Consider the following 114745-nt stretch of genomic DNA (forward strand, 5'->3'; position numbering starts at 1 on the left):
CTGTTGTTCAACTCCCTACGTTTGAGTCGCAGCAGGTCATTTTGTCCGTCTGTTGTTCAACTTCCTACGTTTGAGTCGCTGCTGGTCATATTGTCCGTCTGCTGTTCATCTCCCTACGTTTGAGTCGCTGCAGGTCATATTGTCCGTCTGTTGTTCGACTTCCTACGTTTGAGTCGCTGCAGGTCATATTGTCCGTCTGTTGTTCATCTTCCTTCATATGAGACCCTGCAGGTCATATTGTCCGTCTGTTGTTCAACTTCCTACGTTTGAGTCGCTGCAGGTCATATTGTCCGTCTGTTGTTCAACTTCCTACGTTTGAGTCGCTGCAGGTCATATTGTCCGTCTGTTGTTCATCTCCCTACGTTTGAGTCGCTGCAGGTCATATTGTCCGTCTGTTGTTCATCTCCCTACGTTTGAGTCGCTGCAGGTCATATTGTCCGTCTGTTGTTCAACTTCCTACGTTTGAGTCGCTGCTGGTCATATTGTCCGTCTGCTGTTCATCTCCCTACGTTTGAGTCGCTGCAGGTCATATTGTCCGTCTGTTGTTCAACTTCCTACGTTTGAGTCGCTGCAGGTCATATTGTCCGTCTGTTGTTCATCTTCCTTCATATGAGACCCTGCAGGTCATTTTGTCATCTTTCTTCGTGTGAGTCGATACAGGTCGTGTTGTCCGTTACTTTGTTGTTATCCGTCAATTCTACATGCACCTATCGAGTATAGGAGGTGTGGTAATAGATATAACTCCAGTGTCCTATTTCAATCTTTGGAATATTTGTAAAAAAAACCCAGCGTATATGAACCAATAATTATCAGATTCTACATTCACGGACGGCACCAAAGCCAAAACACTCACTCACTATTATCCGATTGATTCGTGAAAGTGTAACTGTTTTCCGCATCTGCAAAAAAGCATGTCAGGAGGTCACACCGACATACGCTCTTTCTTTTATTCTCAGCAGCTGAATCCGAGCATCCGTGGTAATAAACAAGATAAATGATACAGAAATGAAACATTACCACCGCAAGATAGCGTTGTAACGGAAATGGCCTTGCGATCAAACTGATGTAAATGGCGGTTTCCTTGGAAACATGTCAGATAGTAATACAAATATGCCTATTGTCTAACCAGTGACCAAGGTTTTTATTGCCAAAACGTGAAATTACGGTATTTCCAAACAAAACGTGTGTTTTCAGGGTTGGAATAATTTCTTTACACAGACATCAAATGGACTATCTCAGACTACGCAACCAAGCGCAATCTAAATAATGCGATGTTTAACGCCGCAAGTATATTATTTTGACATTACACACCTACTGCGTTAGCAATTACTGTCTGTCTTTCTTTTTTGTTTAACGCCGCACTCAGCAATATTCCAGCTTTATGACGACTGTAAATAATTGAGTCTGGACCAGACAATCCAGTGATCGACATCATGAGAACCGATCTACTCAATTAGGATCCGATGACATGCATCAACCAAGTCAGCTAGCCTGACCACCCGATCCCGTTAGTCACTTCTTACCACAAACATGGGTTGCTTAAGACCAATACTAACCCTGATCTTCACGTGGCCTCTCTTGGTTGCCTAGTTATACATAATATACAATATCAGCTGAAGTGTTTGGTAAGCATTTAGAGGGTTGCAGAACATTAAAACACGAAACTTCAATATATCTTTTCAGTAATTTCTTTCTCATAAAATAGATATTTTTTTAAGAATATACGAAGTTTTCTCATTGTTAAAGTCGTTTCAGAACTTCTTTTCACCTGAACTGCTTTTCTTATGATTCATCTCATAGAGTGCATATTGTTTTACACTGCAGTCAGCAAATTGCAAAGTTTATCACGGCAGTCTATAATCGAGTCTGGACCAGACAAATCATGACTTAAAGCATCACCAATGATGTAGGTCCTCGGGGCAGTTACATTTAATCGGGGGGCACGGGTGGTCCAGTCGCCTAAGGCGCCGCTATTCGCTGTGCAGGATTGCGTCCCTTGGGCACGCCAGAAACCTATGATTGTGGGTTCGAATCCCGGTTTGCCCCGATTATGTTTCTAGGTTTGTCAGCACCATACCCGTGCTCGTTGGTTTCACCGAAGTGGTAAACGTCTGTGACCTGCATCACTTCGCGCTTTCCTCCCACGTTAAGCTGACACGCCGTGATATATCTGGAATACTGTTAAAAGCGGCGTTAAATCCAACTCACTCACTCACACTTCATTTAATCGACTAAAAGGTTTACAGGGACCATATCTACTCTGGAGGTGAGGTGAGGTAAAATGTGGTTTAGCGTCGCGTCCACGATACTATCGCGATACATGCACGTGCGTGTGGCTGCTTGTACAGTTCTGGACTTATCCTGGTTTATAGACTAGTGGTAGCCCAAAGACGCCACTCCGAAGTGTAACATGGACACTCGGCTCAGAAACATTACACTGACTCCGATCCGACCAGTTCTTGTTTTGTCCCCATAATGTCGAGCGCGAGACATGCTCTTTTGGTACTACGCGGCCAGAGGATAGAACCACCGATCGGGGGGCACGGATGGCCCAGTCGTCTAAGGCGCCGCGATTCGCTGTGCAGAGTTGCATCAGCAAATTGCAAAGTTTATCACGGCAGTCTATAATCGAGTCTGGACCAGACAAATCATGACTAAAAGCATCACCAATGATGTAGGTCCTCGGGGCAGTTACATTTAATCGGGGGGCACGGGTGGTCCAGTCGCCTAAGGCGCCGCTATTCGCTGTGCAGGATTGCCTCCCTTGGGCACGCCAGAAACCTATGATTGTGGGTTCGAATCCCGGTTCGACCCAATTATGTTTCTAGGTTTGTCAGCACCATTCCCGTGCTCGTGGGTTTCACCGAAGTGGTAAACGTCTTAGACCTGCATCACTTCGGGCTTTCCTCCCACATTAAGCTGACACGCCGTGATATAACTGGAATAATGTTAAAAGCGGCGTTAAACCCAACTCACACACTCACTCACGAACCACCGATCTACTCCGGTACCTCACGGGGGAACCGTTTAAGGGACAAAAGTTCGAGTGAGTGAGTTGGGTTTCACGTCGTGTCATCTTGTTGCGGGAGGTTATTCCGACGCTATGCAGACCTAAGTTGCCCTGAGTCGTAGACAGGCAAACTGAAGTTTCCTTCATCTTCAGAGGAGCATGGGTGGCCCAGTAGCCTTGCGTGCCTTGCGTGCCAGAAACAGATCGCGGGCTGGAATCAAGGTATGTCCTGGTTGGGGTTCTAGGTCTGTCAGCACCAACACATTCCTCATGGGTTTCACCGAAGTGGTAAAACATCTAAGACCTTCATCACTTCGGGCTTTCCTCGCACATTAAGCTGACACGCTGTGATAAAAGTACTGTTCAAAGGGGCGTAAAAGCAACTCACTCATGTCTTCACTCATAATCTGCTGCAGGGGCGTTCTGGTAGCCTAGTGGTTAAAGCGTTCGTTTGTCACGCCGAAGACCCGGGTTCGAATCCCGACATGGGTACAATGTGTGAAGCCCATTTCTGGTGTCCCCCGCCGTGATATTGCTGAAATATTGCTAAAAGCGGCGTAAAACCATACTCACTCACTCATAATCTGCTGCATGCATGATCTGTATGTATATGTATGTATATTAGTCTTATTTCAGTGTAAGCCATTTGATTAGAAATTAGGGCTCACACCAAAACGCCAACCCTATTAGGTTGCAATCATTACCCCTCGTCAGCCTTCGAGTACAAGACCGTAATATAATGACCTCATTTACCATAATGACAAGACATTAAATCAGTATATAGTTTACACCAGAACATAAGACGCTTCAATACAAAATCGCATAATGATTACTTTCAGCTGCAAAGAAAAGATGGGATACCATGACCTAAAGAGTAAAGATAATGGTCTCCTACATTTGCAACACTGTAACGTTCTTACCGTCTACTTTGATAGAAGTTGCCTTGGCGCCAGGTCTCAGAACAGGATTCTTCGAGAGCTGTGGGTGCCACAGAAGTGACTGACCATTGGATTGCGGTGCTGGAACTGGTATGCTGAAGATAAGTTCATCACAGTCATCAGAATCAGATTTCGCTGTGACACAGGTTTTTGATTTTAAAGAAAAAACACGACCATCATCACAGGGTTTAAGCTCGGTAACCTGCCCATTTGAGCATACGAAATGACGGGAGCAATTGGTTGGGTGTCGCAGCCAGATTTTGTCATACACACTGCCATCACAAAATATATCATCTGCAGCATTGTCGGATACCGACGTGTTTGACTGGAACGTTAGGGTTGTTTCCACAGTTTCAGATATCAAGAGCATGTAGAGCCACATGTAATATTGGACACCCATGATAAAGACGTTCTAATTGAATACTCCACGTATCTCCCTCAACGTTACGACAGCGAATTCTGACGGAGAATGGTTTTAATTCGATGAGTGAAACGTATATAGACCTCTGTTGCTTGTTTGTATCGGAAGTGACTGCGTTTACCGTGGCTGGCCAGAAATCAAGTAAATTAAACATGAAATGTTTGAATTTGTTGTTTATTTTTCACCTGCCGCTTCGCGTTCGCGTGCCTCCTCTTTCGCCTGTGGTATGCAGGCTTAGAATTAACACAGTGTCCGGAAGTTTTCTTACTGCGTTTCTACCGAGCTGACTTCGACGGTGTTTATTGAAACAAAGGACGAAACATGCAGCACTTGCTAAAAGAAATTGTAACCATTATAAATTACACTTGCTGATCTTTACCATGGCAAATATAGGACATTCCGTATTTTTCAAATGGCTTGGTTTCGTGCTTACAATTACACTGCCGTCTTTTTTCGTTTTGAGTGCACTTTCGTATTTTCGTATTTGTAAAATAAATCATTCGTTCGGACAGCCTAATTAGGTAATGTTGGTGTAGAAATAACAATTTGTTTATATAAATGACTGCATTCAACCGCGGATCGTAGCAAGGAGTTTTAACGTTTAGGAGAGTCATCCATGCTAACAATCGTGAGGAAGGTCCATCTTTGGTACCGTTTAGCTGCTTTAGCATCTTAAAATCATATTGTTATATATTCATAACGGTCAAACAACTCCTGTTGCGTATGAGTTCCATACCACGTGTAACTTGGAATCCACATCTGGTCAAATCAAAATTCCAAAAACTCTATATAATAAAAAAACGTTTATATTCGGTGATTTATTAAGTTTAAAAAATAGACTTTCTGTTGATTTAATATGGAACAAAGTATCGATCAGTATAGATCCTTGGAATGCGATTCCCTGGCAATATTTTAATATAAAATGATGAAACTGACAGGAAATCTTATTCTATTACTAAAATCCATCCTTTTAAACATTTTATTCCCAAAGTGTAAGAAAACCAACTTTTTCCCTCGGGATCGGGTGGTCAGGCTCGCTGACTTGGTTGATGCATGTTATCGTATCGTATGTGGATCGATGCTCATGATATCAATCACTGGATTTTCTGGTCCAGGCTCGATTATTAAGAAACCGTCATTAGCTGGAATATTGCTGAGTGCGGCGTTAAACAACAAGCAAACAAACAAACTAATCATTTCACCTCACGTTATATCGTTGATAGCGATCTAAGTGAAACAAAATGTATATTCTGTTCTGATAGTGAGTGAGCGAGTGAGTGAGTATGGTTTTACACCTCTTTTAGCAATATTCAAGCAATATCACGGCGGGGGACACCGGTAATGGGCTTCACACATTGTACCCATGTCGGGAATCGAACCCGGGTCTTCGGCGTGACGAGTGAACGCTTTAACCACTAGGCTACCCGACCGCCCCTACTGTTCTGATAATAAGGAAAGAAAGAGTGTTTCAGTCGGTTAAGACCGAGCTCGCTCAATCACTCGTATTGTAAAGACGTCAAATTTCTTAGCATCTCCATATTGTGTTTGATACATAACGCCTTTTACCAACAATCCCTTTGGCCCAGATTGCATCAAGTATTCGTATCCCGAAATTGTCTCTAGACAAATAACCATTACCATTGTTTCATTCAAATCATAGATAACGAAAATGTGTATTTCTGAAGTGCTTTACTTCGAAGCACTACATATATTGCTGCCTAGACGACCATTATCATCATGTTTTCCTCTGCAACAGATGAATCATTGCATTTGACACGCTAAAATGTGATTCGTATATTAAATGCAACATTTATATGATCGAACTGTGATTGACATCTACATATGAGAACATCAAAGTGTGCTGTAAAGATGATTTACAGAAAGCCATTATATAGCTGGAATATATATTGATGAGTGCGGCGTTAAACAACAAGCAAACAAACAAACAAAACAAACCATCATTGTTATTAGTTCAATCAACGGCAGCTGCCATCTAAGTCGTATCAGCTGAAGCCGTTATCGACCTCCTCCGTGGGGTAGTGGATGAGTGTCTGCTCGGAGAGCAAAGGTCGGGGTTCGATCCCAATACGTTATGGTAGTTGTTTTTACCTTGACTGGCGCTCGGTATTAAGGAGCTAAAACAAGGACAGATCGGCTCGGGGTCAATATGATGTGTCTGAGTGGGGTATCCATATTAAACTGCGACTTGGTGTCTCTGGGTTAGCATTAAAAAACTACATTTGTCCGGACTACACACGCACGCACGCACGCACGCACGCACGCACGCACGCACGCACGCACAACCCTGAATTATTTTATTTTCACTGGAAGATCCACATTAAAACCAGCAGACTGTCATATTTTCTTAAAAGGGTCACAAAAGACACAAAACTATGTCTTTAAATAGTAAATAAGTCTTTCTCAACCTGACCAGGTAGTCACTATACAAGTGCAAAAGTATTCGACGAGACTATAAACCCCCTTTCACCTGACATATGATCTATCTAAGTGTTGCTAAGAGTTTCCTTACAATAAAAATGTCTTTTATTGAATTAGTTCTACAGGTTCAAGAGTACATATTCAGGATACTTTATATTTTTACCAGTTAGAAGTGGGCAGTGAGGTAGCCAAGCGGTTAAAGTGTTAACTCTAAACATTGTCGTCCTATGTTCATTTCCCAAAATGGTCCAACGTAGGAGGCCAATGCAGTGTGTCCCGGTCGCTTTGTGCCAGGAACATTCAAAGAAGCAACGTTAAACAATCCTCACCATGCCCGTTAATCCAGTTATACCACGGTGACCAGTTAATAATCGAGTGCAGGTTAACCAGTGGTTGACAGCATGAGCCAAACAACACAGTGTAGCTACCAAATCCACATTTGCGCCGACTAGCAAGGACATTATACAACCCCGAATCCCTGGCTGAAATGACAATAAATTGTTTTTTGTTTCATAATCAGCTGTATGACGGCGGTGGTTGTTGATATAACGATCAGCGATCCACGCCGCTATCGAGCAAGTTAAAGAGCCTAACCACCCCATCCATTAAGTCGCGTTTTATGACTGACATATGTTTCTGGGAACTATTATAACACGCAAGCTCCGACGTTCATACGGTTTGGCCCTCATGAAGGTTCATACTCCAATGAGCTCACACAAAGTGAAAGTCATTTTAAATACATCCATTTACACGCTACAACAATAGGAACATGCATTATTGTGTACAAATTCTCACGGAAACCTATATATACATGTACGTGTATTTGCAACATTCCAATGAACTCACACAAAGTGAAAGTCAATTATAAATACATCCATTTACACGCTACAACAATAGGAATAATCATTATTGTGTACAAGTGGCACAGAAACCTATATATACATGTACGTGTATTTGCGACATGAGTGATCTATTCGATGTTTGCTCATATATTTGTTGTTTAACGTCGCCCTAATAAATATTCCAGTTACATGACGGCGATCTGTAAATAGTCGAATATGGACCAGACAATCCAGTGATATATATACATAACGACCCACGCAATCGGAGTACGATTGCATCCAATCAACTGATCACCCATTGCATTAAGTTGTCTATTACGACCAGAAAAGGTTGTTTGCGACATAATTCGAAGCCGGAATTTCATTATAGCTATTCAGTGTTACTAAATTGTAAAAGGTACATTGTGTCTATAAATGATAACTGTAACGACATGCCCCTGAAGATCCGGGATAGATTAGGTCTTCAGCAACCCATATTTGCGGTAAAAGGCGACTATGCTTGTCGGAAGAGGCGACTTACGGGATCGGGTGGTCAGGCTCACTGATTTTGTTGATGCATGTGATTGTATCCCAAATGCGTAGATCCATACACATGATATCAATCACTGGATTGTCTGGTCCAGACTCGATTATTTACAGACCGCCGTCACATAGCTTGAATATGGCTGAGTGCGGCGTTAAACAATAAACAAACAAACAAACATGTTATTATATTAAATGCATTCTGTGGGTTCCACAAAACAGGTATAACTCGGAGTAAAGTAACCATCAGCTGCATTAGAAATATTTGCATCATTTGATCATGGCTTTGTTTATCTCTACTTGAGTTGTCAAAACTGTAGATAATCAGCCCTTTAACTCTGAAACAGGAACACTGGTCTGAACAATGATAAACCTTTGTTTGAAACCAACAGCAAGAAGTGCAAAAACTAGACCGGTGTCGTTTGATGTGATGTCCCTGTTTGAATGTTTGCACGTCCAGCCTGTATTTCCTGCTGGATGGTCAGTTCGCACTTCGTCCTCTCGCCTCTCGCCTCTCGCCATCAGGCTGACGTCCGTCGACCTGACATTCGAAGAGTAAACAAAGGATGACAGAGGCAATTGTCTTGGTGTTGACATCATCTCTTCCAGCCCACACACCTCCGTTACAGACAGGGCACGTACTCCACAGTTAGCGCCTATAAGACCACTGGGAAGACACAAAAGCAATAGGACATTTTACATAACACACTCCCACTCTGTGAACAGTTCGTAATAGAAACATTATGTCACTCTGGTGGTACCAGGAAGATGGAACTATGATTACGTCATATGATTATGTGGTATAATTTGGTAAGTAGAATTCAATTGACTCAAGTCAAAGACATGAAATTATCTGCAATATTGTTATAAAATATTGCATAACAATGAAAACTGTTTTTGCTGTTACGACGAACTTTCACATTTGAGCACAAAGCTTTTAAAGTGAGCGAGTTTGATTTACATTTAACGCTGTATTTCTCAACTTAAAAAATATTAAAAGATGTCCGTACTGCTCAGTTAATCGCGACAATTTAAGTAACGAGGCACACGCACGTTAAAAAGACATTCCAGCAGGAATGCTCTAAGACACGCACTCCACTGTTACCTCCTACAACTGGGTTGCCTCCAGAAAATATAACTGGCAACTGTTATTGGTGTCTAACCATTCCCTCTGTAGTTCACTGCTGTATTTATGTCAGTGAATAGTGAGCGAACTTTTTTAACGTCAATTTGGATAGAATGACAGCTATATCACTGCGGGTCAGCTTGATGCGACAGGAAAGTTCGAAGGTATGGAGGTTTCAGATGTTTATTACTTCAGTGAAACCCACGAGCATGGGTATGGTGATGATAAACCTTGAAACCTAGACTTCTCGCTGACTTGGTTGATGCAAGACATCGTATCCCAATTGCGTGGGTCGATGCTCATGATGTCTATCACTGGATTGTCTGGTCCAGAGTCGATTATTTACAGACATATAGCTGGAATATTGCTTAGTGCGGCGTTGAACAACAAATAAACAAACAAACAAATCATTTCACCTCACCAGCGATCTGAGTGAAACAAAATGTATATACTGTTCTGATAATTAGGAAAGAGTGTTTCAGTCGGAGTAAGACCGTGCTCGCTCATTCACTCATATTGTAAAGACGTCAAATCTCTTAGCATCTCCATACTGCTTTTGATAGATAACGCCTTTTACCAACAATCCCTTTGGCTCAGATTGCATCAAGTATTCGTATCCCGTAGTTGTCTCTAGACAAATAACCATAACTATTGTTTCATTCAAATCATAGATAACGAAAATGTGTATTTCTGAAGTGCTTTACCTCGAAGCACTACATATATTGCTGCCTAGACGACCATTATCATCATGTTTTCCTTTGCAACAGATGAATCATTGCATTTGACACGCTAAAATGTGATTCGTATATCAAATGCAACATTTATATGATCGAACTGTGATTGACATCTACATATGAGAACATCAAAGTGTGCTGTAAAGATGTCCGTTTCCATTTAAGGGGATAATTCTGACAGAGGCATCACATTAAACACATTGGATTATAATATTATTTTCTTTTAGTGGCGTATAAACAATGTTTGTATTCAGATATGCAATTATCATTGAGTATTGTGTGTTTAGAAATCCAATTTATTAACCGACAGTGTTAAATCTAATAAATAAATAAATAAATAAATAAATGAAAACTGTTTATGCTGGTAAACGAATTTTCGCATTTTATCACTTAACTTTTATGAGTGAGTGAGTTGGGTTTCAATTTGATACTGTCCACCGCGGAGGAGATTATTCATATACATGCTCAGTTAGTCGTGACAATTCGGGTTCGAAGCCCATTGAAGTAACGAGGCACACACGCACACGTTAAAAAGACTTTTCAAGAGGAATGTCCAAACAAGAAATCACAACGGAATGTGACTTCAAATTTATACTCTGTCCTCTCCAGATTATATTGAGTACACTCTATCAATTTCCAAGGCTTCGGTATTTACTAATGCACACTGCAGACGTCTTTTCCGAAGTAATTTGTGCTTAAGAACGTTCCATTTCTCTTCAATGACCCCCGTGAAGACTCAATTTTCCTCACAGATGGTGAATCCGATCGACTTGGCAACGATGGAGGAATTAAATGTTATCAAGTAGGCGTCATGACGGGTTATCCTAATTTACTAGAAGGGCTATACCTGGCCTGCTTAACCACAGAAATGGAGACTGGTCTGCCGAGGGTGCATTGATAAGATCACTATAATTGAACAACATTTCCCCGACAAGTGTTAATTCCAGGTTTGGTTCCTTACAATTTGTTCCTCAAGAGACCACTGGTCTCTTTTCCTTGAGAATATTAAGTTTCCAGAAGGGTAAGTGTTATTTTACTTCCTTCTGGTGAACTGAATCCAGAGAAGAAAGTAAATGTATAAATGTGCTCGGCATGCAGCAGTTGCTTGGCAAAGAATAAGTCGAAGCACGGCGGAACATTCTATCGTTTTGCCGTAATTGGCAATTTCGGAGGTAGAAATCCTGGAATGAGAAAAACATGCTGAAACCACGGGTTCCTTTAAAAGAACACTAATTGTTGTGTGAAAATAGTAGCATAAGAATCTAGAAGGTACTCGTTCTCTCAAGGGAATTTGCTAATATCCCTAATTTGTGGCGTGGGCTGTTTCGGTTATTTTGTACTGACAGTTTACGGCTATTAATCAACACTTTATGTTTTGAAGCTACGTCAATCCGTGTAAATCGGAGGTGTGTTTACATCGACGGTTTCTAATACATTATGTATACAACATGTCAGCAACCACACCGTTGTCTCGGTTTATTTACTTCCAAACTACTTTTGAACACTTTACTGTATTTTTATCAATGTTGACTTGTTGCCTTGTCGACACAATTCGGCTCAACGTACCCTCCTCCATGTTGGTTTATGTCATTGCAGGTATGTCTTATGCGTGCATGTTTTGGTCCGAATCGGTAAGAACACCACAGTTAGGCACTTATCTTCTTCGTTCATGTTTTACATTCTTTGAAAGATAGCAGACGACAAAAAGCAAACTTAGAGTTATTCACTCATTCGGAAAAATATCGTAAATATCTGGAGAATGGCGTCTTACATTATTAATTAGAAATTTAACATGTTGCAAATGCAACGCCAACAGTTCGGCAATTTGAACGAAGAACATGAGAAATGTATTTTACATGGGGTTCATTGAAAATAATCGAATAGGTCTCAGTCAATCAGAATCCGACATTTATATGTAAGGTAAGATAAAACAGACATTTACCATGTTAACACAGAGACATTAAAGTTGAAACATTATCATTCCGAAATATATGGAAACAACTTAAACAGTATTTTGGTGATGACAAGTGTTGTGGTGCATCACATCATGTAGGTATTAATATCCGCCGTGAACGCTACATCGCAATCTGGACGAGTCGATATTACAATGTGCCTCATTTTTTGTCAGACTACTTTTGTCGGCCGTAGTTGTTATTTCTTGTTATAACGCCGCACTCAGCAACATTCCAACTATATGAGGGCGGTCTGTAAATAATCTAGTCTTGACCAGACAATCCAGTGATTGACTTCGTGAGCATCGAGCTAGGCACCAGGAATACGACGACATGCATCAACCAAGTCAGCGAGCCTGATCACCTGATCCCGTTAGTCGCCTCTTACGACAAGCATAGGTTGCTGAAGATCAGTTCTAACCCGTATTTTTTTTCGGGTACCGACCGAAGTAAACACCCATACTGCAGGGAATATTTTGATCGAATTACGATGTTCCTAACCGTTCCCCTGAAAGCTGGGATCACATATGAGCGAGTTTGATTTTAAATCTCAGTTATATCACTTTGATGTGGAGGAAGGCCCATAGTGATAAAGTTCCAGTAAAAGATATAAAGACATGAAACCTATTATGTCCACCGCTCTCGAGTGGGACATGGGTTGATGTACGCGCTATGTTAGTTATTTGTTAGTTATATGTCAGAACATAGAAGTCACATCAACCTATGTCACTCTGGAAAACGAATTTACCTTACCGCACCCCAAATGTCATTGTTGGTATGTCTTATGCATGCATGCTTTGGTCCGAATCGGTAAGAATACCACAGTTAGGCATTTATCCATTTTGTTCATTTTTCACATTCATTGAAAAATAGTAGACGACAGAAAAAATAAGAGTTTTTTCCCCCTAAATATCCCGTGAAATGCGTCTTACATAAGTAATACGAGATACAACATTGCGGTTCATGTAATGCCAACAGTTCGGCAATTCGAGCGTGGAACATAAGAACGTTCTATGTGAATTAAACAATAATAAAGAGAAACATTACGTCACTCTGGTGGGTGGTGACGTGGAAGATGGAACAATGGATGACGTCAAATGATTATGAGCCAACCGCTTGATAGTAGAATTCAATCACAGTTATATCACTGCATGCCCAAAGTGATGAAGTTCCAGTAAAAGATATAAAGACATGAAACCTATTATGGATAACAACTTCTTTCTATATTCGTAACGTCGTCATCGGGGTACATTTTGCCCCTTCACCAATTCAATGATCACGCTACCTTGAACAGTCGTTATAACAACAAGAAGTTGTTATCCATAAAAGTTGATACGATTATATGTCTGTTTACTTTATTGGAGGGCACGGGTGGCCCAGTCGTCTAAGGCGCCGCTATTCGCTGTGCAGAGTTGCGTCCCTTGGGCACGCCAGAAACTTTTGATTGTGGGTTCGAATCCCGGTTCGCCACGATTATGTTTCTTGGTAAACCCAACTCACTCACTGTTTCGTTATTGGTGAGTACGGGATTCATTTTATTGATTTGGAATCTTCTGGAATACATAATTTATTTTCAAACCGAAAATCATCAACGCAGCCTCTTCAGTCTATCCCACACACTTCCAATCATCGCCTAAAGTATACCGAAAATCTAAGCTTTACTCAAATTGTAAACAATTCTGGTGTTGGGACAGGCATCATTTTAAGAACTGTTTCTGTTAATATTCATAAATGGTGTCTAGATGTCATATTCAAAACTATTATAGATTTCGATTATATAAGTAAACTACGTGTCTTTGTCTTTTGTGTTGGAATATCTTCAGAACACAGTCTTACAGACATATGTAAAGAAATGGCGTGAGGTAATTACATGAGGCATCACTCCTTGATCGATGTATCCCAGAAACAAAAAGATTAAACTACTCAGGTTACTTGACTCATAATGAGCATTTTCAACCATCCCACATACACGAGAAAGGTTAGTATAATGTTGTATATTGTGTAACCTTGAAGTAACACCGACCCCTCCGCAGAAGCAGATAACCGTGGTGGCACTGTGGGTACATAAAACAATTATCCCCAGTTTCCATAACCCTTACATCCTTGACTTTTTAATGACAACAGGTATCAGCTATCATGAGAAAATGAGCATTCCTAAATACATTCTGTCCCAATGATACACAAGATTGGAGGCTCATCAGTGCCACCTAACTGTTTGCATGAAATCAGATGATCTTAACTCTTAAAATCTTAACTCATCCCTAGATTTACCTACACCATTTTGGAGGCAGATACATGAAGAACAGAATGGTATTAATCAAGTTATTTGATTTGGTCAGCATTATTACTTTGTAAATTGGTACACATTAGATAATTCAATTATCGTCCAAATATACAGCTGCGTCGGTAAAATCTTCTTTGGTTTTAACTCGGATCGGAATCCAAAAATAATTTTGTATTGACAGAAACCTTTACGAGACTGTTTTGTCTTTATCATTAAGGATATCAAACAATGTAATACTGCTCAAGGAAGCTGGAAACACTAATAGCTTGTTCACAAAGTAAAGTTATAGACGCACATGGTTGTCGAGTTGGGCTTGTCTGTGTCAGTTAAGGAACCAGCCGTTACACCTGCACTAACATGTTTTTATGAGGTACAAAGAATGTAAAACGACAAAGCCAGAGAATAATCAGTCTCGGTTATCCGCCGAACGTAAAATAGGTAATGGAGAACCATATTATGATTGTCGAAGCTATTGAACTTTCAGGATATTAAGGTTCACAATGACACCTTTGTATTCTGAAAGGAGTTCCATTTGCTGATGTATTATATGCACGTGTGCCCATGGCTGTTAAGTAGATCCACGAATCTTGATCCAGACTGAAGAGATGACATTTCTTCTGATATTTTGATAATTGATTTTTTCTGTAATATGTTTCAAAGATTCCATTTCCTTTGAAGTAAGAATCAAATAGGTAGCTAAGTTATTTTAATCTGTAACTTAAGAGAAAACAAACATGGTGTTCTTCAACGGTGTTGTTTTGGTTGTCATCAAAGAAAAGTCGCCAGTGCTCACGTTAACAAGGAAAAAGGATTCGATCATACAAGTCGCCAACCAAGTGTAAAGCAAACACCGGTACATGCAATCCAGAAACGCTGAAAGAAAGTCGACTGCCTGGTCGTTCATTCAACCTTTCCGAAAATGTTTATTAAATGAAGAATGACATCAGAGAGTTATTTTTCTTACGTAGCGTCGTGGTTATGTTCTGTCTTTGCATGTCATAACGTATTATGTTTTCCAGTTTATAAGTAAATGACACGTGGCAGGAGCAAATGCGGGAAAGAGTTGCCGTTTCAAATTCCTTATTAAAACATATCTGAAAGAAGATCCGAGAATGAATAGTTTATGTTTTGTGTCGGTAGAGTTTGATTATTTGTTGTGATTGACAATGGCAGCAAATGGGCAAATTTTCGTGGGAGACATCGGCAGCGAGTATATTAGCGTCACCACTCCTGGTTATTGTTGAATAATCGGACAGACTTCATCGTTCGAGAAGTTTCGGGATGGATGTTAGCAGGCTTGCTGTACCTGTATGTAAGAGCGACATGGTGCGAGACATTCTACGGTGAACACTTCTGGACATTCGTGAGTGAACAGACATTATCGGGCCTGACACTCTTGCAGCTGATCCATTGTTTTACCTGTTTTGATTGTAAACTTAAACCTGTGTGTTTCAATATTATTTATTGATTATTCATTGATCTTGAGTGGTTATTAACTGATTTCATAATTTAGATCTGTTTAGAACCGATTTAATTATGCTTCATATTGTTGAATTTTTTTTAAATAATTTCTGTCATAAAATTGACATGGTTGAAATGTGATTTTTAGAAGAAAAAAATATGTTGGCTCATAGTTTTAATTTTAAAATATCTTTTTTGCAGCTCAAGCTGAAAAAAAATATCTGGTCTCAATGCAAAATCCCAGATGGTAAGTCCTTCAATTAAGGTTCAAGTGTTCAGTAAGAACGGGTAGTAGCGTATTCAGGTTCTTCAAGACAGTGGTTAGATTTTCCATAAAGCTACAATATGTGAGCCATTCAGTCAGCTTGGATTGACAACGCTTTGAGCTACTGTCTGCAGCATGTCGGTTATATCACGGCGTGTCGGCTTCACGTGGGAGTGAGTGAGTGACTATGGTATTACGACGCTTTTGGCAATATTCAGGCGGGGGACACCAGTAATGGGCTTCACACATGTCGGGAATCGAACCCGGGTCTTCGGCGTGACGAGAGAACGCCTTAACCACTAGGCTACCCGACCGCCCCCCTTCACGTGGGATCAAAGTCAGACACAAAATAGATGGAGCCCACTCCTGATGGACGCATATCTTCACTGGGACACTCGCGACCCTTTTAATGTGGGAAGTAATGTGATGGCCTCTTTGTTATTAAAGGGGATAAAAAACTTCCATATTCATATGAAGTCTGTTAAAAGCAGAGCCGATTGTACGATTCCAACTATATCATGATCATGTGTTTATGAATCACTATCAAACAGTGAAATCACCGGGTGTTTCTGAAAAGGCGAGCGCATCATGCAACATTGGTGACATCCGTCTCACTAACTCGCACTCACTAATTCACTCACTAACTCACTCAGTCACCCGATCCACGTATGTGTGCACATTAATGCTCCCCTAAAAGTGATGATACGAAGTTAAATAATTGAGACATATACGACGATTGCAGGGAGAATAAACCATGAGGGGTTTATTCTCATTGCAGCGTTTCTTTGTACGATAAACAAGGACCTTGAGTCGTTTATTTCTTATGTGAGATATCAACATTGTGTGCAGCCTCTTTAAGGAGGATGATACAATGTACAAGCTTTAAAAATATTTTCCCGCAGTTAAATAATGATGGCTCCCTCAAACGAATCCGGCCTCGGCAATGTCGGACAAGTCCATTTTATGCACAGGTGGGTATTTTCCGCATATTCTCACAATCCTCACGTCAATTACATGTACCTTTTCTCCCAATACCGATTGTCATATCTCTCCTGTTTTTTGGATGCGATTTTTCGGCCATCGTGTTTATCTGCGTTGCCAAGCAACATCTACGGGGCAAAACTCTCTAGAGACTCCCTTCTCAAAAATAACGTCGTCCAATATACGACCTCATCAAATTGCGAGCGCATGTTCGAATCTCCAGAAATGACGTCATCATTTTATGACAATGTTTAATCGCGAAATTAACCACACGTCGTTCTTCAATGTTCTTTGAGATTTATCGCGTCGCTGACATATCTTTTGAGATAAGTAAACCAGGACGAGTAAATATACCGATTATTTGTGCTTAGTGAAGGGATAGTGTTGGTATGCAATGAAAAGGCAGGTGACAAACAAGACATAGTGTGTAATACCGCAAGGTCAGTCCTGTCCTAATAGACTGAGCCGGGTTCATCAGATAGTATTATTCCCCATTGCTTTGTACCAATTATACCAGTCCGGTTTTGACAAAAAATGTAGTAGTTGATACGGCGCCACCTTGCATTTTCATCTAATGACACCGACGGCAGAGTATCTGGGAGCATCTTCTTCCATCCTCTGAGACACCAAGACCCTTGACATCAATGAATTATTTATAGCTACCTGTCCGACAAAAAACATACATTTCGCACGAACGCTGTTTCGCTATCACCTTTCTGTATCACTTCTGATTTGTCATACGCTAACCGTTATGTTATTAAGTGCATCTCATAACACTGAACCCATCCTAATAGCAGCAGGTTGAACATGGGTGACTTGGCTTTAAGCCCGAAACAAAACAAAGGAGTTCTATATATTATGAAGGTCAAGTCTGGTGATCATACACACTCACTATACAGATTAAACAAAAAATGTGTGTAAGTAATAAATAAAAGGAAAAAGAGTAACTTCGATGCAAAAAATAATTTTCTTATATACCTTTTCTATTTAAGTAACCTGTATGTAAGTCTGCATTACTTGAATAAATAATATAAAGTCATTCTCATCCACCACTTTTCCTACGGGTAAACGTCGCTATATAAGTGCAATAATCTTGGACGCGACGTTAAACCCAATTTCACCTCACCTCACCTCCTACGGGTACAATGATCAGACCCTCAAGGGACTTAGCTTCCTAAGGTCAGTTTTCTTTTACATCACTTGTCGACGGTGTACACACAACATGTGGAGTACTCAAACCGCAGAGCTACAAAGCTGGTGTTTGTTACTGTGGAAAATCTTCACTTTACAATAGAAATAGGTTCAACGTGACGTCTTTATTAAGATGGAACCAGGCATACTTACAAATCCCGTGGTCTCAGGTCGACCAATGGCATTGTAACGGTGTCGGAACGATCACATTTCATGCAAATCTTCTTGACGCAAATGGCTGAGGTTACGGACGTTTATGCTTAGTTCCAGCCTTCAGACTTGGATGGCAACAGTAAAATGCCAGTTTGGTTCGTGAGAAAAATATCAAGGGGTGTTTTTTCATGTATTTTCTTAACATGATAGGGGCCATGTTGTTTCACAGTAATCTAGTAGATTACAAACGAGAAACTATGTCACAAAATAAGGAAAGACACAATTCCAGAGCTGTCAAGAGGTCTTGAAATGCATGGAGCTCTCAAACTATCCTTCGGTTCTAAACTAGTTACCGACAAGTATGCATGCATGCATTTTGGAGTTTCATGTACTTCCTTGGGCGGTGTCAGAATACACTGGCCCCCAGCGCCCCATGCTTATTGCATGTGGACCTGCTGGTTATAATGCGTGTGAATGGCTAATTCGGTAACGCCGCATCAGCATCCTTGCAGCTATTCGGCCATTCAATGTATGACCAGGCTGATTTTTGTGTCATCGTTCACGACGTCGTGGATCTTTGATTATGCCATCAACCACTGGTTTGCCTGGATGAGATTTATTTAAAGGCCGCCGTGATATAGCAAGAATATTTCTGAACTCGGCGTAAAAAACAGTGATTGTCTCGCCGTTTTAAACCTCTTATTGTCCCATTTATGACACCTTGTCCGCATGACATCCTATAAATGGAAAGCGAAAGAAACCATTCCATAATCATAAGGAATTTCTCCATTGTCCATTTCAGGATTCCGACAATGCATGTTTACTAATCGTTATCAAATAGTGATGATACCAGGTGTTCGCGAAAAGGCGAAAGTATCCTGCTCCACTGGTGGCATCCGTCACAAATACATTCAAAGGCAAGTCAAGTGTTTTTGAAAAAAGATTGAAAACACAAAGGGAATTGCATCGGAAATTATTTTTGCCACTGATGCGTCAAATTTGGAAATGGGTTAAAACCTAACTAACACACCCTCATCTTTGAAAAGGTCAGATCCACTTGACCGTCTAATGGAGTAGCACGGCGATAATGAAAAACACTGAAACTGAAACTCCGATGGATATTAGGTGATTTATGGACACACTACACAAATAGAATAGAAATTATTTATCATTGCGAGAAAGCACAATTCTTACTGACCTTCAATCTTAAACTGCATCGCTTTGAGAGTAGATTAGAAGCATCCATTGGGTGATGATCAACATTTAGGAAGACACTAACTGTACAAGTACAACCTTAGTAGAATGGCTAGGCGTTTTTCAATAATATGAAATATTATTTTATACGCACACGCACGCACGCACGCACGCACGCACGCACGCACGCACGCACGCACGCACTCGCACTTAGTTTGCTAATCCTAGTACGGTTGGTTGAAGATAATTCCTAAATTAAAATAAATTTCCCGGGAAACATTGTAACACTATCCCCTGAATGATTATTCGTGTGTAATAAGATATGTTAGCAATGTGAATTTGCATCACTCATTCACATCGATTAGGATCCTTGGCATATCAGCAAAATACTCATGCTCGTGATCAATGTTTTCAACCTGCGTCACTTCTTTATCAAGCTGTTATATAACTGAAATACTGTTCCAGGCAGTGTTCAACTCAATTCACTCAGTTGTCTACGAGTGTTCAACTTCTACACTGAAATGATATGCAATATTAAGGATATGACACACACATCGTGAAAATGTCCTTGTAAATAGTGAGTGAGTGAGTATGGTTTTACGCCGCTTTTAGCAATATTCCAACAATATCACAGCGGGGGACACCAGAAAAGGGCTTCACACGTCTTATGGGGAATCGACCTTGTAAATAGAACTCAGTGTTATTCTAGTTGCTTCTAGTGCCCTTGGTATATTAAAAAATACCTCAAATCATGCTGACATTTGCTGACCTACGAAACAGCCATGTCTAAAGTATATGTATATTTGTTTTAAATTCATTTGTGGGATAGATTCATTGATTATGATTATGACAATCTACCGGAAGCTTATTTATATTGGAACATTCATACAACAAAACATTATTACTTTTTTCGTATGGATGTTCTATCATTAAATGCTATTGTAGCTTACCATAGAAAGTCGATTTCAGAATATAGCTTTGATGCTAGATTTAAAAAAATCTCTTTCCAAAGGCTAAATGCTGGATAAAGGGAATAATAGTTATAAAATAACAGTAAATGACGTTCATCTCATTGTGATGCGTCAACGTCGCTCAGGGAACCCTGGATATATAATGTTCATTTCATTCCATGGTCGATGTTTTCCGCGACAAGTGTTAATTCCAGGTTTGGTTCCTCACAATTTGTACCTGTAGAGACCACTGGTTTCTTTTCCTTGAAAATATTAAGCTTCCAGCAGGTTAAGTGTTATTTTACTTCCTTCTGGTGAACTGAATCCAGAGAAGAAAGTAAATGTATAAATGTGCTCGGCATGCAGCAGTTGCTTGGCAAAGAATAAGTCGAAGCACGGCGGAACATTCAATCGTTTTGCCGTAATTGGCAATTTAGGAGGTAGAAATCCTGGAATGAGAAAAACATGCTGAAACCACCGTTTCCTTTATAAAAAAACCCCATTAATTGTTGTGTGAAAATAGCAGCATACGGATCTAGAAGGTACCCGTTCTCTCAAGGGAATTTGCTGATATCCCTATTTCGTGGCGTGGGTTGGAGCGATGATGTTTTACTGTTAGTTTATGGGTATTAATCGACTCTTTATATTTTGGATCTGTTTGAAAGTCAATCCATGTAAATTAGAAGGGGCGTTTATATCAACGATTTATATCCGATTATATATATATATATAAATATATCCATGTATATATATATATATAATCTGCAGTTCTTCTATGCGTATATATATATATATATATATATATATATATATATATATATATATATATATATATATATATATAACAGTCCGCAGCCACGCAGTTGTTTGGATGATATTTACTCCATAACTAGTTTACATCATTTTACTGACTGTGTCTTTGGTAAATGTTAACTTGTGACCTTGTTAACGAAGGTACCACTACTCGCTGATACGTCCTTTAGGCATCCCACAAAACTATGGTACTGGGTTCGAATCCCAGATTAGCCCTGATGTTGTTTTTAGGTTTGTCAGCACAATAGCCTTGCTCGTGGGTTTCACCAAAGTGGTGGACGTCAGAGATCTGCAGCACCCTGGGCTTTCCATTCAGACCAAGCTGACAGGCCGTGATACAACTAAAACACTGTTCAAAGTGACGTAAAACTATATTCTGTGTTTCACTGTTTTTTATCGCCATGGGGTTGAAATGTTGTCGATGCAGCGTAAAATGTATATTATTAGAATGGATATGACTGCACACATGTATATAATAAGTTGTCCACCGCTCTCCAGTGGGACATGGGTTGATGTGCGTGCTATGTTAGTTATTATGTCAGAACATAGAGGGCACATCAACCTATGTCACTCTGGACAACAAATTTACCTTACCGCACCCCGAATGTCATTGTTGGTATGTCTTATGCATGCATGCTTTGGTCCGAATCGGTAAGAATACCACAGTTAGGCATTTAACCATTTTGATCAGTTGTCACATGCATTGAAAAATAGTAGACGACAGAAAAAATAAGAGTTTTTCCCCCTAAATATCCCGAGAAATGCGTCTTACATAAGTAATTCGAGATACAACATTGCGGTTCATATGTTGCAAATGTAATGCCAACAGTTCGGCGATTCCAGCGTGGAACATATGAACGTTCTATGTGAATTAAACAATAATAAAGAGAAACATTACGTCACTCTGGTGGGCGATGACGTGGAAGATGGAACAATAGATGACGTCAAATGATTATCAGCCAACCGCTAGATAGTAGAATTCAATCACAGTTATATCACTGCGTGCCCAAAGTGATGAAGTTCCAGTAAAAGATATAAAGACATGAAACCTATTATGGATAACAACTTCTTTCTATATTTGTAACGTCGTCATCGGGGTACCTTTTGCCCCTTCACCAATTGAATGATGACGCTACCTTGAACAGTCGTTATAATAACAAGAAGTTGTTATCCATAAAAGGTTCCATGTCTTCATGTTCTTCCAACTTCTAAATGCATTATCAAAGCCTGGAACAGACATGTACTCTGACCAAACTTAACTATTGATACGATTATATGTTTGTTTCGTTATTGGGGGGCACGGGTGGCCCAGTCGTCTAAGGCGCCGCGATTCGCTGTGCAGAGTTGCGTCCCTTGGGCCGCCAGAAACCTATGATTGTGGGTTCGAATCCCGATTCGCTCCGATTAAATTTCTTGATAAACCCAACTCACTCACTGTTTCGTTATTGGTGAGTACGGGATTCATTTTATTGATTTGGAATCTTCTGGAATACATAATTTTTTTCAAACCGAAAATCATCAACGCAGCCTCTTCAGTCTATCCCACAAACTTCCAATCATCGCCTAAAGTATACCGAAAATCTAAGCTTTACTAAAATTGTAAACAATTTTGGTGTTGGGACAGGCATCATTTTAAGAACTGTTTCTGTTAATATTCATAAATGGTATCTAGATGTCATATTCAAAACTATTATAGATGTCGATTATATAAGTGTACTATGTGTCTTTGTCTTTTGTGTTGGAATATCTTCAGAACACAGTCTTACAGACATATGTAAAGAAATGGCGTGAGGTAATTACATGAGGCATCACTCCTTGATCGATGTATCCCAGAAACAAAAAGATTAAACTACTCAGGTTACTTGACTCATAATGAGCATTTTCAACCATCCCACATACACGAGAAAGGTTAGTATAATGTTGTATATTGTGTAACCTTGAAGTAACACCGACCCCTCCGCAGGAGCAGATAACCGAGGTGGCACTGTGGGTACATAAAACAATTATCCCCAGTTTCCATAACCCTTACATCCTTGACTTTTTAATGACAACAGGTATCAGCTATCATGAGAAAATGAGCATTCCTAAATCCTATCTGGAGGCTCATCAGTGCCACCTAACTGTTTGCATGAAATCAGATGATGGCGCCTGGACAGTACTGCTGTGAATATCTGCTTGATGATGAAGAGGAGAGATGCATGATTTATCATAAAAGGATCTGTCGGGCGTGCAGGACGAGAGATCTATTGATTCACGCCATACTTCATGATTTCCCTACAGTGGTCGGACGACCGGGAAACAAGGGATTTCAATCTGGACTACGGTCTCGGGTTAGCAGGGGTTAGATATTTAATCAAGCTTGGCCGGGAAAAAATCTTAACTCATCCCTAGATTTACCTACGCCATATTGGAGGCGGATACATGAAGAACAGAATGGTATTAATCAAGTTATTTGATTTGGTCAGCATTATTACTTTGTAAATTGGTACACGTTAGATAATTCAATTATCGTCCAAATATACAGCTGCGTCGGTAAAATCTTCATTGGTTTTAACTCGGATCGGAATCCAAAAATAATTTTGTATTGACAGAAACCTTTACGAAACTGTTTTGTCTTTATCATTAAGGATATCAAACACTGTAACACTGCTCGTGAAAGCTGGATACGCTAATAGCTTGTTACAAAGTAAAGTTATAGACGCACATGGTTGTCGAGTTGGGCTTGTCTGTGTCAGTTAAGGAACCAGCCGTTACACCTGCACTAACATGTTTTTATGAGGTACAAAGAATGTAAAACGTCAAAGCAAGAGAATAATCAGTCTCGATTATCCGCCGAACGTAAAATAGGTAATGGAGAACCATATGATGATTGTCGAAGCTATTGAACTTTCAGGATATTAAGGTTCACAATGACACCTTTGTAATCTGAAAGGAGTTCCATTTGCTGATGTGTTATATGCACGTGTGCCCATGGCTATTAAGTAGAGCCACGGATCTTGATCCAGACTGAAGAGATGACATTTCTTCTGATATTTTGATAATTTATTTTTCTGTCATATGTTTCAAAGATTCCATTTCCTTTGAAGTAAGAATCAAATAGGTAGCTAAGTTATTTTAATCTGTAACTTAAGAGAAAACAAACATGGTGTTCTTCAACGGTGTTGTTTTGGTTGTCATCAAAGGAAGGTGCCAGTGCTCATGTCAACAAGGAAAAAGGATTCGATCCTACAAGTCGCCAACCACGTGTAAAGCAAACACCGGTACATGCAATCCAGAAACGCTGAAAGAAAGTCGACTGCATGGTTGTTCATTCAACCTTTCCGAAAATGTTTATTTAATGAAGAATGATATCAGAGAGTTAATTTTCTTACTTAGCGAAGTGGTTATGTTCTGTCTTTGCATGTCATAACGTATTATGTTTTCCATTTTAAGTAAATGACACGTGGCAGGAGCAAATGCGGGAAAGTGTTGCCGTTTCAAATTCCTTAATAAAACATCCGTGACAGAAGATCCAAGAATGAATAGTTTATGTTTTGTGTCGACAGAGTTTGTTTATTTGTTGTGATTGACAATGGCAGCAAATGGGCAAATTTTCGTGGGAGACATCGGCAGCGAGTATATTAGCGTTACCGCTCCTGGTTATTGTTGAATAATCGGACAGACTTGATCGTTCGAGAAGTTTCGGTCTAGATGTTAGCAGGCTTGCTGTATCTGTTTGTAAGAGCGACACGGTGCGAGACATTCTACGGTGAACAATTCTGGACATTCGTGAGTGAACAGACATTATCGGGCCTGACACTCTTGCAGCTGATCCATTGTATTGCCTGTTTTGATTGTTAACTTAAACCTGTGTGTTTCAATATTATTTATTGATTATTCATTGATCTTGAGTGGTTATTAACTGATTTCATAATTTATATCTGTACGCACCGATGTAATTATGCTTCAAATTTTTGGAAAAAAAGAGAAATTTTCTTTCATAAAAGTGACATTCTTGAAATGTGATTTTTAGAAAAATAATATGTTGGCTCAAGCTGAAAAAAATATCTGGTCTCAATGCAAAATCCCAGAATATCAAATGATAGGTCCTTCAGTGAAGATTCAAATATTCAGTTGGAACGGGTAGTGGCGTATCAATGTTCTTCAAGACAGTGGTTAGATTTTCCATAAAGCTACAATATGTGAGTAATTCAGTCAGCTTGGATTGACAACGCTTTGAGCTACTGTCTGCAGCATGTCGGTTATATCACGGCGTGTCGGCTTCACGTGGGAGTGAGTGAGTATGGTTTTACGCCGCTTTGTGTAACATCCCAGCAACATCATGGCGGGAGACACCAGAAATGGGCTTCACACATGTCGGGAATCGAACCCGGGTCTTCGGTGTGACGAGCGAACGCTTTAACCACAAGGCTAGACACAAAATAGATGGAGCCCACTCCTGATGGACGCATATTTTCACTGGGACACTCGCGACCCTTTTAATGTGGGAAGTAATGTGATGGCCTCTTTGTTATTAAAGGGGATAAAAAAACCTTCCATATTCATATGAAGTCTGTTAAAAGCAGAGTCGATTGTACGATTCCAACTTTATCATGATCATGTGTTTATGAATCACTATCAAACAGTGACATCACCAGGTGTTTCTGAAAAGTGGAGCGCATCATGCAACATTGGTGACACCCGTCTCACTAACTCGCACTAACTAATTCACTCACTAACTCACTCAGTCACTCGATCCACGTATGTGTACACATTAAAGCTCCCCTAAAACTGATGATACCAAGTTAATTAATTGAGACATATACGACGATTGCAGGGAAAATAAACCATGAGGGGTTTATTCTCATTGCAGTGTTTCATTGTACGATAAACAAGGACCTTGAGTCGTTTATTTCTTATGTGAGATATCAACACTGTGTGCAGCCTCTTTAAGGAGGATGATACAATGTACAAGCTTTAAAAATATTTTCCCGCAGCGAAATAATGATGACTCCCTTATGAAAGAATCCGGCCTCGGCAATGTCGGAAAAGTCCATTTTATGCACAGGTGGGTATTTCCCGCCTATTCTCACAATCTTCACGTCAATTACATGTACCTCTACGGGGCAAAACTCTCTAGAGAATCCCTACTCAAAAATAACGTCGTCCAATATACGACGTTATCAGATTGCGAGCGCATGTTCGAATCTCCAGAAATGACGTCATGATTTTATGACAATGTTTTATCGCGAAATAAACAACACTTCGTTCTTCAATGTTTATTGCGATTTATCGCGTCGCTGTCATATCTTTTGAGATAAGTAAACCAGGACGAGTAAATATACCGATTATTTGTGCTTAGTGAAGGGATAGTGTTGGTATCAATGAGAAGGCAGGTGACAAACAAGACATAGTGTGTAATACCGCAAGGTCAGTCCTGTCCTAATAGACTGAGCCGGGTTCATCAGATAGTATTATTCCCCATTGCTTTGTACCAATTATACTAGTCCGGTTTTGACAAAAAATGTAGTAGATGATACGGCGCCACCTTGCATTTTCATCTAATGACACCGACGGCAGAGTATCTGGGAGCATCTTCTTCCATCCTCTGAGACACCAAGACCCTTGACATCAATGAATTATTCATAGCTACCTGTCCGACAAAAAACATACATTTCGCACGAACGCTGTTTCGCTATCACCTTTCTGTATCACTTCTGATTTGTCATACGTTAACCGTTATGTTATTAAGTGCATCTCATAACGCTGAACCCATCCTAATAGCAGCAGGTTTTCACCATTACTCGGTAATGTGTTGAACATGTGTGACTTGGCTTTGAGCCCGAAACAAAACAAGGAGTTCTATATATTATGAAAGTCAAGTCTGGTGATCATACACAGTCACTATACAGAATATACAAAAAATGTGTGTAAGTAATAAATAGAAGGAAAATAAGTAACTTCGATGCAAAAAAATAATTTTCTTATATGTCTTTTCTATTTAAGTAACCTGTATGTAAGTCTGCATTACTTGAATAAATAATATAAAGTCATTCTCATCCACCACTTTTCCTACGGGTACAATGATCAGACCCTCAAGGGACTTAGCTTCCTAAGGTCAGTTTTCTTTTACATCACTTGTCGACGGTGTACACACAACATGTGGAGTACTCAAACCGCAGAGCTACAAAGCTGGTGTTTGTTACTGTGGAAAATCTCCACTTTAAAATATAAATAGGTTCAACGTGACGTCTTTATTAAGATGGAACCAGGCATACTTACAAATCCCGTGGTCTCAGGTCGACCAATGGCATTGTAACGATGTCGGAACGATCACATTTCATGCAAATCTTCTTGACGCAAATGGCTGAGTTTACGGACGTTTATGCTTAGTTCCAGCCTTCAGACTTGGATGGCAACAGTAAAATGCCAGTTTGGTTCGTGAGAGAAATATCAAGGGGTGTTTTTTCATGTATTTTCTTAACATGATAGGGACCATGTTGTTTCACAGTAATCTAGTAGATTACAAACGAGAAACTATGTCACAAAAAAAGGAAAGACACAATTCCAGAGCTGTCGAGTGGTCTTGAAATGCTAGAGCTCTCAAACTATCCCTCGGTTCTAAACACGTTACCGACAAGTATGCATGCATGCATTTTGGAGTTCCATGTACTTCCTTTGGCGGTGTCAGACTACACTGGCCCCCAGCGCTCCATGCTTATTGCATGCAGACCTGATGGTTATAATGCGTGTGAATGGCTAATTCAGTAACGCCGCATCAGCATCCTTGCATCTATTCGACGATGCAATGTATGACCAGGCTGATTTTTGTGTCATCGTACCCGACATCGTGGATCTTTGATCATGCTATCAACCACTGGTTTGCCTGGATGAGATTTATTTAAAGGCCGCCGTGATATAGCAAGAATATTTCTGAACTCGGCGTAAAACAACAGTTATTGTCTCATCGTTTTAAACCTCTCATTGTCCCATTTATGACACTTTGTCTGTATGACATCCTATAAATAGAAAGCGACAGAAACCATTCCATAACCATAAGGAATTTCTCCATTGTCCATTTCAGGATTCCGACAATACATGTTTATTAATCGTTATCAAATAGTATTGATACCAGGTGTTCGCTAAAAGGTGAACGTATCCTGCCCCACCGGTGGCATCCGTCACAAATACATTCAAAGGCAAGTCAAGTGTTTTTGAAAAAAGATTGAAAACACAAAGGGAGCGTTTTGGAATTAAAATTATTTTTTTTCACTGATGCGTCAAATTTGGAAATGGGTTAAAACCTAACCAACACACCCTCATCTTTGAAAAGGTCAGATCCACTTGACCGTCTAATGGAGTAGCACGGCGATAATGACAAATACTGAAACTGAAACTCCGATGGATATTAGGTGATCTACGGTCACACTACACTAATAGAATAGAATTATTTATCTTTGCGAGAGAGCACAATTCTTACTGACCTTCGATCTTAAACTGCATCGCTTTGAGAGTAGATTAGAAGCATCCATTGGGTGATGGGAAAGTATTTGTTTGACAAGATTGATCCACATTTAGGAAGACACTAACTGTACAAGTACAACCTTGGTAGAATGGCCAGGCGTTTTTAAATAATGGACAAAGCAAGGGGAAATCTGTACATCTGCTTTGATTCAAAAGTTATATGAAATATTATTTTATACGCACACGCACGCACACGCATGAACGCACGCACGCACGCACTTAGTTTGCTAATCCTAGTACGGTTGATTGAAGATAATTCCTAAATTAAAATAAATTTCCGGGGAAATTTTTTTTCCACTATCCCCTGAATGATTATTCGTGTGTAATTACATAATTATGTTAGCAATGTGGATTTGCATCAATCATTCACATCGATTAGGATCCTTGGCATATCAGCAAAATACTCATGCTCGTGATCAATGTTTTCAACCTGCGTCACTTCTTTATCTAGCTGTTATATAACTGAAATACTGTTCCAGGCAGTGTTCAACTCAATTCACTCAGTTGTCTACGAGTGTTCAACTTCTACACTGAAATTATATGCAATATGAAGCATATGACACACACCTCGTGAAAATGTCCTTGTAAATAGGGAGTGAGTGAGTATGGTTTTCGCCGCTTTTAGCAATATTTCAACAGTATCACTGCGGGGGACACCAGAAATGGGCTTCACACGTCTTATGGGGAATCGACCTTGTAAATAGAACTCAGTGTTATTCTAGTTGCTACTAGTGCCCTTGGTATATTAAAAAAATAACTCAAATCATGCTGACATTTGCTGACCTACGAAACAGCAATGTCTTAAGTATATGTATATTTGTTTTCAATTCATTTGTGGGATAGATTCATTGGTTATAGTTATGACAATCTACCGGAAGCTTATTTATATTGGAACATTCATACAACAAAACATCATCACTTTTTTCGTATAGGATGTTCTATCATTAAATGCTAGTGTAGCTTACCATAGAAAGTCGATTTCGGAATATAGCTTTTGATGCTAGATTAAAAAAATCTCTTTCCAAAGGCTAAATGCTGGATAAAGGGAATAATATTTATAAAATAACAGTAAATGACGTTCATCTCATTGTGATGCGTCAACGTCGCTCAGGGAACCCTGGATATATAATGTTCATTGCATTCCATGGTCGATGTTTTCCGCGACAAGTGTTAATTCCAGGTTTGGTTCCTCACAATTTGTTCCTCAAGAGACCACTGGTTTCTTTTCCTTGAAAATATTAAGTTTCCAGAAGGTTAAGTGTTATTTTACTTCCTTCTGGTGAACTGAATCCAGAGAAGAAAGTAAATGTATAAATGTGCTCGGCATGCAGCAGTTGCTTGGCAAAGAATAAGTCGAAGCACGGCGGAACATTCTATCGTTTTGCCGTAATTGGCAATTTCAGAGGTAGAAATCCTGGAATGAGAAAAAAATGCTGAAACCACCGGTTCCTTTATTAAAAAACACACTAATTGTATGTGAAAATAGTAGCATAAGAATATAGAAGGTACTCGTTCTCTCAAGGGAATTTGCTAATATCCCTAATTTGTGGCGTGGGCTGTTTCGGTTATTTTGTACTGACAGTTTACGGCTATTAATCAACACTTTATGTTTTGAAGCTACGTCAATCCGTGTAAATCGCAGGTGTGTTTATATCGACGGTTTCTAATAGATTAAGTATACAACATGTCAGCAACCACACAGTTGTTTGGGTTTATTTACTTCCAAACTACTTTTGAACACTTTTCTGTATTTTTATAAATGTTGACTTGTGGCCTTGTCGACACAATTCGGCTCAACGTATCCTCCTCCATGTTGGTTTATGTCATTGCAGGTATGTCTTATGCGTGCATGTTTTGGTCGGAATCGGTAAGAACACCACAGTTAGGCACTTATCTTCTTCGTTCATGTTTTACATTCTTTGAAAGATAGCAGACGACAAAAAGCAAACTTAGAATTGTTCCCCCTACGTCTAATTCATTCGGAAAATATCGTAAATATCCGGCGTCTTACATTATTAATTCGAGATTTAACATGTTGCAAATGCAACGCCAACAGTTCGGCAATTTGAACGAGGAACATGAGAAATGTATTTTACATGGGGTTCATTGAAAATAATCGAATAGGTCTCAGTCAATCAGAATCCGACATTTATATGTAAGGTAAGATAAAACAGACATATACCATGTTATACATATACCACAGAGACATAAAAGTTCAAACATTATCATTCCGAAATATCTGGAAACAACTTAAACAGTATTACGGTGATGACAAGTGTTGTGGTGCATCACATCATGTAGGTCTTTCGTCGCAATAGGTATTAATATCCGCCGTGAACGCGTACGTCGCAATCTGGACGAGTCGATATTACAATGTGCCTCATTTTTTGACAGACTACTTTTGTCGGCCGTAGTTGTTATTTCTTGTTATAACGCCGCACTCAGCAACATTTCATCTATATGACGGCGGTCTGTAAATAATCTAGTCTTGACATGACAATCCAGTGATTGACTTCGTGAGCATCGTTCTAGGCACCTGGGATACGACGACATGCATCAAACCAGTTCAGCGAGTCTGACCACCCAATCCCGTTAGTCGCCTCTTACGACAAGCATAGGTTGCTGAAGATCAGTTCTAACCCGTATTTTTTCGAATACCGACCCAAGTAAACACCCATGCTAAGGGAATATTTTGATCGAATTACATTGTTCCTAACCGTTCCCCTGACCAAGCTTAACTACTGATACGTTTATATGTTTGTTTCGTTATTGGGGGGCACGGGTGGCCCAGTCGTCTAAGGCGCCGCGATTCGCTGTGCAGAGTTGCGTCCCTTGGGCACGCCAGAAACCTATGATTGTGGGTTCGAATCCCGGTTCGCTCCGATTATGTTTCTTGGTCTATCAGCACCATAACCGTGCTCGTGGGTGTCACCGAAGTGGTAAACGTCTCAGACCTGCATCATTTTGGGCTTTCCTCCCACAATAAGCTGACACGCCGCAATATAACTGGAATACTGTTAAAAGTGGCGTTAAACCCAAATCACTCACACACTGTTTCGTTATTGGTGAGTACGGGATTCATTTTTTTTATTTGGAATCTTCTGGAATACATAATTTATTTTCAACTTTCAACTTACTTTCAACGCAGCCTCTTCAGTCTATCCCACACACTTCCAATCATCGCCTAAATTATACCGAAAATCTAAGCTTTACTAAAATTGTAAACAATTCTGGTGTTGGGACAGGTATTATTTTAAGAACTGTTTCTGTTAATATTCATAAATGGTATCTAGATGTCATATTCAAACCTATTATAGATTTCGATTATATAAGTAAACTACGTGTCTTTGTCTTTTGTGTTGGAATATCTTCAGAACACAGTCTAACAGACATGTGTAAAGAAATGGCGTGAGGTAATAACATGAGGCATCACTCCTTGATCGATGTGTCCCAGAAACAAAAAGATTAAATTACTCAGGTTACTTGACTCATAATGAGCATTTTCAACGATCCCACATACACGAGAAAGGTTAGTATAATGTTGTATATTGTGTAACCTTGAAGTAACACCAACCCCTCCGCAGGAGCAGATAACCGACGTGGCACTGTAGGTACATAAAACAATTATCCCCAGTTTCCATAACCCTTACATCCTTGACTTTTTAATGACAATAGGTATCAGCTATCATGAGAAAATGAGCATTCCTAAATACATTCTGTCCCAATGATACACAAGATTGGATGCTCATCAGTGCCACCTAACTGTTTGCATGAAATCAGATGATGGCGCCTGGACAGTACTGCTGTGAATATCTGCTTGATGATGAAGAGGAGAGATGCATGATTTATCATAAAAGGATCTGTCGGGCGTGCAGGGCGAGATCTATTGATTCACGCCATACTTCATGATTTCTCTACAGTGGTCGGACGACCGGGAAACAAGGGATTTCAATCTGGACTACGGTCTCGGGTTAGCAGGGGTTAGATATTTAATCAAGCTGGGCCGGGAAAAAATCTTAACTCATCCCTAGATTTACCTACGCCATATTGGAGGCAGATACATGAAGAACAGAATGGTATTAATCAAGTTATTTGATGTGGTCAGCATTATTACTTTGTAAATTGGTACACGTTAGATTATTCAATTATCGTCCAAATATACAGCTGCGTCGGTAAAATCTTCATTGGTTTTAACTCGGATCGGAATCCAAAAATAATTTTGTATTGACAGAAACCTTTACGAAACTGTTTTGTCTTTATCATTAAGGATATCAAACACTGTAATACTGCTCAAGGAAGCTGGATACACTAATAGCTTGTTCACAAAGTAAAGTTATAGACGCACATGGTTGTCGAGTTGGGCTAGTCTGTGTCAGTTAAGAAACCAGCCGTTACACCTGCACTAACATGTTTTTATGAGGTACAAAGAATGTAAAACGTCAAAGCCAGAGAATAATCAGTCTCGATTATCCGCCGAACGTAAAATAGGTAATGGAGAACCATATGATGATTGTCGAAGCTATTGAACTTTCTGGATATTAAGGTTCACAATGACACCTTTGTAACCTGAAAGGAGTTCCATTTGCTGATGTGTTATATGCACGTGTGCCCATGGCTTTTAAGTAGATCCACGAATCTGGATCCAGACTGAAGAGATGACATTTCTTCTGATATTTTGATAATTGACTTTTTCTGTCATATGTTTCAAAGATTCCATTTCCTTTGAAGTAAGAATCAAATAGGTAGCTAAGTTATTTTAATCTGTAACTTAAGAGAAAACAAACATGGTTTTCTTCAACAGTGTTGTTTTGGTTGTCATCAAAGAAAAGTCGCCAGTGCTCATATTAACAAGGAAAAAGGATTCGATCATACAATTCGACAACCACGTGTAAAGCAAACAGCGGTACATGCAATCCAGAAAAGCTGAAAGAAGGTCGACTGCATGGTTGTCAATCAACCTTTCCGAAAATGTTTATTTAATGAAGAATGACATCAGAGAGTTATTTTTCTTATGTAGCGACGTGGTTATGTTCTGTCTTTGCATGTCATAACGTATTATGTTTTCCAGTTTATAAGTTAATGACACGTGGCAGGAGCAAATGCGGGAAAGTGTTGCCGTTTCAAATTCTTTATTAAAACATATCTGAAAAAAGATCCGAGATTGAATAGTTTATGTTATGTGTCGGTAGAGTTTGTTTATTTGTTGTGATTGACAATGGCAGCAAATGGGCAAATTTTCGTGGGAGACATCGGCAGCGAGTATATTAGCGTTACCACTCCTGGTTATTGTTGAATAATCGGACAGACTTGATCGTTCGAGAAGTTTCGGGATGGATGTTAGCAGGCTTGCTGTACCTATATTAGAGCGACGCGGGGTGAGACATTCTACGGTGAACAATTCTGGACATTCGTGAGTGAACAGACATTATCGGGCCTGACACTCTTGCAGCTGATCCATTGTTTTACCTGTTTTAATTGTAAGCCTAAACCTGTGTATTTCAATATTATTTATTGACTATTCATTGATCTTGAGTGGTTATTAACTGATTTCATAATTTATATCTGTACGCACCGATTTAATTATGCTTCATATTGTTTTTTGTTTTTTTAATAATTTCTGTCATAAAAGTGATATTGTTGAAATGTGATTTTTAGAAGAAAAAAATATGTTCGCTCATAGTTTTAATTTAAAAATATCTTTTTTGCAGCTCAAGCTGAAAAAAAATATCTGGTCTCAATACAAAATCCCAGAATATCAAATGGTAGGTCCCTACCAAATGGTAGGTCCCTATTCAGCTAGAGCGTGTAGTGGCGTATCAATGTTCTTCAAGACAATGGTTGGATTTTCCATAAAGCTACAATATGTGAGTAATTCAGTCAGCTTGGACTGACAACGCTTTGAGCTACTGTCTGCAGCATGTCGGTTATATCACGGCTTCACGTGGGAGTGAGAGAGTGAGTATGGTTTTACGCCACTTTTAGTAATATTCCAGCAACATCATGGCGGGAAACACCAGTAATGGGCTTCACACATGTCGGGAATCGAACCCGGGTCTTCGGCGTGACGAGCGAACGCTTTAACCACTAGGCTACCCGACCGCCCCCCTTCCCGTGAGAACAAATTCAGACACAAAATAGATGGAGCCCACTCCTGATGGACGCATATCTTCACTTGGACACTCGTGACCCTTAGAATGTGGGAAGCAATGTGATGGCCTCTTTGTTATTAAAGGGGATAAAAAAACTTCCATATTCATATGAAGTCTGTTAAAAGCAGAGTCGATTGTACGATTCCAACTAAATCATGATCATGTGTTTATGAATCACTATCAAACCGTGTCATCACCAGGTGTTTTGAAAAAAGGGAGCGCATCATGCAACCCGTCTCACTAACTCGCACTCGCACTCACTAACTCACTCAGTCACGTATGTGTGCACATTAAAGCTCCCCTAAAAGTGATGATACCAAGTTCATTAAGTAAGAAATATACGACGATTGCAGTGAGAATCAATCATGAGTAGAGACTCCCTTCTCAAAAATAACGTCGTCCAATATAAGACCTCATCAAATTGCGAGCGCATGTTCGAATCTCCAGAAATGACGTCATCATTTTATGACAATGTTTTATCGCGAAATTAACCACACGTCGTTCTTCAATGTTCTTTGAGATTTATCGCGTCGCTGACATATCTTTTGAGATAAGTAAACCAGGAAGAGTAAATATACCGATTATTTGTGCTTAGTGAAGGGATAGTGTTGGTATGCAATGAGAAGGCAGGTGACAAACAAGACATAGTGTGTAATACCGCAAGGTCAGTCCTGTCCTAATAGACTGAGCCGGGTTCATCAGATAGTATTATTCCCCATTGCTTTGTACCAATTATACTAGTCCGGTTTTGACAAAAAATGTAGTAGTTGATACGGCGCCACCTTGCATATTTGTCTAATGACACCGACGGCAGAGTATCTGGGAGCATCTTCTTCCATCCTATGAGACACCAAGACCCTTGACATCAATGAATTATTTATAGCTACCTGTCCGACAAAAAACGTACATTTCGCACGAACGCTGTTTCGCTATCACCTTTCTGTATTACTTCTGATTTGTCATACGTTAACCGTTATGTTATTAAGTGCATCTCATAACACTGAACACATCCTAATAGCAGCAGGTTGAACATGGGTGACTTGGCTTTAAGCCCGAAACAAAACAAGGAGTTCTATATATTATGAATGTCAAGTCTGGTGATCATACACACTCACTATACAGATTAAACAAAAAATGTGTGTAGGTAATAAATAAAAGGAAAAAGAGTAACTTCGATGCATAAAATAATTTTCTTATATACCTTTTCTATTTAAGTAACCTGTATGTAAGTCTGCATTACTTGAATAAATAATATAAAGTCATTCTCATCCACCACTTTTCCTACGGGTACAATGATCAGACCCTCAAGGGACTTAACTTTTCTAAGGTCAGTTTTCTTTTACATCACTTGTCGACGGTGTACACACAACATGTGGCGTACTCAATCCGCAGAGCTACAAAGCTGGTGTTTGTTACTGTGGAAAATCTCCACTTTACAATAGAAATAGGTTCAACGTGACGTCTTTATTAAGATGGAACCAGGCATACTTACAAATCCCGTGGTCTCAGGTCGACCAATGGCATTGTAACGGTGTCGGTACGATCACATTTCATGCAAATCTTCTTGACGCAAATGGCTGAGTTTACGGACGTTTATGCTTAGTTCCAGCCTTCAGACTTGGATGGCAACAGTAAAATGCCAGTTTGGTTCGTGAGAGAAATATCAAGGGGTGTTTTTTCAAGTATTTTCTTAAAATGATAGGGGCCATGTTGTTTCACAGTTATCTAGTAGATTACAAACGAGAAACTATGTCACAAAATAAGGAAAGACACAATTCGATAGCTGTCAAGAGGTCTTGAAATGCATGGAGCGTTCAAACTATCCTTCGGTTCTAAACTAGTTACCGACAAGTATGCATGCATGCATGCATTTTGGAGTTTCATGTACTTCCTTGGGCGGTGTCAGAATACACTGGTCTGGGTTCGAACCCCACCAGTTTTCTTCAGCTGAATATATCCCCGGTGCCCCATGCTTATTGCATTCGGACCTGATGGTTATAATGCGTGTGAATGGCTAATTCGGTAACGCCGCATCAGCATCCTTGCAGCTATTCGACGATGCAATGTATGACCAGGCTGTATACCAGGTGTTCGCGACAAGGTGAACGTATCCTGCCCCACAGGTGGCATCCGTCACAAATACATTCAAAGGCAAGTCAAGTGTTTTTGAAAAAGATTGAAAACACAAAGGGAACATTTAGGAATTGCATCGGAAATTATTTTTGTCACTGATGCGTCAAATTTGGAAATGGGTTAAAAACTAACTAACACACCCTCATCTTTGAAAAGGTCAGATCCACTTGACCGTCTAATGGAGTAGCACGGCGATAATGACAAACACTGAAACTGAAACTCCGATGGATATTAGGTGATTTATGGACACACTACACAAATAGAATAGAAAGTATTTATCATTGCGAGAAAGCACAATTCTTACTGACCTTCAATATTAAACTGCATCGCTTTGAGAGTAGATTAGAAGCATCCATTGGGTGATGATCAACATTTAGGAAGACACTAACTGTACAAGTACAACCTTGGTAGAATGGCTAGGCGTTTTTCAATAATGGACAAGGCAAGGGGAAATCTATACATCTGCTATATGAAATATTAATTTATACGCACGCACACGCACGCACGCACGCACGCACGCACACACTTGCTCGCACTTTGTTTGCTAATCCTAGTACGTTTGGTTGAAGATAATTATTTGCATCACTCATTCACATCGATTAGGATCCGTGGCATATCAGTAAAATACTCATGCTCGTGGTCAATATTTTCAATCTGCATCACTTCTTTATCTAGCTGTTATATAACTGAAATACTGTTCCAGGCAGTGTTCAACTGATTTCACTCAGTTGTCTACAAGTGTTCAACTGCAACACTGAAATGATATGCAATATGAAGCACATGACACACACCTCGTGAAAAAGTCCTTGTAAATAGGGAGTGAGTGAGTATGGATTTACGCCGCTTTTAGCAATATTCCAACAGTATCACTGCGGGGGACACCAGAAATGGGCTTCACGCGTCTTATGGGGAATCGACCTTGTAAACAGAACTCAGTGTTATTCTAGTTGCTTCTAGTGCCCTTGGTATATTAAAAAAATACCTCAAATCATGCTGACATTTGCTGACCTACGAAACAGCAATGTCTAAAGTATATGTATATTTATTTTCAATTCATTTGTGGGATAGATTCATTGGTTATAGTTATGACAATCTACCGGAAGCTTATTTATATTGGAACATTCATACAACAAAACATCATCACTTTTTTCGTATAGGATGTTCTATCATTAAATGCTAGTGTAGCTTACCATAGAAAGTCGATTTCGGAATATAGCTTTAGATGTTAGATTAAAAAAAGCTTTTGCCAAAGGCTAAATGCTGGATAAAGGGAATAATAGTTATAAAATAACAGTAAATGACGTACGCGTTCATCTCATTGTGATGCGTCAACGTTGCTCAGGGAACCCTGTATATGTAATGTTAATTGCATTCCATGGTCGATGTTTTCCCCGACAAGTGTTAATTCCAGGTTTGGTTTCTCACAATTTGTACCTCAAGAGACCACTGGTTTCTTTTCCTTGAAAATATAAGGTTTCCAGAAGGTTAAGTGTTATCTTCCTTCCCTCTTGGTGAACTGAATCCAGAGAAGAAAGTAAATGTATAAATGTGCTCGGCATGCAGCAGTTGCTTGGCAAAGAATAAGTCGAAGCACGGCGGAACATTCCATCGTTTTGTCATAATTGGCAATTTCAGAGGTAGAAATCCTGGAATGAGAAAAACATGCTGAAATCACTGGTTCCTTTATAAAAAAACATTAATTGTTGTGTGAAAATAGTAGCATAAGAGGTATCCGTTCTCTCAAGAGAATTTGCTGATATCCCTATTTCGTGGCGTGGGTTGGAGCGATGATGTTTTACTGTTAGTTTACTTGTATTTATCGACACTTTATGTTTTGGATCTGTTTGAATGTCAATCCATGTAAATGGGGCGTTTATATCAACGATTTATATCCGATTATATATATATCCGCAGCCACGCAGTTGTTTGGATTATATTTACTCCATAACTAGTTTACATAATTTTACTGACTGTGTCTTTGGTAAATGTTAACTTGTGACCGTGTTAACGAAGGTACCACTATTCGATGATACGTCCTTTAGGCATCCCACAAAACTATGGTACTGGGTTCGAATCTCAGATTAGCCCTGATTTTGTTGTTAGGTTTGTCAGCACAATAGCCTTGCTCGTGGGTTTCACCAAAGTGGTGGACGTCAAAAATCTGCAGCACCCTGGGCTTTCCATTCAGACCAAGCTGACAGGCCGTGATACAACTAAAACACTGTTCAAGGTGACGTTAAACTATATTCTGTGTTTCACTGTTTTTATCGCCATGGGGTTGAAATGTTGTCGATGCAGCGTAAAATGTTTATTATAAGCATGGATATGACTGCACACATGTATATAATAAAGTGTCCACCGTTCTCCAGTGGGACATGGGTTGATGTGCGTGCTATGTTAGTTATTGCGTCAGAACATAGAAGGCACATCAACCTATGTTTCTCTGGACAACGAATTTACCTTACCGCACCCCAAATGTCATTGCTGGTAGGTCTTATGCATGCATGCTTTGGTCCGAATCGGTAAGAATACCACAGTTAGGCATTTATCCATTTTGTTCATTTTTCACATTCATTGAAAATAGTAGACGACAGAAATAATAAGAGTTTTTTCCCCTAAATATCCCGAGAAATACGTCTTACATAAATTATTAGAGATACAACATTGCGGTTCATATGATGCAAATGTAATGCCAACAGTTCGGCAATTCGAGCGTGGAACATATATGAACGTTCTATGTGAATTAAACAATAATAAACAGAAATATTACGTCACTCTGGTGGGCGCTGACGTGGAAGATGGAACAATGGATGACGTCAAATGATTATGAGCCAACCGCTTGATAGTAGAATTCAATCAACTAAAGTTAGCATCATGAAATAATCTGCAATATTGTAATTAAATTTTGAAAACTAATGAAAATTGTTTATGATGGTAGGACGAATTTTCGCATTTTACCACTAAGCCTTGGTGAGCGAGTTTGGTTTAAATTTAATGTTGTTTCTTTATCGCTTTTGAGAAAAAGTCACCTTGGAGGAGATTCATAGAATCCATATACATGCTCAATTAGTCGCGACAATTCGGGTTCGAAGCCCATTGAAGTAACGAGGCACACACGCACACGTTAAAAAGACATTTCAAGAGGAATGTCCAAACAAGAAATCACAACGGAATGGGACTTCAAATTTATACTCTGTCCTCTCCAGATTATATTGAGTACACTCTATCAATTTCCAAGGCTTCGGTATTTACTAATGCACACTGCAAACGTCTTTTCCGAAGTAATTTGTGCTTAAGAACGTTCCATTTCTCTTCAATGACCCCGTGAAGACTCAATTTTCCATACAGATGGTGAATCCGATCGACTTGGCAACGATGGAGGAATTAAATGTTATTAAGTCGGAGTCATGATGGCTTATCCTATTTTTCTCGAAGGGCTATACCTGGCCTGCTTAACCACTGGTTGTAGTACACGGCACAGAAATGGAGACTGGTCTGCCGAGGGTGCATTGATAAGATCACTATAATTGAACAACATTTCCCCGACATGTGTTAATTCCAGGTTTGGTTCCTTACAATTTGTTCCTCAAGAGACCACTGGTTTCTTTTCCTTGAGAATATTAAGTTTCCAGAAGGGTAAGTGTTATTTTACTTCCTTCTGGTGAACTGAATCCAGAGAAGAAAGTAAATGTATAAATGTGCTCGGCATGCAGCAGTTGCTTGGCAAAGAATAAGTCGAAGCACGGCGGAACATTCTATCGTTTTGCCGTAATTGGCAATTTCAGAGGTAGAAATCCTGGAATGAGAAAAACATGCTGAAACCACGGGTTCCTTTAAAAAAACACTAATTATTGTGTGAAAATAGTAGCATAAGAATCTAGAAGGTACTCGTTCTCTCAAGGGAATTTGCTAATATCCCTAATTTGTGGCGTGGGCTGTTTCGGTTATTTTGTACTGACAGTTTACGGCTATTAATCAACACTTTATGTTTTGAAGCTACGTCAATCCGTGTAAATCGGAGGTGTGTTTACATCGACGGTTTCTAATACATTATGTATACAACATGTCAGCAACCACACAGTTGTTTGGGTTTATTTACTTCCAAACTACTTTTGAACACTTTTCTGTATTTTTATAAATGTTGACTTGTGGCCTTGTCGACACAATTCGGCTCAACGTACCCTCCTCCATGTTGGTTTATGTCATTGCAGGTATGTCTTGTGCGTGCATGTTTTGGTCGGAATCGGTAAGAACACCACAGTTAGGCACTTATCTTCTTCGTTCATGTTTTACATTCTTTGAAAGATAGCAGACGACAAAAAGCAAACTTAGAGTTATTCCCCCTACGTCTAATTCATTCGGAAAATATCGTAAATATCCGGCGTCTTACATTATTAATTCGAGATTTAACATGTTGCAAATGCAACGCCAACAGTTCGGCAATTCTAACGAGGAACATGAGAAATGTATTTTACATGGGGTTCATTGAAAATATTAGAATAGGTCTCAGTCAATCAGAATCCGACATTTATATGTAAGGTAAGATAAAACAGACATATACCATGTTAACACAGAGACATAAAAGTAGAAACATTATCATTCCGAAATATCTGGAAACAACTTAAACAGTATTACGGTGATGACAAGTGTTGTGGTGCATCACATCATGTAGGTATTAATATCCGCCGTGAATGCTACATCGCAATCTGGACGAGTCGATATTACAATGTGCCTCATTTTTTGACAGGCTACTTTTGTCGGCCGTAGTTGTTATTTCTTGTTATAACGCCGCACTCAGCAACATTCCAACTATATGAGGGCGGTCTGTAAATAATCGAGTCTTGACCAGACAATCCAGTGATTGACTTCATGAGCATCGATCTAGGCACCTGGAATACGACGACATGCATCAACCAAGTCAGCGAGCCTGACCACCTGATCCCGTTAGTCGCCTCTTACGACAAGCATAGGTTGCTGAAGATCAGTTCTAACCCGTATTTTTTTTCGGGTACCGACCCAAGTAAACACCCATGTTGCAGGGAATATTTTGATCGAATTACGTTGTTCCTAACCGTTCCCCTGAAAGCTGGGATCAGATATGAGCGAGTTTGATTTAAAATCTCAGTTATATCACTGCGTGTCAGATTGATGTGGAGGGAGGCCCACAGTGATGAAGTTCCAGTAAAAGATATAAAGACATGAAACCTAGTATGTCCACCGCTCTCGAGTGGGACATGGGTTGATGTACGCGCTATGTTAGTTATTGTGTTAGAACATAGAAGGCACATGAACCTATGTCACTCTTGACAACGAATTTACCTTACCGCACCCCAAATGTTATTGTTGGATGGATAACAACTTCTTTCTATATTTGTAACGTCGTCATCGGGGTACCTTTTGCCCCTTCACCAATTGAATGATAACGCTACCTTGAACAGTCGTTATAATAACAAGAAGTTTTTATCCATAAAAGGTTCCATGTCTTCATGTTCTTCCAACTTCTAAATGCATATCAAAGCCTTGAACAGACATGTACACTGACCAAACTTAACTATTGATACGATTATATGTCTGTTTCGTGGTACGGGTGGCCATGTCATCTAAGGCGCCGCGATTCGCTGTGCAGAGTTGCGATCCTTTGGCACGCCAGAAACCTATGATTGTGGGTTCGAATCCCGGTTCTCCCTGATTATGTTTCTTGGTAAAACCCAAATCACTCACTGTTTCGTTCTTGGTGAGTACGGGATTCATTTTATCGATTTGGAATCTTCTGGAATACATAATTTATTTTCAAACCAAAAATCATCAACGCAGCCTCTTCAGTCTATCCCAAACACTTCCAATCATCGCCTAAAGTATACCGAAAATCTGAGCTTTACTAAAATTGTAAACAATTTTGGTGTTGGGACAGGCATCATTTTAAGAACTGCTTCTGTTAATATTCATAAATGGTGTCTAGATGTCATATTCAAAACTATTATAGATTTCGATTATATAAGTAAACTACGTGTCTTTGTCTTTTGTGTTGGAATATCTTCAGAACACAGTCTTACAGACATGTGTAAAGAAATGGCGTGAGGTAATTACATGAGGCATCACTCCTTGATCGATGTATCCCAGAAACAAAAAGATTAAACTACTCAGGTTACTTGACTCATAATGAGCATTTTCAACCATCCCACATACACGAGAAAGGTTAGTATAATGTTGTATATTGTGTAACCTTGAAGTAACACCGACCCCTCCGCAGGAGCAGATAACCGACGTGGCACTGTAGGTACATAAAACAATTATCCCCAGTTTCCATAACCCTTACATCCTTGACTTTTTAATGACGACAGGTATCAGCTATCATGAGAAAATGAGCATTACTAAATACATTCTGTCCCAATGATACACAAGATTGGAGGCTCATCAGTGACACCTAACTGACTGCATGAAATCAGATGATGGCGCCTGGACAGTACTGCTGTGAATATCTGCTTGATGATGAAGAGGAGAGATGCATGATTTATCATAAAAGGATCTGTCGGGCGTGCTATTGATTCACGCCATACTTCATGAATTCCCTACAGTGGTCGGACGACCGGGAAACAAGGGATTTCAATCTGGACTACGGTCTCCGGTTAGCTGGGGGTAGATATTTAATCAAGCTGGGCCGGGAAAAAATCTTAACTCATCCCTAGATTTACCTACACCATATTGGAGGCAGATACATGAAGAACAGAATGGTATTAATCAAGTTATTTGATGTGGTCAGCATTATTACTTTGTAAATTGGTACACATTAGATAATTCAATTATCGTCCAAATATACAGCTGCGTCGGTAAAATCTTCATTGGTTTTAACCCGGATCGGAATCCAAAAATAATTTTGTATTGACAGAAACCTTTACGCATCTGTTTTGTCTTTATCATTAAGGATATCAAACACTGTAATACTGCTCAAGGAAGCTGGATACACTAATAGCTTGTTCACAAAGTAAAGTTATAGACGCACATGGTTGTCGAGTTGGGCTTGTCTGTGTCAGTTAAGGAACCAGCCGTTACACCTGCACTAACATGTTTTTTATGAGATACAAAGAATGTAAAACGACAAAGCCAGAGAATAATCAGTCTCAAATATCCGCCGAACGTTAAATAGGTAATGGAGAACCATATGATGATTGTCGAAGCTATTGAACTTTCAGGATATTAAGGTTCACAATGACACCTTTGTAATCTGAAAAGAGTTCCATTTGCTGATGTGTTATATGCACGTGTGCCCTTGTCTGTTAAGTAGATCCACGAATCTTGATCCAGACTGAAGAGATGACATTTCTTTTAATATTTTGATTATTGATTTTTTCTGTAATATGTTTCAAAGATTCCATTTCCTTTGAAGTAAGAATCAAATAGGTAGCTAAGTTATTTTAATCTGTAACTTAAGAGAAAACAAACATGGTTTTCTTCAACAGTGTTGTTTTGGTTGTCATCAAAGAAAAGTCGCCAGTGCTCACGTTAACAAGGAAAAAGGATTCGATCATACAAGTCGCCAACCACGTGTAAAGCAAACAGCGGTACATGCAATCGAGAAACGCTGAAAGAAAGTCGACTGCATGGTCGTTCTTTCAACCTTTCCGAAAATGTTTATTAAATGAAGAATGTTCTGTCTTTGCATGTCATAACGTATTATGTTTTCCAGTTTATAAGTTAATGACACGTGGCAGGAGCAAATGCGGGAAAGTGTTGCCGTTTCAACTTCCTTATTAAAACATCTGTGAAAGAAGATCCAAGAATGAATAGTTTATGATATGTGTCGGTAGAGTTTGTTTATTTGTTGTGATTGACAATGGCAGCAAATGGGCAAATTTTCGTGGGAGACATCGGTAGCGAGTATATTAGCGTTACAACTCCTGGTTATTGTTGAACAATCGGACAGACTTGATCGTTCGAGAAGTTTCGGGACGGATGTTAGCAGGCTTGCTGTACCTCTGTAAGAGCGACACGGGGCGAGACATTCTACGGTGAACAATTCTGGACATTCGTGAGTGAACAGACATTATCGGGCCTGACACTCTTGCAGCTGATCCATTGTATTGCCTGTTTTAATTTTAAGCCTAAACCTGTGTATTTCAATATTATTTATTGACTATTCATTGATCTTGAGTCGTCAGTAACTTATTTCATAATTTAGATCTGTACGCACCGATTTAATTATGCTTCATAATGTTGAAGAAAAGAGAAAATTTCTGCCATAATAGTGACATTGTTGAAATGTGTTTTTTACGAAAAAAATATGTTGGCTCAAAGTTTTAATTTAACAAAAAAAAATTTTGCAGCTCAAGCTGAAAAACATATCTGGTCTCAATGCAAGATCCCAGAATATCAGATGGTAGGTCCTTCAATTAAGGTTCAAATATTCAGTTAGAACGGGTAGTGGCGTATCCATGTTCTTCAAGACAATGGTTAGATTTTCCATAAAGCTACAATATGTGAGCCATTCAGTCAGCTTGGATTGACAACGCTTTGAGCTACTGTCTGCAGCATGTCGGTTATATCACGGCGTGTCGGCTTCAAGTGGGAGTGAGTGAGTGACTATGGTTTTACGCTGCTTTTGGCAATATTCCGGCGGGGGACACAAGCAATGGGCTTCACACATGTCGGGAATCGAGCCCGGGTCTTCGGCGTGACGAGCGAACGCTTTAACCACTAGGCTACCCGACCGCCCCACTTCACCTGGCATCAAAGTCAGACACAAAATAGATGGAGCCCATACCTGATGGACGCATATCTTCACTGGGACACTCGCGACACTTAGAATGTGGGAAGCAATGTGATGGCCTCTTTGTTATTAAAGGGGATAAAAAAAACTTCCATATTCATATGAAATCTGTTAAAAGCAGAGTCTATTGTACGATTCCAACTAAATCATGATCATGTGTTTATAAATCACTATCAAACAGTGTCATCACCAGGTGTTTGTGAAAAAGCGAGCGCATCATGCAACATTGGTGACATCCGTCTCACTAACTCGCACTCGCACTCACTAACTCACTCAGGCACGTATGTGTGAGCATTAAAGCTCCCCTAAAAGTGATGATACAAAGTTCATTAATTGAGACATATACGACGATTGCAGGGAGAATAAACCATGAGGGGTTTATTCTCATTGCAGTGTTTCATTGTACGATAAACAAGGACCACGAGTCGTTTATTTCTTATGTGAGATATCAACATCGTGTGCAGCCTCTTTAAGGAGGAGGATACAATATACAAGCTTTAAAAATATTTTCCCGCAGTTAAATAATGATGGCTCCCTCAAAAGAATCCGGCCTCGGCAATGTCGGAAAAGTCCATTTTATGCACAGGTGGGTATTTCCCGCATATTCTCACAATCTTCACGTCAATTACATGTACCTCTACGGGGCAAAAAAAGAGACTCCCTACTCAAAATAACGTCGTCCAATATACGACGTTATCAGATTGCGAGCGCATATTCGAATCTCCAGAAATGACGTCATGATTTTATGACAATGTTTTATCGCGAAATAAACAACACTTCGTTCTTCAATGTTCATTGCGATTTATCGCGTCGCTATCATATCTTTTGAGATAAGTAAACCAGGACGAGTAAATATACCGATTATTTGTGCTTAGTGAAGGGATAGTGTTTGTATCAATGAGAAGGCAGGTGACAAACAAGACATAGTGTGTAATACCGCAAGGTCAGTCCTGTCCTAATAGACTGAGCCGGGTTCATCAGATAGTATTATTCCCCATTGCTTTGTACCAATTATACTAGTCCGGTTTTGACAAAAAATGTAGTAGTTGATACGGCGCCACCTTGCATATTTGTCTAATGACACCGACGGCAGAGTATCTGGGAGCATCTTCTTCCATCCTATGAGACACCAAGACCCTTGACATCAATGAATTATTTATAGCTACCTGTCCGACAAAAAACGTACATTTCGCACGAACGCTGTTTCGCTATCACCTTTCTGTATCACTTCTGATTTGTCATACGCTAACCGTTATGTTATTAAGTGCATCTCATAACACTGAACCCATCCTAAAAGCAGCAGGTTTTCACCATTTCTCGGTAATGTGTTGAACATGGGTGACTTGGCTTTAAGCCCGAAACAAAACAAGGAGTTCTATATATTATGAATGTCAAGTCTGGTAATCATACACACTCACTATACAGAATAAACAAAAAATGTGTGTAGGTAATAAAAAGAAGGAAAATAAGTAACTTCGATGCAAAAAAATCATTTTCTTATATGTTTCTTCTATTCAAGTAACATGTATGTAAGTCTGCATTACTTGAATAAATAATATAAAGTCATTCTCATCCACCTCTTTTCCTACGGGTACAATGATCAGACCCTCAAGGGACTTAACTTTTCTAAGGTCAGTTTTCTTTTACATCACTTGTCGACGGTGTACACACAACATGTGGCGTACTCAATCCGCAGAGCTACAAAGCTGGTATTTGTTACTGTGGAAAATCTTCACTTTACAATAGAAATAGGTTCAACGTGACGTTTTTATTAAGATTGAACCAGGCATACTTACAAATCCCGTGGTCTCAGGTCGACCAATGGCATTGTAAAGGTGTCGGTACGATCACATTTCATGCAAATCTTCTTGACGCAAATGGCTGAGTTTACGGACGTTTATGCTTAGTTCCAGCCTTCAGACTTGGATGGCAACAGAAAAATGCCAGTTTGGTTCGTGAGAGAAATATCAAGGGATGTTTTTTCAAGTATTTTCTTAACATGATAGGGACCATGTTGTTTCACAGTAATCTAGTAGATTACAAACGAGAAACTATGTCACAAAATAAGGAATGACACAATTCCAGAGCTGTCAAGTGGTCTTGAAATGCATGGAGCTCTCAAACTATCCCTCGGTTCTAAACTAGTAACCGACAAGTATGCATGCATGCATTTTGGAGTTTCATGTACTTCCTTGAGCGGTGTCAGAATACACTGGCCCCCAGCGCCCCATGCTTATTGCATGGGGACCTGATGGTTATAATGCGTGTGAATGGCTAATTCGGTAACGCCGCATCAGCATCCTTGCAGCTATTCGACGATGCAACGTATGACCAGGCTGATTTTTGTGTCGTCGTACCCGACATCGTGGATCTTTGATCATGCCATCAACCACTGGTTTGCCTGGATGAGATTTATTTAAAGGCCGCCGTGATATAGCAAGATTATTTCTGAACTCGGCGTAAAACAACAGTTATTGTCTCATCGTTTTAAACCTCTCATTGTCCCATTTATGACACTTTGTCTGTATGACATCCTATAAATAAAAAGCGACAGAAATCATTCCATAATCATAAGGAATTTCTCCATTGTCCATTTCAGGATTCCGACAATGCATGTTTATTAATCGTTATCAAATAGTGATGATACCAGGTGTTCGCGACAAGGTGAACGTATCCTGCCCCACAGGTGGCATCCGTCACAAATACATTCAAAGGCAAGTCAAGTGTTTTTGAAAAAAGATTGAAAACACAAAGGGAACGTTTTGGAATTGCATCGAAAATTATTTTGTCACTGATGCGTCAAATTTGGAAATGGGTTAAAACTCACTATCACACCCTCATCTTTGAAAAGGTCAGATCCACTAGACCGTCTAATGGAGTAGCATGGCGATAATGACAAACACTGAAACTGAAACTCCGATGGATATTAGGTGATTTATGGACACACAAAAAGAATAGAAATTATTTATCATTGCGAGAAAGCACAATTCTTACTGACCTTCAATCTTAAACTGCATCGCTTTGAGAGTAGATTAGAAGCATCCATGATGTGATGGGAAAGTATTTGTTTGACCAGATTGATCCACATTTAGGAAGACGCTAACTGTACAAGTAAAACCTTGGTAGAACGGCCAGGCGTTTTTAAATAATGGACAAAGCAAGGGGAAATCTGTACATCTGCTTTGATTCAAAAGTAATATGAAATATTACTTTATACGCACAAGCACGCACGCACACGCACGCACACGCAAGCACGCACGCACGCACTCACACACTTGCTCGCACTTAGTTTGCTAATCCTAGTACGGTTGGTTGAAGATAATTCATAAATTAAAATAAATTTCCTGGGAAATATTTTACCACTATCCCCTGAATGATTATTCGTGTATAATTACATAATTATGTTAGCAATGTGGATTTGCATCACTCATTCACATCGATTAGGATCCTTGGCATATCAGCAAAATACTCATGCTCGTGATCAATGTTTTCAACCTGCATCACTTCTTTATCTAGCTGTTATATAACTGAAATACTGTTCCAGGCAGTGTTCAACTCAATTCACTCAGTTGTCTACGAGTGTTCAACTGCTACACTGAAATGAAATGCAATATGAAGCAAATGAGACACACCTCGTGAAAATGTCCTTGTAAATAGGGAGTGAGTGAGTATGGTTTTACGCCGCTTTTAGCAATATTTCAACAGTATCACTGCGGGGGACACCAGAAATGGGCTTCACACGTCTTATGGGGAATCGACCTTGTAAATAGAACTCAGTGTTATTCTAGTTGCTTCTAGTGCCCTTGGTATATTAAAAGAATACCTCAAATCATGCTGACATTTTACTGACCTACGAAAGAGCAATGTCTAAAGTATATGTATATTTTTTTTAATTCATTTGTGGGATAGATTCATTGGTTATAATTATGAGTGAGTGAGTGGGTGAGTTTGGTTTAACGCCGCTTTTAACAGTATTACAGTTATATCGCGCTGTGTCAGCTTAATGTGGGAGGAAAACCCCAAGTGATGCAGGTCACAGACGTTTACCACTTCGGTGAAACCCACGAGCACGGGTATGGTGCTGACAAACCTAGAAACATAATCCGGGCGAACCGGTATAATTATGACAATCTACCGGAAGCTTATTTAAATTGGAACATTCATACAACAAAATATTACTACTTTTCTCGTATAGGATGTTCTATTATTAAATGCTATTGTAGCTTACCACAGAAAGTCGATTTCAGAATGTAGCTTTTGATGCTGGATTAAAAAAAGCTTTGGCCAAAGGCTAAATGCTGGATAAAGGGAATAATAGTTCAATATAATAACTTATAAAATAACAGTAAATGACGTTCATCTCATTGTGATGCGTCAACGTCGCTCAGGGAACCCTGGATATATAGTTTTAATTGCATTCCATGGTCTATGTACCGTTAGGGACAGACAATTAGCTCTAAATATGATAGATATGTATGTAATTACGCTTCAGACTGTTGAAAAACAGTCTGACTGTCTGCCACAAAAGGCATATAATATCAAGGTGGTTTTAAACCAATACTGATGCTCATAGTTTATATTTTACAAAAATATGGTTTTGCTGCTGTAGCTAAAAAATATCCAGTCTACATACAAAACAAACATTCGTGAAACAGTCCTGTGGCACTGTAATTTAGCGTCAATACATTGCGAAATTCCAACAAGGGGCTAGAAAATGGCCACAAGGGGCTATATACTAGGGGTAAAAAAATCACATAAAAATACAATTGCAAGGGAGTTTTCAGAATCAAGTATGATTACGACATGTACAGACGCTTTGTCATGATTACCTATGATGACACTGAAATTGCACGTGGATCCAGGTCATTGCAAGCATAAAATCCCAAGAGTATGGACCCCGTCCACGTGGGACCGAGTCAATGTAAACTGTCAAACTGTGAAATTGTGAAACTGTGGAAAGAAGTTTTGTCGTCGGCCATTCTCGAAAATCTCATGCCACGCCGGAATTCCACAAAACGTTGTTGCTAGACATTTTGGTGTTCATCATAATACCATACTTTTACCCTGGGGTCAGTACCAACAGACTGGCAACGCCAGGGACCGACTACGTTCCGAACGTCCACGAATAACGTCACGTCGCCAAGACAATCATATCCCTCAGGTTCACCTGCGAAATCAGTTTCAGACTGCAACTTTGACAGCCCGCATCATGTCTGGCTTACGTCCGGTTAGTGCAAGGACTGTGAATCAATTACGAAAACATGACATCCGACCACGACGTCGAACTGTACGTCCAATTTTCCCTAGCATGATCAAGGCAACACCTGTGTTCCGGTTACAGAACTGGAGGTAAGTCCTCTTCCTAAATGAGTGCAGGTTTCATCTTGGTAGAAGTGATAGCAGTCAACGTGTTTATCGACGTCGGATGGAACCTCGTTCAACGTATTCCATTCTACACCTTGTTCCTCGTCCTCCATTCTACACCTTGTTCCACGTCCTCCATTCTACACCTTGTTCCACGTCCTCCATTCTCCAACTTGTTCCACGTCCTCCATTCTACACCTTGTTCCTCGTCCTCCATTCTCCACCTTGTTCCACGTCCTCCATTCTCCACCTTGTTCCACGTCCTCCATTCTCCACCTTGTTCCACGTCCTCCATTCTCCACCTTGTTCCACGTCCTCCATTCTCCACCTTGTTCCACGTCCTCCATTCTACACCTTGTTCCTCGTCCTCCATTCTCCACCTTGTTCCACGTCCTCCATTCTCCAACTTGTTCCTCGTCCTCCATTCTCCACCTTGTTCCACGTCCTCCATTCCTAACTTGTTCCACGTCCTCCATTCTCCACCTTGTTCCACGCCCTCCATTCTCCACCTTGTTCCTCGTCCTCCATTCTCCAACTTGTTCCACGTCCTCCATTCTCCACCTTGTTCCACGCCCTCCATTCAACACCTTGTTCCACGTCCTCCATTCTCCAACTTGTTCCACGTCCTCCATTCTCCACCTTGTTCCACGCCCTCCATTCTACACCTTGTTCCACGTCCTCCATTCTCCACCTTGTTCCACGTCCTCCATTCTCCACCTTGTTCCTCGTCCTCCATTCTCCACCTTGTTCCTCGTCCTCCATTCTACACCTTGTTCCACGTCCTCCATTCTCCACCTTGTTCCTCGTCCTCCATTCTACACCTTGTTCCACGTCCTCCATTCTACACCTTGTTTCACGTCCTCCATTCTCAAACCTTGTTCCACGTCCTCCATTCTCAACCTTGTTCCACGTCCTCCATTCTCAACCTTGTTCCACGTTCTGCATTCTCCACCTTGTTCCACGTCCTCCATTCTCCACCTTGTTCCTCGTCCTCCATTCTACACCTTGTTCCACGTCCTCCATTCTCCACAATGTTCCACGTCCTCCATTCTCCACCTTGTTCCACGTTCTGCATTCTCCACCTTGTTCCTCGTCCTCCATTCAACACCTTGTTCCACGTCCTCCATTCTACACCTTGTTCCACGTCCTCCATTCAACACCTTGTTCCACGTCCTCCATTCTCCACCTTGTTCCTCGTCCTCCATTCTACACCTTGTTCCACGTCCTCCATTCAACACCTTGTTCCACGTCCTCCATTCAACACCTTGTTCCACGTCCTCCATTCTCCACCTTGTTCCACGTCCTCCATTCTCCACCTTGTTCCACGTTCTGCATTCTCCACCTTGTTCCACGTCCTCCATTCAACACCTTGTTCCACGTCCTCCATTCTACACCTTGTTCCACGTCCTCCATTCTCCACCTTGTTCCAAGTCCTCCATTCTCCACCTTGTTCCTCGTCCTCCATTCTACACCTTGTTCCACGTCCTCCATTCTCCACCTTGTTCCACGTTCTGCATTCTCCACCTTGTTCCACGTCATCCATTCTCCACCTTGTTCCACGTCCTCCATTCTCCACCTTGTTCCACGTTCTGCATTCTCCACCTTGTTCCACGTCCTCCATTCTCCACCTTGTTCCACGTCCTCCATTCTACACCTTGTTCCTCGTCCTCCATTCTACACCTTGTTCCACGTTCTGCATTCTCCACCTTGTTCCACGTCCTCCATTCAACACCTTGTTCCACGTCCTCCATTCTACACCTTGTTCCACGTCCTCCATTCTCCACCTTGTTCCAAGTCCTCCATTCTCCACCTTGTTCCTCGTCCTCCATTCTACACCTTGTTCCACGTCCTCCATTCTCCACCTTGTTCCACGTTCTGCATTCTCCACCTTGTTCCACGTCCTCCATTCTCCACCTTGTTCCACGTCCTCCATTCAACACCTTGTTCCACGTCCTCCATTCTACACCTTGTTCCACGTCCTCCATTCTCCACCTTGTTCCACGTCCTCCATTCTCCACCTTGTTCCTCGTCCTCCATTCTACACCTTGTTCCACGTCCTCAATTCTCCACCTTGTTCCACGTTCTGCATTCTCCACATTGTTCCACGTTCTGCATTCTCCACTTTGTTCAACGGCCTCCATTATCCACGTTGTTCAACGTCCTCAATTCTCCACGCTGTTCAACGTCCTCCATTCTCCACCTTGTTCAACGTTGTGCATTCTCCGCGTTATTCGACGGTCTTGATTCGATGGAGGGAGCGTTATGTTGTGGGGAGGCATCACTGTACATCACAGAACCCCTCTTGTGGTGATCGATGGCAATTTGTCTCTTTCCATCGAAACCAAGGAAGATACATCATTTTACAGCAGGACAATGCACGCCTTCACGGGTCACGTATGGTCATAGACTTAATTGGAACATCCCCCTACTCCCTTGGCCTCATTTTTTCCACATATGACGCCCATCGAACATGTGTTGGATGAAATAGAACGTCGTTTAAGCCGACTTCCAAACCAACCGGTGACGTTGGTCCAGTTGCTGAAGGCCATGGTCCAGACCTGGAATGACATCCCCCACAAGCATTTCTTGAAAAATTGGTGTCGTTAATGAGGCGACGTTGTCAAGGTTGTATCACTGCTAATGGTTGTCATAGTGCCTTGTGAACTGAGAATTGACCCTACGCCACTTTCAGCCTGCGATAACGTTAACAGGAGACATGTGTTGACACTGTCATGATGAATTCATGTTTCACGAACATCAGTATTTTGTTCCGTTCCCCGTTTCCTTTGTTTATTATTTCCTATGATAGTGATGCCTAGGAACTTTTCTCCGCTTGTATAATTGTATGAGTCGTACGCTCACAATATAGTGATGATTGCATTCCTGAAGAAGCTTTGTCTCACACTGAGTGGAGGAAACCCCGAAGTGATGTAAATACCAAACTCGCGAAACGAACGAGCGCGGGTATGGAGCTGACAAGCGAGAATAATAGTAAGAGCGAATCATGGATTCGAACCCAGATATTATTGAGAATCTAATCAATTAATCAAATGTCCAGACATATTCAAATAATTGTATGAACGTCCAAATTGGTTATTCCGACAGTATGTATTCCATCATTGGTACATTATTTAATTAATCACGTACCAACATTTAAATATATAACAGACAACCTTTGTTGTTATTGGGCTGTCCGTGAAACCATTTCTCTTTACACATCACACCTATTACCTGGTATCACCTACTGTGTTTGTCGCAAGGTAGCAATGCGAGAAGCCAGTCCTTGATGACTGCTAAGGAGCAACCATTCTATTTTCGAGGGGTCAGATCTTTTCTAAAAACAATTTATTCTGTTTTACTGACAAGAAATACGTGCGAGTCGCAATGAAGGGAAACTATATGTGCATTTTTCTAGCAGGCAGGTCTCCAAAGAATATGGTTCGTTTTTTTCTATTTATTCAAAAAAATACAATTGAGCACCTGAAAATTTTGGAAAAAAATAATAAACCTCCTGAGCATTAAAATATAATGCTTATCTCAAACCTAACTCCCGCACACACTAATCTTGTCTGTAAAGTATATACTTAACATATAATTTTCACTGACTACAAATATTTCCGTATGTAAACCGTGAAATGCTACACACATATTTGTATCTTAAACTTATTGAAAAGATTGTAATCAAAGAACAGTGTGTTGTGGAATTATTTAACTTTTTTCTGCAGTAGGACAGAGAATTGTTTATGTAGAATTATGTTGTGACGTCAGCGTAAGCACATTACCCTCGTGTAACCTTGTTTACCACAACCAGAAGTATTTATAAACAGTTGTACATTGTACTTCTCCACAGCATATGAGAGCACGCGGACCGATTCTTAGCGGTATTTCGATTGGTCATCAGCTCCCATTTGATTGATCGGAGAAAGACTATAACAAGAGAATTTGCTCCCGATTCAGCGGCTCCGCACCAGATGTGACGAACGAAACTTCGGAACATAAAAGACCCTGGGATATCGAGCTCGTGTCCTTTCATACAAGCAACAGATCGCTGACAGAGTGAAGACTTACCCCATCAGCGCTACCACTCGTTACAATTTGCCATGAGGACGTTCGCCACACCGTGAAAGGAGACAACTATCTTCAAAGGTTAAAGATTCTCATGCGTTGAAGCTGCAATCCCACATATGTGGCGCGCATATTGGATAGTGTTAATTTTCATAGTATGACTAATGTCATGAGACAATAAGTGGAATAGTGTTGGTTTTTTTCAAACTGCTGTGATATGCTTAACGCTGTGACACAGTGGAGGAGGATATGGTGCTTTGTGCTGCACGTGCTTGTGAGTTGCCTGCACGTGCATGTGTGTTTGGGGTGCACGACCACCCACCTGAACAATGGAGCGTATAAGCTGACGTGCGTGACGCCCAACTTGAATGTGAATGTCATTCCTTCTGTTCCGGACGTTCAAGTGAGGGGAAATATTACCAAAATGTAAGTAGTATAGGACTATGTTATACACTGATGCCACCATTGTCAACTCGTAAATGATACGCAAATTGATTTCTATTTTCTATGTCATTCGTTGGAAAGGAGAAGTTTCCTTAAATCTAAAGTTTATTTGACAAGAGAATGTACTACGCATTTTAACGTCTTCCCGTATATTGCATAATGTTGTGCTTCCGTTCACCTGATATTTTAGGAACGCATCACATATAGTCCTCTTACTAAGTGTGGGACAATGAATGGGAAATGCATATTAGGTTTTTTTCACCTAAAACTGCCCAAAGCAGATTTCACTACTTTTTTACGACAATGAATGTTTTGTGGCAGACAATTGATATATTTTTTCAAAAGTCTAAAGTGTAGGGAACAGAATTTAGGGATGTCAACTTCTTTATAATGAGGAACACAACGTTTCGGAGAATATACTTACTCCTGAGAGTACCCGATGAAGGAGTAAGCATATACTCCGAAACGTTGTGTTCCTCATAATAAAGAAGTTGACATCCCTAAATTCTCTTCCTTATGTGTATCACTTCCACATGTCGTTCAAAGACTTGAGTCTAAAGCGTATCTTATTTTCAAGCAATTTCTGAGACAATTTACTTTTTTGATAAAAAAAATATGATCTGGAGTCCATGGTTCGCGCAGCGAAGAGTCAGGATGACGCAAGGAGATGCACGTTGCTTGTAGGGGCGATGATTGTCCATATGTCATCCTTACGTTATTGTGCTTACTTCATCCATCCGTCTGGCGTTTGAAACTGCGATCAGCGGATCCTAATGTACGATAAGGGACGCGACTCCGCGCGGCGAATAGCAGCGAATCGTGTTGCCAAGACCTTAGTGTAACCATGTAGAGTCTCAAACACAGATACATTAAGGTTGTATAGTATAACTGCTTGCACATCTTTTAGGCAGACAGTTCTGCGTGTGAAATCACAGTGCAAATACAGGGTTGAAAACTAGGTTGAATAAATGGGGAATAATGTGTCACGTGTCCTTTTACATTTATGGATTGAATGTAAGAGAATGAAACCTTTTGTTCGGTGTACTCTAATAGTATAATAGAATAATGGTGATTCGATGGTAATGTATTTGATAAGGGTGTCATGGTTGTGTTTTGGACGTTTAGTTTGTGGTGTTTCGGCGTCTGTTTTCAGCATAGTAACGTTTTGATAAGGGTTGTAATGTTTTGTCACATCCAATTTTAAGGTGTATACTATCTTTTGCCCGGTAGTTTACTTTTGAAATCAGTTAATGATGATGATGATGATGATTTCATGTGAAACATCATACCCTAAACACATGATCATACTTTCATTTCCACAAGATTACTGTCCATTTCACTGGCTTAAGATATTAACTATAGCTACCTAGGCGAGAGGTGTTTAAGCCTATTTCGAGCAGTTAATATCAGACATTGAAGTACCAGAAGTGCACGTTCCTCAAGGGTTTGCCAAAAGATAACAGGCTAGGTGAGGTGAAATGGGGTTTAACGCCTTCCGGGCCATAGGAGACACATGCAAGTCCCGTTGATCCGACATGATTGTTGTGGTATATAGCGCTAAACTCGCTGTGCTGAATTGCCTCCCTTAGATGCCAGGATCCGTTATTTCCTCCGCTGATGATCCTTGGTTTTCTGGCACCTCTCCCAACCTAGTTGGCTCCACAAAAGAGACGAAAGTCTACTACCTGCATCTTTTTTTGGGCGCGATACAACTATAAGAGTGTCCAAAGCTTCGTAAACCCGTTACGATTCCGGGGTAGAATATGCTTGCCGGAAAAGGCGAGTATGAATGTATGATCGATGCTCATGATGTCAATCACCGGATTGTCTGGTCCAGACTCGATAATTTACAGACCGCCGTCATAAAGCTGGAATATTGCTGAGTGCGGCGTTAAACAACAAACAAATCGTAAACACTACTTGTATACTGAACCGCAAAAGAAACGTCACCCCATGTAACATTGCATGAAATGTTGTCATTCAAATATCTGGGTAATTTTTGTCAAAGTTTCAAAAAATTAACGTCACCTTTTCCGGAAAAATGAAATTTGATGATAAAAAAGAAAGCAGATGACAATAACACCGATCGCCCAAACGCATCACGGCAACGGCCATGGTAACCCGATGCACGTGAGTTCCGTGTAAATTGAAATGCACATGCGTTCCCCCATTTCTTGCCCTATAAAAATTTACCTAAATCGGATGACATTCATTCGTTATTGAATTGCTACCACATGCCAAGCTTGACAAGAAATCATTTCAACTAATGCGCGTGTATACGTGCGTCAAGAAAAGGTTATCTTTATCAATAGTTGAGTTACACCCCACTTCATCTATGTCAAGTCCGCCTCCGCGATACAGTGAAAAGAGCGTCTTCCCGGAGAACACGTCATATTAAAATACGTTTTAAGATGGTACTTGAGTGTACAGGCGTACAAAACCCAGAACCCTGAATTATTTTATGTGGACCCGAAGACCAACAGTACCCGAGTACGGGTGGCCCAGTCGTCTGCGATTCGCTGTGCAGAGTTGCGTCCCTTGGGCACGCCAGAAACCCATGATTGTGGGCTCGCCCCGGTTCGCCCCGATTATGTTTCTAGGTTTGTCAGCACCATACCCGTGCTCGTTCGGTTTCACCGAAGTGGTAAACGTCTGAGACCTGCATCACTTCGGGCTTTCCCCCAACATTAAGCTGACACGCCGCGATATAACTGGAATACTGTTAAAAGCGGTGTTAAAAAAACCTCACTCACTCACAGTACCCGATCATTAAAACCAGCAGACTGTCGTATTTACTCAAAACTATGTCTACAAATAGTAAATAAGTCTTTCTCAACCTGATCGACCACAATGATGTCAAAGCGGCTGCTAAAGTGAATTAAGTGGACACAGTATTTGTTCTGTGTCCCGTTATAACGAGCAGGGAAAGAAGAGTGTGCCGGGGAGACCACAATGTTTCTGAAATGAATTATGTGCAAACGTTTCATTCTTCTGAGCCGGAAAGCAAAAGTAGTTTACCATTGACGTACCACGGTCGTAGAGCTAAGATTGCTTCTTGAAAATAAACTCGACAAGAAATCACCACTAAAATCTGTGTCCATGGTACGCTTCCGACTATATCATAAGCAAGTGTTTATGAATCACTTTCAAGTAGTGATAATACCAGGTGTTCGCAAAAAGATGAGCGCATGCTGCCCTACCGGTGGTATCTGACACAAACACGTGCACATGCAAAGGCAAGTCAATTGTTCACATGAAACAACACGAGAAGTCAAAATAAGGAATTGTGTCTGACACCATTCTGAGCACTGGTGTGTCAGATTTTGAAATGTACTCCACATGCCTACCATAAAATACTTTGAAAGCTTTACTGAGACATCGCATGTTGTAACCCTAATGTAACAACTTCGAGCAAGAGTCATATGACCATCTATAAAATCTTCTTTCTTGGACGCCGAATGTCTTAACCGTACTGCCCTGGGATCAGGCAATCTGCCCTGATTAGACTGAAAAAGAATAATTTTATTTTGTCACATTGGCTTTTCAAATAAGCAGTCTCGATAGTATTGCAGTAATAACATCAATATTTTAGAAAGTTTGTAGTATAACGCGTAATCCTACCAATAGAGACAATGTGCATGTGTCACATATTCCGCAAACCTCTTTACACTAACGTGTACATGTGATGATGTAGGGCGTCATGCCACGTTAAGGTATACATCACACGTTGTACCTCATGGACAATCCATCCTTCATCTTGGCAACGTTTAACCCATGGCGAGTAAGCAGTTACACAAGCAGCTAGACGATCATTCATATATACGAGGATATGAGCTGCTCTCGACTTACACAGAGAGGAAGAGAGAGGTAACGGGGAAGAGAGGTACGGAGGTGAGAGAGGGAGAGAGAGATAGAGATAGAGAGAGAGAGAGAGAGAGAGAGAGAGAGAGAGAGAGAGAGAGAGAGAGAGAGAGAGAGAGAGAGAGAGAGAGAGAATGATATCTAGAACAGAGATTGAAAGAGAGGGGGACATTTTATATTTCCCGCAGACGTTAAAGCTTTCAAACATTTGAGTTACATGGTACTATACATCTTCCCGGGATATTTTAATATATGAACGTCATAAGCCGTCCATCGGTCTCTAAGGGGACACTGGTTGATGAACCCTCCACAACTGACATAGAAGATATCAACCCGTGAGACCCGAAGCACCAGTGGTCAACGAATGTATCTTGCCGCACACCTATGGCAGGTATGTCTTATATATGCATGCATGGTTTGGCCTGAATATGTAAGGATACCACAGTTCGGCATTTATCCATTTAGTTCATGTTTTCACATTCATAGAGCAGCATGCGTCAGAAGACAAACTTAGGGTTATTCCCCCTGGATCATTCGGGAAGTATAGTATATATCCGGAGAATGGCGTCTTATATCATTTACAGTAAACTACGTTTATAACGAACACGCTTATAACGAACTTACCGATATAACGAACTTATTTTCTAACCCCTGCCATTTGTTGTGTATATGCTGTATATATGCTTATAACGAACTACGGTTATTACGAACTAAAATTAATGGTCCATTTGAGTTCGTTATAACCGTAGTTTACTGTACTTTATGTTCAGTGTATGGAATGTGCTAAATGACAAACACCATGATTCGAGAGCTTTGTATAATTTATGTAATAATGTACCGAGAAAAACATACATTCAACAAAATCACCTTAAGTAACAGCTCTTTGTACATTCACCTATTACATTTCCAATTTATGTCAATGAATGCTTTTGAGGAAATTTACAATTTTTAATTTAAATGGGGGAGGTAAAAAAAGGGTCTAACGTCCCGTATTATTTCACTCATATAGCGAAGTTCCACGCGGTGTGGCAGTCTGATTAATTTGTCCAGTCTCTGTTTAATTCTGTAGGGTTTCATGCCACCTTCTTGCCAGATCAAAGAACATGTGCTCCAACAGGATCTCAGTGTCTGCTTGAAGTTTCATTAAATCTGACTTTGTCTAGAAAATAAAAAGGTTGCGCCTACAAATAGATAACGTGCTTCAAGGAAAGATGAAATTGGGTTTTAAGGTCGCGTTCGAGATTATTTTATTTCGAAATGACAGTTTCTGTTTCAGAAGAAATATCATCTTTAGTCTGTGTACAGCGTATTAAGTGTGATGATTGCGAGATACCGTAGGATTTTAAGTGTTATCATATTGTCATAAAGAGCTGCGTTATACGAAATCCTTCGAAGCCAAAGCTGTTTTCAAATTCACTTACTGGTTCATTTACAAGTAACCTCAATGATTGCTCTTTTGGAAATTTACGGTTTGGAATTGTATAAGCTAAAACGTAAATTGCATAAACGGCCAAAACTGATGGAGTACATCAGTCAGCATAGGGGATCATTATGCAAAACCCAGATTTTGCAATGGTGGGTTCTGGTGGGGATCTGTTATTAAATTCATGAACAGTGTGCGGAGAGGAGCGTTGTGTCTGTTCCGTGCGATCAATGATTCTCACCAGAACAGGGAGTGGTTGGCCATCAAATATATAACATTAACGCCAGAGAATAACCAGTCTAGATTACCCGACGAAACAGATTCTAGTGGGTGTAAATGGAAAAATAGCGGAGAAAACTATATGGATGGATCTCTGAAAATCAATGATGACACCGAGTGAAAAGACGAAAAGATTTCATTCTTAGCATACGGGCGACACTGGAGGTTGGACGCAGATTACAACATTTTAGGCCAAGTAATTTCGAGAGTTAATAATTTACATATAGACCTGAAAGAAAAGTCGCACTACTCATACACTGCATGGATGCCTGATGAGATTGTTTAATCTCGTTTAATCCTTTTAGACTTCTTATCTCCCTTTTGGCAGATCAAAAACCGCTAATGTATGTCGGTGCTTGTACTAGTCCGGGTTAATGACGGTTTTATAGTGCTAGCCCACTGAGATACCATTCGAGCCGACAGTCCTTGTTTTAGCCCCTCAATGTCAAGCGGCAGGCAGGGTAACAACAAACACCATCTTTTAACGTCTTTTAAGGGGCGGTCGGGTAGCCTAGTGGTTAAAGCGTTCGCTCGTCACGCCGAAGACCCGGGTTCGATTCCCGACATGGGTACAATGTGTGAAGCCCATTTCTGGTGTCCCCCGCCGTGATATTGCTGGAATATTGCTAAAAGCGGCGTAAAACGATACTCACTCACTCACTTTAACGTCTTTTGGTATGACGCGGCCGGGGATCGAACCACCGACCTCCTACTCTCCGGACAGACGCTGTGTACCCTAGACCAAGAGGGTGGTCTCAAAACCTCAACTCGAAATCCATGAATTCGATACACCATTTTGATTTCTTGTCCCTGCAAATCCTCTTCAGAACTGTCATGTAAAACCGGTACGGCGTTTACCTGGAATTAAAAATAACTCGATATATTATCACTACTCGATTGAGTTAAGGCTTTACTGTAATTAAGACTGTAATTAATAAAGACAAGAAACTACTGATCGGTCAAAATCAGACTCATTACTGTTTATTCTATCTTTGTTTACTTGCAGATTTATTTCAAGACAAATGCAAAATGTTATGAAAGATTTATTGACAGCATGTAACTTGAAAAATTGAAAAACACTCGAAAAATCTCATTTTCATCTTAACATGAGTTCAGTTTAAATTGTTAAAACACAAAGATAGCTGAGTCGCATACTTCTATACTTCTACGTCTGTCTGTCTGTCTCTATAGCGTTAGAACGTATTCCGGACAATTATATTTCCCGCTTGTATATACACATGCGTGTCTTGGGGGAAACTAGTTGTGACTGTGGCTCTATCGATAATTCATAGAAGTTGCTTTGTACAGAACATCATTACCTTGAAAAGTTATGTGTGCACTGAAATTGATAGTGTGCGCAGCTCACTAAATAGGACACAACAAGCAATGGGAATGTTGATTTCGTCAAGTGAGCTTAAAAAATCGATGACAGCAAGAAAATACTAAACTCTGTGTTTGGGCACCTTGTTATTGATTGGTCTGTTACAGCTTTAACGATGATCCATATAGAAGATCTACAACACAATAAACACGCCATTGAATTGAGATTCTGTGATAAATAGAATTGTATTACGCTATTTCAAAGATAAATTGGCTAACCAACAACGTAGATGTGAATTTCATCGCTACCAGCTGTGCTCAAGTTAGCCCGAGTAGAAGAAGTCAATAACCACACAATACAAAATTGACCTGAGCAGGGAGATCACGCTAAGACGTCAATACTATGCAACTTCATACAAATGTACATATGAATATATCAACAGTTGCATTTTCTTCCTAATAAATATTGCCAGTTAATAAACATATGTTACTACGTTTAAGTCATATTACAAGAGCTTACCCAATCATCTATGCAACATACCATTTATATACATGTACCATTTATCCTGAAATAGACCCTGCAGTGTTTGTACGTTAAACAGTTAACATTCGCATGTCTTGTTCAATTATGTACCATTTATCCTGAAATAGACCCTGCAGTGTTTGTACGTTAAACAGTTAACATTCGCATGTCTTGTTCAATTACGTACCATTTATCCTGAAATAGACCCTGCAGTGTTTGTACGTTAAACAGTTAACATTCGCATGTCTTGTTCAATTATGTACCATTTATCCTGAAATAGACCCTGCAGTGTTTGTACGTTAAAGTACGTATAAACAGTTAACATTCGCATGTGTTGTTCAATTATTTATTCACAATACTGTTACGAGGTATAATCGATGTTATAACATGCTCGATAATTTCATATGTAAATGCTGCATGTTGATAAATCAATATTGATTCCTACTGAGACAGTGGTGATCAATATACACCCGAGACAGACATCGTAAGTAGTATGTGTTTCCCGTCTACGTTCTGAAGTTGATGAGGCTCATTATTGATATATTTCATATTTCATATACTTCAATTTACATAACTGGAAAACGGTGTCATTCGTGTTAGTCTAAGGGAGAAGAGGAAATTGCTGCAAGCATATTCTTTTGAAATTCATGAAAATAACATGAAACAGTAAATTAATTACACGCAGGTGTTCGTGAAACAGAGGATCACATTCTTCCTTGATGATAGCACTCTTCGAGAAGGTTTTATGTTGTATTCCTAAAAAATATATTTACGGCGTTTAAAGGCAGGAAATAGCGTTCTCTTGTATTCTCCATTTGAGTAGAAAATATCAATATTCTTTATAGTGAAGTGGCTTCACCCTGGTCCAGTTAGCACCATGCTCTTAGATTAACAATGCAATACACTGTACTCGTATAAATAGCATCAATACAATCCGATCGAAAATGAGAAAAGTAATTAGCTGATGAAGTGGCAAGATAGAAGTTATAATTCCTGTAATTACCTAAAGATTTCCGATAACAAAGAACATTTTTTCCATTGATTACTTCTTGGAACTATTGTTCCCTTGACCAACGGCTAACGATCACAAGAAGCACGTCATGCCTTTATACGTCATACGTCAAGCCGGTCGATAAGCACATTGCGGTCAGGCACACAGACACAATATAAGACGAACATTACGTACGAGAAGACTTAGAAAATAACAAGTTAATTACACCAACTATGAGGAGTGAAAAGGGAGAAAGGTTTTAATTACTGGTCGTTTAGCCAACATACAAAGAAATGTTTTCTGGCTATGGTCATGCATATTTAATTTTGTGTCTTAATTGGAAGAGAATGCATGAAAAGCACGTTTTAGATTGTAGTTATTTAGAGTAGAATTTAACCATGTCAAGCCCTTGCTATATCGGAAACGTAGTAGGTTCAGTGCCTTGGAACCGCTTCTGTGGTCTAGTGTTAGAGCGTCTGCCCGGAGAGCGGAAGGTCGGGGGTTCGATCCCCGGCCGCGTCATACCAAAAGCTCGGCATTAAGGGACTTAAACTAGGACTGGTGGGCTCGGAGTCAATATACTGCGTCTGAGTGGTGTATTTATGTTAAACTGCGGCATGGTATCTCAGTGGGCCAGCACTTTATAATCGGCATTAATCCGGACTAGTACGAGCAGCCACATGTGCATGCACACACACGTCGCTATATCAGTGCAATAACCTTGAACGCGACGTTAAACCCCATTTCACCTCACTTCACCCCCAGTGCCTTCGAATTCAGTCAAACCAAAGTAAAATTACCAATAATCTGGCCATTGCATAAAAATCCATTGTGTACGTTTTATGGCAAATTTGGTAGACCCGGTGACGATGGAATATATGCACAGCATAAAGGGATAAAGAACTGAGTATGCCTGTTTAGCTCCTCATTTCAAAATAAAAAATGTTTTTCTTGAAGTATTAAAATAAAAAATATTCAGTTTCTAACAAAACAACCCAAATGTGTGTCATGTGTGTAAGGTGATCATGTGGTATAACGAGTATAACGAGGTGATCTTCCAACCTCTCTATAAGGCGGTGATCACCAAGGTCCCAAAGACGTCCTGTTGTGCTAATAAACCACGAAAACGTGGTCCCCAAAACTCTGCAATAGTTCTAAGATGACTGCACAATACACAACAATCAAACAAATGGGATATTAATCAAGTGTTAATAATCAATGCATGGCTGGCGTCCTATGTGATTAGCGAAAATCAATGCGTCGCGGCGTTTAGATGTAAAGTACTAAATGTACGATGTATTATGTATGAAATAATGAAATAACTGAGTCGACATTATCGACACAGGCATCAAATGTTATGGTAACAGCGATCATGGAGATAATGAACACATTGGGTGTTTTTACGAGGCACGCATCCAGCATAACGGTGATGGCATCCTAAATAACGGTGCTAAGGCATTTAAACAAGAAGTAGGCACCCCCATGAGCACTACTTGTTGTGCCCCCTTTTTGCTGGTCTATTTCTTTATGCATATGAATCTGAATTTCTGCTCGGATTGGCAAAGTCAAAACAAGGTCATTTGGCCAAGAATTTGACTCCAGGTATATCGATGATCTGATATCGTTCAATGACCATCAAACAGCCAATTCCCTTCCACTGATTTACCAACCTGAACTAGAAATATAGGAGACTAATGAGACCGCCTCATCTGTTTCATATTCAGATCTATGCATAAAGATTCAGAGTGACAAGACTTTCTAATAGTCAACTTTCCCTTTATGTCGAGAAATATTCTTGCAGCTCCAGCCCTTGATTTCTCCATTTCACAAGTTTTGAGGTACGAGCATGCTCTTTCTACCAAGATTTCAAAGAGCGACATACAACTCAGAAGTTGTTTGATCAAGGTTACAACATTCAAGGTCTCAGTGAAGCTTTCAAAAGGTTTTATGGTAGACATGTGGAGGACATTTCGGCGCATCAGTGACAAAAATTATGTCCGATGCAAACCCCTATTTTGAACGTTATTTGGACAAGTGACTTGCCTTTGCATGTGTTTGTGATATGTGCCACTGGTGGGGAGGGTAAGCTTACCTTTTCGCGAACTGGTATCATCACTATTTGGTTGTGATTCATAAACACATGTAGTCGGAATCGTAATATTGACTCTCCGTTTGGCAGAGATTTCTTATGAGTGAGTGAGTGAGTTGGGTTTAACGCCGCTTTTAACAGTATTCCAGTTTTATCACGGCCGTCAGCTTAATGTGGGAGGAAAGCCCGAAGTGATGCAGGTCTCAGACGTTTACCACTTCGGTGAAACCGAACGAGCACGGGTATGGTGCTGACAAACCTAGAAACATAATCGGGGCGAACCGGGACTCGAACCCACAATCATAGGTTTTCTACCAAGGGACGCAACTCTGCACAGCGAGTCGAGGCGCCTCAGACAACAGGGCCACCAGTGCCCCCAGATTTCTTATGAAATGGAAAGGGTTTTGTCGCTTTTGATAACACTTGATTAATAACAGCAGGTATACCCCGTTAAGTGCGAAGACTACAGAAAACTTATCATATAATCAGTATTTCGAGAGTGACCACATGAGACAAAAGTGCAAATGTGGATTATGCTTGGATTTAAAAGTCTGAAAAGAGTTACAATTTCGTAAAAAAACAATGCTCTATGAATGTTCGCCTTTAATGGTGTTCTCTCCATGCCTTCCGTCCCTGCTGATAGTGCCTCATCTGTTATATGTAAGTGCCTTATTAATAGTCGTATTGAATTCAAATTGCTTTATAATAATTAGATATGATCTTTTTTATGCTTTTATTATGTAATACCTTAGATGTGTTCCTAATGAGAACTCTCGAGATACAGAATAATATTTATTCAACAAAAAAAGTCACTGAGTAAAATATTATTCCATTGGAACCTTGGTTGGTCGAGCTCCAATAACTAGACATAGAGTTTAGGACCGTTCTAATTTTGGCGGATGCCTTGATACATTTCTAAATTCATAACTTTGTTTGTTTGTTTGTTTGTTTCCTTGTTGTTTGACGCCGCACTCAGCAATATTCCATCTATATGACGGCGGTCTGTAAATAATCGAGTCTGGACCAGACAATTCAGTGATTGACATCATGAGCATCGATCCACGAAATTGGGATACGATGACATGCATCAACCAATTCAGCGAGCCTGACCACCCGAAGCCGTTAGTCGCCTCTTATGACAAGCATTGTCGTCTTTTACGGCAAGCATGGGTTGCTGAAGGCCTATGCTAACCCAGATCTTCACGGGTACTGAATACATAGTAAGAAAACTAACACATTTTTTATTGGTTTAGTTATTTTGTTTTTGCAACCATGAAAAACATAAAGAAGTTACACTTTCAATGCATTGGTTGTGCATTTTCGTTGAAAAAGTTGATTTTTTAAAAAGTTGCGGGTGCTATCGGTAGAGCAGGACATGCTTACTCTTTTCGAGAACACCTGGTGTCATAACTGATTTTCAGTGATCCATTCATGTAATGTTCACCGCCTTTTGTTCCCTTGACGCCCAATTGACCGGCAGGCAATCGAGACTGATCATTCTCTGTTGACGTCTTATATTTTTGGTTTAAGATGGGTCTAAGCTTATTACATTTCTGGTGTCCCCCGCCGTGATATTGCTGGAATATTGCTAAAAGCGGTGTAAAACCGTACTCACTCACTCACTCTAAGCTTATTATGCAACTTAGTGATCGCGGATGAATCCTCATCGACTCAAATACTATACATTCAATGGTAACCGTATTACAGAGTTCACTGTATGTCAAATTCCATACTAAGCAGCCATTCCAGTATGAATGTTACCACGTATGAATAAAAAACAATTATTTCGGCTTAAGTATCCTAAAAGGAAGCTAGGTTCCGATCAATTGGCTGTCCACACGCTTATATAGAGCTATCATTGACTTAACGATATCTTAAGGGCATTACGTCCTATTAAGATACATGTAAGTTATTGTTAGAAGGTCACGATTGTGTGTGCATTGGTATTAATATCAGTCAGTGCTGTGTTATGTTACACATTAGGCATTCATTGCTGTTGTAATATGGGTAGATCGTGCCGTTGAAAATACCATTATTTCGAGACACTAGATGACAGTACCTGAAAAGCGCAACATCTGCAGTCACTCTGTATACAACACGAGCAGTGCAGCCAAGTCCACAGTGTTGTTGATCTCATCATCCACAGGGCTGCCGAATCTATGCAGCTGTTATACAGGAAATAGCCCGCTGGTCTGGAATCAGCAACATGGAAATGCTAGCGCTCTGCTTCCGGGAGAGGGCTGTCATGTCGTTATTTACATATTGATAAGATGATATTACAGGATAAGGTGTTTTATTTTTTATTAGCCGATCCTTATATCAGGAAAGTGGAACAAAATTAAAATCCCAATTTACAGTTTTTTTATTGACCAAGATTGATCACGTTAATGAATAAAATGCACACATGGCTTACCTTCTTGGCTGAGGCAAGTGATACCTCAAGACCAATGATTGTTTGCTAAACTACTGTCAGTAGCTCCACCGTACTCCAATAGTTTGTGGCAATGGTTTTTTTACGAAATTGTAACTCTTTTCAGACTTTTAAATCCAAGCATAATCCCCATTTGCACTTTTGTCTCATATGGTCACTCTCAAAATACCGATAATTCGATAAGCTTTCTGTAGTCTTCAATGTTAACGGGGTTTACCTGCTGTTATTAATCAAGTGTTATTAAAAGCGATAGCATAAGGGCGTATGCTCACATTGATCAACAAAATGAAAGTTTTTGAAATAATAAGGAAATGTAGGTATCTTTGTTGGTATCTGTAATGGTGACGAAGTTTTGATAAGTCATATGCTAGGTAATTGTGCGATTTGTTTACACTATTTTGACTTACAACACAAAGTAAATATTTCACCTGAGCATTGCTTTTTTTATCGTGTATATATTTGTACAGTCAAAATGAGCAAAATTTTCACTTATGAAATTTATTAAACGCATAAATATTCAGTTATTTTACTAATGGACTGAAAATATTTCCATTCTGTATTATTATGATAACGAGTTCCAAAAATTTTATGTTATATAATATCACCAAGTGACTGAAAATGTTAGGATTAAAAGTACATTAATTTTCTATATTGTTTGGCTTCTATCCTAGCCTAATTAATTTATTGCTGACCGTCTTAATCATTTTTAATCAATCTGTTAAAAAGATGGACAGATTTTTCAGTATATTTGTAAATAGAATGAAATATTTAGACATTTTATAAAATGGCTCAGTGAAACACATTTTACACATTGACTGTAACATAGACACACTTACAAAGGGAAAGACTTGTGAAAACAACGTCTGTCGCGCATCGAATAACTTCACAACCAAGACGTAGAGAAACAAGAATGATTCTGTTCAACGCTACAGAAAATGAATGAAAACAAAATGCAAATATCATAATTACAACCTACCAAAGTTATATGTATGATTTTAGGCTGCTACCACGTTCGAGGAATGTATCCGTGAATATCAACCTAAAGGAACAATATCCCATACATCTGCATCAGTACAAAGAAACTTATTCGATGTCAACAATCTGTAACAATCAAATATTTTAAAATATATATATATATCGTTTCGGGATATTATAACCCGTGTTCAATTCTCAACTGATCACTTAGGTTGTTTCGGTTGTTTCACATAGGTTTCAAGTCTCAAGGGTCAGCGGAGAAAGCCCACGTGACAACTATTTTCATAATGTCCACGGTTCATTAATATATTCCATTGAGTAAGATAACAATGGGCAATCAATCAGTGTACTGTCGGTTAACCATTTGAACAGAGTATGTTGTTTTGACATCGGCACTTCACGCCATGATATGAGTGTCTTCCCTTTGCTTCAGTAAACCTACACTTGTAAACACTTACTTTTGACATATCTACTGTACAAGGTAACAGTGATTAATCAACGTATTTTCTGTTGATCCTTTGATGGCTGGGATTTTGATTTATAAAAAAGTAAATCAACTGATTATTCATCCCTTGCTGGGCTGCCACGTGCATATATTACATAACACACAGTTCATCTCACTTCAAACGGTATCCTCCCAAAACGTAGACCTGCCAAAACGCAGACCCGTTAAAACAACACTCGTTATGGCTGGTTGCATCAGTATTTAGTACCCTGTACCCTTAAGTAAAATGGTATCACCCATGTGACAAGAAAGAAAGCTGGGTAGAGTTCACAATTTTTTATTCAAATGTTATTTCATTGTCATTTATGATTATCAATCATTTTCACTTGTTTATCATCAGTGGACCAACTGCATCCAGGTACTGAAGGGGTGTCTTTTCACGGCGATGAAGCTGTTCCTTCTCTCTGTAGACAACCTTCCTGGGTGGCGGTACTGCTCCAAATTGAATCTGCGCTAGTTTCGCTCTCTCCGAAATTGCTACCTTCTGGATCAGTTCGATAAATCTGAAGATGTTTGGATGCTTGTGCATCAAGTGAATTAAGTGAAGTGAATTACGACAAATACACGAGTGTAGGGTTATTCCAGAAAACGTGGATGACAACAAGGGAGTAGTAATCGTATTATCCACGCAATCCGAAACCAGAAAATGCTTTCACTGCAGGGATACTTTTTTATTATCAAACTATAACTATCGGGGATATTTCCAAATAACGACACCCGATGAGCTTCCGTCTTTCTTTTTGTCTGTTTGCTGAAGAAATTAATTAACATGCGCCCTTTGTCGAAATCTTCATAGATCACGGGTAACCCATCGGTGTTCAAAAATGCGTAAAACAAATATTGCCTCCAAGTCTATTTAGCTGTCCTTGCAGACGGTAGCCCAGTCTCTTGTCACGCTCAGTTGCGTTAGCGACCAAATCGACTCACGGCCCTAGCGGCTAGTGTCAGACAGCCGAGAAGCCAGAGATGAGTGTCCCTTTAAGGTGCATTCCCATTTCCAGTCGCCAAGCACTGTATGAATAAGTAATACTTAGAAAGACCACGCGCAATCCGAGTTTCAGTTGCTAATATATTTACGTCACATTGTAAAAAACACGACGCCTTTCGGTTTATTGTCTTAAACATTAACGTCATATTGTCAAAAATGTTAACGTAAACTTGATTATCAACAAGACGCAGCCCGGCTTACTGTCTTCAATGCTGACGTTGTATTGTAAACCAGCAAGACCCATTTTAACACACCGAACCAAGCAGGGTTTTACAATTGCTGTCAACCACCAACGCTATTGCCATATTCACCAAAGACCTAAGTACACGCCTATAGTTTAGCCGCCCAGATCACATGATCGCGCAACGAATAACAAAGCAGTTAAGTTTGACCTTCTGCTAACCCAGCTGTACTAATATTTTCACTTTGCAGCAAAACGTCTCAAATCTCTTCAGATATCGTTTTTCATCCCTCTACGATTAGCCCTAGGATGCAATTCGTTTACAGCATGTTCAATCAGTCTGCCTCTTCCATCACCTCTATCACTGTAATCACGCTTCTCAATTTCGCTTTTCATCAGTTTCGTACGGCCATTGTTCTCTAAGGTGTCCTTATCGGACAACAGTGGCTGAATATATACTTTTTTCAATTACCATACGTAAGCAAATGCTCAATCTGTATATTTTGCATGACCCCCTGTTTCTTAAGTCGTGAAAATATATACCAACGTTCAGTGGAGCCACTTTTCTAATAAACGTTACAAGACGCAACGAACCTGCACTTCCGATTGCATCCGCCACTTACTCTTTTCGCACACAAATGTAAGTGTTTGGTTAGTTGCCTAACGCCGCTCAGCAGTGGTCATGCCACACTACAGCGGCTTGTAAACAGTCGAGTCTTGACCAGACAATCCAATGTCATGATAGCGCGTTTATTGATCTGGTCGAAAGTAAGAACGGTATGTTAATCTTAAAAATACGCCATACAAGTGCAGAGATTCTGCTGCATACAAGCTGAGTGAAACACCAAAGAAACTTGTTTTTGTTTTTTTGCAACACTGAGTATTGTGCGTGTGTATGTATCGCGATGCATTTTTGGCAGTGAACACGACTGAGAGAACGTATTTCAAGTTTGGGGGACATCAGAGAGCTTGAAATTTGACGCTTCTATAACCGACTGTTACGTCATATTGTCACAGTGGTCATGCCATACTACAGCGGCTTGTAAACAGTCGAGTCTTGACCAGAAAATCCAATGTCATGATAGCGCGTTTATTGATCTGGTCGAAAGTAAGAACGGTATGTTAATCTTAAAAATACGCCATACAAGTGCAGAGATTCTGCTGCATACAAGCTGAGTGAAACACCAAAGAAACTTGTTTTTGTTTTTTTGCAACACTGAGTATTGTGCGTGTGTATGTGTGGCGATGCATTTTTGGCAGTGAACACGACTGAGAGAACGTATTTCAAGTTTGGGGGACATCAGAGAGCTTGAAATTTGACGCTTCTATAACCGACTGTTACGTCATATTGTCACAGTGGTCATGCCATACTACAGCGGCTTGTAAACAGTCGAGTCTTGACCAGACAATCCAATGTCATGATAGCGCGTTTATTGATCTGGTCGAAAGTAAGAACGGTATGTTAATCTTAAAAATACGCCATACAAGTGCAGAGATTCTGCTGCATACAAGCTAAGTGAAACACCAAAGAAACTTGTTTTTTGTTTTTTTGCAACACTGAGTATTGTGCGTGTGTATGTGTGGCGATGCATTTTTGGCAGTGAACACGACTGAGAGAACGTATTTCAAGTTTGGGGGACATCAGAGAGCTTGAAATTTGACGCTTCTATAACCGACTGTTACGTCATATTGTCACAGTGGTCATGCCATACTACAGCGGCTTGTAAACAGTCGAGTCTTGACCAGACAATCCAATGTCATGATAGCGCGTTTATTGATCTGGTCGAAAGTAAGAACGGTATGTTAATCTTAAAAATACGCCATACAAGTGCAGAGATTCTGCTGCATACAAGCTAAGTGAAACACCAAAGAAACTTGTTTTTGTTTTTTTGCAACACTGAGTATTGTGCGTGTGTATGTTTGGCGATGCATTTTTGGCAGTGAACACGACTGAGAGAACGTATTTCAAGTTTGGGGGACATCAGAGAGCTTGAAATTTGACGCTTCTATAACCGACTGTTACGTCATATTGTCACAGTGGTCATGCCATACTACAGCGGCTTGTAAACAGTCGAGTCTTGACCAGACAATCCAATGTCATGATAGCGCGTTTATTGATCTGGTCGAAAGTAAGAACGGTATGGTAATCTTAAAAATACGCCATACAAGTGCAGAGATTCTGCTGCATACAAGCTAAGTGAAACACCAAAGAAACTTGTTTTTGTTTTTTTGCAACACTGAGTATTGTGCGTGTGTATGTGTGGCGATGCATTTTTGGCAGTGAACACGACTGAGAGAACGTATTTCAAGTTTGGGGGACATCAGAGAGCTTGAAATTTGACGCTTCTATAACCGACTGTTACGTCATATTGTCACAGTGGTCATGCCATACTACAGCGGCTTGTAAACAGTCGAGTCTTGACCAGACAATCCAATGTCATGATAGCGCGTTTATTGATCTGGTCGAAAGTAAGAACGGTATGGTAATCTTAAAAATACGCCATACAAGTGCAGAGATTCTGCTGCATACAAGCTAAGTGAAACACCAAAGAAACTTGTTTTTGTTTTTTTGCAACACTGAGTATTGTGCGTGTGTATGTTTGGCGATGCATTTTTGGCAGTGAACACGACTGAGAGAACGTATTTCAAGTTTGGGGGACATCAGAGAGCTTGAAATTTGACGCTTCTATAACCGACTGTTACGTCATATTGTCACAGTGGTCATGCCATACTACAGCGGCTTGTAAACAGTCGAGTCTTGACCAGACAATCCAATGTAATGATAGCGCGTTTATTGATCTGGTCGAAAGTAAGAACGGTATGGTAATCTTAAAAATACGCCATACAAGTGCAGAGATTCTGCTGCATACAAGCTAAGTGAAACACCAAAGAAACTTGTTTTTGTTTTTTTGCAACACTGAGTATTGTGCGTGTGTATGTTTGGCGATGCATTTTTGGCAGTGAACACGACTGAGAGAACGTATTTCAAGTTTGGGGGACATCAGAGAGCTTGAAATTTGACGCTTCTATAACCGACTGTTACGTCATATTGTCACAGTGGTCATGCCATACTACAGCGGCTTGTAAACAGTCGAGTCTTGACCAGACAATCCAATGTCATGATAGCGCGTTTATTGATCTGGTCGAAAGTAAGAACGGTATGGTAATCTTAAAAATACGCCATACAAGTGCAGAGATTCTGCTGCATACAAGCTAAGTGAAACACAAAAGAAACTTGTTTTTGTTTTTTTGCAACACTGAGTATTGTGCGTGTGTATGTTTGGCGATGCATTTTTGGCAGTGAACACGACTGAGAGAACGTATTTCAAGTTTGGGGGACATCAGAGAGCTTGAAATTTGACGCTTCTATAACCGACTGTTACGTCACATTGTCACAGTTAGCGGTGTGTCGTCATTATAGTGACGTGCCGTGTAGGGGTGTCCATGTCTTGTTGGCTTATCCATGTTTGCAAATATATTTACGTCACATTGTAAAAAACACGACGCCTTTCGGTTTATTGTCTTTAACATTAACGTCATATTGTCCAAAATGTTAGCGGTGTGTCGTCATTATAGTGACGGCCGTGTAGGGATGTCCATGTCTTGTTGGCTTACCCATGTTTGCAAATATATTTACGTCACATTGTAAAAAACACGACGCCTTTCGGTTTATTGTCTTTAACATTAACGTCATATTGTCCAAAATGTTAGCGGTGTGTCGTCATTATAGTGACGGCCGTGTAGGGGTGTCCATGTCTTGTTGGCTTATCCATGTTTGCAAATATATTTACGTCACATTGTAAAAAACACGACGCCTTTCGGTTTATTGTCTTTAACATTAACGTCATATTGTCCAAAATGTTAGCGGTGTGTCGTCATTATAGTGACGTGCCGTGTAGGGGTGTCCATGTCTTGTTGGCTTATCCATGTTTGCAAATATATTTACGTCACATTGTAAAAAACACGACGCCTTTCGGTTTATTGTCTTTAACATTAACGTCATATTGTCCAAAATGTTAGCGGTGTGTCGTCATTATAGTGACGTGCCGTGTAGGGGTGTCCATGTCTTGTTGGCTTACCCATGTTTGCAACTAAATCATATTGATGTGCAAAGAATCATGTTCAAGCTAATAATGTGCCATTATTTGTTTAAAGGCTATTATCGGTGTTTCCTGAACTGAAATCGACATTCCAGTCCAAACAAAGGACTAAACCCATGTCGTGTCTCTCAATATCTTCCTCAACCCCAAGGAGTTCCCGTTCAATTTAAACAGGGAAGAAAACAATGTGTTTCCAATTGCACACATGTTACACGAAGATCTTGCCGCTGCGCACTTGCTTCCAAATTCAATTTAGCGCGTTTAAATCCAGGATTTTAAAAAGGGGAGGGGGATCCACTTGTGCCATTTGTAACTTCAGGGGGTGTAAATTCGATAAGTAGGATTTATTTTACAGTTCCAAAATGGACCCGCTACTGAAATCTACAGGTAACTAAGCTCTACATTGGAAACACAGAACGTTTATGTAAAGTTATGTATATTTCAACGCTTGAGCATCAATAGTCATTCTTTGCATAAAACGGTCGATAAATATTTAAACATTTCCTGAACTTTGTTATAACCTGACTAATCCCAAATACAACTAAAACCACACTTCTTTACCAAATACATTAAGCTCAATCAGTTCCACCTCACTCACCAAATTCACTATGACTATGAACTAAACTACGATTCAGTTTGTGTCGTTTAACACGAAGATAACACTACATATTCTGCACCGATCTGAATGCTCGAGCTCAATAAAAATGCAGATTTTACATTAACGATACAAACGGACTAAACACTATCATGTTTGCAGAAGTATGGACACCGACATGCAGGATATGGTATGACAAATATTATTGCAATACCCAAACTACAATGTCTGGACCTCGGTTCTTGTTTTCACTGTTCCCACGTCCTATTCCAAGAGCATCTAGAACCCCTTGACACCATCAGACTTGGGCTGTCTCAAGCAATTACCGATGGTGCCATTCAATAATGATTTAAGGTTCCAACACTGTCTTCATCTCTATATAAATTGTATTGTTCATATTCATCCCAGGGATCTGTGACTCGCCACATGGTTCCCGACCGTCTGGCTGCCACAAGCCGGATGAAGTGATACCGACAGTGGCACGTCTGTCAGAACCTTGCAATTATGTCCCAGTTACCGTGGGGAAGAGGGAGGCAGTTGGTCTCTAATCCATTTCAATCATTTATCAACGTATCTCATCCCGCAAAATACGCCTCATGTTTTGCTTTATAAATCATCTATGTAGATCAGTGGATTCGTTCATGGTGTCCAAGAGCGTTGGTTGTTGCCCTCGGATGGTAGCTCAGGATGAGACGGAAGACAGAACTCAGGGGTGAAGTTTAAGAATCCAGCAGCCTTGTGTATTGATGATGGCTTGAAATAAGTCGAAAGGGTACAGGTTGATAATAACTTGGCAGAACACACACAGGGACGAGTGGCCAATGTTCCTGGGTGCGAAGACTCGCCGTCATATTCAATTTAAACAGGGAAGAAAACAATGTGTTTCCAATTGCACACATGTTACACGAAGATCTTGCCGCTGCGCACTTGCTTCCAAAGTCAATTTAGCGCGTTTAAATCCAGGATTTTAAAAAGGGGAGGGGGATCCACTTGTGCCATTTGTAACATCAGGGGGGTGTAAATACGATAAGTAGGATTTATTTTACAGTTCCAAAATGGACCCGCTACTGAAATCTACAGACTCGCTCATTCACTTACACACCGTGGGAAGTCTTCTTCGTCGTCGACGTGGTCGTTTGTGAGGGGACGGCCATGGCCGTCGCCACGACTAACCGTACAATCCGTCCGCTTCTGTCGATGATGTGGGCCCGTCTCTCTGATTGACCATGTCAGTCAGGTTTTGTATATAGAGGTATTACATCTACCATCTACAAAGTCAGTGACCCACGTACATGAACATACGTTAGATCCGGCGACGTGTTAATTGATGTCTTTAGATAGCGCTGGGGATTAAGGGTCCTGCCCGTAGGGGGCTTATGGTTATAGGGGATACGCCGAATGTTTGCTGAATTTTAAACATACAAAGGGGATAGAATTTTGGTGAACTTGCGAACATATTGATACAATTGGTATTTTAGATAATTAAAGTTTGAAATAAAAGTATTGAAACGGTTTCCACTATAACAATACAAGTCGTAGTGACTGAAATAGAACTGTTCTTCCACAGATGACCGCCTCCGTGGTCTAATGGTAGAGCGTCTGCCCGGAGAGCGGAAGGTCCGGGGTTCGATGCACAGCCGCGTCATACCAAAAGACGTTAAAAGATGGTACTTGTTGTTACCCTGTCTGGCGCTCGGCATTAAGGGGCTAAAACAAGGACTGGTCGGTTCGGAGTCAGTATACTGTGTCTGAGTGGGGTATTCATGTTAAACTGCGGCATGGTATCTCAGTGTGCTATCACTATAAATCGGCATCAGTCCGGATTAAGTACAAGCAGCCACACACACACACACACACACACACACACACACACACACACACACACACACACACACACACACACACACACACACACACACACACACACACACACACACACACACACACACATACACACACATACACGCGCATAAGTGCAATAATCTTGGACGCGACGTTAAACCCCATTTCACCTCACCTCTTTCACAGATGAGTTGGGTAAAATTGGGCTTGCACTTATATACACGTGTGTGTGTGTGTGTGTGTGCTTGCACATAACAATCTCATTCTACCGGGTACCCGTTATTTCTGGGTGAACCCGAACACTATTTAACACATACGATTCTCAGATACAATGTTCTTGGCTGGAGCTCCATCATAATCACCCGAACATTATAAAACAATCATACGATTCTCAGATACAATGTTCTTGGCTGGAGCTCCATCATAATCACCCGAACATTATAAAACAATCATACGATTCTCAGATACAATGTTCTTGGCTGGAGCTCCATCATAATCACCCGAACATTATAAAACAATCATACGATTCTCAGATACAATGTTCTTGGCTGGAGCTCCATCATAATCACCCGAACATTATAAAACAATCATACGATTCTCAGATACAATGTTCTTGGCTAGAGCTCCATCATAATCACCCGAACATTATAAAACAATCATACGAGTCCCAGATACAATGTTTCTCACTGGGGCTCATAATCACTCAAACATTATAAATAAAAGCGACAAAACCCTGTCCATATACATAAGCTGAATATATATGGCAATTAGGCGGTAGATGACACAATATACTTACTGTCAAGTGCAGATTTACATTTCAGAGCTTCTTTAACGAACTTAGCACCTTTGTTAAGGACTGACACATCATTAGAAGTCAGTAAGTTATGAAATTTACAATGTTTGATGAAATATGCCACTTCGGTATGTACTTATTTCTCAACAATACATATGCCTCGCAATCAAATGTGAAGAGGGCTACATCTTCAATGGACTCGAGAAGATCCGGGGTAGAATAGGCCTTCAGCAATACATGCTTGCCGTAAAGGGCGACTATGCTTGTCGTAAAAGGCGACTAACGGGATCGGATGGTCAGGATTTGACGTGATTGATGCATGTCATGGATCCCAATTGTGTGGATCGATGCTCATGATATCAATCACTGGATTGTCTGGTCCAGACTCGATTATTAACAGATCGCCGTCATATAGCTGGAATATTGCTGAGTGCGGCGTTAAACAACCGACCAACCAACATCTTCAATGCTATTAGTATCATTCATAAGAAACCTCTGCTAAAAGCAGAGTCGATGATACGATTCCGACTCTATCATGAACATGTGTTTGTGAATCACTATCAAATAGTAATACTCCAGATACAATATTGCTAGCGGTACCCCCTCTTCTATTGATTTTCGGTTTGTGTGTTATCGCGTTACAAGTTTAGGCTTCGTACCTATACTGGGCAACTCCACAGCTGGACCGATTCCCAAACTCAATAACATTGAGTCATGACCCTTAACTAATATATTGACAATGGCCGTGTGTTGGGACGTCGTGGCCTTCATTGTCGACAACATCATCCGTGCACGTGTTCACACGAATGGCATCAATCATTCTGGCTCATCAGTTAATAATCAACCAGCGGGGAAATAGACAGTATAAAGGAAGCTATTGTGTTGCCGTATTGGAGAGAAGCTGAGCCCGAAATGTAACAATAACATCCTTAGCAGCAGAACCGCTGATGCGCAAAAAACAATCTTCACCCACTATTGCAAATCATTTGTATCACACAAAACTTTCGTTGTGTGTAGGGTGGTGGGACGATTACACAAATATTATTGTAGCGTTCGTAAACACTTTATACTATTTAACACGGCGGTGTTCGAATTCCGGGTAAACAAAGTGTGGTGTGTAATTCAGTGTATAGATCCTTTCTCATTGCTGTACCAATAAAGGGACTGTAAGATATGATTGTTTTGTGTATGATCGATATGGTTGTGACATGCATGATGATGATGATGATGACGATCATTATCATCATCATCATCATCATTGTTATTATTGTGTTTGTTGTGAGTAATATGATTTGAAGGTTCTTAATTAATAAGGTTTAGCCAAGCATGAACAAGTATATAACGTTTCACCGCAGTTTAGTGTGACTGATTTTCACCGAGTGTTCTCAAGACCTTCTGAAGGTCAGAGCTCCCTCTCTTAATTACAATCATAATCTAGTTGCTTGCCGTCAGTAACAAGTAAGGTGTTGTCACACGTGGTCATTTAGGCAGGAACTTCGTGCTTAAGGAGGTATGTTACCCCAAATTCAATTAACCTACACATTTGTTGTTATCGAATTGGCTATGGCAAATGAGTTGAAAAAGTAGCAAAGAGCTCGCATTAGAATAGTGTGAAGCCTGTAGGAGGGTGTGCCTGGAGATAATAGAAAACCCACAAAGAACTCAAATTAGAATGTCTTAAAGGCTCTAGGAGTGTATGTTTGTAGATAGTAGAAAACTAACAAAGAACTCAAATTAGAATGTCTTAAAGGCTCTAGGAGTGTATGTTTGTAGATAGTAGAAATCTCACAAAGAACTCAAATTAGAATGTCTTAAAGGCTCTAGGAGTGTATGTTTGTAGATAGTAGAAAACTAACAAAGAACTCAAATTAGAATGTCTTTAAGGCTCTAGGAGTGTATGTTTGTAGATAGTAGAAAACTAACAAAGAACTCACATTAGAATGTCTTAAACGCTCTAGGAGTGTATGTTTGTAGATAGTAGAAAACTAACAAAGAACTCAAATTAAAATGTCTTAAAGGCTCTAGGAGTGTATGTTTGTAGATAGTAGAAAACTAACAAAGAACTCAAATTAGAATGTCTTTAAGGCTCTAGGAGTGTATGTTTGTAGATAGTAGAAAACTAACAAAGAACTCAAATTAGAATGTCTTAAAGACTCTAGGAGTGCATGCTTGTAGAAAGTAGAAATCTCACAAAGAACTCAAATTAGAATGTCTCTAGGAGTGCATGCTTGTAGAAAGTAGAAATCTCACAAAGAACTCACATTAGAATGTCTTAAGGGCTCTAGGAGTGTATGTTTGTAGATAGTAGAAAACTAACAAAGAACTCAAATTAGAATGTCTTTAAGGCTCTAGGAGTGTATGTTTGTAGATAGTAGAAAACTAACAAAGAACTCAAATTAGAATGTCTTTAAGGCTCTAGGAGTGTATGTTTGTAGATAGTAGAAAACTAACAAAGAACTCAAATTAGAATGTCTTAAAGGCTCTAGGAGTGTATGTTTGTAGATAGTAGAAAACTAACAAAGAACTCAAATTAGAATGTCTTTAAGGCTCTAGGAGTGTATGTTTGTAGATAGTAGAAAACTAACAAAGAACTCAAATTAGAATGTCTTAAAGACTCTAGGAGTGCATGCTTGTAGAAAGTAGAAATCTCACAAAGAACTCAAATTAGAATGTCTCTAGGAGTGCATGCTTGTAGAAAGTAGAAAACTAACAAAGAACTCAAATTAGAATGTCTTAAAGGCTCTAGGAGTGTATGTTTGTAGATAGTAGAAAACTAACAAAGAACTCAAATTAGAATGTCTTTAAGGCTCTAGGAGTGTATGTTTGTAGATAGTAGAAAACTAACAAAGAACTCAAATTAGAATGTCTTTAAGACTCAAGGAGTGTATGCTTGTAGATATCACATTAGAATAGTCTGAAGACTGTAGAAATGCCTGGGTGTAGATAGCAGAAAACTAACAAAGAACTCACATGAGAATAGTCTGAAGACTCACATTAGAATGTCTTAAGGGCTCTAGGAGTGTATGCTTGTAGATATCACATTAGAATAGTCTGAAGACTGTAGAAATGCCTGGGTGTAGATAGCAGAAAACTAACAAAGAACTCACATGAGAATAGTCTGAAGACTGTAGGAGGGAATGCTTGTAGATACACAGCAGAGAACTCACAAACACCTCACATTCAATGTTAAAGACTATGAAGAAGAAGTCTATGATATAACAAATTGCTATATGATATATGCACCAATATATGTTTGACATTTACTGCAGATCTGAGCAACTAACACACTGCTGTATAGGAGGCCCAGCGATGTAATCGATAGCAAGTGACGAATGCCTCAAAGTATGTGCAGGTTCACAATTTCATGGTGCTTTTAAGGATATATTGTATTGTCCTTCTATTGTACCTGGTATCATGGTGAAAAAAACCCAGATCATTCTTCATTCTATAGTATGTTGTTTTCTTAATTGCAGAGAGATTCTCAGCCAGAATAACCTGACAAGAATACGAAGAGACGACCTGAAGCCGTACGAAAGTTTGCAAGAACTGTACGTAAAGCAATTTGTAGTAGTAGTAGTAGTAGTAGTAGTAGTAGTAGTAGTAGTAGTAGTAGTAGTAGTAGTATGTGCAGATTAAAAATGAAAAATGCAGCGAAGAGGGTTTGGGTGATCCTGGCACAGTCAGGCTGTTTGGGCTCATCATCAGCTCAGGGCCCTTGCCCCCTCTACACGCAGCCCAGACAGCGAATGGGACTTCTCCCAGGAAGCGCTGCCTAGTCACACACACCCAGAACTTTTCGGAGAATGTGAAGACTCCCCAACACTGCAGCCTTCTGGATTACTCAGATTGTCAGAAGGCCCGTATTCCTGGAAGCAAACCCGGGTACTCTCCCAATGTCAGTCAACAGATTGGGAGGTACCAAAACCTAAGGCACCGAGAACAATGGGGAGTCGGACAACTTGGTACTTGGGATGCAAGCGTGACATTTCGAAAGCGAGGTCTGCATATTTGCCATGTTTTTCCTCTATCTTGTCAATCACATTAGTGCCAAAGGGGACAGAAAATTCAATGATATAAATGATTTCATTGGATTTATCAAAAATTATTATTATTATATGTCCTGTTCAGAGTTGCGTCTCTTAAACGTGCCAGAATCAGATAATTATGGCTTTTATTCTTGGTTCGTCAGCATCATACCCGTTTTCTTGGATTAATATGACTGATTTTCCTTAAGTGTTCTCAAGACCTTCTGGAGGTCAGAGCTCCCTTACTTCAACACAATCATACTGTAGTTGTGCTTGCGTTCAACGTCTAAGACCTTTCCTCTCACATTAAGCTGACACGCCGTGGTATAATTGAAATGCTGTTAAAACGGAGTTAAGCTAGCTCGCTACCTCCCTCGATCCCGAACTCATTCACTGAGTGCTGATATAAATCAACGGATTTGTCATCTTAGAGGAAGTATACCACTATATATGATAATCAAGGGTTATTAATTTTATTTGCAGAGTTATAAAATACAGTGGTGTTCAGTTTATAGAAGATGGAGCTTTCGAAACAAATACACAATTGAATAAAATGTAAGTATTGCAACTGTGATTACATTTCCGATATCTTAATTATGTATGTAGGTATGATTTTGCGTTCACTGGGCGACTCAAACTGTTGTGAATCGGGAATAGTTTTCAGGTGAGGGAAATACGTAACTGTGCATTTAAGATGTTCCTACCGCATCAATTGCTTTTTTACCCGTGAAAATCCGGGTTAGAATACATCTTCAGGGACCCATGCTTGTCGTAAATGGCGACTATGCTAGTCGTAAGAGGCGACTAACGGGATCGGGCGGTCATTCTCGTTGATTTGGTTGATGTATGTCATCGTGCCCCAATTGCATAGATCGATGTTCATGATGTCAGTCACTGGATTGTCTGGTCCAGATTTGATGACTTACATACCGCCGTCATATAGCTGAAATATTGCTGAATATTTGTTAAACATCAAACAAACTCATTCATTCATTCTGAATGAATGTTAAAAATAATAAAAATAAACAACAAATATACAAACAAACAGTGGGATTTTTGCAATAAAATAATTTCAAATATAGTCCTACCCCTGAGAAAAGTGTAAGTAAGTTATGAGATTTACAATGTTTGATGAAATATGCCACTTCGGTATGTACTTTTTTCTCAACAATACATATGCCTCGCAATCAAATATGAAGAGGACTACATCTTCAATGGACTCGTGAAGATCCGGGGTAGAATAGGTTTTCAGCAATACATGCTTGCCGTAAAAGGTGACTATGCTTGTCGTAAAAGGCGACTAACGGGATCGGGTGGTCAGGCTCTGACTTGGCATGTCATCGATCCCAATTGTGTGGATCGATGCTCATGATATCAATCACTGGATTGTCTGGTCCGGACTCGATTATTTGCAGATCGCCGTCATATAGCTGGAATATTGCTGAGTGCGGCGTTAAACAACCAACCCACCAACCAACCCTCCTTACATCTGTAAAATGTAAATCTGTAGTGGTACAATGCACACTAACCCCCTTCCTTATGCAATTGGAAATTTAGATTAAATCATCTAGATTTTAGAAATACCTATCTAAGAAAAGACAATCTGAAGCCGTACGGAATCTGCAAGAGATGTAGATGTTGCAGATTATTATCATAGAAATAGTTAAATACTTAAATTACAGACCACCAGACGTCCTTAAGAACTATTTCTTGAAATATGCACTATTCATAGTTGAAATACTAATCTATAACGATGTTCCAAGAAATTGGTCTCCCATATAGAGACATAATGTCGAAACTTTCCTTCATGTGTTCCTAATCAATACTTTTGAGTCTTCTGTTTTCAGCGACCTTGAACATAATAAGCTTGAGACGTTCTCTCGTTTTCTTGTGAGTCACCTGCATATCATTGAGCTGTGAGTACAACAATTATTCTTTTTAGTTTTAATATGAGACTGGCATTTCTGACAAAGTATGACAATATATTTACATTAGGTTTCACTGTTATAGACAGGTTGTTATAGACGTGTGTTTGTTTGTTTGTTTGTTTGTTTGTCTGTTTGTTGTTTAACGCCGCACTCAGCAATATTCCAGCTATATGACGGCGGTCTGTAAATAATCGAGTCTGGAACAGACAATCCTGTGTTCGACATCATGAGCATCGATCCATGCAAATGGGATACAATGACATGCATCAACCAAGTCAGCGAGCCTGACCACCCGATCCCGTTAGTCGCCTCTTACGACAAGCATAGTCGCTTTTTACAGCAAGCATAAATTGCTGAAGTTGTTATAGACGATAGCATTGGCGTTTAAAAAAGGTTTGTATTTAGCATTTGACTCCTGAATTCAATAAAGAAGCTTCAATGTTAAATCACAATGAAACATCAGACAATAGTCTGACAATTTTCTGAGAAGACATTTCTATGAAGAAGCTTGAGACTTAACTCCAAACTTGACGTGGTAATTGACACAATTACAAAAAAAATATTCATTATATATAATATTCATCATAAGGGATATGTATCAGAACAGATAGTTTGTATTCTGCTTCCCAAGCCGTTCAGAATTGTGAATCATGGCGTCATGGGTGACATCATCGTTGGAGTATTCGTACTTGTAAATAGATTGCTGATTAAAAATACCCCGATCTTCCTGGGGGATTTGCTAATGCTGTCGAGTCGTCTTTGGACGCATATTTCACCTGTAACCTCTGGCTCGCGACGTCTGGCTCCATGTTATGGTGGAAACAAACAGTGCATTAACTTCTCATCATTTTCAATAAAATAGTAAGCTACGTCCGTGTAAAAAAACCCGAGAAGATCCGGCTTAGAAGAGGTCTTCAGTTACCTATGCTTGTCGTAAGAGACGAACCGGATCGGGTTTGTCAGGCTCGCTGACTTGTTTGATGCATGTTATGGGTAGATCGATGCTCATGATGTCAATCACTGGATTGTCCAGACTCGATTATTTACGAAACGCCCCTTTATAGCTGGAATATTGCTGACTGCGGGTTTAACGACAAACAAACGAACAAAACAAACGAGTAAAAGAGGTGTAATAATAATAATAATAAATATACACTTATATAGCGCCAAAATACAGTAAAGTATGCTCTGCACGCTTGTTGAAAGAGTCTCTCGCAGTTTAGGGGAAAGCCTGACTAAAAAGGAATGTTTTTACCTGTCTCTTAAAAGATGATAGGCTGTGGTGCTAAGGTGTGTGAACTGGTGAATAGGTTGATCCTACATGGGAGTATATGTCCATATGTCTGGGGAGTGGGGCGGGGGGAGGGGTGGTGGGTGGATGGGGTTTGCTGTATACATATGAAGATATTGTTAGTTATAATATTTTATTTATGTATTTTATTGATTGTATAATTTTAGGTGTCTTTTAGGCCAGTAATGGCAGGTGTATTATGTACACATGACACATTAATAAACTATATTATTATTATTATTATTATTGTTATAGCATGGGAAGGCAAGAGAGAGTAGCTTGAAGCTGATCCGTTATGAAATGGGGAAAGAAACGGAGTCGTTTTAGAAACTTTCTGGTTTTTGTAATTATTCTGGCTGAAGTATGACAATTTTGTTTGAATCATGTTTCACTTTCCCCCAGGAACCTGAATGAAAACCCTCTGGTGTGCAGTTGCAACATGCAGTGGCTAAAACTAAAACAGAAATCTAACTCCAAGTTTCTGGATAATCAACGTATAATGTGTATACAGGACGGAGTCAAACGCCGCGTATCGGAGATGGACAACCCGGATTGTGGTGAGAACCATATATCATTGAGACATTATACTTTCTCGGCTACTGCGTGAGACAAGGCCTCTCCGATTTCTAGGAGGGATTTGTCGTGTATATGGATTGGTGATTGGTGATGTAAACATGGCCGATTGGGTATATGGATTGGTGGTGTAAACATGGTAGATTGGGTATATGGATTGGTGATGTAAACATGGCCGATTGGGTATATGGATTGGTGATGTAAACATGGTAGATTGGGTATATGGATTGGTGATGTAAACATGGTAGATTGGGTATATGGATTGAGGGTGTAAACATGGTAGATTGGGTATATGGATTGGTGATGTAAACATGGTAGATTGGGTATATGGATTGAGGGTGTAAACATGGTAGATTGGGTATATGGATTGGTGATGTAAACATGGTAGATTGGGTATATGGATTGTTGGTGTAAACATGGTAGATTGGGTACATGGATTGGTGGTGTAAACATGGTAGATTGGGTATATGGATTGGTGATGTAAACATGGTAGATTGGGTATATGGATTGAGGGTGTAAACATGGCCGATTGGGTACATGGATTGCTGGTGTAAACATGGTAGATTGGGTATATGGATTGGTGATGTAAACATGGTAGATTGGGTATATGGATTGGTGGTGTAAACATGGTAGATTGGGTATATGGATTGGTGATGTAAACATGGCCGATTGGGTATATGGATTGGTGATGTAAACATGGTAGATTGGGTATATGGATTGGTGATGTAAACATGGTAGATTGGGTATATGGATTGGTGGTGTAAACATGGCCGATTGGGTATATGGATTGAGGGTGTAAACATGGTAGATTGGGTATATGGATTGGTGATGTAAACATGGTAGATTGGGTATATGGATTGGTGGTGTAAACATGGTAGATTGGGTATATGGATTGGTGGTGTAAACATGGTAGATTGGGTATATGGATTGGTGGTGTAAACATGGTAGATTGGGTATATGGATTGGTGGTGTAAACATGGTAGATTGGGTATATGGATTGAGGGTGTAAACATGGTAGATTGGGTATATGGATTGGTGGTGTAAACATGGTAGATTGGGTATATGGATTGATGGTGTAAACATGGCCGATTGGGTATATGGATTGGTGGTGTAAACATGGTAGATTGGGTATATGGATTGGTGGTGTAAACATGGTAGATTGGGTATATGGATTGGTGATGTAAACATGGTAGATTGGGTATATGGATTGGTGGTGTAAACATGATAGATTGGGTATATGGATTGGTGGTGTAAACATGGTAGATTGGGTATATGGATTGGTGGTGTAAACATGGTAGATTGGGTATATGGATTGAGGGTGTAAACATGGTAGATTGGGTATATGGATTGGTGGTGTAAACATGGTAGATTGGGTATATGGATTGGTGGTGTAAACATGGTAGATTGGGTATATGGATTGAGGGTGTAAACATGGCAGATTGGGTATATAGATTGGTGGTGTAAACATGGTAGATTGGGTATATGGATTGGTGGTGTAAACATGGTAGATTGGGTATATGGATTGGTGGTGTAAACATGGTAGATTGGGTATATGGATTGAGGGTGTAAACATGGTAGATTGGGTATATGGATTGGTGGTGTAAACATGGTAGATTGGGTATATGGATTGAGGGTGTAAACATGGTAGATTGGGTATATGGATTGAGGGTGTAAACATGGTAGATTGGGTATATGGATTGGTGATGTAAACATGGTAGATTGGGTATATGGATTGGTGGTGTAAACATGGTAGATTGGGTATATGGATTGGTGATGTAAACATGGTAGATTGGGTATATGGATTGAGGGTGTAAACATGGCCGATTGGGTATATGGATTGGTGGTGTAAACATGGTAGATTTGGTATATGGATTGGTGGTGTAAACATGGTAGATTGGGTATATGGATTGGTGGTGTAAACATGGTAGATTGGGTATATGGATTGGTGGTGTAAACATGGTAGATTGGGTACATGGATTGGTGGTGTAAACATGGTAGATTGGGTATATGGATTGGTGATGTAAACATGGTAGATTGGGTATATGGATTGGTGGTGTAAACATGGTAGATTGGGTATATGGATTGAGGGTGTAAACATGGTAGATTGGGTATATGGATTGGTGGTGTAAACATGGTAGATTGGGTATATGGATTGAGGGTGTAAACATGGTAGATTGGGTATATGGATTGGTGGTGTAAACATGGTAGATTGGGTATATGGATTGGTGGTGTAAACATGGCAGATTTGGTATATGGATTGGTGGTGTAAACATGGTAGATTGGGTATATGGATTGGTGGTGTAAACATGGTAGATTGGGTATATGGATTGGTGGTGTAAACATGGTAGATTGGGTATATGGATTGGTGGTGTAAACATGGTAGATTGGGTATATGGATTGATGGTGTAAACATGGCCGATTGGGTATATGGATTGGTGGTGTAAACATGGTAGATTGGGTATATGGATTGGTGGTGTAAACATGGTAGATTGGGTATATGGATTGGTGATGTAAACATGGTAGATTGGGTATATGGATTGGTGGTGTAAACATGATAGATTGGGTATATGGATTGGTGGTGTAAACATGGTAGATTGGGTATATGGATTGGTGGTGTAAACATGGTAGATTGGGTATATGGATTGGTGATGTAAACATGGTAGATTGGGTATATGGATTGAGGGTGTAAACATGGCCGATTGGGTATATGGATTGGTGGTGTAAACATGGTAGATTTGGTATATGGATTGGTGGTGTAAACATGGTAGATTGGGTATATGGATTGGTGGTGTAAACATGGTAGATTGGGTATATGGATTGGTGGTGTAAACATGGTAGATTGGGTACATGGATTGGTGGTGTAAACATGGTAGATTGGGTATATGGATTGGTGATGTAAACATGGTAGATTGGGTATATGGATTGGTGGTGTAAACATGGTAGATTGGGTATATGGATTGGTGGTGTAAACATGGTAGATTGGGTATATGGATTGGTGGTGTAAACATGGTAGATTGGGTATATGGATTGAGGGTGTAAACATGGTAGATTGGGTATATGGATTGAGGGTGTAAACATGGTAGATTGGGTATATGGATTGGTGATGTAAACATGGTAGATTGGGTATATGGATTGGTGGTGTAAACATGGCCGATTGGGTATATGGATTGAGGGTGTAAACATGGTAGATTGGGTATATGGATTGGTGGTGTAAACATGGTAGATTGGGTATATGGATTGAGGGTGTAAACATGGTAGATTGGGTATATGGATTGGTGGTGTAAACATGGTAGATTGGGTATATGGATTGGTGGTGTAAACATGGCCGATTGGGTATATGGATTGGTTGAGTTAACATGGTAGATTGGGTATATGGATTGAGGGTGTAAACATGGTAGATTGGGTATATGGATTGGTGGTGTAAACATGGCCGATTGGGTATATGGATTGAGGGTGTAAACATGGTAGATTGGGTATATGGATTGGTGGTGTAAACATGGTAGATTGGGTATATGGATTGAGGGTGTAAACATGGTAGATTGGGTATATGGATTGGTGGTGTAAACATGGTAGATTGGGTATATGGATTGGTGGTGTAAACATGGCCGATTGGGTATATGGATTGGTGATGTAAACATGGTAGATTGGGTATATGGATTGGTGATGTAAACATGGTAGATTGGGTATATGGATTGGTGATGTAAACATGGTAGATTGGGTACATGGATTGGTGGTGTAAACATAGCAGATTGGGTATATGGATTGGTGGTGTAAACATGGTAGATTGGGTACATGGATTGGTGGTGTAAACATGGTAGATTGGGTATATGGATTGGTGGTGTAAACATGGTAGATTGGGTATATGGATTGGTGGTGTAAACATGGTAGATTGGGTATATGGATTGGTGGTGTAAACATGGTAGATTGGGTATATGGATTGGTGGTGTAAACATGGTAGATTGGGTATATGGATTGGTGGTGTAAACATGGTAGATTGGGTATATGGATTGGTGGTGTAAACATGGTAGATTGGGTATATGGATTGGTGGTGTAAACATGGTAGATTGGGTATATGGATTGGTGGTGTAAACATGGTAGATTGGGTATATGGATTGGTGGTGTAAACATGGTAGATTGGGTATATGGATTGGTGGTGTAAACATGGTAGATTGGGTATATGGATTGGTGGTGTAAACATGGTAGATTGGGTATATGGATTGGTGGTGTAAACATGGTAGATTGGGTATATGGATTGAGGGTGTAAACATGGTAGATTGGGTATATGGATTGAGGGTGTAAACATGGTAGATTGGGTATATGGATTGGTGATGTAAACATGGTAGATTGGGTATATGGATTGGTGGTGTAAACATGGCCGATTGGGTATATGGATTGAGGGTGTAAACATGGTAGATTGGGTATATGGATTGGTGGTGTAAACATGGTAGATTGGGTATATGGATTGAGGGTGTAAACATGGTAGATTGGGTATATGGATTGGTGGTGTAAACATGGTAGATTGGGTATATGGATTGGTGGTGTAAACATGGCCGATTGGGTATATGGATTGGTTGAGTTAACATGGTAGATTGGGTATATGGATTGAGGGTGTAAACATGGTAGATTGGGTATATGGATTGGTGGTGTAAACATGGCCGATTGGGTATATGGATTGAGGGTGTAAACATGGTAGATTGGGTATATGGATTGGTGGTGTAAACATGGTAGATTGGGTATATGGATTGAGGGTGTAAACATGGTAGATTGGGTATATGGATTGGTGGTGTAAACATGGTAGATTGGGTATATGGATTGGTGGTGTAAACATGGCCGATTGGGTATATGGATTGGTGATGTAAACATGGTAGATTGGGTATATGGATTGGTGATGTAAACATGGTAGATTGGGTATATGGATTGGTGATGTAAACATGGTAGATTGGGTACATGGATTGGTGGTGTAAACATAGCAGATTGGGTATATGGATTGGTGGTGTAAACATGGTAGATTGGGTACATGGATTGGTGGTGTAAACATGGTAGATTGGGTATATGGATTGGTGGTGTAAACATGGTAGATTGGGTATATGGATTGGTGGTGTAAACATGGTAGATTGGGTATATGGATTGGTGGTGTAAACATGGTAGATTGGGTATATGGATTGGTGGTGTAAACATGGTAGATTGGGTATATGGATTGGTGGTGTAAACATGGTAGATTGGGTATATGGATTGGTGGTGTAAACATGGTAGATTGGGTATATGGATTGGTGGTGTAAACATGGTAGATTGGGTATATGGATTGGTGGTGTAAACATGGTAGATTGGGTATATGGATTGGTGGTGTAAACATGGTAGATTGGGTATATGGATTGGTGGTGTAAACATGGTAGATTGGGTATATGGATTGGTGGTGTAAACATGGTAGATTGGGTATATGGATTGAGGGTGTAAACATGGCAGAATGGGTATATGGATTGGCATCTTCCCGAGTTTCCGCTAGCCTATATCAAAGCCTAATTCCTACCTTTGCCATTTCAAGCCTACTTCTCGATCGCGAGTTATGTCCCTTGTGATGAAAACGCGACATCCAATCAGATCGTTGTTCTTATTTCGAATGACCGCACAAAGATGACTGCCATAGCAGACGACCTGGTCGATCCGATAACGAAAAGATTTGAGATCTCATCCTGACAGACAATTAAAAGGACAAATTACCACAGTAAAGATACTTAACAGAGGCATGCAGAGTAGTGCGACTACACAGTTTCAAGTAACACTCCACTTGCGGCAAAAGTAGGCTTAAAATGGCAAGGGTGGAACCTAAACTTTGAAAAAGGCTAGTGGCCACGCTTGCCACGTGAAGATGATGGATTTGTGGTGTAGGCAGGGTAATTGAATGTAGGGATCGGTGGTGTAGAAATGGGATTGTTGGTAAAGATTTTGGCAATTTAATTGAGGGTTTGGTGTGTAGAAATGGGAGCTCGAATACAAAGATTGGCGATGAAGAAAAAGGAGATTGAATATTAATAGAAGGTACACCATAGATCAGAAAGATAAATACACTGTCATGGAGAAGTGGAAAGAGTAAATGTCGTCGTAACAGGTACCTGTATTGGAATCGGTTTATCATATACCAACTCAAAAGCAGCAGAAATTGAGCTGGCGTTACCGTAATACTAATATGACGTCAGAGTAGGTGTGTTCAGTGTCCTTGGTGCAGGCAGTGCCAGTTGATTGATTGTATCTAACTATTTCAGTATCGCGACAGCAAACCGGGTTGGTTCATTAATATTGTATGTCGTACATGATAGAGTGCAGCTGTTTCGCCCATCCTGTGTTAACTCATTGGTTCAAACACAAGACAGGTGATTAGTGCGTTGAATTCATAAATATATGAAAAAAACACCGAAGCATGTTACTGCATGTTGCTACACTCCTGCAGGAAAATAGAGGATTGGGCATTTTAGTTACAGTAACCAATATTGATAGATATGCCGACATCACTTCGGCCGGTATATGTTAACACACCAGCATGGAGGCATATTTCATGTTATGTTACCATGTGGAGGGCCATTCTGTTATCTTACTTTCATTCTTATTGTTCAATGTTGTCCTTGAAATATCACATACATGCTGAATAATCCATTGGTGTTTATTTTTTTCGAATGCTATTTCTGACTAACATAGCATGAAAAGTATCTTTCAGTGCTGACCGTTTTCGGGTTTTTTTTAAAACCATGATTTTGAAAACATATTTGCCAGGCTTCTCTTTTCAGAGAATTTCTTTTTGAAGAAGTGAGTGAAAACATATCGTGTCTCTAAGAAAAGTCCTAGACCCTTGAATATTAATTTGTCGCTTGTATGTGACATGTAACAGCCTGCTCTACATAGAGATTATTTGCCGAGAAGGTATTTGCGTTGTTAATAGCCTGTACGGACGGTCGGATAGCCTAGTGGTTAAAGCGTTCGCTCGTCACGCCGAAGACCCGGTTTCGATTCCCGACATGGGTACATTGTGTGAGGCCCATTACTGGTGACCCCCGCCGTGATATTGCTGGAATATTGCTAAAAGCGGCATAAAAACCTAATAAGTAAAGCGTAAAACTCACTAATGGCCAAAACAAAAGAAAATATACCGTGTTTGAGTTTTGTGTAATCGCAAATTCTAAGAGCTGTTGTTAAAATTGATTAATAGATTTATTTAAGCATCACTCATTCCTGCAACAGTTTGTGAAAAGTAATCTGTGGCTGGGTAATTCTGTGTACAAATAGATTGATTCAATAATGACTGGGTTTAGAAATGAATGTGCAATTCATAACACTTAATATGTTTCAAATGTTGTAAATTTAATAATTTTCAAAGATAAATCGTCTAAGATCCACCAGCAGTAGTGTATTATGCAAATGTCGGTTCTTTTTAATTCTTAAAATTTTTGAATGATTTATTTTAAATAAAGCCATGTAGAAGTATTCTTTGAGTGCTGACTAAGTGCAAGTACATTTCATGTTGTGATATAATATCGCTTACTAAGGATATTTTCAATTGACAATCAAACATATGATAAAATCAACCGATAGGTATAGTTTCTTTTGCTCTGCAGCTTGCATGATACGATTTTTATTCTTAATATAGGATATTTACGGTACGGAAACACACGAAACTAATAATCTCTTTATTATTTAATGGCATTCTAAATAAAGTCGAAGTTTAAGACAAGTTTCATCCATTAATGTGTAACCTAATTAATATCGTAGAAATACAAAGTAAGTCGCCACTTGTATTCTTTTGTGCCAAATGACTTGCAGGCAGAAATGTTTTTTTATCATGAGCACAAGATTATCTTTTGGGGGCGTTTAGCAAGATGACATCTATGTAAAGAGGATTTTAGAATCAGTTCCTGATAGATGATCTCTTTTGCAAATTTATCGGATCGTGATACCAAGTTTATCGGATTGTTTTATCCCTTTGTTTACACTATGCATTATATGATAACACAATGGTCTCTATATACTATACAAAGTATCACCACCTTTACAGAAACACCACATGTGCACGTGTCGCCCTCCGAAATATCCATTAACGCCTCCCAGGATGCCGTGTTCCACTGCAGAGGAACCGGAAGTCCTAAACCGGATGTCAGATGGAAATTAAAGGATCTCGCTTCCAACTACACCATTAGTACGGTCAAGGACACCGCCAATGAGACGATCAAAGCGTTACAGGTGTGGGATGTCAATTCCACTGACCACAACAATCGTCCTCGTTGCATCGTGGAGAATAAAGTCAATAACGTGTCAGCTCAAGTGGAAATACTTGTCAACTGTAAGTTTGCTTGTTTATTTGTTTGTTTGTTAACACACCACTCCAATATCCCAGCTATATGGCGTCTGTAGTTAATCCAGTCTTGACCAGACAATCCAGTGATTGATATTGTGAACAACGATCCACATCGTGGTATCAGTCAAATCGCGGAGCGTGCCACCCGATCCATTTGGTCGCCTCGTACGATCAGCATAGCTTGCTGGGGTCAATCTTAAGCCGGAATCACCACGGGTGTCAATTGTAAGTGCAACCAAGTACCTTGTTAGCTTTAACAAGAGGTGAGGTTAGGTGAAATTGGGTTTAACGTCGCGTCCAAGATTATTGCACTTATATAGCGACGTACATGCACATGTGTGTGTGTGTGTGTGTTTGGCTGCTTGTACTAATCCGGACTGATGCCGATTTAGAGTGCTAGCTCACTGAGATACCATGCCGCAGTTTAACATGAATACCCCACTGAGACACAGTATTCTGACTCCGAGCCGACCAGTCCTTGTTTTAGCCCCTTAATGCCGAGCGCCAGACAGGGTAACAACAAGTACCATCTTTAAACGTCTTTTGGTATGACGCTCTCCGGGCGGACGCTCTAACACTAGACCACGGAGGCGATCGGCTTCAACAAGAAGGCACACGTGGCCCAGTCGTTTGAGGCGCCAGAAGTAAGCGTCCCTTAGGCGTTAAAGATTGTGAGTTCGAATCCAAGCTCGCCCCGATTATGTTTCTAAGTTTGTCAGCACCAGATTCGTGCATGGGTTTCATCAGAGTGGTTAACATCTTAGTCCTGCATCGCTTCGGTCTTTCCTCCAACACATATACCTGAAATACTGGCGGATAATCGAGACTGGTTATTTTCTGGAGCTGACATTTTCTATATTAAATAGATGAGGCGTACGTTTGGTGGCTCCGAGCGTTATATGGAAGTTGGAATATAGATATGAATAGTGTAAAACACTCTCACTAATTCACACACTATATTCATCCATTCCAGCTGCTCCACGACTAAACATTACGAAAGTGAATATGACCATCAACGAAGCAACGGACCAGAAACTGAGATATGATGTCCGCGGCTGGCCGGAGCCCTCTATTCAGTGGTTGTTCAATAATAAAGCTCTACAGAGAAAGGGGATACTCGGCTTTAACTTTACAATATGTCCTGGCTGGGTGCAGGGCTCTCTGGAATTTGATACAGCGAATTTCAACTACGCCGGAACATACACTATCGTCGTCAACAATACGTATGGTAAAGATCAGAAAAACATCTTCATCTCAAGAAATCAAAATCAAATACGTAAGTTATTTTAACACGTATAACGTTTCAGTTATCTAGAATGACAATGTGCTTATGTGTCATCAACGTATATGTGTGTATGTGTCATGGAAGTATCTGTGTTCAAGTGTTAAGGAAGGATATGTGGTTATGTGTAATGACGGTGTGTTTATGGCGTATGATGACGGTGTGTTTGTGACGTATAATGACGGTGCGTTTGTGACGAATAATGACGGTGTGTTTGTGTCGTATAATGACGGTGTGTTTGTGATGTCACGTTGTCCTTCCTTTCTTTGTTGTTTAACGCCGCACTCAGCAATATTCCAGCTATAGGTCGGCGGTCTCTGCATAATCGAGTCTGGACCAGACAATCCAGTTATTCACATTCTACATTTATGCCTGTTATTCTTCAAGAGGTTCCAAGGCCTGAAGCCCAGTACCATTCATGGTCTAGACGTTGCAATTAGTCCAGAATTGGAATTGTAGACATTCTCTCAATGTAATAAGGATAATCAACAACTGCTAGACTGGTCGGAATAATAAAACATGAGTGTGAAGCTTGGGGTGATGCCCTAATTGAAATTACCCTATATCTGTTCCTTTTAACATTTAAAGTTCAGTGCTTCTGAGATGGTGCATACAGCCTTTTGTAGTCGTGCGATAACTTGTAACTAGAAATTCAAACACAGGAGTTCCTAATAATATGTTGTCTGTGTTATTCTGAAACCAGTTATTGTTTTGTATCCAAATCAATTAACAAGGTTTTTTCCCCTTTGACTGTTAAAACCTTAGGCAAAATTTCGAATATTTTCTGGAACAGTTTGTTTTTCCCAACAAATGTAACATTATATTGCCCTATAAAACCGGATGTCACAGCCATCGATGTATGACCGCGTGTCTTAGTTCCACGACATATCCATGACCTCACTACACACGCCCATCAACCCACTCAAGACTGGTTATGTTGTTCTGAAACTACTGTAGCATGTTTCAGCCTCACCTCGACATTTCCTGCAAATGGGCAATAGGCTTGGAGGTTACGATCCATGTAAATATATTCATAAAGTGTTTTTTTTCATATTTTTGGAAGGGTGATTACAAGTAAATCATAGAAAAGTCAGAAGATGTTAGTAGAACTATTTAATTATGGTAGACCCAGTAGATGATAGTAGATCCAGTATGTAATAGTATGATCAGTAGGTTATAGCAGATTTTAGTAGAAACAGGAGACTATAGTAGAATCAGTAGATCATAGAAGTATCAGTAGAACATAGTAGAATCAGTTGTGATCGTAGAATCAGTTGATAATAGTAGATTCAATTGATAACGGTAGAATTAGTTGATATTAACAGAATCAGTTAAAAAATGACAGAATCAGTTCATAAAAGCGGAGGGCGGTCGGGTAGCCTAGTGGTTAAAGCGTTCGCTCGTCACGCCGAAGACCCGGGTTCGATTCCCGACATGGGTACAATGTGTGAAGCCCATTTCTGGTGTCCCCCGCCGTGATATTGCTGGAATATTGCTAAAAGCGGCGTAAAATCATACTCACTCCACTCATAATGGCAGAATCAGTTGATAATAGTAGAATCAGTTGTGATAGTAGAATCAGTTGACAATAGTAGAATTAGTTGATGATAGTAGAATCAGTTGATAATAGCAGAATCAGTTGATAATAGCAGATTCAATTGATAACAGTAGAATCAGTTGACAATAGTAGAATTAGTTGATAATAGTAGAATCAGTTGATAGTAGCAGAATCAGTTGATAATAGCAGATTCAATTGATAACAGTAGAATCAGTTGACAATAGTAGAATTAGTTGATAATAGTAGAATCAGTTGATAGTAGCAGAATCAGTTGATAAAAGCAGATTCAACTGATAACAGTAGAATCAGTTGATAATAGCAGAATCAGTTGATATTAGCAGAATCAGTTGATAATAGCAGAATCAGTTCATAATAGCAGAATCAGTTGATAATAGTAGAATCAGTTGTGATAGTAGAATCAGTTGACAATAGCAGAATTAGTTGATAATAGTAGAATCAGTTGATAATAGCAGAATCAGTTGATAATAGCAGAATAAGTTGATAATAGCAGAATCAGATCATAATCGAATCAGTTGAAACCAGTAGAATCAGTAGAACATCGTACATTTTAGTAGAACCAAGAGACAATAGTAGAATCCGTAGATCAGTAGAATTACTTTTTTAGTAGTAGAATCAGTAACAAAAAGTATATTATAGTACAACCAGTAGTTCATAGTAGAATCAATAGACCATGGTAGAATTAATTGATAATTGTAGAATCAGTACATACATGTAGTAGTAGAATCAGTAGGCCATAGTAGAATCAGTAGCTCACAGTAGATTATAGTAGAACCAGTAGACAATCATAAATCTGTAGAACATAGGATCAGTAGATCATAGTTCAACAAGTAGATTAGTCATTGGGCTGTCTGTCGCTTCTTGTCCTATAGTATCAGTAATATGTCCGCTTCTAGTCCTATAGTATCAGTAATCTGTCTGTCCGCTTTTTGTCCTATAGTATCTGTAATCTTCTAGTGCAAGTGTATTATTCAAAGAGTACTAAACTGGCAGCATTGGTTACTATATAAAAATAGCCTCAGAAAAATTTGTGACAATGGCAAGTGTACTTTTCTTCTTTTCCCCTTTTGTATTTAAAACGTTACCTTTTACAACTCTTATGGTGATTTGTTTCAAATATAAACTCTATCTATTTCTATCTTTTTGAAGTTTATTAAAAAAATATTTTGTGTGTGAAAGAGTTATCAAATATACTTTGGACAAATATTGTAATTGATAAACAGCAAGCGACGTTTTCATGTTTTTCAGAAAAACAAACTTTTTAGGTATTAATCTTCAGTTTTGTTTTCCGATTTTATTAACGATGCAGATGAAGCTTATGAAATTTGGCGCTTTATGTCATATGTAATGTTTATGCACAACAAAGGATATTGTTTGGGTTTTCTCCTTCCTGATTGTGGAGGAGTTGGGAGACCACGGGTGGCCCAGTCGCCTAAGGCGCTGCAGTTCGCTATGCAGAGTAGCGTCTCTTGGGCACCCCAGCAAGCTATGATCGTGGGTACCAATCCCGGCACGCCATGATACAACTGGAACACTGTTGATAGCGGCGTTTAATCCAAGTCACTCACTGACTCACACCTAATTATGGTTATATTTTTCTTTAAAAATTACAGGGCACCCTGAGAGGCCACGCCCTTTTCCCAACCCACCTCCTTTCCTGCCCCAAGCGACAACCACTACACAGCCGAAGGTGAAGAATACGGACGACTTTAAAATAGTAAGAAGCGATGCCATATTGAATGTGTTCTCAAATTGGTGTTTTTCCTTGTGTTTGTTGTTGAACGCCGCCTTCAGCAAAAGTACAGCTACCTGACGCGTCCTGTAAATAATCGAGTCTAGACGAGACAATTCAGTGATTGATATTATGAACATCAATCCACGTCGTCGGGCAACGATGATACGCAATAAACCAACTCACCTATCACGTTGCCCTTTGCGATCTCACTAATCACGTCGCCATTTGCGGTGAGCAGAGGTGAGGTGAAATGGGGTTTAACGCTGGTTTCAAGATTATTCACTTATACAGTGACGTTCGTGTGCGGGCGGTGGGGTAGCCTTGTGGTTAAAGCATCACTCGTCACACAGACGACCCGGGTTCGATTCCTCTTATGGGTACAAAGTGTGGAGCTCACATCTCGTGTCTCCTGTCGTGATATTGCTGGAATATTGCTAAAAGCGGCGTAAAACCTCGTGTGCGTGCGCGCGTGTACTAATGCCGTTTTTTTTAGCTAGCTTAGTGAGATACCCAATCTCACAAAGATCAGATCTTAGTTCTCGCTACCGCTAAACAAAGATCTGAGGACATCCCATTACGGGTCACGTCAGACCGATCTTGCGCGAACTTTGACCGACCAATGGAATGACTGACAAGAAGTCGATATTAGCCAATCAGAAGGCAGCTTTCTCGTGCTTTACGGCACTAATTTCAAATTGGCGACTACGCTTCGAAACATATTTTGACAAATTCTCGATTATAAATTTGAAATCTGAACAAAAGAACATTCTGGAATGGCTGGTGGTCTAGATTGTTTGGATTCAGTCGTTAAACCCAGTGTTAAAGTTTTTGAGGTTGCGTGATTAGAAATCACACTTTCACTTTCATGATCTGGTAAGCGACGCTGCGATTGGTCGGATGAAAGGTTGTTCTAACGTGACCCTTAATGGGATGTCCTCAGATTTTTGTTTAGCGGTAGCGAGAACTAAGTCTGATTTTAATGAGATTGCTGAGATACCATGCCGCAGTTTAACATGCATACCCCACTCAAACACAGTATACAGACTCCGAGACAACCAGTCGTTGTTTAATCCCCCTAATACCGAGCGGTATTTTGCTTTGACATCGACCTTCCACTATCCGGATAGACGCTCTATCACCTTGACTACGGAGACGGGCCATTGGTGAAGCCATTCTTCGTACCTAATGCCATGTTATGTTCGTATAAGTTTAAGGACTCACGAAGATCCGTTTTAGACCCGGCAACCCATGTTTGCCGAGAGAGGCGACTATGCTTATCGTAAGAGGCGACGAAAGGGATGGGGTGGTCAGGCTCACTGACATGGTTGATACATGTTTAAGATTTCATATTACTTGCAAAGTACATAATTGCATGCATAATTTGTGGTATGGGCGGTTGGTGATCACTTAAAATTCCCCACCCCCCTGAACATTCAAATCAGTAGATATGGCCCATCCCACTTTCAAAGCTTGAAAACAACAATAGTAATTTGACAGACGTACATATTATACCAAACTGGAAAGGGTCTATTGCCATACTCTCAATAGTTATTCATGTTCAAAGTTGTTATTCATATCTAAGACAATTCCGCCTCTCTAGCAGTCATCCAGGACTCAATGAAATCCCAAGTCTCAGACTCAAACAAGCCTGTTGTCTTGAAAAGCTTGGGAGCGTACAAAATAGGACACTCAAACTTCCTGGCAAGGTCATTGATGGTCCCTGCAAGCGCCTTTGCTTCCTGGGGATAGCTTGGTGTTCATTTTCCTTGATCCGTCCCTGTCTCAAATGCTGTCCAACATCTGCAGTATGATAGGAAAGGTGTTGCTCGATTTTCCCCATAATTGCTGTAAATTTCCAGACATTAGTTTATGCTGCAAAACAGTTCATTCATGACCTTCAGATCATCCTGAACGTGAACTGTTCCTTCCTTAGCCTTGGAAGTATGCTGACAGGATGTGTTGTTGTCGCTCACTCAACGGCATATCCTTCTCATGATTCAACCCGACTGCACGCCCTCTTGAGACCAGCCAAAGAATGCGGGATTTTTGAAGACAGCCGTCTTTCTTGGGACCTGTGACATTTCCCAACAGCCACTCATACCTAGGCATCCACCCTTACGTCATTATGACATGACTCGGACAGTTTTGATGATGAGGTTGTTGATGCAACAAGCAGCTACGACAATGATGTAAAAAAGGGATATAGTGATACTGTCAAAACATTACACGCTGTGGACGAGGTGCAAGTCGTCATGTTCTCGACCATAGCTAACTGGACATGTGTGGCAGTGTTTTGGTGTGTGTATCCTAGCCATAGATTAGGAACAATCCCTGAGTGCTTCATAAGCTGTGTGAATGGGTTGTTATAATTCCTATCCGAGGAATATTTTAATTATATCATGGCATGTGAGTGTATGTGGGAAAAGCCCAAGGCGACGTTGGTCTGGAAGTGTTCTGAAAAAAAAAACAGATTCAGGACTAAGGGACGCAACTCTGCACAACCAATTGCGGCACTTTGATTAGAATGGGCAACCCCCTGTCACCGGCAATGGATTTATAGAAAAACAACAGAATAATCCTGATAATTTAGTATCTGTCAGCTAAAGGCGGGGAGTTTTTTATTCGAATCGATTGGTGTTCATCAATCGTCCCTTTTTTGACAAAACAACGCCGTTCCATATTGAAATTGTCATTCGTGTCACGAATGTGGGCGAGTGATGACAAATGGTTTACGAACTTTGAGTTCCAAAGATTTGCCAGTACTGTTTCTGTTGAATGGATGCTGCCATGCCTACGATAATGTAATAATTGATAACATGACAATTCCTCCCCCAGACAGTAATCGTGACGGCATCTGCAACGGCCATTATCCTGGCCTTCACCATCACACTCGTCGTGTGTGTTCGCCGGCACCGCAGGAAGATCAACCGTCATGCGACCTTCCAAAACCGGAACAAGGGAGTCATCGGACCGAAGGTCACCAAGGGCGGACTCCTTCTGGAAGCTGCACCTCTCAATAGTCTTCATTTGATAGAAAACCCTAATTACATGCAGAAAACTGCCTACAGGAATAATTCGAGTAGGTATCTATAATGTTTTGACAGAAAAGAGATTACAGCTTTAACTGTAGATCTATGCCTGGTGGACCAACATGAGATGACATGATTTGGTTTGCAATTTCATCCCAATATTAAGATATCAAGGTTTTATTCATAACATGTTGTTTTAAAATGTTTTCCATAAACATTTGATGTAACAAAACATCAAATCATAGACATCACTTAATCCTTATTCAACAATAACATCTCCATGCTGGACTGAGTGTTACCATGTGTTCAATTTCCATCAATAAATCGTTCGACATATATTTATATCACAACATCGTTTTAAATTTAGCACGAATTCATATGTCATGACATCTATGAGTTGATTTTGGTACAATAAAATACAGAATGAATAGTATAACATCTCACGGAGCACTGCTCCATGGTTTATAAATACATATCTTTTCACGTAAAAAAGACCTTGGAAAATAAGAAATATTCTTGTATTATACACATAGTATTAATAAAAAATATGGTTTATTAGATATTCATACCATTCCAACTTTATAGATAACACCGTATCACAACTGATGTGACAGTATCGTGATGTTCTGCTAAAGGTGATGGGCATTAACTCGTCACGTTGAAGGCCATGTTTGATATCACACATTGGTACAATGTGTGAAGCCCATTTCTGGAATATTGCTGAAATTGGCGTAAAACCAGACTCACTCACTCAATAACAGAGTCACATTTAACATTTCAGCACAGAGAACCATCCGACCAGAAACAATCTGTTTTTTGCGAGAACTCGGGGAAGGTGCGTTTGGGCGCGTTTACCTTGGAACCTGCACTGGGCTTGTTGAAGAAGGGGAAGTAACTCTAATTGCAATCAAGACTCTCAAAGACGCAACAAGTGAATCAGTGATGAAAGACTTTGACAGGGAAGCTGAGCTTCTGGCTAACCTCCAACATGACAATATTGTGACATTTTATGGTGTTTCTCAAAATAATGAGAATTATATGATGATATTCGAGTTCATGTCCAATGGAGATTTAAATAACTATTTAAGGTAAGGAACATTATTAGGTGGTGCTATTTTTATTATTTGGCACACACGGCTAAAGTAAATTACCTCACACTATGACAAGAATTATCCTTACAGTTTTTGAACAATGCCTCACTTGAAAACCGTCCCCAATTCCTCAATTATACCCGACGCATCCGACAAAATATGTTTGTGTGAAAGGGCCTTCTCCTGTATGTGTCCTTTCAAAATAATATTATTATAGTGTTAAACTTATGAAGGAGAAATACAACTAGCCGTTGCATAGAGTATATCAGTTTAACCCAAATTTTAGTGAGTGAGATTTAACGCTGCTTCTAGCGAATGCAATACAAAATATATGTTTAAGGAAAACCCATGGCAACGTTAGGCAGCTCATAGATCATTACCATCTCATAGATCATTCCGAAATTTTTTTGTTAAGGTCGGTCGAATTTTTTTTTAAAACATACATACAAAACAACCTTTTTTATTTTATCACACTTACCGGTGGGTCAGAATACAATTTGCCTTTGAAAATTGTTTTAAAACTGCTTGACACTGTTGTACTGACTTTCAGTGCGTATTGAATGTATCAGAAAAAAATTTGTTTGTTTTTTCATGTATATACTACTACCAGTTTAACTGTTTAATTTGCAGTGACTATGCTTGTCGTAAGAGGCGCCAAAAGGGTGGTCAGGCACGCTGACTTGGTTGATGCATGTCATCGATCCACATTGTGCGGATTGATGATCATGATGTCAATCACTGGATTGTTTGCTCCAGTCGCGATTAGTTAGAGACCGCCGTCATACAGCTGGAAGTTTACCGAGTACGGCGTTAAACAACAAACAAGTCACAACAAGTTTAAGTTGAAAGACAATTACATGTCATTTACAGTTTACCAGTTTTTTGCCGTGGTCGCAGGAACCATAAACATTATATAAATGTTAACTTAGGCCTGACATTTGCCTGTGTTCACCCATCAATAAATGAGTATCCGGTACGAGAAGATGTAATGCGGAATCGTGTAACTGTTTCTAGTATAGGTCATATATACTTCCCAGGGAGTAGAGAATGCAAATTTCCGATGAACGGGTTTATACTTGTGCGCTAAATAATGAAGCATGTGTTGTGTGGAATCGGTTCTATACAGATGTACATGTTAATAATAGTTATGGTAGTAGTAGTAGTAGTAGTAGTAGTAGTAAAATGTACATATTATCTTAGATCTATTAATATTATCATCATTATTATTCTTATTATTATTATTGATTTTCGTTGTTTCTATTCTCCGTGACACAGGTCCCATGGCCCGGACTCGTCAGTCATCTGTAAGGGAACCCCGCAGAACGATACGCTCACCATCACACAACTTCTGCACATCTCCAACCAGATCGCCACCGGCATGGACTACCTGGCGTCCCAGCACTTCGTGCACCGCGACATGGCCACCCGGAACTGTCTGGTGGATGACAAGCTCATAGTAAAGATTGGGGATTTCGGCATGTCACGGGATGTTTACAGCACGGACTACTACAGGGTAGGTTGTTTCCTAGTAACTGGGCGGAGAGTAGTCACCCACCTTTGGAACCCCGAATGCCCGAATAGTACGCTTTATGCCATGAAATGTTTACTTGGTATACGGATGCCAATATTTCAATGTTGAAATGTAATTTCCGTCTTTGTTCTTACAAAGTGTGACAAATAAATAACATGTTTAGCCCGAAGCTTATGAGCACGCATGGTCATGTATTCTATGTGAAAGTCCTAGTCTAATGTGCTTGTACCAGCTGTGTACACTGATATGACTCAAGATTTCTTAAATTGGATGTAAAGACTAAGTGATATGCTGAATGCTTATGAGCAGGATGGCATCTCATAAAGGGCCGCAGTATTACGGACCGACCGTTTGATATTCCTGGGTCAGGGAATCTTTTTACAATAAAATAGTTGGAATAGAATGTGGACAGAGCGTCTGGAGCGGAAGGTCGGTGGTTCGATCACTGGCCGCGTCATACCAGAAGACGTTGAAAGATGGTCGTTATTGCCACCCTGCATAGCATGGGGATCGGCATTAAGGGGCTAAAACAAGGACTGGTCGGCTCGGAGTCTGGTTGGGGTCTTCATGTTAAACTGAAGCACAGTACCTCAGTGGGCTAGCACTATAAAACCGACGCAAGTCCAGACCAGTACAAGTATCCTAACACACACGTACATGTAAGTTGCTATATAAATGCAATAATCTTGAGCAAAACGGTAAACTTCACAGAGCTCCAGATAAGCTTTTGGTGTTGTGGGTATTTTACCCATGCATTTTAAAATCATTGGGTATCAGTAATTCTACCTGCGTATTCAAATTTCTGTTACCAACTAGTTTTTACACATGTGGGTATTTAAGTTAAATATTTAAAAACGCTATACATCTAGTCCCTGCAAACTGGTGTCGTGTGGGTTCGAGAGCTTTATAGGACTCAAAAATACCACGATACTTCCACAAGAAAGTGTGATGGCAAATGATCATGATGTAACTGTCATCGTGGAGTTTGGCAAGGTTGACGGAATGCCCCTTTATAATTTCAAAATAAGTTGCTGATTTGCTAATCGAATACGCAGGGTTACTTCACAATATTTTGATGGTACGCACAAGTTTTATTTTTGTAGCGTATCTGTAATGTTCGTTGCGTATTTGATACGCTTGGATTATATTTTACTGTGTATTTCTGCATTTCTGATGCGTATTTCACGCAGATACGCAGCTTATCTGGAGCTCTGGACTTCATTACACCTCACCTCATCATCACCCAATGTATCCCTCTGTTCCAGGTCGGGGGAACCGCCATGTTGCCGGTCCGCTGGATGCCTCCCGAAAGTCTGCTGTACCGAACCTTCACAGTGGAATCCGATGTGTGGAGTTTCGGCATCGTTATGTGGGAGATCTTCACATACGGGAAACAGCCTTACTACGAACTGTCCAATATAGAGGTACGGTGTTACAGGCTACATAATGTCGGAGTAAATGCTACATAAATATTCTTATCTTACCGAATGTGCATGTACGTGGCATCACATCCCCGTGTGGATTCTAGGTTATAATAACTTTCGATCAACCTGTGCTTGTCGAACAAGGCGACTTCATGGATCGGTATGTCGGGCTGATTCTGTGCGACCGCAGCCAAACCTCCTGGAAGGTCGCTTATGACATCAATCACTACATTGAACGTCTCTTATGACATCAATCACTGCATGTCGCTTATGACACCTATCACTGCATGAACGTCGCTTATGACATCAATCACTGCATGTCGCTTATGACATCAATCACTGCATGGAACGTCGCTTATGACACCAATCACTGCATGGAACGTCGCTTATGACACCAATCACTGCATGTCGCTTATCAAGCTCCTTCCCAGCGCGTGACACCTTCGTTACACTCTCGGTAACATCGCTGCCACCAGTGTGGACGCAGCCATTACAAGAATCTTGATATTTGCCCTTTAACCCCAAATGTAGTAACGTTTATACTTTTGTTTTTGTCTTTGTGAATGCAATCACCGTTAATTTTGAAAAGGTTTACAGTTGACCATACTTCCCAGATATATTTACCTTTTTGTTTGTTGATCGGATTGGTTCGAGATTGCAGACGAACAGAAAATCAACCAACTTCCCCCTTACATTATAACTACAGTCAAGTCTCGTTAATCCGACATCGTTGGTTGCACATGATTGTGTCGGATTAACGAGTATGTCGGATTAACGAAATTAAGTGATTTGTGATCGAAAATCGGACGTCTTCACAATAGATAATAACCGTGTGTACCTTGTAATAAAATCATTAAAAACGAAATATTTATATTGTATGTCAATAACATGTAGATAGTTGTAATGAAACAGAAATTCAAATTCACAAACTGAGAACAAAATTTAGCAGCGGTATGAGTATTCGGGGTCACGGTAGTCGTCAAGTGTTTGTAAACATAACGGTCAGTCGACTTCGAGTTCAACTCCAAACATGGTTGTAGCCCGTATCACAGTGGGGAGTTTTGACTGGTGGCAGCGATACAGAGAGCTCCGCGAATGGGCTATCGCTGTGAGGAGCTTGGTCGCTTATGCCACCAATCACTGCATGTCGCTTATGACACCAATCACTGCATGGAACATTGCTTATGATATAAATCACTGCAAGGAAAGGTGCGTGGAACGTCGCTTATGACACCAACCACTGCATGGAGCGTTGCTCTTGACGTCAATCACTGTGTTGGGCAGGATAGGCTAATCTTTTCGCGAGCACCTGGTATCATCACTAATTGATAGTGTTCCATAGACATGCTTATGGGATAGCCGGAGTCGTACAATGGACGACTTCTTTTGATATTTGTGTGTTTTTGTGGCTTTTCTCATCGTGAAACCAAACACAGATTTGATTATTTACAGTACTTCATATAACTTGAATATTGATGAGTGCATTCTCTCTTTTAACATGACTGCCATTCTATTGAAGGTAATACAGTGCATCCAGAACGGGCACCTGCTTGACTGCCCTCAGATATGCCCGGATGACGTCTACAAGATAATGCTGGGGTGTTGGAAGAGGCAGCCGACGGAGAGACTGACAATGAAGGAAATCCACAAACGCCTGGACAGTCTGTGTCTGAAAGAACCGACCTATCTCGACCTGATTGCATGAGCAACACGGAAGGGAGGGACTCTTAATACATGGTCGACAATGTTTTAAACGGGTGTACATCCCCTTCAGGAGAAAAGCCTTTCCTGATTCAAATGAATCTTACAAGGATATATAAATCACATGGATTACAACCATACATGGTTCAAATGAATCATACCAGGATCTGTGAATCACATGAATTACAACCCTATATGATCTCAAATGAATCATACCAGGATCTGTGAATCACATGAATTATAACCATATATGATCTCAAATGAATCATACCAGGATCTGTGAATCACATGAATTATAACACTATATGATCTCAAATGAATCTTACCAGGATCTGTGAATCACATGATTTACAACCACATGTGATTAAAATGGATCCATCGCCAATACCTGATTCACAGAAAACAAGAAATCGGGAAGTCACTTGTCTCATGAAACATAACTCTGTGATGATGTAAGGACTGAGTTATATTATCTTCAGGATGCAGAAACGAGCTTTTGGCGAAGAGTGTAGAAAGTGTGTCCATAAGAGTGAGATAGGAAGATGTGACACTCGAAGTCCTCATCTTTAGCATCATCCTCGGAATTCAGGGTATGTTTATTCGAGGCGAGAAACGCGGAACATACACGCTTGGACTTCGAGGGTGCTGCTGGAAATGTTGGCCATCTTGTCATGGTGATTTCAGAGGCAGTGTCGGCACGGCAGTGTCAGCTCGACAATGTCATCCATGTCTCTCTGCCAGCCAAAAGACGTGTGTGTGATTGACAATGAGGGCATCTGAAGCAATCGACAAGACACTAGCTGTGTTACTATAACATACGATTTGTTGTGTTGTGCAGAGATGGACCACGGGAATTCGTATTTGTACAGAAAATATCAATAATGTTCATAATCAGTGGATGGACTGACGGGATTGCTCAACAGCACATACTCAGAGGGCAGAATATGGACAGAATATACGACGAAACGATTGTCTTTCAAGTTAATGGGGCTTATTGGGTTTACAGTGATCTGCTTCAACTGAGTTTCTGCACAAGATGCATCTGATATGCTCTTTTTTATTTATCGACTGAGATTGAGATAATCCTACATTATGACACTCAGGAATTTTTGCTGACTTTCTTCAGTGGTAAACCATAACGAAAAACAATATAGCCTTTGCTTCACTATCATAATAACTGGGTTGCAGAAGTGACGTCACCATATTCATCTCTCTTATCACTAGCTCCGCACTCGATATAGAAATCAACAGCCAATCACATGTAATGACTCTTTATTGTTCGGGTTCCAATAAGTTGTCATTTGATTGGACGGATATGTTGGCATCGTGTCCCTCGAATTAAATGAAACGATGCTGTGTAAGCGAATGGGTGCAGGGTATTTATCATAACGGAATGGGGATGAATAACCTGGATAATCGAAGATGCATGCTTCCTTAATTCTGATTATGTGTGTATTGATGGGATGTGCATAACAGAACCTTCTTAACCCGGACAAAATGTTTCTCGGGCAGATTTCACTTTGAACAGTGTCTGTGTAAATAACTTGTATTCGTCATGTCAGTAACCAAATAGTATGGAGTTGATGTATTTATGTAGCTATGCGAAGGTGTATGTGAAGAAAGCAATTATTTTACACAAAGCGATTGTGATCCAAAGATAAATTAATTTCTAATCCAGCAGGGCTCGATTTAGCTGTGAAGAACATGCACCATTGCAACCTATTATTGAAAAATGCAACCTCATATTTTTGTCTACGTGAACCAAGTGCGTGTAAAATAAAAATCAAGTTTGTGTCGACACAAAATCGATGTTTGGACACACTCAATAGCTCTAAAGTTTATTTACCATACTACATCACTAACCTCTGTGTTATGTGTAATTTGTTATGCTTTCTTATGTCTGACGTAATCAAACTGTGGGTACTTCAGGAACTGCACATGTTCCTATTACGTTTTACAGCAATAAGTTATGTGACTATGGCTGCCGACCGGTTGCTATGTTTCAACTTTGATACCATTGTGTGACCCGGGGGCAACCTGGCTTTATTTGGTGCACCTTGGTTGTCATGCATCTGGTTCAAGTTAAATCAAGTTCCTTAAATCGAGCCCTGGCAATCATTCGTGACCAACTCGTGTTATTCCGGGACAAGCCGAATAGCGACTCGTGCCCCACTCGTGGCCATTTTTGCGACCGGGTTCCGTCTTAGCGAAAACGGGCACACCTAAAACAATTGTCAATTCGTTGCGTAATGGTTCACATATATTTCCCCATATATTATATATATTTCAGAAGAAATTTAAAGCACATCGGGACTTGCGGAATTATACAGTATGATTGAACACATTTAACTGTGTCTTGAGTATATTTTTAGATGCAAGACATGTGTAACATCAAAAAATATTTCTGAGGGATTCTTTGACAAGGTACTTGAAATCATACGCGCATTCTGATTGGTTTGTCGTATTTTCGCACATAACATTCATCGATAGGGGGACGAGTCTTCTTGCAGGTTACGGAAAGGGGCAAGTGGTGACGAATGCCCTGGCAATATATGCATTGAGGCAATTTGTGATAAAGATTATTATGTTTGCAATTATATCATTTGATCAAGCTAATTAAAATCAGATCTTAGTTCTCGCCATCGCTAAGTACGTGGGAAACACTGCCATACTATCTCAACCATATATTAGACCTTTCGGAATGTTCTTTTGTTCAGTTTTCAAAATTTTAATCCAGAACTGTGTCAACATATTTTTCAATCGTAGTCTGAAATGGAGCATCTTCCCGGATCAAGAGAGTTAACTGACTTTAAAAGTCCAGTTTCCACCCTTGCCGAACTAGACTGGAATTCCTAGGCTCGATGGTAGCGCCACAAGTGGCTATTACGAGTTATGTCCCTTCTATGTCTTTCCTATGGCCCAATCAGATTCAATCTCTCGTCAGGGTTAGGGTTAGGGCCGAGCCAAGACGAGTTGATCGATAATCAAGATCTGTATTGTGATCAAACGGGTCTTACATCGCGAAGTGCATCAAATCACGTGAGCACCTTGATTAAAAATATGAAAAGATTTAGAAAATATCTGATGACAACGAGTTAGCAGTGCACATGCTTTGCAAATCCTGCAATCGACCGAAATCTGCATGACCGTTTACGAACCGGATTTCGATTTCGTTGCGCGATTTTAATTGGATTATGCATAGACTCGTTAGTCCAGCCAAATTGTAACTCCATAATACCAGCCTAGTTCGGCAAGGGTGGAAACTGGACTTTTGTAGTCAGTTTACTCACTTGCCCTGGGAAGATGGAAATGGAGTCGCCAGGTTGAAACGAATGCCGTAAAGCTCGAGAAAGCTGCTTTCTATTTGGCTGATATTGACTTCTTGTTAGTCATTTCAGTGGTCGGTCAAATTTTGCGGAAGGCCGTAATGGGATGTCCTCAGGCCTTTGTTAGAACTTAGATCTGGTTTTAATGATATTGATCTTTTGATATTTCCTGAATAAAATACCATACACGGGGTATATTACAAAACGTTCTGCTATGACACTAGATCACACGGCCTTTTAGTGAAAACCATGCATATTCATGGATCAAACCACTCTCCGGGGCCACTGGTTTGGACCATGAATATGCATACATTTCGGTAAAAAGTCCTGTGACTGGACCGTGAAATTTGGTCAAGATTATATGTTATTAAATTATTCCGATACAGCATTACTTGCCTATCCTGTACGCATTTTGCCAATAAAATTAACATATTTCAAAATTAGTTGGTCCCTTTCCACAAAAAGATTTTTGCACTGAGACGACAGCAACTCCATTCCGTATCATGGCAGTCGTAGTGCGAAGATCGCTTTGGGGAACAACACCAGAACGTGGAGTGTGAACACTCAGTGACTGATTGATAAGAGAAGTGTTCGATTTGTACCTTGTTGGAATGTACATATATGCCTTGTATAGTTTGAAAGGGGGAAGTATGTGGACCGTATTGTCATAGACTGACGAGGCCTTACTGCACGGCATTTTCACACCATATAGCCATATATCTGTACATAGTGAATTATAGTGATTACATAGTTTCTCCTAAGACATTACATGATGTTTTATCATGACAGGACATTGTGCCAAAATGACAGCAGTTATAATACGCTGATATTGACCATACTTCAGTACGAATAGCCGGATAAATTAATGCATTGATACGTTGTAAATTATACAAATAACATATAAATAATGTTTTAATTACATTAAACAAGAAAACATACAAAATGCAACAACACAAAAGGAAATATTGTTAAAAGGGGGTTTTAAAATGTGTTTCCAGAAGGGGTTTTTTTGCATTCGGAAAACATCATCGAAAAAACAGATCTCGGTCTACGTTTATATAATTTTGTAAATTCAGTGACTATTAATTAAAAGGGCACTGCTTAATTCCAGTCGAGCTGTATTTGTTCTTCGAAATAACATTCTATAAAAACGTGTATTTATTTTGTTCATTTCGTTATTTCAATATTGGGGGATTGTGTTGCTCGCTGTCAATGTCTATCGTCATGCTGGTATTAGAGCCATGGGCAGGTCTTTCATTGACTTATATATGTCGGTCAACCACACCCTCTAATAAGTCAAATACACACCCAAAAGCACCAGATATAACGCAGCTTTGAACAGTATTTCAGTTTCATATTTTTAAGAAAGATAAAGTGAACATTATGAAAAGAGGATTCAGATTTCAACGGATTTTTAAGGATCATCAAACTTAGCTGATTTTGGTTTTAATCATTGTACATAATTTCAGTAATATACTACATGATGTCAGCTGAAGTTTAGAATGACGCTGGTCGTCCGGATACCATTTTTATGAATTCCACGGGTGCTGGTTACATATTTGGAGCGAGCCTGGGACTGCCAAGGTGCACGATTCTTCACTGTGTGTTGAGGTGCCTTTGACCCTAGGTCGTCCATGCCTCCTCCACGCCTCATGTATAATAGGCATAGAAATAAACTGTTATTCTGTTAATCCCAGGAATTCACAAGGACATGTTCCCACTCTTACCAAAGATCTTATCCAATTATGATATAAGTGCCGATAATAAAATACCTAATTTGTATACAGAACGAAGCTCTCCATCGTGAATGCTTCACGGGTTTGTATACAAGTTCCTCCATCACCCGTAATTATATCGACCACATTGCGGTACCATTTTCAGTCAACTAATGAAACATAGCCGTCAAAAACTCGCGGAAGTCAAATGAGCCCTACTCCGTACACTCATTTCGTGCGAACCCTACCATGAAGCAATGTGTAGAGCAGACAGCTGCACGGATTATGGCACGTGATGCAGCGAGATAGAAGTTTGTGTGATGTAGTCTGAGCGCTCATTGGTCTAAGCACACGTTGGTTTCCTTGTCGCTTGAACCATACCGTGTCATGGAAGAACGTAGTGTACACAAAACCTATTGACGATGGAAATTCCAAAATACCAACCTCCTGACAGGCAGTTACAGACATTGACCCTGCATGATGCCTTTTTGCATCAAACATACTTTGATTAACCCCACTTGATACAAATGATCCCAAAACGATAAAATATATCACGATTACATATTTTAATAATCTATTATCCAATATGTCATTGACTGGATTGGGATCGTAGAAGCAACCTTCCTATATATTTTATTGTTCCTTTAGAACCATCTCCAGTGGGGTGGGATATCGTTGACCATACAAAAAAACCGACGTTTCGTTCCCCTGCAGTGACGTACCAATTGTTTTAATTAAATTTTATCTTATGTGCAAAGTTATTTTGTCAGGGTTTTTTTCACTGGGTGTATTATGTTTTTTTCGAAAATATCCCCAGCACCTTGTAGAATGAATACCGGTTAATGCTTTTACTAGATTGCTTACTGCAACAGCGTGACTTGACGTCGCGAGAACCGTGGGAAGTAATGGGCCTTTCAGGCAGCTAATGCTGTGTTACATTTGATTGTTCTTGAAATCCATGTTGTGTTTTGCAGAAATATGTCAAACAGGTTGTTAGAATAAAGTCATTGTTATGATACGGTGTTCGTGTTATATTCTACAAGGACTGGTTGGCCAAATGGTTGGCGCGTCCGACAGCTAGACAACTAATACAGTTCGACGCATTGTCTCAAAGGGTGTTTGAAGACACCAACGTTTCCTGCTAGGATTTCTCAGGTTAGTAATATAATAATAGTGATATTGATAGACGAATACTCGAGATATTTACACGTTTGAAACAAACTGACCGAGGTCTGGGCGAATACTGTTGGTGTCTACATATTGCTTGAAGCACACACAAAAACACTTAGGTTTTATGCGGGTTTATCACTATAACGGACAAAAATCACTAAATCACCGACTTCAACGACGGGAACCTTCAGATGAAGTCGAACTGTTAATGACGAATGGATGGCAGACACGTCGAGAAGTTAAATATCATGTGTTTTCCGGAAGTGGAGATTCCTGGTTAGAATAAGGACCCAGCAGCCCATGCTGGTCGTAGATGCCGATCCTGGGGCCAGGCTCGGTGACTTTGGTTGACCGCGTCATCGTTCCCGGTTAACGTGGATCGTTCTTCATAGATCACGGGATTGTCTGGTCAA

At 40.0% G+C, this 114745-nt stretch overlaps 1 protein-coding gene across 2 annotated transcripts; it reads left to right on the forward strand.

The window, feature by feature from the left end:
- Positions 1 to 55169: 55169 nt before the first annotated feature.
- On the forward strand, positions 55170 to 110288 carry LOC124131484 (NT-3 growth factor receptor-like). Of its 2 annotated transcripts, XM_048398153.1 has the most exons (14): positions 55170 to 55680; positions 82068 to 82142; positions 83103 to 83174; positions 84467 to 84535; positions 86241 to 86395; positions 94453 to 94737; positions 95726 to 96028; positions 97002 to 97055; positions 99224 to 99327; positions 102181 to 102424; positions 103156 to 103462; positions 104741 to 104978; positions 106262 to 106420; positions 107940 to 110288. In XM_048398153.1, the coding sequence occupies exons 1-14, from the start codon at positions 55472 to 55474 to the stop codon at positions 108123 to 108125; spliced, it is 2460 nt and encodes an 819-aa protein (XP_048254110.1). In that variant the 5' UTR covers positions 55170 to 55471; the 3' UTR covers positions 108126 to 110288. The 2 variants fall into 2 exon arrangements, with proteins under 2 accessions (XP_048254110.1, XP_046350727.1); XM_046494771.2 differs by lacking the exon at positions 97002 to 97055.
- The last annotated feature ends 4457 nt before the right edge of the window (positions 110289 to 114745 follow it).

Source organism: Haliotis rufescens, unplaced genomic scaffold (assembly GCF_023055435.1).
Source record: "Haliotis rufescens isolate VD_foot unplaced genomic scaffold, xgHalRufe1.0.p SCAF_1, whole genome shotgun sequence".
NCBI classification, from domain to species: domain Eukaryota; kingdom Metazoa; phylum Mollusca; class Gastropoda; order Lepetellida; family Haliotidae; genus Haliotis; species Haliotis rufescens.

Bases quoted from the DNA above. Each gene is read 5' to 3' on its own strand.
- LOC124131484 (XM_048398153.1), top strand. From the start codon at position 55,472: ATGCTTAACGCTGTGACACAGTGGAGGAGGATATGGTGCTTTGTGCTG. The intron at 55,681-82,067 runs GTAAGTAGTATA...TCTTAATTGCAG, and splicing joins AGGGGAAATATTACCAAAAT to AGAGATTCTCAGCCAGAATA. The intron at 94,738-95,725 runs GTAAGTTTGCTT...CATCCATTCCAG, and splicing joins AGTGGAAATACTTGTCAACT to CTGCTCCACGACTAAACATT.